This window comes from Drosophila tropicalis, unplaced genomic scaffold (assembly GCF_018151085.1).
Source record: "Drosophila tropicalis isolate 14030-0801.00 unplaced genomic scaffold, ASM1815108v1 contig_1072, whole genome shotgun sequence".
Lineage (NCBI taxonomy): Eukaryota > Metazoa > Arthropoda > Insecta > Diptera > Drosophilidae > Drosophila > Drosophila tropicalis.
The window spans coordinates 544,179-675,746 of NW_027172436.1; the positions used below are offsets into that span (position 1 = coordinate 544,179).

The following is a 131,568-nucleotide window of genomic DNA, read 5'->3' on the forward strand; positions in this document are numbered from 1 at the left end:
CCATTTTTCGTTTCGTTTTTGTCCGTTGCTGTGTGTGTATGGGTAACCGACGCGGTAAAAACGCGGTAAAATGTGGCGTCTCTTTTTGGCTGATGCAATTTCCAAGAAATTGTGAAATAAAATTGTTTTCTTTTATACCGATTCGACTTTTATTGAACTTTTAGCATTATTCACCATTGTCATTAAACTTTTAGAGAGACTCGTATTATTTAATTTTTTACCTTTTTACACTTTATTTTAATTTTCCGTTATACTTTGTTTTAGGTTGAGTTCACTTATAGTTTTTTCACGTAAAGCCTCAATATGTCTGGGCTACTTATTTACACTTTAAAATCTTTTTCACTTTTTCTTCTTTGTGTGTGTCACCTCTCTTTAACTTTTTATTCTTTTTAAGTTGAGCCCAAATGTGTGGGTCACTTTTCTGTCACTTTTCTTTCTTTTTAGTTTAGTTTAGTTGAGCCCCCAAAATGTGTGGGACTGGGGTATTGTATTACGAATAAACACAGTCCCGGTTATAGTTTTATATTAATTATACCATACACCCATAGGGTGAAATGGTATATTAAAGTCGCCAAAATGTATGTAACAGGCAGAAGGAAGCTTCTCCGACCCTATAAAGTATATATATTCTTGATCAGGATGAATAGCCGAGTCGATCTAGCCATGTCCGTCTGTCCGTCCGTCCGTCCTTCCGTCCGTCCGTCCGTATGAACACGCAGATCTCGGAGACTATAAGAGCTAGAGCCACCAAATTTGGTATGTATACTTGTGTAGTATGCACATGTTCAGCCATGTTCGTCCACGCCCCCTTACGCCCCCAGGAATCACATAAAACTGTTTTTCTTAAAAAGTATAACAGCTAGAGACATCAAATTTGGTTTATATACTCGTTTAGTTGGCGCGCAGAAACCAATTGTTTAAACTTTTTGCCACGCCCCCTTCCGCCCCCGGAATTTACATAAAACTGATTTTCTTAAAAACTATGACAGCTACCGACATCAAATTTGGTATGCAGACTAGTTTAATAGACGCGCAGAAACTGGCTATTTAAAAATTTTGCCACGCCCACTTCCGCCCCGCAAATCAAACAAAACTGATTTTATCAAAAACAAACAAAGCTAAAGTCACCAAATTTAGTATGTATACTGGCTTAGTATTCGCGCAGAGTATATATATTTTCATATTTTGCCACGCCCACTTCCGCCTCCATAATTAAGAAAAAACCAATTTTCTCCTGTAGTTTTTTGACAATCGCATTCAAATTCTGCAGACTAACTAATCTTATCTATTTCTACAAAACTACCAAATTTTATTGAAATCGGACTAGAAAAATGCAAAATATGCGTATGAACGTATTTTACTACGCGGTCCACAAGGCCAGAATTGGCCGTTGGCTAGTAGCGGCGCTAGAGTGCTCGTGTGTTCGTAGAGTGAGCGAGATAGCACATACTATGAAACATGTAAAAACAATTTAATAGACATACATATGTACATTTGGTTTTCGAAATTTAAAAAAATTTGTTTCACCTGGTGTATGGTATACCCGAGTCGACGAGTCGACTTACTTGCTTCATTTTATTAGATGTTAAGATAAGTACTGATTTTTAGTTAATAGTAGATATAATTATAATTAATTGTTTAATTTCTTTCGCGTTTTCGTCGTGTGTACGTCTTACACTTTCGGCTTTTCGTCTTAAAACTCGTCTTTTCGTCTTCAACTTCGTCTTCTTAATGCGTCTCTGTCTGACCGGCTTGCCCGATTGTCTCCCGCTTTTTCGAGTCAGCTGACTCAACTAGGGCTGGCTGAATAGGATTGCCAGACCATTCCCACAATATTTGTTTTCAATGGCAAACCCAAGTTCCAAGCTATCCAGAATGCGACTTGAATTAGAGGAATATAATTTTACGGTAGAATATCTAAAGGGAAAAGATAATTTCGTAGCCGACGCGCTATCGAGAATAAATATACAGGACTTACAAAACGTACAAAAATATACCAACCAGTCACAAAATTCTGTGAATCACTACCAGAAATCAAAGTAAACAGTCAAATTCCTGCGCAGGAAAAGAAAAAGAAAATAATATAAAAGAGTTGCAAAAGCAATCTCTTAATGCTTCTAAGCCCAATGTGTATGACAAAATCAGAACAAGGAAATGAATACGCAGTAACCTTAATCTGCGATCTAACTAAATACCTTGTAATAATACCACTAAAAGACAAAAGTGTAAAAACAGTAGCGAAAGCTATCTTTGAAGATTTCATTCTGCAGTACGGTCCAATGAAGACCTTCATTTCGGACATGGGAACAGAATATAGAAACTCAATAATTGAAGATTTATGCAAAAACTTGCAAATTAAAAAGATAACTTCAACTGCACATCATCACCAAACTGTAGGCACTGTGGAGCGAAGCCACCGAACACTCAATGAATATTTACGATCATACATTTCAGTTTACAAAACTGACTGGAATACGGATACGGTACTTCGCATATTGTTTTAATACAACACCCTCTATGGCACATGATTATTGTCCATATGAGTTGGTATTTAGTAAAACTGCGAACTTACCCAAACATTTTAATAGTGTTGATAATATAAATCCACTATATAACATAGAAGATTATGCTAAGGAATCAAAATTTAGATTAGAACAGGCTTATAAAAGAGCCAGAATTATGTTAGAACAGCATAAGGCAAAGAATAAGGAAATATATGATAGAAAGGTAAAAGATATCGAATTAGAAATAGGAGGTAAAGTTTTATTACGTAATGATACGGATCATAAGTTAGAACCTAAGTATTTAGGCCCATACATTATAGAAGAAATAAGAGATAGGGATAACATTTTAATTAAGGATACAATTAGTGCAGAAAAATAGGTTAAAAATTTGTATCAAGTAATATATATGAACAAAATAATAAAACAAAACAAAATTTTTATCTGCATTTAATGACACTATACATATATACAAAATATATATCATCAAACAGAAAATCAAACATTCAAATTGAAAAAAAAAAAAAAAAAACTTAAAAAATTCTTTTAACAATAATACATAAATTAATTCCCATTAGAAAATAACTCCACATAATTCCGTTATTTTTCTAAAGAGGGGGGATGTAGCATGTTCTACAATAACATTACAATGTATACAAACATATTGTACCAATTAGTAACAATATTTATGTGCGCAATAACACGCGCGGCCACTCAGGCCGCAATATGATACATCCTCACTCTCTCGCTGCGGCGACATATATACATACATACTCTTATGTAAACATTATACATTTATACATTTATACATTCATACATTTATACATAAATATGTTTATACATAAGCATACCGCTCTTCTGCCTGCATTGCCAGCAGCGCAGCTACGCGGTTTTAGCTATAGAGAACACTTGTAATAGAATTAAGAATCATTGAATAAACCATACTCAAAACGACAAGACCTGCTTGTGTCTTAATTTATTAAATTCCAAAATATACTACATCTCAAAGGATTCTACATCGAGCATATTACAGTATAATCACTTGCATTGATTGCTTTTATTTTTAAGTCTGTGCACTTCACTTATTAATTTGTTGTTATTTGTGGCACTTGCAAATGTTTTTTCGTTTATCTCAATACAGCACATTAATTTTTATTGCATTTAATCCCACTTCTGAAGTTTGTAGTCAGTCAAATGTTTTTTATTGATTCTCTTTTGTTCTTGCTTGCTTATAATTATGTATGTATATATCATGTGGATCATGTGTATATTATTGTCTATTCCTAATTATGTATTACTTATTGCTATGTGCACTAGTAATTGCTACAAAGTTTATATAGCCTTGTAGTCGTTGACAATAATAATTTTACATATTGAAAATTGCAACTTTTTTTTCTGCAACTCAATTCAACTCCACAATTTGTCTTCTTCCCTCATTCCCTAAGCAAAGTAACGCTCGCATACACATACAGTTTATGTAGCGTTGCGTGCATGTGTGTATGCATGTACTCTGTTGATGACGAATGACGTGGTAGATAGCAAGCAGCGCTGTTGGCAGCAGAGCCGATTTAAATTGACTGTAACTTGTGTTCTATTTATCCGATCGGATTGAAATTTTGGCATCTTATGTTTTTTCTACAATACTATTAGCTAATTTCGTGGGGATACTGCAATTTTTATGAAATTTTTTTTGAAAATGTTTCTTCTAGAGCTATATGATATAGGGGTCCTATCCTGATAATTTAGTCCGATAGCTTTTAAGATGGCTGAGTAAAACGCATACGCACGGACGGCCAAATGGGCATTGCTATATCGACTAAGCTTCTCATGCTGATCAAGAATATATATACTTTATGGGGTCGGAAACGTCTCCTTCTGTGCATTACAAACATCTGACCAATTTTACAATACCCTCCACAAAGGTATAAAAAGTACGTATATACATACATTAAGTTACACAATATAGACTGCGTTTGGTAGGAGGACAGATGGCGAGTTAACCGGGTCAGCACATGGGGTACCCCCTTTTTGGCATTGCTTCGCATGCGGCTTTACCAGATCCTAACCAGGTCCTCTCTCTAGTCTCCAGAGCTCCGATAGGTCCCAGCGCCTCTGCCACCGGCATATTCTTTTTGACTCTGACTAATTCGTCAATTATCACCATGCCTCAAGGCCGCGGCGGAAGCTTTTTGTCTCCATTGCATCGGCCCAGATAGGAGCGGCGTATAGGGCTTGGGGCCTCGCGTGTTCATATTATACTTGAAAGTGACCTTACAGAGACAAGGGCCCTTTGATCGCGAAAGCACAGACGGGTGTCCAGCATAACTCCCACCTGGGAGTACCTACTTGATGGCCCTTTACGACAGAATCCGGGTGGTACCGAACATAATCTCGGCCCGTTCAACTAGCTTCCTGCTGCTGATAAGGGCTGCCTCTGCAAGGGTATAAAAAGAGACTTACAGGCATAGCTGAAAGGTGTGATGGTCTTTGTTAGTTTTTGCATTAGTGTCAAGATAGACAACATTCATATTAGGCAATTTTGAGTAGAACGATATTAGATCAAGTCGACTTGCATGTGACAAAGAAAGACACAAAGTTTGTTTACATCAAGAGAAATGAATCACTGTGTAAGACGAATGGGTTTTGTGCTAAGGACTTTTTTTTAAGGACTTTGAAAGCATGTGTATGCATAGTGCAAACTTCAGGCTTTAGCCGTTATAGGAGCATTAAAAATTGGTATTGTAGGCTTCGCCAAATTTTCGCTTCATTTAGTTGCAATTCACCACTAATTTTAGCGTTGAAAATATGTTATGGCTATTGCAATTCTGGAGTTCTTTAGCAAAGTCTGTTCATAATAGAACTTGGTGGTTCTTGGAATAGCTTGGAAAAGTCTTCTTTTGGAAGATTGACCTCGAGCCGGCTAAATTTATTAATTAAATATTAATATTATAAATAAAATGTATTTTTTTTTTTTTCTTATATAATTTTGATTTCTTACGCAGTCAAAGAACCAGCATCAGATTTCTTCATGCAGGTTTACTGGCACTTTGGGCACTATTTTTGCCTTTCTGGCAAGACTTTTTGGAACAAGAGGTTGTTCAGATAAGAATATTGTTTTTATTGTTTTTGTGTCTAAGTGAGCGAAAGTTGGCTTTTTCTTTTTAAATTAATTAATTAAATATTAATATATAAAATTATAAATAAAATGTATTTTTTTTTCTTACATAATTTTGATTTCTTACGCAGTCAAAGAACCAGCATCAGATTTCTTCATGCAGGTGTACTGGCACTTTGGCCTTTTTGCCTTTCTGGCAACACTTTTTGAAACAAGAGGTTGTTCAGATGAGAATGTTGTTTTTATTGTTTTTGTGTCGAAAGTTGGCTTTTTCTTTTTATTTCTAAAGTTGACATTATGTAGTTTTTGGGCAGTTTCCTAAAAGGGTGGTGGTCTACTCGTCATAGCCACTTTATATTTTCTATTCTTTTGTTGATTGTTACTAGTACTCCTTCTCTGGCCATTCTCTTTTATTTACTCAGTTATTCTCATTGGCGTTTTTCCATTCCTTAGACCACTGTCAGGGACGCAATGTAATGTTGCTCCATAAGCATTAGAATTTCTTCACTATGTTTCATCAATTAATAACTCAAATAAGACAGGTCTCGAGCGTTAATGTGCTGACGCGAAAGGGCGTCTGCTACAAAATTTTCCTTTCCTGGTTTTTAAATCATCTTTGCGCCATGTTCGTTAATAAGTATATGCCTTTCAGCGTAATAATTTCGCATTCGAACTTTTGTCTGATACAGCGAAGGTTAACGGCTGATGGTCCGTAAGTATGTTTAAATTTCTTACCCCATAAAGGGGTCTCAAAATTTCTTTCGTTATTACGCAATTTACGGAAAATCAGTGTTCGTGGTGGGGCGGAAGTATCCAAATAAAAATACATACAGTTGGCGGCTGCCAATTGTTTCTGGTATGGTGACTTGATGATTAATTAAAAACGTGCGAGAACTTCGTTTAAAACTACGCTTATTGACAGAGTACTTTCACACACGAAACTTCGATGTAGAAAAAACTGAATTTAACAAAAGAGGAAAAGTGCGGGTACATCGGGCAAATTCTCGAACTGGATTAACTATGGCGATTTGCAGGAGACCTCCTCGTCATTCTCCTCAGTATAACCGCCTTTCGTTTTGGGAAAATATCCTACTCCTCACTCTCACCTGTTCACACGGTGGCGTGAACACATGGTAATAGGTCTGTTTTTTTGTGAAAGGACAGCGCCTAGCCCATCACCAGATGCGTCTGTGGTAAGATCAAATAGTTGTCGATATTCTGGGTAAGCTAAAAAAACTTCCTCCGATTCTAAAATATATTTTAGTTTGGAGAATGTCCGGAGTTGTCCTGAAGTAAAATCGATTTTTCGAGACATATTTTTGGTAACTTTTCCATCTTCGCCCTTTAGAATATCTGTGAGGGACCTGCGATTTTCGCAAAGTCTCTAATGAAGCAGCGATAATAGCTGGCAAGACTAAGAAATGATCTTGAAATGGTACTTGGCGTTGGAAAATTTTATTGCTTGAACTTTTCGGGTGAAGTTTTAATATCAAAACTAGATATGATAAATCCCAGATTTTCCAACCTTTTTTTTACAAATTTTGAATATTTCTTGTGATACTCGCATCCCCGCATCCGCAAGACTTTTAAGAATATTATTGGATTGGTTGGCTTAGTATTTGTTTAGTTTTTAATAAAATCACAATAATCATTTTAATTGTTTTATGATTGATTTTATTTTATTAGATTTTAATTCTTGATTTTCACACGACCAGCCACTTACACGTTTCGAATAGCAAAAAGGATGTATAGAAGACAGTGTGCCCGTACATTAATTTTTAGGCCTTTTATAATGTTATTTTTGCAGGTTTACATAACGTCGCAACTTTAGCTATGTTATGTTATTCAACAAAAAATATTAAAAATTGAGTTAGATATAGGCAATCTCCGGAGGGACCTCGAAAAAACTGGTTTGTGGTGAACATCATAACTGGTCACAGAATCATCGAAAATAAAAAATCAAATTGCTTTATTTTAAGGACAAAATTTTTATTTTTAAAACTTATTTTTTTGATTTTTAAAGGCATTTGAAAGTTAAAAACCCCTATTTTCGACGACAAAACCAAGTTATTTGTTGTTGTAGACATAATAAATATTCAGCGTTACCTGAAGAATTTAGTGAAGAAGTACTGTGCAAAATTTCAAAACGATTCGTCCAGTGGATTTTGCAGGATCATGTTAACCGACTTTGAAAATGGAAACTCGGCAAATCGGCGGAACTCTGGGGACTGAGAACTGTAACCCACATAGAGATTAATTGGCGAGTAGGATGATGGCTGGGGTTTGTCCTATCCCACTTTAGCTAGTGTGGGAACAAAGACCACTTTAAGTGGTAATGATTTTATTTTCCCCCCTTTTTTTTAATAACTTAAAGCTATGCCAAAGCGGCCAGAAAAGCTAAATTTACCATGAATTAGTACTAAATTAGCTCTAGTACTCTCTTGTGAGATAGTACTAGCTTGCATGTGGATCATGTGTATCTTTTATGTATCTTGTCTATTCCCTATTATTCATTTAATACTTATTGCTATGTGTATTAGTAATTGCTACAATTCGGCTTATCCTGACTGGAGTACTCTAGGACTCCTTATAATATGATTTTCTAAAAATAGTTTTTCTTGTTCTGAAGTAAAATCGATTTTTCGAGACATGTTTTTGGTAACTTTTCCATCTTCGCCCTTTAGAATATCTGTGAGGGGACCTGCGATTTTCGCAAAGTCTCTAATGAAGCAGCGATAATAGCTGGCAAGACTAAGAAATGATCTTGAAATGGGTGAAGTTTTAATATCAAAACTAGATACGATAAATCCCAGATATTCCAACCTTTTTTTTACAAATTTTAAATTTTTCTTGTGATACTCGCATCCCCGCGTCCTCAAGACTTTTAAGAACCCATATAATGTCCCTAACATGGTCTTCTTCTGTTTCGAAAAAAAATAATATAATCGTCTATGTAGACATATATTTATCTTGGGATATCATCGATGGCCCTTTCTTATATACATATGATTTTGAGAGCCGAATTATGCCGTGGGCCATGGATACGGAAAAAGTCCGTAACGGGTATGGGTATAGTTTAGAGTATACCGCTTCCCCATTTTTTCGTATAGTTGCCAGTTTTTGTTTTATGGCAGAGACTCGTCAGTATCTGCAAACGCTCCTACTCTTTCGTCCATCATCTTGAAAATATGTTATGGCTATTGCAATTCTGGAGTTCTTTAGCAAAGTCTGTTCATAATAGAACTTGGTGGTTCTTGGAATAGCTTGGAAAAGTCTTCTTTTGGAAGATTGACCTCGAGCCGGCTAAATTTATTAATTAAATATTAATATTATAAATAAAATGTATTTTTTTTTTTCTTATATAATTTTGATTTCTTACGCAGTCAAAGAACCAGCATCAGATTTCTTCATGCAGGTTTACTGGCACTTTGGGCACTATTTTTGCCTTTCTGGCAAGACTTTTTGGAACAAGAGGTTGTTCAGATAAGAATATTGTTTTTATTGTTTTTGTGTCTAAGTGAGCGAAAGTTGGCTTTTTCTTTTTAAATTAATTAATTAAATATTAATATATAAAATTATAAATAAAATGTATTTTTTTTCTTACATAATTTTGATTTCTTACGCAGTCAAAGAACCAGCATCAGATTTCTTCATGCAGGTGTACTGGCACTTTGGCCTTTTTGCCTTTCTGGCAACACTTTTTGAAACAAGAGGTTGTTCAGATGAGAATGTTGTTTTTATTGTTTTTGTGTCGAAAGTTGGCTTTTTCTTTTTATTTCTAAAGTTGACATTATGTAGTTTTTGGGCAGTTTCCTAAAAGGGTGGTGGTCTACTCGTCATAGCCACTTTATATTTTCTATTCTTTTGTTGATTGTTACTAGTACTCCTTCTCTGGCCATTCTCTTTTATTTACTCAGTTATTCTCATTGGCGTTTTTCCATTCCTTAGACCACTGTCAGGGACGCAATGTAATGTTGCTCCATAAGCATTAGAATTTCTTCACTATGTTTCATCAATTAATAACTCAAATAAGACAGGTCTCGAGCGTTAATGTGCTGACGCGAAAGGGCGTCTGCTACAAAATTTTCCTTTCCTGGTTTTTAAATCATCTTTGCGCCATGTTCGTTAATAAGTATATGCCTTTCAGCGTAATAATTTCGCATTCGAACTTTTGTCTGATACAGCGAAGGTTAACGGCTGATGGTCCGTAAGTATGTTTAAATTTCTTACCCCATAAAGGGGTCTCAAAATTTCTTTCGTTATTACGCAATTTACGGAAAATCAGTGTTCGTGGTGGGGCGGAAGTATCCAAATAAAAATACATACAGTTGGCGGCTGCCAATTGTTTCTGGTATGGTGACTTGATGATTAATTAAAAACGTGCGAGAACTTCGTTTAAAACTACGCTTATTGACAGAGTACTTTCACACACGAAACTTCGATGTAGAAAAAACTGAATTTAACAAAAGAGGAAAAGTGCGGGTACATCGGGCAAATTCTCGAACTGGATTAACTATGGCGATTTGCAGGAGACCTCCTCGTCATTCTCCTCAGTATAACCGCCTTTCGTTTTGGGAAAATATCCTACTCCTCACTCTCACCTGTTCACACGGTGGCGTGAACACATGGTAATAGGTCTGTTTTTTTGTGAAAGGACAGCGCCTAGCCCATCACCAGATGCGTCTGTGGTAAGATCAAATAGTTGTCGATATTCTGGGTAAGCTAAAAAAACTTCCTCCGATTCTAAAATATATTTTAGTTTGGAGAATGTCCGGAGTTGTCCTGAAGTAAAATCGATTTTTCGAGACATATTTTTGGTAACTTTTCCATCTTCGCCCTTTAGAATATCTGTGAGGGACCTGCGATTTTCGCAAAGTCTCTAATGAAGCAGCGATAATAGCTGGCAAGACTAAGAAATGATCTTGAAATGGTACTTGGCGTTGGAAAATTTTATTGCTTGAACTTTTTCGGGTGAAGTTTTAATATCAAAACTAGATATGATAAATCCCAGATTTTCCAACCTTTTTTTTACAAATTTTGAATATTTCTTGTGATACTCGCATCCCCGCATCCGCAAGACTTTTAAGAATATTATTGGATTGGTTGGCTTAGTATTTGTTTAGTTTTTAATAAAATCACAATAATCATTTTAATTGTTTTATGATTGATTTTATTTTATTAGATTTTAATTCTTGATTTTCACACGACCAGCCACTTACACGTTTCGAATAGCAAAAAGGATGTATAGAAGACAGTGTGCCCGTACATTAATTTTTAGGCCTTTTATAATGTTATTTTTGCAGGTTTACATAACGTCGCAACTTTAGCTATGTTATGTTATTCAACAAAAAATATTAAAAATTGAGTTAGATATAGGCAATCTCCGGAGGGACCTCGAAAAAACTGGTTTGTGGTGAACATCATAACTGGTCACAGAATCATCGAAAATAAAAAATCAAATTGCTTTATTTTAAGGACAAAATTTTTATTTTTAAAACTTATTTTTTTGATTTTTAAAGGCATTTGAAAGTTAAAAACCCCTATTTTCGACGACAAAACCAAGTTATTTGTTGTTGTAGACATAATAAATATTCAGCGTTACCTGAAGAATTTAGTGAAGAAGTACTGTGCAAAATTTCAAAACGATTCGTCCAGTGGATTTTGCAGGATCATGTTAACCGACTTTGAAAATGGAAACTCGGCAAATCGGCGGAACTCTGGGGACTGAGAACTGTAACCCACATAGAGATTAATTGGCGAGTAGGATGATGGCTGGGGTTTGTCCTATCCCACTTTAGCTAGTGTGGGGAACAAAGACCACTTTAAGTGGTAATGATTTTATTTTCCCCCTTTTTTTTTAATAACTTAAAGCTATGCCAAAGCGGCCAGAAAAGCTAAATTTACCATGAATTAGTACTAAATTAGCTCTAGTACTCTCTTGTGAGATAGTACTAGCTTGCATGTGGATCATGTGTATCTTTTATGTATCTTGTCTATTCCCTATTATTCATTTAATACTTATTGCTATGTGTATTAGTAATTGCTACAATTCGGCTTATCCTGACTGGAGTACTCTAGGACTCCTTATAATATGATTTTCTAAAAATAGTTTTTCTTGTTCTGAAGTAAAATCGATTTTTCGAGACATGTTTTTTGGTAACTTTTCCATCTTCGCCCTTTAGAATATCTGTGAGGGGACCTGCGATTTTCGCAAAGTCTCTAATGAAGCAGCGATAATAGCTGGCAAGACTAAGAAATGATCTTGAAATGGGTGAAGTTTTAATATCAAAACTAGATACGATAAATCCCAGATATTCCAACCTTTTTTTTACAAATTTTAAATTTTTCTTGTGATACTCGCATCCCCGCGTCCTCAAGACTTTTAAGAACCCATATAATGTCCCTAACATGGTCTTCTTCTGTTTCGAAAAAAAAATAATATAATCGTCTATGTAGACATATATTTATCTTGGGATATCATCGATGGCCCTTTCTTATATACATATGATTTTGAGAGCCGAATTATGCCGTGGGCCATGGATACGGAAAAAGTCCGTAACGGGTATGGGTATAGTTTAGAGTATACCGCTTCCCCATTTTTTCGTATAGTTGCCAGTTTTTGTTTTATGGCAGAGACTCGTCAGTATCTGCAAACGCTCCTACTCTTTCGTCCATCATCTTGTCTGTATTGTCGATATAAACGAAATTTTACAACGAGTAAAATTAATGGTCTCAGATCCATTTTTGGTAATTTTTTGGTTGGTTAATAGATCGATAGTTGCTCCAACCTTTTTTAGGAGGTCAAAACCAATTATTCCGCCAAAATCTTCTGGGATATTTATCAAAAAGAAGTGAGCTTTAAGACCAATAATATGTATTGGACATTTTTCGGTTACCTTTGAGGTAGTATTTATGGATCTGGCATTAACTGGATTTTCTGCGGGGGTAATGAATTTCCATACGGCCATTGGTGGAATATATGTAATTTTTTGAAGTCCCCGTATCGATAAGTAGTTTAATTGTTTTTCCTTCTACTGTTCTTGTGTCAAACGGTTTCTTCACCATCTGACAAGTCGTCACTAATTGCCAGGACGCTCGCCTCTTTAATAGGCTTCTTCCCCAGGGGGGATCTTGAGACATGAAATCAACCTGCTGATTTATTTTCGACCAGTTTCCAGATTTTGTGGACTTGTTTCCTGAATATTTGGTTGCTTGCCTATACTTCGACCTCCATGGGCTCTGCGGTAATGCTAGCGCAGTGGGTAAATCTTTGGGCTTTGCTGGCAGTACTACTGCCCTGAGGGATTTCTTTGCTTGGCAGCATATATACCTCCACCTCCGGTGCTACTGCTTTTAAATTTTCTAATTGTGTCCTTAAGGACTTCATTTCTTGGTTTAACTGTTTTGTGAAGTAGACTGCATCTGTGCAGCTTGGCGATCATGCGCAGTCTGTTTTCACTTGTACTATTTTTCTTTCACTTGATTAATTTTGCCTCGGAATCATTTTCTACCATATATTCTTGATCAGCACGAGACGAGTTCATACCGCCATGTCCGTCCGTCCCTAAGAGCTATTTAATGTAGGCTTCGTTTTAGTTAACTAACCACCCCTAATGCCAAGAGAATCACTGAGTTTTCAAAAATCCAAGATTAATTTATTTAGTATATTAATTTTTAACAGAAGTGTGCAACGCATTAACGATCGTTACTATATATATTTATAAATATTTGAATTGTTTGATGACAATCGAGTTAAATATATTGTTAAGATTTAAACACACATAGAAATAACACTGGACTACTTATGGACCTTGAAGTGCGACTCAGTTGACAGTCTCTTTGCGAATAAATCTACGGCCTCTTTAACAGCTCCCTCTCAACTTATATAATGATCCTATGCCCTGCTGTCTCTACTACTACTAGAATGTTCGGCCACTACGCGTTTGTCTCTTCTTCTCTATCACTTTGGATTGCTCTCTCTCAATGCCATTTCCCACATTCGGCTCTCCTGACGGTACATTTGACCCGAATGTCGGTGCCCACAATTTCATATATTCCAATACAGTCGATGTCCTATTAGTCCATTTCGCCTGTCTCACTTTCTCTACTTCATATCTTCCATGATTTAATTGCAGCTACAAAAGAGAGGGAGAGTGTCAGTACATACAAATTAAACACTTCCTTCACTCACGGTATAAAAAAATACAATTTTTATTTAAAGTCACTTTACAATTACAACTTAATGATAACTGAAAGATTCTGACTGAGTGAATTCCGCGGAGCTAAAGCGAAGTTTTACCGGATGGTTTGGACTTAGGCTTAAGACTGATTTTCTATGATTTGATTATGTTGGATGAAGGCTTGGATAATTGACGTCGTCGCAGGCGGCGGCGTTGGCTGAGTCCAATAGTCCACGTGAGTCCAAGAGCGTGGGACCATTCTTTTGTTTACACAAGTGTTCAGGACCATTCTTTGTTTATTGCCGAAATTTGTGGAGTGATTCTGGGTATCAGGTTTGTTGTTTATCCTAACGATCGGACTGTTACTGGGGATAGGCGATCATGCGACAAATTGGCATCTGACGATTGACTGGGGTGACTTGTTGTTTATCCTAGCGATCGGACTGTTATTTGAGACAGGCGATCATGCGACAAATGGGCATGTGACGACTGGGTGGGGTTGACCAATGGGAATTGCTTGTGATGATGAAATAGGATCGGCCAATGGGCATGTGTTGACGGACTTGGGTTTTATAGTATAAGTACTTGACTCCTTGTTATGATAGAAGTGCTTAACTCCTCCCCCTTTAAGTGCGGACGTCCTCGGTCGCAACAACATATTGAACTGGCGCGATTGAGACTTCCATTGGTGGACCATGGTTGCCTGTAATATGTAATGTAATATGTTATCATTGCAGTTGCCAGAAGGGTTAGAATAATCCAGCTTGACGAAGACATAATCAAGTTGTTTCTTTGGATTCTCTCCAGATTATTAGTATTATTGATGTGTAGTTCCTTGATCATTTCCAGAGATAACCTTTCACCTCTTTGCTGCTTATCTGATAATTGCTTTGTTGTTTGTAAGCCTATATGGGCGATCAAGTACTTGAGGTCTTGTTAATAGTGTGAATAGTACTGGAGAGTGATCGGAAGTTAGATCTAGCAGTGTATCCGCAGTGATCCGATTACGTGGAATCCTCTTGGTTACTGCGAAATCAATCAAGTCAGGCACTTTCTGTGGATATGTGGGACAATAAGTAGGCCTACCCGGTGAGACGCAATCCATCTTATTGAGAGGGTTGACTATTGTGTTGTACAAATGCTTGCCTTTAGGATTTACCAGGCGAGATCCCCAGTGCGTATGTTTGACGTTATAGTCCCCTGCTGCAATGAAGCGATCTCCGAGTGTGTTAAAGAAATCGGTAAATTCCTTTTCAGAGATTGAGAAGCGTGGTGGGCAGTACAGGGCAACCAATGTAGTGTTGCCGCAGCTGGATTGGACGGTTATAGCAGTTGCTTGTAGGTGCTGTGTTTCAAATCTGTTGAGGAACGAGTGTTTTATACGGTTTTTGATTAGGATACCAGTCCCGACATGAGCTTTTCCGTCTGGATGGTTTGTTGCATAGAAGGTATATTTTGGTATTTGAAAATTATTTTTTGATGTTAAATGTGTTTTCGAAATCAGCAAAACGTAGATTTCACTTGAGTCTAGGAATAGTTGCAGTTCATTTTTGTGCTTGGAGATGCCGTTAGCATTCCAAAGACATAGACGTAGGGAAGCCATTATATATTCTCGATAAGCTTCTGGATAAGCAGGTTTTGATTCCGCATCAGTTCTTGCATACAGTTTTGCATGAACGTCATAAAAGTGGTCATGCTTTGATTGAGTGAGATCAATAGGGCTTCTAAGCCACTTGGAATTTGCTGGCCAAGCTCTGGTGCGCTAGGTTGCGGATTCTGTAGATGGTGGAGTGACGGGGTCTCTTTTGCGGGCTCCGTCTGTCCAGTTCGGAGCACACTAGCGAAGGATACACTAGGACTGTATGTAGCAGGCAAGTTAGATGATCTAACAGCCTTGGCGAAGAATACCTCCGGTGTAGTTTTAGAGGCGTTGACGGTGATTTTTGGTCCAGCTGGGGGTTTGCGCCCGTTTAGGTGAGATTTAAGATCCTTGAAGACAGGACATCCTCTGTAGTTGGCCGTGTGGTTCCCTCCACAGTTACTGCATAATCTTAGTGCGACATTGTTTCTGTCCTTGGTGCAAATGCCATCTTTATGATGTTCGCCACAGCCAACACACACTGACCTGAGATTGCAGTTGTTAGAGGTGTGGTTGTATTCCCGGCAGTTTTTACACTGCGGTGGTTGGTGTCTCTTATGGGGCTCCTCTACGGTGATTCTTCTGTGCAATAGGAGCTGTAGGTTGTAGATTGGGTGCACTTCATTTGGCTTCGACCGCTTTGCATCTGGTTGGAGCTCGATTTAAAGAGCGGCTGTGCGACTTTGTTCCTGTTGATGATGTTAACAACAGACTTAACCGCAAAGTTTTTTTTGGCCAATGCGTCTGCTATTTCTTGAGTAGGGACCGATGGCTCAATCCCCTTCAACACAACCTGGAGCCCTTTACTGCTTTTTAGTTGGTAGGTATAGAAGTTGATGTTAGCATTACGGAGGTACTTTTCGATGATGCGGAAATTGTCCTCAGTTTGGGTTTGACATTTAATTTCTTTAATGTTACCCCTATTGAGAGGGGTTACAACAAAAGTTATTTGCCCCTACTGTTTCTACTAGCTTCGAAATCAGGGCGCTGCAGTTGGCTCCACGGATGTATAAGGGGGGTGGTCTAGCCGATTTAACTTTATCTACAGCGCCAGCTTGATCATCTTGCTGATCGGCAAGAATTTTAAAACGATTCCCGCTAAGGGGTGCTACTCGTTCATTTGGTTTGGTTATTTTCGGCGTGTTGCCACTTTTTTCTTTTGCGGGCTTAGCTTCCGCTTAGTTATTTTAGTATATCTATCCATTCCAGTTTGGACAGAAGTCGTTGGGTTTACTATTGTGGCTGACTCAGGGCGACTTGTCGTTGACGGCTTGAGGCAGGTCAATACTTCGGCAGACGCTGCAGTAGTTGCTGTCAACGAGCTGACGGTGCTGGTCGGTGCAATCGGTGACCCAGTTATCGTTATTGATGGAGAAGCACACTGCTCTCTCCACGGTAAGTTGCTTTTGATTGCTGAGTGGCTGGCACTTTCGGTGTTATTGCTTACGCTAGCATTCAGTGAGGTCGGCGACACCACCGAAAAGTACGCGTTGTTGCGTTGGACCGAGAGTCGACGCTCACGTTGTTGTTGTAGAATTAGTTCTTGTAGCTGTTGCTGTTGGATCGAGAGAGCTTGGGCCCGAATTGGTGGACATGGCTTTTGTAAAGATTACGCACTTTGTTGTTGCAACTTAGTATTTATTGCTATTAGCAATTGCTATTTTAGCAATCTAATAGCAATATGATTGTAAATAGGCGTCTCTGGGGCGACTGAGAGCCCTACACAAATTTTTGCAAACGCGGTCTTTTTTTACACTCAATTTTTGCGGAGTGCATTAAAAAACACGTCTGTACACGGCGGCAGTTAAATTAAGTTCATGAACATGACCACTCTTGACTTAGTATAGTCTAATATGGTTGTGTGACCCCAGCAAAGTGGTAACATGAGCAATCTGTCGGAAGAGGATGTTTATCAATACTTCAAGTGGTTTTTATGAACTATCCTTCCTGACCTGGTTTTAATCTTGGTATTAAGATCTTCGGCTACTATTTTTTTTTATATCTAGACGTTAGTTTCGAGCCTAGCCGTTTATTAATCCTAACGTAGATGATTTCACCTGGATCGTAGATTTTGACGGGTTTTTTTTGTTTTATTATGGTACTCTAGGTCCTTATTTTGCTTCTTTAAAATGGTTTCTGCAATCTTTTCCCTTTCAAGTGCTAATTTTTCTGGATTATGGATTAAATTTGTTACAAAAATGCTTCTATTGGCTTTATGTTGGTGGTACTATGGATGGTTTTATTGTATTCGTCAACGGCTTTGAATATTAAATCCTCGAATTCCATTTCGGGGTGCTCTAGCTTCAAGCATCTCATTATTTCTGTATATGTTGAATGAAATCTTTCTACTTGGCCGTTGCTAGACGAAGTATATGGTGGAGTAGTGTGGACTTGTATACCTAACTGATTATTCAAAAGAAAATTTTATTGATGCAGAATTTAAAGCCTTTTCGTTATCCATCACCACGGTTTTTGTCATACCGAAGGCTATTAACAACTCACGTAAGGGTACTTTAAGATGTTCTTCTGCTTTTGAGTTTACGAGTTTAACTTGCGCGTATTTAGAAAATTTGTCTATTGCGGTTAAAATAATCTTATTTTGGGTGGAATATAAATCTATATGAATAATTTCACCTGGATATTTCGGAATAGGGGTTGGTTGTATTTCTTGGTTCGGAGAGTGTCTTTTGGTATTTAGAGAGTTTGCACGTTTGGCAAGAGTTTACTATTGCTTCTATCTTTTTCTTCATACCGGGGAAAAAATATTCAGATAAAATTTGTTTTTTATTTTCAACGGAATTTCTATGTGCTCTGAGGTGTTCTTTTTATTATGATATCTTGTTGTTGAATCTGATCATGGACATCTATAGTTTGAATATGCGTGAATCTTGCCTTGTAATTCCTAAAATGCTCTGGAAATATTTGTTGAATTTTTCCCATGATACTTTCGGAAGTGAAAATACCATTAACTATTCTAGGATCCATTTTTTCTTTCAAGATAGTTACAAGATCTTCTTCGGAATAATTGTTTCTCACTATTGTATGTCTATGATATGTAGGGAACGGTATTTCAAAGGTAGTGGATTTGTTATCACCAGTGAGGATAAACAATTGGTTTTTAATGGTTCTTAGTTCATGAATGAGTTCATGACCTGAGCTTTTATCACTATGGGCTGTAGCTGACGTACTGCTAGCATTTATGCTGGTAGGGTTTCTAGAGAGTGCGTCTGCTACCACATTTGAGCTACCCGGTTTATATTTCAACTCGTAGTTATATTCCTCCAGGTAACTTTTCCATTTCTTCAGCTTTGTGTTGTTATTTTTCGGGCTGAGAGCATAAGTGAGAGTTCTGGTGGTCAGTGTAAATGATCACTTTGGATTTGCCGTATACATACATCCTTAACTTATCCAATGCCCATACTATTGCTAGCATTTCTCTTTCATTTGTAGCATAATTTTCTTCGGCCTTGGATAACGCACGGGAAAGGAACGTAATGGGTCTACCGTTCTGTTCTAGAGAAGCTCCTAATGCAAAGTTTGAAGCATCAGTGGTTAGATGGAACTCTTGTTTAAAATCAGGGTATGCTAACATCACATCTTGTGATACTAATGCATTTTTTACTTTCTCAAAGGCATCGAGTTCGGCTTCACCGAATCGGATTTCAATCTTGCTTGAGACATTCTTTTTAGCTCTGCCATGTTCTCCTCTCAATAACGCCGTCAAGGGTCTAGCTAACTTAGCAAAATCTTTGATAAATCTTCTGTAATAACTAGCTAATCCCAGGAAGGACCTTAGTTGTTTTAGGTTCTTTGGTATGGGGAACTTTTTAAGGGGGGGTTAGGCCTTAAAAGCTTCCCCCCTTTTTGTAATCTTTAAGAAGGTGCTTTTTTTATATATGAGGGGGAGAGGGGGGGGGAGAGGTAAGGGAGAGGAAATAATTTTTTTTATTTTTTTTCTCCTTTATATATTTTATATAAAAAAACAAAAAAAACAACAAAATTTGTAAAAATTTTTATTATTTGTAAAAAGGTTAAACAAAAAGAACACATTTTAATGGCTTGAATTTTCTCTGGATTGGTTTTAACTCCTTCCCTTGAGATAACTACGCCTAGGAAGTCAACACTGTGTCTTAGGAATTTGCATTTATCTACTTGGACCTTCATATTTGCTTTGGACAAGGTAGAAAATACTAGAGCTAGATGTCGGAAATGCTCTTCCTCAGATTTACTGAATATTATTATATCATCAATGTAGACATAGCAAATTTTTCAGATGAGGTCTCTCAAGATGTCATCGAGAGCTCTTTGGAATATTGATGGGGAATTTTTTAGACCGAAGGGGAGTCTTGTGAACTCATATTTCCCTCCATTTACAGAAAATGCTGTTTTTTCAATATCAGATTCCTTAAGGGAAATCTGATGAAATCCGCTCTTTAGATCAAGAACAGAGAAATACTTATTGTTGCCCAACTGCGCAACCATTTCTCCGATTTCGGGGATGGGATACTTATCCGAAACTGTAACTGCATTGAGCTTTCTGTAATCAATGACCATCCTATATTTCTTATTCCCAAGGCTGTCGCTCTTTTTAGGGACTATCCATACAGGGGAATTATAGGGCGACCGTGAGGGTCGTATTATACCATCTCGTAGTAATTCTTGTAGCTGGTCTTCTACTACTTCTTTGAGAGAAGCTGGGTACGGATAATGTTTGGTGTAGACTGGAGTGTCTGTTGTCGTTCGGATTTCTCCTTGGACATTAGTAGCATAAGTCAACTTCTTATTTGGGTCTGCGAAAAGCGATTCGTACTCCTCTTGGAGTGCCTTTAACCCTAGTTTCTGCTGATTGGTGAGCTCCTCTGATTCGATCGTATGGACCTGATGAGCTCGCATCTGCTTTACTTTAACAACGTGAGAGTTGTTGACAAATAATAGATCTTTCCCTATATCAATAATGGCGTTTAATTCTCTTAGTGTGTCATTACCTAGAATCCCATGGAACGGATTCAAATTAGGTAATAAGAATATTATAATAATATTATTATATCATCAATGTAGACATAGCAAATTTTTCAGATGAGGTCTCTCAAGATGTCATCGAGAGCTCTTTGGAATATTGATGGGGAATTTTTTAGGCCGAAGGGGAGTCTTGTGAACTCATATTTCCCTCCATTTACAGAAAATGCTGTTTTTTTCAATATCAGATTCCTTAAGGGAAATCTGATGAAATCCGCTCTTTAGATCAAGAACAGAGAAATACTTATTGTTGCCCAACTGCGCAACCATTTCTCCGATTTCGGGGATGGGATACTTATCCGAAACTGTAACTGCATTGAGCTTTCTGTAATCAATGACCATCCTATACTTCCTATTCCCAAGGCTGTCGCTCTTTTTAGGGACTATCCATACAGGGGAATTATAGGGCGACCGTGAGGGTCGTATTATACCATCTCGTAGTAATTCTTGTAGCTGGTCTTCTACTACTTCTTTGAGAGAAGCTGGGTACGGATAATGTTTGGTGTAGACTGGAGTGTCTGTTGTCGTTCGGATTTCTCCTTGGACATTAGTAGCATAAGTCAACTTCTTATTTGGGTCTGCGAAAAGCGATTCGTACTCCTCTTGGAGTGCCTTTAACCCTAGTTTCTGCTGATTGGTGAGCTCCTCTGATTCGATCGTATGGACCTGATGAGCTCGCATCTGCTTTACTTTAACAACGTGAGAGTTGTTGACAAATAATAGATCTTTCCCTATATCAATAATGGCGTTTAATTCTCTTAGTGTGTCATTACCTAGAATCCCATGGAACGGATTCAAATTAGGTAATAAGAAGAAAGTTATAGGTTTGTTGGGTTCGTTAAATAAACCCAAATGGATATGGCTGGTGATTAGAATGCTACCACTTACGGTGTTCGCGTAAAACTTGTGTTCATTTGTTTTGACGTTTTTGGCTATTTCTGGTTGAACATAGTTTTTGTTGGAGCCGGTATCTATTAAGAAATTGTATGCTGTTCCGTCTTTGTCCCGGACAACAAAGTACGGCAAAGAGGAACACTTTAACCTAAAAAAAATTAACGGTGTCCTCAATTTGTGGCTGTTGAGGTTCCTTGTGATTGTGATTTGGTTTCCTCTTTATTCTGCGGGACTAACTCTGAGTTGTCACCTTGTGAGGTAAAATATTCCTCCTGCTGTTGATATTCACGAACCTTACGAATTGTCCATGGGACTAATTCGTAAAGGTCTTCTTGGCCTTGGTAAGCAGACTGATAATCGGACATATCGGAGTAATGCTCTTCTTGAGGCGGTATGGTGATATATTGTTCACCTGACATACCGGTTTCGATATGGAATTGCCTCTGTACTTTATTGGGAAAATTTCCGGTGGACTGGTTGACTCTTTTGAGAGCAAATTGTTGTGGTGAATTAGCGTTTGGCTTGTTCATGTAGTCAACTTTTTTTGTTAGAATAGAGCCGTCGACATCCATAGGAGTTGGTGCCGGCTGAGGCTTCGGAGCAAATGGCCTCGGTGGTGCATTGAAAAACATAGGGTTTTTCGTTTGAGGGAATTTATTTTGGGGAATGAACACGTTTTGCATTGGTTTTTGATTATAAAAGTTGTTGTTATTATAAGGTTTTGGTGGAATTGCCGGTATGTATGATTGTTGAGGTTGCAAGTAATTTTTTGCATAATGCGGGGGTTTTGGTCCTACTGGTGGACGAGTGTCACGATGGCTGATATTGTTCCTAGCCCTTTTATTGTCCAACATCTCGCACAGTTGCAATGCATGCCTCAGATCTCTGGGTTGAGCTAAGCTCATTCTGTCTGATAGATCTCCGTTAAGACCTCTGATGAAGGTATCTAGAGCCCTATCTCTGACCTGTTTTGCCATGGCTTCCATAGTCTCGGGAGTATAACCCAATGTTTCGATTTGGTCTAGTATTAATGACATCTGTTGGTAAACGGCGAAGTAAAATTGATGAATGGATGCGCCTTTCTGGGTCATGGTGAATAGCTGGTATTCTAGAGTGCTTAAATCTCGTTTGTCTGAGTACTCAGATAACAGACACTGAGAGATTGCACCCCAATGTAACGCGGTGCGATATACTTTCAACAGTGTATTCGCATGGCCTGTAATTTTGCCTCGAATGGTTACCAGAATTGCAAAGTATTTGGGTGTTCCCTGAATGGGGGCGTACAATTCCATCAAACGTGTGGCAAAAGCAAACCATGTTGAGAATTCTTCACGACTACCTGAGAATTTGTCAAGATTTTTTACGATATCTGGCACTTTGTCTAATTCATGCCAGTTATCCTGGACGCTAGCTGTCTGGTCCCTAAAGGGAATGTGTCCTGGCTGAGAAAAATTTAATTGTTTCACTATTTCCTGTAGCTGAGATGACAAAATTGTTTGGATAGCTACATCTAATCCTTGTATCGACAGTGCCTCTATTCTATTTACGGCTGCTGCACCTGAGGTGGATGCTGTCGGAGCATCGGAAGCTGCTGCCTGACTACCACCCTGCTGGAGGACTGCTGCTTTAACCCAGTTGTCATTAGTCATTTTGGAAAAAATATTTCGAACCAGGTTTCTTTCAAGGAAATAAGTGTTACGATATCGCGAATATTATGACGTCACGAACGATATAATGCCGCGAAAATTGGATTTTAGTTTATATTGACAAAGGTATAGCGGTATGTCCGCTAATCTTGGTGGAAATGGTTTTTGGTACTTAAATACTTAGTTTGTGATATTATGCAAATTTTCAATATTAGATGATTATTCTCTTTTTTTCAAAATTATTTTTTTAAATCTTAATTTGTGGTATTATGCAAATTTTTCAATATTAAATGATTATTCTCTTTTTTTCAAAATTTAATCTAATTTGTTTATTTTCTTTAAATGATTATTCTCTTTTTTTACAAAAAATTTTTTTTTAAATTTTGAATTATTTCTTTCCCTTTTTTTTTTGGGATTACTTATTACTAGTTTCTTTTTCAATTTTTGATTCTTTTTTCTTGAGTGAGAAAAAATTTAATTAAGGATTTTATAAATATTTTAGCTTGTGTTTTTCTTTTTCTTTTTCAATTTAAACTTTTGGTTTTGGTTCACAAAATTTTTTCTCACTGTGTTTACACAAATTCTTTTTTCTTTTCTTGATTTTCTTTCACTTAGAATTATTTTGCTTAACTTACATTATTAATAACATCTTCGGTGCTTGTACTGATCGGCTTGTAGGAGGGCTCGCTTTTCCAACGTTGAAGGTACTAACGCTCCTGGGCAAACACGTTTGGGTTATCAGTTTTCCTCTGAACGGATCTTGGAGGAAATTGCAGCGATAAATTTGACCCTGTCTGATTCTTAGTGTAGCTCAAAATAGTGTTTTTATTTCGTTGACACTTTAAGGCATTTAACGCGTTTTCTCGGTCACGACCACTGATATCTTTCACTAACACTCGACCAAGTTTTATTTAGCAGGGTCCCTGCTCGGGCGCCAATTAAACACTTCCTTCACTCACGGTATAAAAAATACAATTTTTATTTAAAGTCACTTTACAATTACAACTTAATGATAACTGAAAGATTCTGACTGAGTGAATTCCGCGGAGCTAAAGCGAAGTTTTACCGGATGGTTTGGACTTAGGCTTAAGACTGATTTTCTATGATTTGATTATGTTGGCGGCGTTGGCTGAGTCCAATAGTCCACTAAGAGCGTGGGACCATTCTTTGTTTACACAAGTGTTCAGGACCATTCTTTGTTTATTGCCGAAATTTGTGGGGTGATTCTGGGTATCAGGTTTGTTGTTTATCCTAACGATCGGACTGTTACTGGGGATAGGCGATCATGCGACAAATTGGCATCTGACGATTGACTGGGGTGACTTGTTGTTTATCCTAGCTATCGGACTGTTATTTGAGACAGGCGATCATGCGACAAATGGGCATGTGACGACTGGGTGGGGTTGACCAATGGGAATTGCTTGTGATGATGAAATAGGATCGGCCAATGGGCATGTGTTGACGGACTTGGGTTTTATAGTATAAGTACTTGACTCCTTGTTATGATAGAAGTGCTTAACTCCTCCCCCTTTAAGTGCGGACGTCCTCGGTCGCAACAACATATTGAACAGGCGCGATTGAGACTTCCATTGGTGGACCATGGTTGCCTGTTTCGTGGCTGCAGAATTTTTTGATGATGTAATCCGTTATCATTGCAGTTGCCAGAAGGGTTAGAATAATCCAGCTTGACGAAGACATCATCAAGTTGTTTCTTTGGATTCTCTCCAGATTATTAGTATTATTGATGTGTAGTTCCTTGATCATTTCCAGTGATAACCTTTCACCTCTTTGCTGCTTATCTGATAGTAATTGCAACAGCGGCGGTTGAACCTCGACTTCAAAGCGTGTCTTCACAATATACCAGGAGTCTTCTATGACGACTGTCGCGTTTTCCGCTTGAATTATGAAGGTGCCTTCTAGGGTAATGTTTTCTCCATTGATGTTGATGTCCCCTTGAAATTGGTTCAGCAGCAATGTACCGGTTACGTGCTGGTTGTTGATGACCTTACATTGTGGATTCCTTCTTTGCAAGTAGGCTCCTACACATTTACTGTTTTCTAAATTAGTCAGATCTTCCAGTTTACAGATTGTCTTACTATTATAAATTTTACATTTATTCTTGATTAACCCGAAGTATTTCTTGTTACATTTCATGATATTCTCATAGTCTATTTCTTCTATAAATTTTTGATATTTAATTGGTATTGCAAGGATTTGTTTACAAATTTCATTAATTACTCTGGGTAGGCTAACAATATAAAGGAGTGATTTACCGTCTGATGCTATGCTGACCTCGGCAAACTCTATTAGTTCTTCAATGTTTACAAATGTTAGGCTCTCTTCTTTAATTGTGTCAATAAAATCTATTTCAGCAGAGGACAGTATTAATGAGTTTACGGTATTGGCCATAGCCCAATCAATTGCGTAAATAATATTTGTTATTTCTTCTCTTAAAAGACTCAATTTAAATTTGGTTATTTCGATTTCTTCTGACTTATTATTATATTCGGGTTTACCTCTAATTAATATGGTATTAGTTATCTTAATTAAATCGTTTATCTTATTTTCTATTGAATTTTTAATAATGACCTGCCGATTATTGTTTTCCAATTGTTCATTGATCTTATCTACCACAATCTTATGATCCTCGTGATCAGGTGTGCCAGCTAACCATTTCCAAGCCGTGCCAAGTATATCAAGCGATCTTTTGTTTCCGAATTTCATCGGCTGAAGCCTCCTTAATTCGTTCTGTATCCGAGTTATCTCATAGGCCAAAAAAGGTTGATACGGACTAAGGTTTGATGAATTCTTAACGACTTCGCGCGGCTAACCCGGTTTCCAACATGACCACTCTTGACTTAGTATAGTCTAATATGGTTGTGTGACCCCAGCAAAGTGGTAACATGAGCAATCTGTCGGAAGAGGATGTTTATCAATACTTCAAGTGGTTTTTATGAACTATCCTGCCTGACCTGGTTTTAATTTTGGTATTAAGATCTTCGGCTACTATTTCTTTTTTATATCTGGACGTTAGTTTCGAGCCTAGCCGTTTATTAATCCTAACGTAGATGATTTCACCTGGATCGTAGATTTTGACGGGTTTTTTTGTTTTATTATGGTACTCTAGGTCCTTATTTTGCTTCTTTAAAATGGTTTCTGCAATCTTTTCCCTTTCAAGTGCTAATTTTTCTGGATTATGGATTAAATTTGTTACAAAAAATGCTTCTATTGGCTTTATGTTGGTGGTACTATGGATGGTTTTATTGTATTCGTCAACGGCTTTGAATATTAAATCCTCGAATTCCATTTCGGGGTGCTCTAGCTTCAAGCATCTCATTATTTCTGTATATGTTGAATGAAATCTTTCTACTTGGCCGTTGCTAGACGAAGTATATGGTGGAGTAGTGTGGACTTGTATACCTAACTGATTATTCAAAAGAAAATTTTATTGATGCAGAATTTAAAGCCTTTTCGTTATCCATCACCACGGTTTTCGTCATACCGAAGGCTATTAACAACTCACGTAAGGGTACTTTAAGATGTTCCGCTGCTTTTGAGTTTACGAGTTTAACTTGCGCGTATTTAGAAAATTTGTCTATTGCGGTTAAAATAATCTTATTTTGGGTGGAATATAAATCTATATGAATAATTTCACCTGGATATTTCGGAATAGGGGTTGGTTGTATTTCTTGGTTCGGAGGGTGTCTTTGGTATTTAGAGAGTTTGCACGTTTGGCAAGAGTTTACTATTGCTTCTATCTTTTCTTCATACCGGGGAAAAAATATTCAGATAAAATTTGTTTTTTATTTTCAACGGAATTTCTATGTGCTCTGAGGTGTTCTTTTATTATGATATCTTGTTGTTGAATCTGATCATGGACATCTATAGTTTGAATATGCGTGAATCTTGCCTTGTAATTCCTAAAATGCTCTGGAAATATTTGTTGAATTTTTCCCATGATACTTTCGGAAGTAAAAATACCATTAACTATTCTAGGATCCATTTTTTCTTTCAAGATAGTTACAAGATCTTCTTCGGAATAATTGCTTCTCACTATTGTATGTCTATGATATGTAGGGAACGGTATTTCAAAGGTAGTGGATTCGTTATCACCAGTGAGGATAAACAATTGGTTTTTAAAGACATTGATGGGGATTTCCATTGCTGGAATGAGTTCATGACCTGAGCTTTTATCACTATGGGCTGTAGCTGACGTACTGCTAGCATTTATGCTGGTAGGGTTTCTAGAGAGTGCGTCTGCTACCACATTTGAGCTACCCGGTTTATATTTCAACTCGTAGTTATATTCCTCCAGGTAACTTTTCCATTTCTTCAGCTTTGTGTTGTTATTTTTCGGGCTGAGAGCATAAGTGAGAGTCTGGTGGTCAGTGTAAATGATCACTTTGGATTTGCCGTATATGTACATACATCCTTAACTTATCCAATGCCCATACTATTGCTAGCATTTCTCTTTCATTTGTAGCATAATTTTCTTCGGCCTTGGATAACGCACGGGAAAGGAACGTAATGGGTCTACCGTTCTGTTCTAGAGAAGCTCCTAATGCAAAGTTTGAAGCATCAGTGGTTAGATGGAACTCTTGTTTAAAATCAGGGTATGCTAACATCACATCTTGTGATACTAATGCATTTTTTACTTTCTCAAAGGCATCGAGTTCGGCTTCACCGAATCGGATTTCAATCTTGCTTGAGACATTCTTTTTAGCTCTGCCATGTTCTCCTCTCAATAACGCCGTCAAGGGTCTAGCTAACTTAGCAAAATCTTTGATAAATCTTCTGTAATAACTAGCTAATCCCAGGAAGGACCTTAGTTGTTTTAGGTTCTTTGGTATGGGGAACTTTTTAATGGCTTGAATTTTCTCTGGATTGGTTTTAACTCCTTCCCTTGAGATAACTACGCCTAGGAAGTCAACACTGTGTCTTAGGAATTTGCATTTATCTACTTGGACCTTCATATTTGCTTTGGACAAGGTAGAAAATACTAGAGCTAGATGTCGGAAATGCTCTTCCTCAGATTTACTGAATATTATTATATCATCAATGTAGACATAGCAAATTTTTCCGATGAGGTCTCTCAAGATGTCATCGAGAGCTCTTTGGAATATTGATGGGGAATTTTTTAGACCGAAGGGGAGTCTTGTGAACTCATATTTCCCTCCATTTACAGAAAATGCTGTTTTTTCAATATCAGATTCCTTAAGGGAAATCTGATGAAATCCGCTCTTTAGATCAAGAACAGAGAAATACTTATTGTTGCCCAACTGCGCAACCATTTCTCCGATTTCGGTGATGGGATACTTATCCGAAACTGTAACTGCATTGAGCTTTCTGTAATCAATGACCATCCTATATTTCTTATTCCCAAGGCTGTCGTTCTTTTTAGGGACTATCCATACAGTGGAATTATAGGGCGACCGTGAGGGTCGTATTATACCATCTCGTAGTAATTCTTGTAGCTGGTCTTCTACTACTTCTTGGACTATGCAGTCCAAGACTTAATTGAGGTTTTTAGGAGCGAGGGAAGTACCTCACCTCAACGATCCATAAACTTAGTACAAATTAGGTTAGCTTACCTTGACATAACTGGCGAAGATTTCCCAGTCAAAGGAGGCACTAGGGTACAGATGAGTTTCATTCTCACGGTATTATATGTATGCTGTTTTTCAAACGCAGCAGGCACACTGCGTTTCTACCTAATGGAGGAACCAAAGCAGTAAAGAACTAAATACATCCATAATCAGTTAAATAGGCTGAGACAGTTAGTGTAGAATATGGATAAAGCAGAAACAAAAAACCTCCAAAAATATTAATATTAATTTCCTTGATTTCCTGATACAATCAGGTGAAACAAATCACGAATACAAGGAAATAAGGTATTGGATAGCCCACAACTACAAATTTCAAAAAAATATTGTAGATCTTATGGAAAAATCCATAAAAGTAGCTTACAGTAGATTGTTAGCTAAGACTCCTTTAAGAAAAGACGTGCCCGGATGGGTCCACGAACTTTTCAAGGACTCAATTGCGCTGATAAACATATCAGAATCGAGTGCAGAACCAATAGATTTAACAGACTCAGATGTAGAAATAATAGACATAGAATAGTAAAACCTTACACATTTTCAAAATTTTTTCTTAAATTAACAACAGGTCTAAACGACAAATTTCCTTTTTTTTAGTAAAATGGGTTCTCAAGAATCCAAAATAGAAATAGAAATTAATCTTAGAAATTAATCTTAACAAACTATGGTTACTTGGGATGATATAATAGGAAAAGCTAGAATACACGCACAAGAATTAACTAAATCTTGTAAGTGCCTCTTGCAGAATAGAGAAACATCCCAAGACACAGTAACCAAACACACGAAGATAATAACCGAGCTATTAGAGCAGTATCAACTGAACACTATAGCAAACTAAAGATAAGGCAAAAAGCAGCCGCAAGTGCGTTCTACAGTGATTACAAACAAAAAGCAATAACTGTGTTTAACAGACACAATATTGAATTTAAACAAACATCAGATTTGGAAACTTCAATAGCACTGGAAGAAAAAACGCAACTAATTGCTGATGAAGAAATAAGTCAAGAAGAACCATCAGCAATAAGTCTTAACAAGCCAACAATTCCCCAAGAAAACAACAAAATGACACAAACAGTGGTAGAATTCATAAACACAGCCACCAGGCTGCTACCATACTTCGATGGTGATATTAAAAATAAAAGAATCGCACGAAGCAGTAGCTATCGAAATCATAAAATCAAAATTAAAAGGTCAAGCGGGTAATACCCTAAGTTCTGAAACAACGATTGATGAAGTAATACGAAAACTATCAACAATCTTCAAGGGTGAATCAGTGGATCTTTTAACAGCAAAAATTAAAAATCTGCAAAGGAACCCCAATAACTGTGTTTCATACACAAAGGAGATTACTGAGTTGACCGACGCCCTTAAAGGCGCATATATTTCGGATGGTCTTCCAACTGAACAAGCAATAAAATACACCACCAAAGTGGCAGTAAATGCTATGGTAAGCCATACCAAAAGTCAAAGAGTCCAGCTATTAATGGAATCAGGAAACTTTGATTCGGCTAAAGAAGCCATTGCTAGATTCACCACTCTTTCAGTAGAGACGGGCTCCACAGAAAGTTTCCAAAATAATACCATTTTTTATGGCAGACGCGGCAGACGCCGCTATAACAATAATGGTAACTGGAGAAACAACTCGAATTGGAATAATAACAACTCGAAGAATAATAACAACTCGAGGAATCAGTTATACCAAAGTAGACAAAACAATTTCTGCGCAGAAAATAAACAAGAACTATTGCCAAGGCAAAATCTTGAAAAAGCTTCCGAGCCCAACGTATATGACGTTATTTTAAATGACGAAGTACGAAAAGTAGTGACCTTGCGAATAACTGATTCCTCGACCACATTCAAACATGGCAAGAAAGTTATATCAAGAATTGACATTTGCGATATGTATACCAATGGAATTCTCGACTTAGGTCAGTTTTTTCAAAGGCTCGAAAAAGAAGCCGGTATACTTAGTATCACCAAAGTCAAAGTGGCACCGAGCGAAAAGATCTTTGAAACTATTTCAATAGAATCTTTCAAAAATATGGGCAACAGAATTTTACAATTTTTAAGAGTAGCGCTACTCAAGCCGGTGACCCAAGTAAATAATAAGAAAGAAAAAGAGGCTATATTGTCTACATTCCATGACGATCCAATTCAAGGAGGTCAAACAGGCATAAATAAAACAATTACAAAAATAAAGAGACGATATTATTGGGAAAACATGACTAAATGTGTAAAAAATTACATTAATAAATGTCCAAAATGCCTGACGTCGAAAACGACAAAACATACAAGATCACCTATGATTATAACCGAAACACCACTATATGCTTTTGACAGAGTGATAGTAGACACGATCGGTCCAATACCACATTCGGAAAATGGGAATGAATACGCAATCACATTAATATGTGACCTGACAAAGTATTTAGTAGCAGTTCCTGTTGCAAACAAAAGTAGCAAAAGCCATATTCGAATCTTTTATTCTGAAGTACGGTCCAATGAAGACGTTCATTACGGACATGGGAACAGAATATAAAAATTCCATTATTACTGAGCTGTGCAAATATTTGAAAATAGATAACATAACATCTACAGCACACCATCACCAGACATTAGGTACCGTTGAAAGAAGTCATAGGACCTTCAACGAGTACATTCGTTCATATATTTCAGTAGATAAAACTGATTGGGACATATGGTTACAGTATTTCGTGTATTGTTTTAACACAACACCATCAGTAACACATAATTATTGTCCATATGAACTTGTATTTGGTAGACAAAGTAACCTACCAATTCAATTTAATAGCGTTAATACTATAGATCCAATATAATATATTAGACTATTCTAAGGAAGTTAAGTTTAGATTAGAAAACGCGTATAAAAGAGCTAGAATACTTTTAGAAAACAATAAAATTAAGCAAAAAGAAATAAATGATAAAAAAGTATCAGATTTTAAAATAGAAATAGGAGACAAGGTTTTCTTAAAAAACGAAACTGGTCATAAGCTTGATTCAGTGTATTTAGGACCCTTCGATGTTGTAGAAATAGGTAAAAATAACAATATCAAAATTAGAAACAATAAAGGTAGGATACAAAAAGTACATAAAGATAGATTAAAAAAAAAAAAATAATAAAATAAATATATAATATCAAAAGGTAATTTAAAAAAAATCTATATATATATTATCGAAAATATATTCATATGATTTCGAAAAGAAAAGAGAGAAAGAAAATAAAACACAAAAAAAAAAATTTTTTTCCTAATATACACATTTACCTTACCCTTATTTTACCTTTAATTAATTAACTAATGATTATTAATAACTCCATAATATTACGTTATTCTCTAAAAAGGGAAGGTGTAGTATATTCATACAAATAATCATTCAGTACAATGAGCTCAACTTGTAACACTCTGTTGCAAGTATAAACAATTAAACATATACGCATTAAAATATAATTGTGCACTTGAATATGTTTTTATATATATACATTGATGTATGTACATAAACATATTCACATAAATGTACAGCTAATTTTCTTGTGATACTCGCATCCCCGCGTCCTCAAGACTTTTAAGAACCCATATAATGTCCCTAACATGGTCTTCTTCTGTTTCGAAAAAAAAATAATATAATCGTCTATGTAGACATATATTTATCTTGGGATATCATCGATGGCCCTTTCTTATATATGTACATATGATTTTGAGAGCCGAATTATGCCGTGGGCCATGGATACGGAAAAAGTCCGTAACGGGTATGGGTATAGTTTAGAGTATACCGCTTCCCCATTTTTTCGTATAGTTGCCAGTTATTGTTTTATGGCAGAGACTCGTCAGTATCTGCAAACGCTCCTACTCTTTCGTCCATCATCTTGTCTGTATTGTCGATATAAACGAAATTTTACAACGAGTAAAATTAATGGTCTCAGATCCATTTTTGGTAATTTTTTGGTTGGTTAATAGATCGATAGTTGCTCCAACCTTTTTTAGGAGGTCAAAACCAATTATTCCGCCAAAATCTTCTGGGATATTTATCAAAAAGAAGTGACCTTTAAGACCAATAATATGTATTGGACATTTTTCGGTTACCTTTGAGGTAGTATTTATGGATCTGGCATTAACTGGATTTTCTGCGGGGGTTATGAATTTCCATACGGCCATTGGTGGAATATATGTAATTTTTTGAAGTCCCCGTATCGATAAGTAGTTTAATTGTTTTTCCTTCTACTGTTCTTGTGTCAAACGGTTTCTTCACCATCTGACAAGTCGTCACTAATTGCCAGGACGCTCGCCTCTTTAATAGGCTTCTTCCCCAGGGGGATCTTGAGACATGAAATCAACCTGCTGATTTATTTTCGACCAGTTTCCAGATTTTGTGGACTTGTTTCCTGAATATTTGGTTGCTTGCCTATACTTCGACCTCCATGGGCTCTGCGGTAATGCTAGCGCAGTGGGTAAATCTTTGGGCTTTGCTGGCAGTACTACTGCCCTGAGGGATTTCTTTGCTTGGCAGCATATATACCTCCACCTCCGGTGCTACTGCTTTTAAATTTTCTAATTGTGTCCTTAAGGACTTCATTTCTTGGTTTAACTGTTTTGTGAAGTAGACTGCATCTGTGCAGCTTGGCGATCATGCGCAGTCTGTTTTCACTTGTACTATTTTCTTTCACTTGATTAATTTTGCCTCGGAATCATTTTCTACCATATATTCTTGATCAGCACGAGACGAGTTCATACCGCCATGTCCGTCCGTCCCTAAGAGCTATTTAATGTAGGCTTCGTTTTAGTTAACTAACCACCCCTAATGCCAAGAGAATCACTGAGTTTTCAAAAATCCAAGATTAATTTATTTAGTATATTAATTTTTAACAGAAGTGTGCAACGCATTAACGATCGTTACTATATATATTTATTAATATTTGAATTGTTTGATGACAATCGAGTTAAATATATTGTTAACATTTAAACACACATAGAAATAACACTGGACTACTTATGGACCTTGAAGTGCGACTAAGTTGACAGTCTCTTTGCGAATAAATCTACGGCCTCTTTAACAGCTCCCTCTCAACTTATATAATGATCCTATGCCCTGCTGTCTCTACTACTACTAGAATGTTCGGTCACTACGCGTTTGTCTCTTCTTCTCTTAATTGCAGCTACAAAAGAGAGGGAGAGTGTCAGTACATACATACATATTATTTAGGGCGCTTGCATCAAACTGCTTGGTCAGCGTTCACACGCTGGCTTGGCCCTAGCTCATGTTACGCCTGTGCATTACTGCTCATGTGAATATATGTATGTATGTGCACATATAAATGTATATACATATATGAACATGTTAAGCTGTATATTTATGTGAGTATGTTTATGTGAATATATTAATGTATACACATTAACATATTCAAATGAACACTTATGTTTTATTGCGTACATATTTAATTGCTTATACGTGCAACAAAGTGTTACAAGTTGAGCTCTTTGTGTTAAATGATTTTTGGTATGGATATACTACACCTCCCCTTTTTAGAAAATAACGTAATATTATTTATTAATTACTAATAATGATAATGATTGATTAATAGTAATGTGTGTATGTTTGTTAGATAAATTGTTTTATTTGTGTCTGGCCAGACAAATTTTCTTTCTCCAAAAAAATTTTTTGTATGTATATACTTAATTGAAGTAGTTATAGTATTTGAATCCATAAAAAAATTTTATATATTTCTTTTTTTCTTTAAAATTATATTTTTGCAAATTTTTAACCTATTCTTATGTACTGTTTGTATCTTATTTTTATTGTTCCTAATTTTTATGTTGTTGTTTTTAGATGTTTCTACAACTTCGAATGGTCCTAGAGAGGCTGAGTCAAGCTGACCAGCTTCGTTTTTTAAGAAAACTTTATCTCCTATTTCTATTTTAAAATCTGCTGACTTATTGTCATAAAAATTTTTCTGATTTTAATTACGTTTTTCTAACATTATTCTAGCTCTACTGTATGCTAGCAAAATCATCTACGTTATATAATGGTTCTATTCTATTTATGCTATTAAAATGGATTGGTAAATTATTTTGTTTACCAAATACAAGTTCATAGGGCCAGTATTTGTGTGTTACTGACGGGGTTGTGTTAAAACAGTACACAAAATATTGTAACCATATGTCCCAATCAGTTTATGTACTCATTGAATGTACTATTCACTACACTAGCGCTCTTATTGGGAACTGGTATTGCTACTAAGTATTTCGTCAAGTCACATATTAGAGTGACGGCATATTCTTTACCATTTTCGGATTTTGGTAGTGGACTTATGGTGTCTACTATTACCCCATCAAAAGCATATATGGGGGTTTCTGTAATAACTAAGGGTGTTTTAAGGTGTCGTTTTTGACTTTAGGCATTTTTGACATTTATTAATGTAGTCCTTTACATGACGTGTCATGTTTTTCCAATAATAATATATTTTTACTTATGCCAAAGATTTTGTAATGCCTGTATGGCCACCCTGTATTATCATGGTATGTAGACAATATTGCTTCTTCATCTTTATCTTTTTCTATAATGGTCACTGGTTGGAGTAGCGCTACTCTTAATGTTTTCAATATTTTATTGCCCAATTTGAGTTGTTTAATTTCAAGTATACTGGCTTGTTTTTCAAGCTTTTGGAAAAACTGACCTAATTCTAGATTTCCATTGGTATACCGATCTCCAATCTCAATTCTTGCTATAACTTTCTTCCCATGTTTGAGGAAACATAAATCGTGTGTTATGCGCAAGGTCACTACTTTTCGTACTTCATCATTGCAGAGTACTTCATGTATTTTGGGCATCCCTAGGTACGTGCCTAATTGTATTTTGTTTTTTATTATCTGGCCAGAGATTATTTTGTCTACTTTGCTGCCTGGTAGTAACTTTCAGGACATTTGTGTTTTTTAGATCCTGTATTGTAATGCGGGATAATGCCTCCGCAACAAAATTATCTTTTCCCTTCAGATATTCTACTGTAAATTCATATTCCTCTAGATCAAGTCTCATTCTTGTTAATTTTGAACTCGGATTTATCATAGAAAATAAATACGTTGAGGATCTGTGGTCTGTTTTGACCTTTCCTTTTGTACTGTTTTTATCTTATTTTTATTGTTCCTAATTTTTATGTTGTTGTTTTAAGATATTTCTACAACTTCGAATGGTTTAGATAGGCTGAGTCCAGCTTATGACCAGCTTTGTTTTTTAAGAACTTTATCTCTTAGTTCTATTTTAAAATCTGCTTTTCTTTACATTTTTCTAACATTATTCTAGCTTCTACTGTATGCTAGTTCTAATCTAAACTTAACTTCTTTAGCATAATCATCTACGTTATAGAATGGTTCTTTTCTATTTATGCTATTAAAATGGATTGGTAAATTATTTTGTTTACCAAATACAAGTTCATAGGGCCAGTATATCCATACAGAAAATCATTCAACACAAAGAGCTCAACTTGTAACACTTTGTCGCACGTATAAGCAATTAAATATGTACGCAATAAAACATAAGTGTTCATTTGAATATGTTGATGTGTATACATTAATATATTCACATAAACATACTCACATAAATATACAGTTTAACATGTTCATATATGTATATACATTTATATGTGCACATACATACATATATTCACATGAGCAGTAATGCACAGGCGTAACATGAGCTAGGGCCAAGCCAGCGTGTGAACGCTGACCAAGCAGTTTGATGCAAGCGCCCTAAATAATATGTATGTATGTACTGACACTCTCCCTCTCTTTTGTAGCTGCAATTAAGAGAAGAAGAGACAAACGCGTAGTGACCGAACATTCTAGTAGTAGTAGAGACAGCAGGGCATAGGATCATTATATAAGTTGAGAGGGGAGCTGTTAAAGAGGCCGTAGATTTATTCGCAAAGAGACTGTCAACTTAGTCGCACTTCAAGGTCCATAAGTAGTCCAGTGTTATTTCTATGTGTGTTTAAATGTTAACAATATATTTAACTCGATTGTCATCAAACAATTCAAATATTAATAAATATATATAGTAACGATCGTTAATGCGTTGCACACTTCTGTTAAAAATTAATATACTAAATAAATTAATCTTGGATTTTTTGAAAACTCAGTGATTCTCTTGGCATTAAGGGTGGTTAGTTAACTAAAACAAAGCCTACATTAAATAGCTCTTACGGACGGACGGACATGGCGGTATGAACTCGTCTCGTGCTGATCAAGAATATATGGTAGAAAATGATTCCGAGGCAAAATTAATCAAGTGAAAGAAAATAGTACAAGTGGCACAGATGCAGTCCACTTCACAAAACAGTTAAACCAAGAAATGAAGTCATTAAGGACACAATTAGAAAATTTAAAAGCAGTAGCACCGGAGGTGTAGGTATATATGCTGCCAAGCAGTAGGCATAATGAGCAATAAAGTAAAAGTAAAAGATGCGTCGATGCGATTATAGCTTGACTAGACTTTACCTACGCAGACAAAACGCAAAAGCGTTATTCAGCAAAAGCTGGGAACCTTACGACAGGAAGAGCAGTCGCTGTCTTAACACTATGACAAGGTAAAAAACAACCTTGACCATCCTCAAATGTGCTAAACGAGCAGTTTAGGTCAGATGCGCTACACTCCTCGTGTCGGGGCTTAAGAAATCCCTCAGGGCAGTAGTACTGCCAGCAAAGCCCAAAGATTAACCACTGCGCTAGCATTGTCCAAATGTCCAATACATATTATTGGTCTTAAAGCTCACTTCTTTTTGATAAATATCCCAGAAGATTTTGGCGGAATAATTGGTTTTGACCTCTTAAAAAAGGTTGGAGCAACTATCGATCTATTAAACAACCAAAAAATTACAAAAAATGGATCTGAGACCATTAATTTTACTCGTTGTAAAATTTCGTTTATATCGACAATACAGACAAGATGATGGACGAAAGAGTAGGAGCGTTTGCAGGTCCTGACGAGTCTCTGCCATAAAACAAACACTGGCAACTATACGAAAAAATGGGGAAGCGGTATTCTCTAAACTATACCCATACCCGTTACGGACTTTTTCCGTATCCATGGCCCACGGCATAATTCAGCCCTCAAAATCATATGTGTATAAGAAAGGGCCATCGATGATATCCCAAGATAAATATAAGTCTAAATAGACGATTATATTATTTTTTTTCGAAACAGAAGAAGACCATGTTAGGGACATTATATGGGTTCTTAAAAGTCTTGAGGACGCGGGGATGCGAGTATCACAAGAAAAATTCAAAATTTGTAAAAAAATGTTGGAATATCTGGGATTTATCGTATCTAGTTTTGATATTAAAACTTCACCCATTTCAAGATCATTTCTTAGTCTTGCCAGCTATTATCGCTGCTTCATTAGAGACTTTGCGAAAATCGCAGGTCCCCTCACAGATATTCTAAAGGGCGAAGATGGAAAAGTTACCAAAAAACATGTCTCGAAAAATCACCTATTACAGGTGAGAGTGAGGAGTAGGATATTTTCCCAAAACGTAAGGCGGTCATACTGAGGAGAATGACGAGGAGGTCTCCTGTAAATCGCCATAGTTAATCCAGTTCGAGAATTTGCCCGATATACCCGCACCATACCAGAAAAAATTGGCAGCCGCCAACTGTATGTATTTTTATTTGGATACTTCCGCCCCACCACGAACTCTATGATTTTTCGTAAATTGCGTAATAACGAAAGAAATTTTGTAGCAGACGCCATTTCGCGTCAGCACATTAACGCTGGAGACCTGTGTTTTTTGAATTATTAATTGATGAAACATAGTGAAGAAATTCAAATGCGTATGAAGCAACATTACATTGCGACCATTCCTGACAAAAACAGGAAAGGAAAATTTTGTAGCAGACGCCCTTTCGCGTCAGCACATTAACGCTCGAGACCTGTCTTTTTTAAATGATTAATTGATGAAACATAGTGAAGAAATTCAAATGCATATGGAGCAACATTACATTACGACCGTGATAGTGGTCTAAGGAATGGGAAAACCCCAATCAGAATAACTGAGTAAATAAAAGAGAATGGCCAGAGAAGGAGTACTAGTAACAATCAACAAAAGAATAGCAAATATAAAGTGGCTATGACGAGTAGACCACCACCCTTTTAGGAAACTGCCCAAAAACTACATAATGTCAACTTTAGAAATAAAAAGAAAGAGCCAACTTTCGCTCACTTAGACACAAAAAATATGAAAACAACATTCTCATCTAAACAACCTCTTGTTCCAAAAAGTGTTGCCAGAAAGGCAAAAACAGTGCCCAAAGTGCCAGTACACCTGCATGAAGAAATCTGATGCTGGTACTTGGACTGCGGAAGAAATCAAAATTATATAAGAAAAAAAAAAATGCATTTTATTTATAATTTTATATAATATTAATATTTAATTAATTAATTTAGCCGGCTCGAGGTCAATCTTCAAAAGAAGACTTTTTAAAGGCAACACACAAAAAGGTGAGCAGACATAGCTATACAGCTATTCCAAGAACCACCAAGTTCTATCATGAACAGACTTTGCTAAAGAACTCCAGAATTGCAATAGCCATAACATATTTTCAACGCTAAAATTAGTGGTGAATTGCAACTAAATGAAGTGAAAAGTTGGCGAAGCCTACAATACCAATTTTTAATGCTCCTATAACGGCTAAAGCCTGAAGTTTGCACTATGCATACACATGCTTTCAAAGTCCTTAAAAAAAAGTCCTTAGCACAAAACCCATTCGTCTTACACAGTGATTCATTTCTCTTGATGTATACAAACTTTGTGTCTTTCTTTGTCACATGCAAGTCGACTTGATCGACTGATCGTTCTACTCAAAATTGCCTAATATGAATGTCGTCTATCTTGACACTAATGTAAAAACTAACAAAGACCATCACACCTTTCAGCTATGCCTGTAAGTCTCTTTTATACCCTTGCAGAGGCAGCCCTTATCAGCAGCAGGAAGCTAGTTGAACGGGCCGAGATTATGTTCGGTACCACCCGGATTCTGTCGCAAAGGGCCATCAAGTAGGTACTCCCAGGTGGGAGTTATGCTGGACACCAGTCTGTGCTTTCGCCATCAAAGGGCCCTTGTCTCTGTAAGGTAACTTTCAAGTATAATATGAACACGCGAGGCCCCAAGGAGTGTCGCAAGGTCAATAGCCCTCTACGCCGCTCCTATCTGGGCCGATGCAATGGACACAAAAAGATACCGCCGCGGCCTTGAGGCATGGTGATAATTGACGAATTAGTCAGAGCGTCCAAGGCCATGTACTACGGCAAGAGAACGGACGCATCCAGCGGCGCTTTTTCAGAGACGGGCAACCGGCAACACCAGCGACCACAAAGAATATGCCGGTTTCAGAGGCGCTGGGACCTATCGGAGCTCTGGAGGCTAGAGAGAGGACCTGGCTAGGATCTGGTAAAGCCGCATGCGAAGCAATGCCAAAAAGGTGGTACCCCATGTGCTGACCGGGATAACTCGCCATCTGTCCTCCTACCAAACGCAGTCTATATTGTGAAACTTAATACTTATATACGTATTTTTTATACCCTTGTGGAGGGTATTGTAAAATTAGTCAGATGTTTGTAATGCACAGAAGGAGACGTTTCCGACCCCATAAAGTATATATATTCTTGATCAGCATAAGAAGCTGAGTCGATATAGAAATGCCCATCTGGCCGTCCGAACGTATGCGTTTTACTCAGCCATCTTAAAAGCTATCGGACTAAATTATCAAGATAGGACCCCTATATCATATAGCTCTAGAAGAAACATTTTCAACATAAGATGCCAAAATTTCAATCCGATCGGATAAATAGAACACAAGTTACAGTCAATTAAAATCGGCTCTGCTGCCAACAGCGCTGCTTTGCTATCTACCACGTCATTCGTCATCAACAGAGTACATGCATACACACATGCACGCAACGCTACATAAACTGTATGTGTAATACACGTATAATTAGGAATAGACAATAATATACACATGATCCACATGATATATACATACATAATTATAAGCAAGCAAGAACAAAAGAGAATATATAAAAAACATTTGACTGACTACAAACTTCATAAGTGGGATTAAATGCAATAAAAACTAATGTGCTGTATTGAGATACGCGAAAAAAACATTTGCAAGTGCCACAAATAACAACAAATTAATAAGTGAAGTGCACAGACTTAAAAATAAAAGCAATTAATGCAAGTGATTATACGCTCGCTGAACAAAAACGCTATCTTGGACGTCTAGAATTGCCAACAAATGAGAGCAAGGCTGCTTTAGCGGCTCGGCGCAGATCCAGAAAGTTATGGTAAAATCGACAAATGACAAAGCAATGAGACCATCACACCTTTCAGCTATGCCTGTAAGTCTCTTTTTATAGCCTTGTAGAGGGTTCCTCCATTTTAAAAATCCGATGTGATACTTTTTTGGCGTAAAAATTACAATTTTAAAATATTTTAGTTAAGCATAACTTATGTTACTTACATTTCCTAGCACTCTGTCGAAATCGACGAGGAAAATAGCGCATATGTATCAGTGATTAACTGCAGATTTAAGTCCAATCTAATGAAAACTTAAGGAAAGAAAAATTGGATAATATTAGTTTTTTGGTTTTTGTGAGGACTAGGACTACATATTGTAGTCAACTTGCGGATATGAAGTTGGAACGGACCCACTCGATACCCCCGCGACACACTGTTCCTAGAGCGGATCGTAACGACTCCATAAAGTATATATATTCTTGATCAGCATGAGAAGCTGAGTCGATATAGCAATGCCCATCTGGCCGTCCGTACATATGCGTTTTACTTAGCCATCTTAAAAGCTATCGGACTTTTGCTTTTTATTATCTGGAGCAGATCAAGAATGAAAATTATCGGGATAGGACCCCTATATCATATAGCTCTAGAAGAAACATTTTCAAAAAAATTTCATAAAAATTGCAGTATCCCCACGAAATTAGCTAATAGTATTGGATAAAAAGCATAAGATGCCAAAATATCAATCCGATCGGATAAATAGAACACAAGTTACAGTCAATTTAAATCGGCTCTGCTGCCAACAGCGCTGCTTGCTATCTACCACGTCATTCGTCATCAACAGAGTACATGCATACACACATGCACGCAACGCTACATAAACTGAATGTGTATGCGAGCGTTGCTTTGCTTAGGGAATGAGGGAAGAAGACAAATTGTGGAGTTGAATTGAGTTGCAGAAAAAAAGTTGCAATTTTCAATATGTAAAATTATTATTGTCAACGACTGCAAGGGTATATAAACTGTGTAGCAATTACTAGTACACATAGCAATAAGTAATACACGTATAATTAGGAATAGACAATAAGATACACATGATCCACATAATATATACATACATAATTATAAGCAAGCAAGAACAAAAGAGAATCAATAAAAAAACATTCTGAGTATGACATTGGACTGACTACAAACTTCAGAAGTGGGATTAAATGCAATAAAAATTAATGTGCTGTATTGCAATGCAATGCAATGCAAAGTCAAGACGAAGATGAAGACACCAATAACCCAATGCAAATTGAAGACGAAAAAGATCGTAACGCAGGGTCCACACGACAATTTAAACAACAGGAATACAAATTGGACGCCCACTTGGCCAAGGCCCGGAGGAAGAAGAGAACCAAAACGAGAGTGCAGAAGTACAACTGTTAAAAATGAGGGATGAAACTTATGAAATTAGAGATCGAAATGTTGAAATATCGCAGAAAGAGAGCAGCAACAGCGGTAGCAACATCATGCTGAATGTTGTCAAAGACATGTTGCCAGAGTTTGATGGCAAACGCTCCGCAACAATTTGGGTTGCGCAACTAAAGTCAATTGTTGCCATTAACAAATAAGATGACATGTTGCGAATGCTAGTGATGTTGAAATTAACTAGTGATGCGCGAGTGTGGCTGTACTAAAATAGAAACCATCTAGTGATGGTAATAGACGGGTTGCTAAACAAACTTTAAGACGTTTCTCATATGAAGAAGTTTAGAGCAGGCAAGTAGTTGGCAAATGAAGATTTTTACACATTTTATCAACACAAAATTATGTTGGCTGCCGAAATAGCACTCAGTGAGGAGGTGCCGATCGATAATTTAATCAAAGGTATTCCCGAGGAAAGTTTACGGCGTCAGGCGCTTATGCACTGTTTTCGGAGTCCGGATCGGCAGTTGCAGGCGTTTGAGGAGATAACGCTGACAAAGACGATTTTAGCTGTGGGAAAGAAAACTGTCAACCCGGAATGGAAATCTGCTCAACACTGTTACAATTGCAACGCATTGGGCCATTTTGACAGTGAGTGCCGCAAACCAAAACGGTAGTGTGGGTCGTGTTATGGCTGTGGCAGTGCAGATCGTGTTGCAACATGCTCCGAATACAGGAAAAGGCTAAGAACGATTATGTAAGAAATTTTAATATTTATTTTGAAAATAATTTTGACAAGTGTTTTTGCACAGAATGCCTCATCGACTAAGGGAGCCCAATAAGTTTTGTAAAATTATCTTATTTAAACATGCATTTTGAAAATGTTTGTCAAAAATTTTGAAATAAAAATTTGTTCAAAAACTTAAATGAATGTTTCTCAATGAAGAGACCTATGATGGATTAAATTTTTGATGAAAAGGAAATTGAAAATGCAGTTAAGCCGTGGTCAAATACTTGTATAAAAATTAAAAATGATCGTCCATCTAATGAGAAGTCAGAAAATGATTGTATGTCGAAAGAGAGTTGTAAACAAGTAATGTCGAACACTATGATTTTTCATTTTCGATGATTCTGTGATCAACTATGATATTCAGCGCAAACCAGGTTTTTCGAGGTTCCTCCGGAGATTGCCTATATCTCACTCAATTTTTAATATTTTTTGTTGAATAACATAACATAGCTAAAGTTGCCACGTTATGTAAAAATTAATGTACGGGCACACTGTCTTCTATACATCCTTTTTGCTATTCGAAACGTGTAAGTGGCTGGTCGTGTGAAAATCAAGAATTAAAATCTAATAAAATAAAATCAATCATAAAACAATTAAAAAGAATATTGTACTTTTATTAAAAACTAAACAAATACTAAGCCAACCAATCCAATAATATTCTTAAAAGTCTTGAGGATGCGGGGATGCGAGTATCACAAGAAAAATTCAAAATTTGTAAAAAAAAGGTTGGAATATCTGGGATTTATCGTATCTAGTTTTGATATTAAAACTTCACCGTGGTCAAATAATTGTATAAAAATTAAAAATGATCGTCCATCTAATGAGAAGTCAGAAAATGGTTGTATGTCAAAAGAGAGTTGTAAACAAGTAATGTCGAATGATTGTCCTATGAGTATGGGTTCAGTAAGTCAGTACAAGCAGGATTTAAATGAATGATAATTAAATAAAAAGTTTAACAATGAAACGATAGAAAATGAAAGTCCAATAATTGAGTGTCTAAGCGATAAGATTGTAAAGAATGAATTAGTAACTGTTCGTGGAGGGGCGGAAGGACCCAAATAATATACAAGTTTAAAAAAAAGAAGAGATTTTGTGGTGTTTTATTTTGTTTCCTTTGGATTATCTTAATACAAACGATTTGATAATAAATGAGAGTTCCGATGAAAAGCTAAAAGAACGGTTTCGATATATGTTGGAAAGACTGTTTCCGAGAGACCCCGCGATATCGATCGCGCAGCTATGTATAAGTGAAAAGGTCAATATACTTGTTTGCGAATATACATATGTAACTTTATTGGAACTTAACTACACGTCTGTACAGTGCCAAGAACAGAAGCCACTCAATTTTCTCTCTGTTAAGCGCTGCCAGATCTCCTTATAATACTAGGGATGCCAGATTGCCACTTTGATATGAACAGCTGGCGCTAATATCGAACACACCCCCACAAAGTTGCAATCTTAAATACAGCTTATTCCTAACGAAATGATACATTCATTGTGTTTCTTGCCGCTTAAACCCTTCGTTAGGACGTCCGCCGCCATTAGTTCCGTAGGCATATACTCCACGGATATATCACCACTCTTGTACATCGCTTGAATGAAGTCAATATGTCAATATGTTTTGTGCCTGGATGGAATCCAAAACCTATGACCATATGTTGTGCGCTTTGGTTATCATTAAAAATACGCACAGATCCACATTCTATACCGATTCTGTTTAGTAGGGCCTTCAGGTATAGAGCCTCCTTTACTGCCTCGGACATTGCCAAGTATTCTGATTCCGTACTAGACAATGCAACAGTACGTTGCTTTCGTGCCTCCCAGCTAATGGCGGCACCAGCCAATATAAACGCTTGGCCAGAGTAGGAGCGGCGGTCCGTTAAATTGCCACCCCAATCTGCATCGACCACGCCAAAAAAGATCATCTCCTGTCTTTCATAAGTCCGGTCATCTTTGTGCCTTGAAGATAACGTAAAACGCGCTTTGACGCCTTCCAGTGATCAACTGTGTAACTTGAATTAAACTGGCTCAAGAAACTCACTGCATATGCTATGTCAGGACGAGTGGTTACTGAAAGAAACATTAAAGAACCTATTAATTTTTGATAAGGGTACTTTCCCATTTCGTCCTCATTAGATTCAGCCGGGCTCCGCAATGCTGATTTTGCCTCTATAGGTGTCGTTGCCGGCTTGCAATCTGTCATGCCGAATCTTTTCAATATGGCATCGATGTACTTCTCTTGGGATAGAAAAACGCTCTGCTTCTTTTTGATCTGATTAAATTCTATGCCCAAACAAGTCTTTACTGCGCCAAAATCCTTCATTTTAAAAGTCTTCTTAAGATGCTCCTTCGTTTGCTGCAACCATTCCGGATGATTTGATGCTATTAGCAAATCATCGACATAAATCGTGACGATCAAAAGTTTTCCTTTTATCATTTTCACAAACAGGCAGGGGTCCTGTTCTGTGGCCTCTAGTCCGATTTCTTGCAGCTTCGTTGTCAGTTTACAATACCATTGTAGTCCGGACTGGCGTAGTCCATATAGAGCTCTTCTTATTAGACACACGGGATCTCTCATCTCAGTTATAGCTTTGCGCCATTGATTTGCTGCTCTCTTATACTCTGCGTCGGGGCGTTGTTGATTCGATCCCATAAGAGCTCCAGAGTTCACCTTTTGCATAAACTCGTTGAACTTTTCTGGAATATCCATGTATACCTTCTCTTCCAGTTCACCGTTGAGGTACGCTGTGACCACATCCATTTGATGGATCTCCATGTCATATTCAGCTGATAAGGCCGCTAGTAGTCTAACCGATGTAAATCGCGCCACGGGCGAATACGTTTCGTGAAAGTCTTCTCCTGGTTTTTGTGCATAACCCTTTGCAACTAAACGCGCCTTCTTTCGTCCTGTTGGAGTGCTGTTGTCCTTTGTTTGGAACACGATTTTGTTTCCAATCACCTTTCGGCCTTTTGGCCGCTTAACAATTTCCCAGGTCTTGTTGAGAATTTGAGCCATAAACTCATCTTCCATAGCTCTTGTCCAGTTCTCAGCATCGCCACTGCCTTGGGCTTCCTTGATGGTTACTGGATCATCTGTAGCTACTGCAAATGCCATTTCGCACTCCTTGAATAAATCCTCAGCTGAGTCTAGTTCATCCTGTTGACCAATGTGTTCGTCTGCCGAAACATTTCTTCCTTGTTGATAGACTTTCCGTGGCCTACCACGCTGACCGGTTCTTAGCAACTTTGGTCGTCCTCTGTCATGTCTCTCAGGTTGATTTACCTCTTCGGTATCATCCTCGTCGCTTGATGAACTTCTCTCAGTCTCATCCACTTGGTCACCTAGTGGAATATCTACGCCATTTTCTGGCTCTTCATAGAATTCTTGAAATTCGCTTTTGAATCCTGAAATATTCATAAATTTAACATCATTGCTTATTAAAATCTCGCGCCGTTTTGGTTGATACAGTCGATAGGCTTTCAACTCTGATGAATATCCCAATAATACACATTCCTCCGATCGTGACTCGAACTTGCCCTTGATTTTGCCCTTCATAAGTGCATACGCTTTTGTGCCAAATGTATGCATGTGTCTCACACTCGGAACTTTTGCAGTCCAATACGTGTATGGCAACTCTCCAGATAATCCTTTTTGTGGGACATCTATTCCTGATATAGCACGCCGTGTTAATTGCCTCTGCCCAAAATGATGGTGGAGCGCCCGCTTGTTTCATCATACACCTGGCCATCTCTACCAGTGTACGATTTTTTTCTTTCAGCTATACCATTCTGCTGGGGTGTGTGGGGCACAGTGGGTCGTCGGCCAATTCCATGCTCGCACAAGTACTCATCGAATTTCTTGGTTCGATATTCCGTCCCATTGTCAGTCTGTAACATTTTTTATATTGTGACCTGTAACATTCTCAACGAAAGATTTATATGATTTAAATACTTCGAAAACTTCAGATTTTTGCTTGAGAAAATGAACTGAACAATATCTGGAAAAATCATCTGTGAATGTGATAAAATACTTATATCCACTCATAGACTGAGTACGCATCGGTCCACACAGATCGCTGTGCACAATCTCCAGTGTCTGCTTTGACCTTTTCACCGTCGAGCTCTTGTAGGCATTTGCTGCCTGCTTTTCGCTTATGCAAATCTCACACTGCGATAGTTTTGCATTCTCCTTTATGTTCATACTAGAGAGCTGCTCGGCTTCACTCAATACATATAAAGAAATGAATGGACTCGAATTGAATTGAATTGAGTGAGTGCTTGCTAATACTAGAGTGAATGTGTGTGAGTGTGAATGTATATTGCTTCTCATAACTCACAGCATCCAACGAAAAAGTTCGAATGAATGAAGTATAAAACCGAATGAAAAATTTGGCTAACACAATTCGAATTCGAATTCATTCGAGTTATAGCTTACAAATTTTGTACAGTCATTCCGTTTGTGTCGTTGAAAAGATTTTGACCCATTGGCTTGGTGGAATTTGCATGCAAATTTTTTTCCTCGGCTTTATAAGACAAGTTGCAAAATATTCTGTATTCCAGCGAGCAGCGCAGCTTCGGAACGAACATTTTCCAACGCTAGAAATTTGATTTCAGAAAAGCGTTGTCTTATTTCTAGTAACTCAGAAAATATAAATAAAATTATATTCTTGCATTCCAATATAAAATAGAAATAAATGTAATAAAATATATGCAAAAAAAAATAACAGTTTACATTTCATTGGTTTTTGTCTCTTTCTCTCTTTCTTTTCTATTATACAAATAAATGAAATGAAAAACTACTTGGCAACTCGAATCCATTCGAAACCAACTCACTTTTCTTTACCTGTCACAATTCATTCAATACTCTTATGTGTTTTAGCTTTGTGTGTATGAGTCCTGTGCTAGAGCACTCACTCACTCATACTTTTTCGGCCTCGCACTCGAACTCACTCAACTCATTTTGAGCATTGTCAATTCGAATAAGGTTTTTTGACTATTCATGCAGCTCTCTAGTTCATACCATATACCTTTCCGGCTTTGGCTAAACACTTCAGGTCAACCTCATTCAGATGACCCATACGGTAATGCCATAGATCTATTTCATTTCCTTTGTCACACACATTATTTAATTCGTGTTCCTCGGCATTAACGTAATACAGATTTCCGTATCTCTGAGCTCGAAACCAAACTTGCTTATTATTTTTCATAATAACTGCATCACTACCCTCACACATACGGGATAGCGCCACTCGTTTGAGTAAACTGGCCTTTCGTACCGGCCCCTTGGATTGAAATGTTTCCTCTAATTTCAACCAATAATCTCTTGCTGATGTACAGCTTTCAATTAGTCCCAATTCTGCTGTACTGATGGATAGCAAAATGTCTGCTCGAGCTTTTTCATCTTGTGTTTGCCACGCCGCTCGATCCGCTGCCGCTTCTGGGCATACCTTGGAGCCGTTCACATATTGCCATAAATCGTTTTTCACGAGAATGGCACGCATTCGCAATTTCCACGTGTCATAGTTTTCCGCGTTGAGCGGTTCTATCTTTATGAGTGCACTTGCCATTTTGCACAGCTTTTGCATTCACTTATTGTCTTTTCAATTACACATATGGGTCTGGGACCATAACCTGTTGGAAAGACTGTTTCCGAGAGACCCCGCGATATCGATCGCGCAGCTATGTATAAGTGAAAAGGTCAATATACTTGTTTGCGAATATACATATGTAACTTTATTGGAACTTAACTACACGTCTGTACAGTGCCAAGAACAGAAGCCGACTCAATTTTCTCTCTGTTAAGCGCTGCCAGATCTCCTTATAATACTAGGGATGCCAGATTGCCACTTTGATATGAACAGCTGGCGCTAATATCGAACAATATATATTTGCCAAGTTTGATAAAAATGCGGAATGTCCTTTGGTCCCAGAAAATGGTAAATGAAGCTGTCTTTTGAAAATGTTAAGCCATTTCATTATTCACCGAGACGGTTGTCTTACGCTGAAATTCATTTATAGTAGACAATTGTTAAAAGGGGCTGCGAAATTGTTCTTTAGTAGCGAAGACGGTCTTACCGATTATATTAGTCTAAAGTCAACTGTAGAGAGAGAATTTTCGGAAAAGTTGTCCTCAAAACAAATACTTAAGAGGAGACAGTATCCCACCTACTAACATGATATCTGTTGTAGTTTCCGAACCGTCCGCGAAAACATCCGTTCCCAGGAATATTGCCAATAAAGTAGTTACAAGAGGAGCTAGTAAAGTGTTGGCTGCTTCACCTGCTACTGCTTCTGCTGTTGCAGCTACTTCTGCTACTGGCACTTCTAGTTCCCTTGTTGTAGATCCAGCCAAAAAACGAATTTTTATTTCGAGGCTTGATCCCAACACTACTTCTGATGAAGTCATTGCCTACATCCATGGCAAAGTTCAAGCCTCTAATATTGCGGTGGAAAAGTTCCATTTTTCCTATATTCCGGACATTTTTGACTTTCATATTCTTGTCTTAACTGAAACTTGGTTGAAGCCTGATGTTGCCGATGCTTCAATTTTCACTTGAAAATAAAAACCCAGTGTGTGCGAATCGAATCTCTTTAACTCGGGGACTCGTTAAGGAAATTTCATCTAGGACAAAGTTGAAAGTCCACACTTATGATAAAATTATATATATATATATAGAAAAACTATTTTTAGAAAATCATATTATAAGGAGTGCTAGAGTACTCCAGTCAGGATAAGCCGAATTGTAGCAATTACTAATACACATAGCAATAAGTATTAAAAGAATAATAGGGAATAGACAAGATACATAAAAGATACACATGATCCACATGCAAGCTAGTACTATCTTACAAGAGGGAACTACAGCTAATTTAGTACTTATTAATGTTAAATTTATCTTTTCTGGCCGCTTTGGCCTAGCTTTTAAGTTATTAAATAAAAGGGGCAAAATAAAATCATCATCAATTGTTGCCACACTAGCTAAAGTGGGATAGGACAAACCCCAGCCTGCTGCCATGACTACCATGAAACTATTTGAAAACGTATTTTAGATCCGATCATTTCTGGCATCAGATAACACAATCGCTTCACACCAGTTGGGCCTCCGCGAAATACGCAGGACAATATAACAATAGGTCGCATAATATACGAAATACTAACAGCATTTGAGTTAAAAGAATACTGTAAGACTGTTTTTCTCAACGTTGAACATTTCATTTATAGTAGACAATTGTTAAAAGGGGCTTCGAAATTGTTCTTCAGTAGCGAAGACGGTCTTACCGATTATATTAGTCTAAAGTCAACTGTAGAGAGAGAATTTTCGGAAAAGTTGTCCTCAAAACAAATACTTAAGAGGAGACAGTATCCCACCTACTAACATGATATCTGTTGTAGTTTCCGAACCGTCCGCGAAAACATCCGTTCCCAGGAATATTGCCAATAAAGTAGTTACAAGAGGAGCTAGTAAAGTGTTGGCTGCTTCACCTGCTACTGCTTCTGCTCTTGCAGCTACTTCTGCTACTGGCACTTCTAGTTCCCTTGTTGTAGTTCCAGCCAAAAAACGAATTTTTATTTCGAGGCTTGATCCCAACACTACTTCTGATGAAGTCATTGCCTACATCCATGGCAAAGTTCAAGCCTCTAATATTGCGGTGGAAAAGTTCCATTTTTCATATACTCCGGACATTTTTGACTTCATTATTCTTGTCTTAACTGAAACTTGGTTGAAGTCTGATATTGCTGATGCTTCAATTTTCACTTAAAAAATAAAAACCCAGTGTGTGCGAATCGAATCTCTCGTTAAGGATATTATATATATATGCGCTTTCGATAGAGTTTAACTGAAGAGTTTCCCCGTACTATAGGGAACAATCACCGATCGACTAAGATTATGTACTCGACTAACATACTTCCTTGCTTTATAGGCTGTATGGAATCTCTGGGTGGGGTACAGTTCTCAGTCCCCAGAGTTCCGCCTATTTGGTTAGTTTCCATTTTCAAAGTCGGTGAACATGATCCTGCAAAATCTACTGGACGAATCGTGTTGAAATTTTGCACAGTACTTCTTCACTAAATTCTTCAGGTAACGCTGAATATTTATTATTTTTACAACAACAAATAACTCGGTTTTTCGTCGAAAATCGGGGTTCTTAACTTTCAAATGCCTTTAAAAATCAAAAAATAAGTTTTAAAAATAAAAACTGGACGGCGTTACCCAGGTAATTTTGTCCTTGAAAAATCAAATTGCTTTATTTTAAGGACAAAATTACCTGGGTAACGCCGTCCAGTTTTTATTTTTAAAACTTATTTAAAAGGCCTAAAAATTAATGTACGGGCACACTGTCTTGTTTACTTCTTTTTTCCTATTCGAAACGTGTAAGTGGCTGATCGTGTGAAAATCAAGAAATAAAATCTAATAAAATACCAAAGGGCCGGGGCTAACTTCGACCGCTTCAAAGTTTGTATACCCTTGATCTAATATCATTCTACTCAAAATTGCCTAATATGAATGTCGTCTATCTTGACACTAATGTAAAAACTAACAAAGACCATCACACCTTTCAGCTATGCCTGTAAGTCTCTTTTTATACCCTTGCAGAGGCAGCCCTTATCAGCAGCAGGAAGCTAGTTGAACGGGCCGAGATTATGTTCGGTACCACCCGGATTCTGTCGCAAAGGGCCATCAAGTAGGTACTCCCAGGTGGGAGTTATGCTGGACACCAGTCTGTGCTTTCGCCATCAAAGGGCCCTTGTCTCTGTAAGGTAACTTTCAAGTATAATATGAACACGCGAGGCCCCAAGGAGTGTCGCAAGGTCAATAGCCCTCTACGCCGCTCCTATCTGGGCCGATGCAATGGACACAAAAGATACCGCCGCGGCCTTGAGGCATGGTGATAATTGACGAATTAGTCAGAGCGTCCAAGGCCATGTACTACGGCAAGAGAACGGACGCATCCAGCGGCGCTTTTTCAGAGACGGGCAACCGGCAACACCAGCGACCACAAAGAATATGCCGGTTTCAGAGGCGCTGGGACCTATCGGAGCTCTGGAGGCTAGAGAGAGGACCTGGCTAGGATCTGGTAAAGCCGCATGCGAAGCAATGCCAAAAAGGTGGTACCCCATGTGCTGACCGGGATAACTCGCCATCTGTCCTCCTACCAAACGCAGTCTATATTGTGAAACTTAATACTTATATACGTATTTTTTATACCCTTGTGGAGGGTATTGTAAAATTAGTCAGATGTTTGTAATGCACAGAAGGAGACGTTTCCGACCCCATAAAGTATATATATTCTTGATCAGCATAAGAAGCTGAGTCGATATAGAAATGCCCATCTGGCCGTCCGAACGTATGCGTTTTACTCAGCCATCTTAAAAGCTATCGGACTAAATTATCAAGATAGGACCCCTATATCATATAGCTCTAGAAGAAACATTTTCAACATAAGATGCCAAAATTTCAATCCGATCGGATAAATAGAACACAAGTTACAGTCAATTAAAATCGGCTCTGCTGCCAACAGCGCTGCTTTGCTATCTACCACGTCATTCGTCATCAACAGAGTACATGCATACACACATGCACGCAACGCTACATAAACTGTATGTGTAATACACGTATAATTAGGAATAGACAATAATATACACATGATCCACATGATATATACATACATAATTATAAGCAAGCAAGAACAAAAGAGAATATATAAAAAACATTTGACTGACTACAAACTTCATAAGTGGGATTAAATGCAATAAAAACTAATGTGCTGTATTGAGATACGCGAAAAACATTTGCAAGTGCCACAAATAACAACAAATTAATAAGTGAAGTGCACAGACTTAAAAATAAAAGCAATTAATGCAAGTGATTATACGCTCGCTGAACAAAAACGCTATCTTGGACGTCTAGAATTGCCAACAAATGAGAGCAAGGCTGCTTTAGCGGCTCGGCGCAGATCCAGAAAGTTATGGTAAAATCGACAAATGACAAAGCAATGAGACCATCACACCTTTCAGCTATGCCTGTAAGTCTCTTTTTATACCCTTGCAAAGTCAAGACGAAGATGAAGACACCAATACCCCAAAAGCACGGTTAGAATCGTAACGCAGAGTCCACACGACAATTAAAACAACAGGAATACAAATTGGACGCCCACTTGGCCGAGGCCAGGAGGAAGAAGAGAACGAAAACGAGAGTGCTGAAGTACAACTGGTAAAAATTAGGATGAAACGTATGAAATTAGAGATCGAAATGTTGAAAATATCGCAGAAAGAGAGCAGCAACAGCGGTAGCAACATAATGCTGAATATTGTCAAAGACATGTTGCCAGAGTTTGATGGCAAACGCTCCGCAACAATTTGGGTTGCGCAACTAAAGTCAATTGTTGCCATTAACAAATAAGATAACATGTTGCGAATGCTAGTGATGGTGAAATTAACTAGTGATGCGCGAGTGTGGCCGTACTAAAATAGAAACTTCAAGACGTTTCTCATATGAAGAATTTTGGAGCATGCAAGTAGTTGGCAAATGAAGATTTTTACACATTTTATTAACACAAAATTATGTTGGCTGCCGAAATAGCACTCAGTGAGGAGCAGCCGATCGATAATTTAATCGAAGGTATTCCGGAAGGAGGACTAGGACTCCATATTGTTTATGTTTATGCCCAACCGGGCAACACAAGGGTTAAAGGAGGCGGAAGCTTTCACCTCGCGCCGCTCTCCCGATGGTGCCCATCGCTCTCCCCACGAAAGAACTCCCCCACACTCCGCTCCAAGCGGGGCTTGGGGCCCTGCTCTTAAGCTAAGCTAGAGTTAGTTGAAGTTTATACCTGAATACATCAAGTGAAGTGAAACTACTCTCTGCGTGTGAAATAATTTACTGGGAGGAAAAAGGGAAAAGGAAAAATTCACCTAGCTGCCATCAACCAGAAGGAAGTTCGACCCCCCTACATAAACATTTGGTCCTTCGAGCCGGATACTAAGATCCTCTCGAACCACTAGCATCGGTGGAATTTCATCCATATTTCAAGCTAAGTAATTTTTTTTGCAAATTATAGGTATATGAGTACATGTACATGCCTCCAGCATCCGTACCCATACTCACATACATATAATTGTTGCCATTGATTCTCCTAATCCAAGTAAAAATTACTTTCACGCAAATTTTTCCTCCTCAAAGGAGAGAAAATTTTGGTCCCCAAATTTTCATACATATATATGTGTCCAGTACATAAGGCGCCATATTGGTTCGCCCACTTCAAGTTTTTTTTTTTCTCGCACTTTGGCATATATAGGCCAAGTATATAAGGCGCCATATTTCATGTGCCTATTTCCAATATATATTTTTTCGCAATTTCAAAAAAAATATTAACACATATGTATGTATGCAGTGAATCAAACCTACGGAAAAAGTGATCTCCTACATATAAAATATATATATGCAAGCAGAGTGTGTGAATGTGACAAAAATTACAAACATATCCAGTGCTACATTAAATCCAAAAATAAAGGGTTTGTGCAAATACAGTCCACTCCTGGGAAAAGTGTGCGCGCAGTGAAAGGTGGTTCCAACGAAGAGAAGAAAATTTTCAATACGAATAATAAAGATTTTAAAAAAAAAAAAAAACGAAAGTGAACCACCCTCTCACATATAAAAGCCACACTTAGACATTTCTGGTGACCAGACACCCTATAAAGTTGGGGGCATATCGGTTAGACACAGCAAAAGAAGTCATATTAAAAAAAAAAAAAAACCATTAATTTATATAAAGAAATCCGATCCATTCACACCTCTGCATATCGCCATTCCATATTTTCATATTTAAAAAAAAAAAAAAAAAAGAAATTTTTAAATACATATATACATATACTCCAACATTTTACATATCCATACACATACATATATATACATATTTTTTCCATACATAAAATTTTACATATATATATTCATATCCATATACATATACATATTTTTTTTCCATACATAAAATTTTACATATTGATTCTCATATACATATCCATACATACATATATTCCACAAAAATTTCTAATTTTTTCGCACACAAATATATTTTTCCATCACCGCGAACAAATCCCGCTATCCCTTGCAGCCTATATACATACATACATACGTGCATACATAAGTACCGCTTAACTGCAGTATACCAGCACAGCTGCAAGCTCATGTGCCAAAGACCGGCACAAAGCAAACGACCAAAAGTAGCTGTGCTGTATACCCTAGGTTGGCAGGCACTTTGTGGGGTATATATGTTGAAGGGTCACGTTGAGGAAAAAAATCGAATAATATTTAATTGGTAAAAATTTGTGTTCCGCGTTTTTGTTTATTCTATTCCCACGTGTTCCAAGTCGTATTTTTGGAGTTATATTTCAATTCCAAAGTATTCCCACGCGTTCCAAGTCGTATCTTTGGAGTTATATTTCAATTCCAAAATATTCCCACGTGTTCCAAGTCGTATTTTTGAGTTATATTTCAATTCCAAAGTATTCCCACGTGTTCCAAGTCGTATTTTTGGAGTTATATTTCAAGTCCAAAATATTCCCACGTGTTCCAAGTCGTATTTTTGGAGTTATATTTCAATTCCAAAGTATTCCCACGCGTTCCAAGTCGTATCTTTGGAGTTAGATTCCAATTCCAAAGTGTTTCCACGCGTTCCAAGTCGCATTTTTTGGAGTTATATTTCAATTCCAAAATATTTCCACGCGTTCCAAGTCGCATTTTTTGAGTTATATTTCAATTCCAAAATATTCCCACGTGTTCCAAGTCGTATTTTTGGAGTTATATTTCAATTCCAAAGTATTCCCACGCGTTCCAAGTCGTATCTTTGGAGTTATATTTCAATTCCAAAATATTCCCACGTGTTCCAAGTCGTATTTTTGGAGTTATATTTCAATTCCAAAGTATTCCCACGTGTTCCAAGTCGTATTTTTGGAGTTATATTTCAAGTCCAAAATATTCCCACGTGTTCCAAGTCGTATTTTTGGAGTTATATTTCAATTCCAAAGTATTCCCACGTGTTCCAAGTCGTATCTTTGGAGTTAGATTCCAATTCCAAGGTGTTCCAAGCCGTTCTTAGGGTTTTTGGCAGTGTTCCAAGTCATTCCAAACGTACCAGCTCGTTTTCTGGTTTTTCAATCTATTTCAAGGCGTTTCAAAGCCGTTCGTCAGGTGGTTTGGTAGTGTTCCAGTTTTTCCCAAACGTTCCAGTTCGTCTTTTTGGCTAATTTTCAAGCCGTGCCAAGCCAGCTCACCACTTTATAACCGCCACGCTCTGGGGTTATGAGCACGAGCCCGTCAAAAGACGAGAAAGCTGCTGAGAACACTTCCGCCCCGAGCAAATCCTCAATTGCTCCTCCAGGTCAGCGCCAGAGGAGTACCAGCCCTACTACTCCTCCTTCCCGAGCATTTCAGACCCTCTCTAGTCCACTAACTCTCAAGTCCGCACCATCGAGCACGACCTTTCAGCAAGCCACGTCAGAGCCACGACGAGCAAGCCAAAAAGAGGTCAAATCATTGGTACCACTTCCACAGATTTTGGTAACCGCCCCAAGAGTCACTCGGTCCGAGACCAAAAGGGTTTTAGCTGCTTCCACCATGGCTTTGAAGAAGTTTGTTTCCATTTGCGATAAACTAAGTCAGTTTGAAGTCGACACCCACGTCACGTCACTGTCCGAGGTCAGCGTATTTACGCTCCAAGTCCGTCGTGACCGAGTTCAAGCGTTGTGGGAGAAGGTCGAGCAGGAATATGAGAAATGCGAGGCACTCTCAGATGGTAAAGACGATAGCTCTGAAGATTTAGCCATCCAAGCTAAATATGACAAATGCTATCAAGTTTACGAGCGATGCACGGCTCGATTAAACGAGCTTATCCATGAAGGGTCTGCTCCGACTCCTCCGAACCGTCATGCGCCTACCTCTGCACCAGCAGAACGAGGCTGTCGATTGCCACCCATTGACACAGAAGTCTTTACGGGAGATTATTTAAAATGGCCCACGTTCCGTGACTTGTTTACAGCCATCTACATAAGCGATTCGCGAATTTCCCCTGTTGAAAAGCTGTACCATCTCCTAGCGAAAACGAGGGGTGAAGCCAACCTCATTGTAGCAAAATTCCCGCTTACAAATGATGGTTTTGAAACGGCATGGAATGCACTTAAACAGCGTTTCGAAAATAAGCGACTTATCGTGAACAGCCAATTCCGAGCACTTCTTGACCTGCCTCAAATTTCCCATGAGTCCGGAAAAGCATTACAGGATCATCAGAATGCTCTGCAGGCATCCATTCGCGCTTTTGAGCACTGTGGCCTGCCAGTAACCACTTGGGGAGGCATGTTCGTATTTTTCTGTTCCATCAAATTGCCAAAGAATACCCTTTCATTATGGGAGCAATCTCTGGGAGACAAGACTGCCATTCCAGAGTGGCAAATGATGGACGATTTCCTCACTGAGCGGTTCCGTACGCTCGAAGCGGTGGAAAATACAACTGCAATGGCTATTTCGGTTCCCACATCGAAACCTCCACGTAATCCGATTCCAGCCACCCGAAAGGCTAATACATTTGAAGCCAAGGTGACCACCAAACCAAAATCCTGTGATCTCTGTATGAAGGAGAATCACCCGGTGCGTCGATGTCCCCGCTTCCTTCAGATGACGGTGCCAGAGAGGGTGGCATATATAAAGAAAAAGTCCCTTTGTCTGAACTGTTTCGCAAGAGGACATCAAGTAAAAAGACTGTCCGAGTCAGCACAATTGCTTCACGTGCAAGGGGGCGTCACAATACGCTCTTGCACAAGGACGCCCGACCGGAGAATAATCCAACGTCGGTCCCAGCCCAGCCCAGTTCGCACAATATTGTCCGGACTTACTTTACCTCTGAGGCAAGGTCCTCACGAGATAAGTTGCTAGGTACAGCGATCGTGGACTTTTGGCACAAGGGCACTACTTATGCTTCACGGGCGCTATTAGACCCGGCTTCTGAAGCCAATTTCATATCCGAAAGAATGTTCCGACTCATGAAGTTACCATTCCAAACTGTCAGGGCCGAAGTGACAGGCATTAACGGAAAGGTCAATAGAACCTTGAAGGTCTGTCACATAAGCATTCGGTCATCGCATGGACCTCCAGTCCAGATCGAGATAGAAGCGTTTGTCTTGTCCCAAGTTGCTGATGATTTGCCGTCATGTACGATAGCCCAAGCCACACTGGAAGGAATGCCCAATATTCCTCTAGCCGACCCCTCCTTCAGATTAAAGGCAAAGATCGATCTACTCCTTGGCATTGATGTAATACCAGCGGTGACTCTTTCCGGCATCCAGACCGAAGTGTGCGGATCTTTAATGGCTCAAGAGACGAGATTCGGTTGGGTCATTTCAGGCCCGTTGCAAGGGGTCCCCGTCAGTTCATGTGCCGCGTTCACCACGAGGGTCGCAGTTAGCAGAGAGGAGGGACTTGAAACTCTTCTCACAAGGTTTTGGGAGGTGGAGGATCTACCGGGCAAACCGGTAGGAGATTCTGACTCTGTTTGCGAGGTCAATTTCCAGAAGACCACAAGAAGAGATGTTTCGGGGAGATATACGGTCTCACTTCCGTTTCGAGATCCAACCAACATCAACCTTGGTCATTCCAGACCAGGGGCATTGGCTCAGTTCCTAAAAAACGAAAGCCGACTCCTTAAAAATATTCCGGCAAAAACTGAGTATGACGCCGTCATCCAAGAATATTTGGACTTGGGCCACATGCGTCAGGTTCCATTTGACGGCACTAATAACAATTTTTATTTGCCACACCATGCGGTTTTCAAGCCCGACAGCACCACAACAAAGGTACGGGTAGTTTTTAACGCCTCTAGCAAGTCCACCAACGGAGTAAGTCTCAACGACATACTTTACCCTGGTCCGGTACTTCAGTCCGATCTCACTACTCAGATTCTCAAGTGGCGTTTTTTCCGAGTAGTTATCAATGCCGACATCACAAAAATGTACCGCCAAATTATGGTCGATCCAATCCATACGCCATTTCAGAGGATCCTGTTCCGAAATAAAGAGGGGCAACTTGGTGATTACGAGCTGAATACCGTCACGTTTGGCATTAACTGTGCTCCGTTCTTAGCCATCCGAGTACTTCAGCAACTCGCAAGTGATGTACAATCCAAATTTCCTTTGGCTAGCGATATTATCAAGTCCTATATGTATGTCGATGATGTCCTGGCAGGGGCTCATAATGAAACAACGGCAATCGCAATGGTCAATGAACTTCAAGACGCTCTGGGTTCAGCTGGCTTTCCCTTGCGCAAGTGGACATCGAATGTGAAGAGCGTGCTCAGTTGTATTCCAAAGAGTCATTTACTGAATGCTGATTTCCTCGACATCGAAGAGGCCAGCACAGCGAAAACACTGGGAATCCGATGGAAAGCGACTACGGATGAATTTTATTTTGTCATCTCACCCCAAGATGTCAAGTCAGCTTATACTAAGCGAGAAGTCCTCGGGCAGATCGCCAAGTTATTCGATCCCGCTGGCTGGCTGGCTCCCTTTGTGATTCAAGCCAAGGTGTTTATGCAAGAGCTCTGGTTACAAGAGCTAGGGTGGGATGATCAATTGCCCAGTGAACTCCATCACAGGTGGCAGGATTTTACAAAGAGCTACTCCTTCCTTGACCAGATCCGGATTCCACGATGGGTTCTTCATGACCCAAATTCCGACATCCAATTCCATTGTTTTTGCGATGCGTCACAGCGGGCTTATGGTGCCGCAATTTACGTGCGCGTTAGCAATGACCAAGGCATATCATGCTGCCTTCTTGCAGCGAAATCTAGAGTCGCCCCGGTTAAAACGGTTTCATTGCCCCGCCTTGAATTATGCGGAGCTACACTTCTAGCGGAACTGGCAGCTGCAGTTCTTCCGCAACTTCCAGTTGATAATGCGGAGGCTTTTTATTGGTCAGATTCCACCGTCGTACTGTCGTGGTTAAATAAGCCACCCTGCACATGGACAACGTTTGTCGCAAATCGGGTAGCAAAGATTGTGACGGCAACAAAGGACGCCCCATGGAATCACGTTAGTTCAGAGGACAACCCAGCAGATCTCCCTAGCCGCGGCCTGAGTGCGCAGGAATTGGTACACAAGGATTTGTGGTGGCACGGCCCACCATGGCTACGGGAACCACAAGAGTCCTGGCAGCGAGCGACACCACTCCCACTAGACACTGCCTTGGAGAAGCGGGTAGTGAAGGTCCACGTCGCAATCGCTAAGCCAGCCAACGAGATATTATCTCGTTTTTCCAATCTGGCACGTGCCTTACGAGTGATAGCATATGTGATCCGTTTCGGCAGAAGGTGTCGTAAACTTCCAAACGATTACTTGGGGAGGTGACCTCTAGCGAGATCAATCAAGTACTCCAGGCGTTGATCCGAGTCACTCAGCGTGATTACTTTCCGACGGAACATCGGTGTCTACAGCAGAAGAAATCTCTGCCCACGTCTAGCACCATTCTCAATTTGAATCCTTTCATTGACGTATCAGGTGTGATCCGGGCATGTGGGCGCGTGCAACAAGCAGCGGCCCTTAGTTACGATGAGCGTAACCCCATTCTGTTGCCAGTAGTAAGTCCGTTGTCCCGGCTGTTGGTGCTTTTCACGCATCAGATCTCTCTCCATGGGGGCAGCCAACTGGTAGTCCGTCTCATCCGACAGAGATACTGGATTCCAAGACTGCGGAATCTAGTAAAATCGGTGGTCAATTCATGCAAAGTCTGTGTGATTTATAAAAGAAGGCTGCAATCACAGCTAATGGGCACCCTTCCGGCCCAGCGAACTACCTTCGCACGACCTTTCACGACCACCGGGATAGATTTCGCAGGTCCTTTCGACATCAAGAGTTTCACCGGCCGCGCTTGCCGCATATCAAAGGGATATGTGTGTGTCTTTGTTTGCTTTTCCACCAAAGCCATTCACCTTGAGGCAACTTCGGATTTGAGTACCGAAGCATTTCTGGCAGCATTCGCTCGCTTTGTATCGAGGCGAGGGTGTCCCCAGCAAGTGCAGTCCGACAACGGAAAAAACTTCGTAGGTGCATCCAGAGTGCTTGAAAAAGATTTCCTAAGTTCTACCCAGCAGAAAATATTATCCCACTACAGCCATCAGAATCTGTCCTGGCATTTCATCCCTCCCGGGGCACCACACATGGGAGGGTTGTGGGAGGCTGGAGTTAAGAGTTTTAAAACTCTGTTCTACAAGGCCACTTGCAACCAAAGGTATACTTTTGAAGAGTTCTCTACGCTGCTGGCTAAGGTAGAGGCGTGTTTGAACTCGCGGCCGATTTCTCCTATGTCTGAAGACCCCACCGACTCTTTAGCTTTGACCCCAGGCCATTTCCTAGTTGGCGGTCCATTGCTATCCGTGACGGAACCTGAAATCAAGGATCAGGTACCGTCTATCATTAACCGGTGGCAGCGTCTGAAGGCCGTGAGTCAGCATTTCTGCACCCGATGGAAAGACGAGTATCTGAAGGAGCTACATAAGCGCAATAAGTGGCGATTCCCTTCTAAAAATCTTGAAGTGGGCGATCTGGTGGTACTCAAAGACGACAATCTTCCATTTAATGAATGGCGTCTCGGGCGAATCCACCAGACACACCCTGGCAGTGACGGCAATGTCCGCGTCGTCGAACTGCTTACCGCTCGCGGTATTGTGAAGCGTCCCGTCGCAAAGTTGATCTTTCTTCCTCCAGAAGAAAGAATTCAAACCCATTACGTAAAACTACAGTAGCGTCCAGCACTTGGTCCTTCCTCCCAAGTAAGAAGGGCCGAGCTGCCAGTAGTAATATGTGTTCTATCGTCCTACATTAATCCGCTCTCTTCATTATTTGTCCCGGCAGCTTCCTGATATTCGTCAACCTAGATCCCGTTTCCATGGCTCCGAGACCGCGTTCAGTACAGGCATCGAAAGAGGAGCGCAGATGTTCGCGAGGAACTGAGTCCTTCCGTTGCCGAGTCTGTCGCGGAATCCATCCTCTGAAGCGATGCCGTCGCTTCCTGCGGCTGAACGTGGAGAAGAGGATGAGGGCAGTGCTGGCGAATAAGTACTGCGCCAATTGCCTGGCCCACCAACATTCCGGAGGAAGCTGCTTAAGCGGTGATAAGTGCCGAATCTGTGAGGAGGATCACCACACGCTGCTTCACTTCCATGAACAGCCACGTCGACGCACTCCAAGCTCCGTCGTACGCCGAGTCACCCCCGAGTCCTCCAGACGAAGGGTCGCGCCAACGCCAGCCTCCGATCCGAAACTGACCTTGACCACACTGCTGCAGCACCGCAATCCGCATCTGATGCCCACGGCGATGGTGCGTATTGAGACGGAGGGAAAAACCTTCGACGTGAAGGCCCTGGTGGACCCTTGTTCTGCGGTATCGTCGATGGCGACGTCATTGGCCACGGCCTTCAAGTTGACAGCCGTCAATATAGGGGCAGAGAAAGCGGTGGCAGCAGTGATCCGGTCCCCAATCAGTGAAGGATGGCGATTGGAGGCGATCCTGAAGGTGGTCGATGGCTTGTGCTGCCGCACTCCAAGCGCTCCGGTGGACCCACAGATCGCCAAAAAGTTTGAGGGCATCGTCCTGGCGGATGAGACGTTCTACCGACCGTCGTCAGTGTCTCTGGTCCTGGGCGCGGATGTGATCACGGAGGTCATGCTAGAAGGGAGTCTACCTGGGGTTGGCGGGCGGCCGATTGCGATGCGCACAGTTTTTGGCTGGACCCTGTCCGGAGCGTGCCATTAAACTGCCTGGGTCTTGCACTCCTGCAAGGGGGGAGCATGTTTATGCCCAACCGGGCAACACAAGGGTTAAAGGAGGCGGAAGCTTTCACCTCGCGCCGCTCTCCCGATGGTGCCCATCGCTCTCCCCACGAAAGAACTCCCCACACTCCGCTCCAAGCGGGGCTTGGGGCCCTGCTCTTAAGCTAAGCTAGAGTTAGTTGAAGTTTATACCTGAATACATCAAGTGAAGTGAAACTACTCTCTGCGTGTGAAATAATTTACTGGGAGGAAAAAAGGGAAAAGGAAAAATTCACCTAGCTGCCATCAACCAGAAGGAAGTTCGACCCCCTACATAAACAGTTTACAACTTGCGGATAGAATGAAGTTGGAACGCCTACCCTTGCAGAGGGCATTGTAAAATTGGTCAGATGTTTGTAACGCACAGATGGAGACTTTTCCGACTCCATAAAGTAAATATATTCTTGATCAGCATGAAAAGCTAAGTTGATATAGCCATGTCCGTCTGTCGGTCTGTCCGTCCGTCCGTCGGTGCGTATACCTCCCATTAGGAGCTATTAAATTTTTTTTGGACTTTTTACTACCAGCGTGAGATAAAGTATGAAAATTGTCAGGATCGGACCACTATATCATATAGCTCTAGAAGAAACATTTTCATAAAGATTGGAGTATCCCAATGAAATTAACTACGATAATAGTATTGGATACAAAAACTCAAATTCCAAAATTTGAATATGATCGGACAAATAGAACACAAGTTACAGTCAATATAAATCGTTTTAATCGCTGCCGGCAGGACTGCTTTCTGCCTACTACTACGTCATTTGCCTACTATTTCCATCATTTCAGCAGAGCCAAGGTGATTGATCTGGTATTGCATAGCTGCTACTTGCCACCCAGTTTACCAATTGCTCGCTTGGTGGAGGTCTTGGATGGCCTCGTAAAGGACGCCAGAGGGCGGCCACGATTTGTTATTGCGCGCGACTTCAATGCCTGGGCAATTGAATGGGGTTGTTCAAGAACCGATGCTTTTGGAGGCTTTTGCATCGCTCAACCTTGTGACGCTGAATACAGGGGGCGGGAATACCTTCAGCAGAGCGGGAACTGGTTCCATAATAGACCTTACATTCGCAGGCGAGACTTTTGCCTGGTCGTCATCATGGGGTATCGGTGATTTCTACACGGCGAGCGATCGCCAAGCCATACTGCTACCTTAGCAGGTGGTGGAAGAGCGTTGCAACGAGTTTTCCCACAGCGAAAGTACTTCCAACTTTTCGAGCGATGCTGCGAATGTAGCATGGCGCAGTTTATGTCCTACGGCAGACCGGTAGACCGGTGGCCGGTATTGACATGCGTAGATCAGAGGATGTAAACCTTAAAGAACTACTCGATGATCTTTTAATCGAAGAACTAGCAGAACACAGAAAGAAAATACGAATGGAGGCAGTTGAAAATATAAAACAAATTCAGGAGGAGAACAAGAAGTCAGCTAATCTGAAAAGAAAGGAGGGAAAACGATTCAAAATAAATGATTCGGTTGCTATTAATCGTACCCAATATGAAACTTAAAGGAAAGTATTTAGGACCCTATAAAGTAACGGCAATCAAAAATCATGGAAGATATGAAGTAGAGAAACTTGGACAGGCGGAAGGGCCTAATAGGACATCAACTGTATCGGGATATATGAAATTGTGGGGACCGACATTCGGGTCAAATGTACCGTCAGGAGGGCCGAATGTGGGAAATGGCATTGAGAGAGAGCAATCCAAAGTGATAAAAATAGTCCATTGTTATTTTTATACCATACACCCATAGGGTGAAATGGTATATTAAAGTCGCCAAAATGTATGTAACATGTAGAAGGAAGCTTCTGCGACCCTATAAAGTATATATATTTTTGATCAGGATCAACAGTCCGTCCGTCTATATGAACACGCAGATCTCGGAGGCTATAAGAGCTAGATCCAACAAATTTGGTATGTATATTGTCTACATACCACGATAATACAGGGTGGCCATACAGGCATTACAAAAACTTTGGCCCAAGTAAAAATATATTATTATTGGAAAAACATGACACGTCATGTAAAGGACTACATTAATAAATGTCAAAATGCCTAAAGTCAAAAACGACACCTTAAAAACACCCTTAGTTATTACAGAAACCCCCATACATGCTTTTGATGGGGTAATAGTAGACACCATAAGTCCACTACCAAAATCCGAAAATGGTAAAGAATATGCCGTCACTCTAATATGTGACTTGACGAAATACTTAGTAGCAATACCAGTTCCCAATAAGAGCGCTAGTGTAGTGAATAGTACATTCAATGAGTACATAAACTGATTGGGACATATGGTTACAATATTTTGTGTACTGTTTTAACACAACCCCGTCAGTAACACACAAATACTGGCCCTATGAACTTGTATTTGGTAAACAAAATAATTTACCAATCCATTTTAATAGCATAAATAGAATAGAACCATTATATAACGTAGATGATTTTGCTAGCATACAGTAGAGCTAGAATAATGTTAGAAAAACGTAATTAAAATCAGAAAAATTTTTATGACAATAAGTCAGCAGATTTTAAAATAGAAATAGGAGATAAAGTTTTCTTAAAAAACGAAGCTGGTCAGCTTGACTCAGCCTCTCTAGGACCATTCGAAGTTGTAGAAAAATCTAAAAACAACAACATAAAAATTAGGAACAATAAAAAATAAGATACAAACAGTACATAAGAATAGGTTAAAAATTTGCAAAAATATAATTTTAAAGAAAAAAAAGAAATATATAAAATTTTTTTATGGATTCAAATACTATAACTACTTCAATTAAGTATATACATACAAAAATTTTTTTGGAGAAAGAAAATTTGTCTGGCCAGACACAAATAAAACAATTTATCTAACAAACATACACACATTACTATTAATCAATCATTAATTATCATTATTAGTAATTAATAAATAATATTACGTTATTTTCTAAAAGGGGAGGTGTAGTATATCCATACCAAAAAATCATTTAACACAAAGAGCTCAACTTGTAACACTTTGTTGCACGTATAAGCAATTAAATATGTACGCAATAAAACATAAGTGTTCATTTGAATATGTTTATGTGTATACATTAATATATTTTCACATAAACATACTCACATAAACATACTCACATAAATATACAGTAATATATGTTCATATATGTATGTACATTTATATATGCACATACATATATTCATATGAGCAGCAATGCACAGGCGCAACATGAGCTAAGGCCAAGCCAGCGTGTGAACGCTGACCAAGCACTTTGACGCAAGCGCCCTAAATAATATACTGACACTCTCCCTCTCTTTTGTAGCTGTCGCCTAAGTCGCAGCATAAGAATATCTATGCAACAATAGGTTAAGCAAAAGAATATTATTGAAATAAAAATTAATATGAATATTACCACCAACCACAACTGCTGACTTATTGTCATAAAAATTTTTCTGATTTTAATTACGTTTTTCTAACATTATTCTAGCTCTACTGTATGCTAGCAAAATCATCTACGTTATATAATGGTTCTATTCTATTTATGCTATTAAAATGGATTGGTAAATTATTTTGTTTACCAAATACAAGTTCATAGGGATAGTATTTGTGTGTTACTGATGGGGTTGTGTTAAAACAGTACACAAAATATTGTAACCGAATCGTCGACTTGGGTATAGTATATATATAGACCAGGTGAAACAAATTTTTTTTAATTTCGAAAACCAAATTAATTAAATTGTTTTTACATGCTTCATACTATGTGCTATCTCGCTCACTCTACAGGAGGGAATCGGTTTTTTCTAAATTATGGAGGCGGAAGTAGGCGTGGCAAAATATAAAAATATATATACTCTGCGCGCATACTATAAGCCAGTGTATATACCAAATTTAGTGACTTTAGCAAGAAAATTGGTTTTTTGGCGGGAGCGGAAGTGTGCGTGGCAAAATGTTTAAATTTCCAATATCTGCGCGTCTATTAAGCTAGTCTGCATACCAAATTTAATGTCGGTAGCTGTCATAGTTTTTAAGAAAATCAGTTTAATGTGTATTTCGTGAATTAGTTTCTGCGCGCTAACTAAACGAGTATATAAACCGAATTTAATGTGTATAGCTGTTATACTTTTTAAGAAAAACAGTCTTATGTGATTCCTGGGGGCGTAAGGGGGCGTGGCCAAAATTCCAATTAACTCTATACATTTACATACTACACGAGTATACATACCAAATTTGGTGGATCTAGCTCTTATAGCCTCCGAGATCTGCGTGTTCATATAGACGGACGGACTGTTGATCCTGATCAAAAAATATATATACTTTATAGGGTCGGAGAAGCTTCCTTCTACATGTTACATACATTTTAGCGACTTTAATATACCATTTCACCCTGTTCAATGAAAGACGTTAGTGTTTCTTGAAGTTATTAAATGTTTATTTATGGGATTGACGATCCTCACGGTTGTCTGCTCTGGACCATTGTGTCTTGGGGGTCGTAAGCATCTTTTATTCCATATACCATCACAAGAACCAATAGTATTGTGTCTGTCGTAGTTATACGGTGACCTGTTATTCGTATAGCAGAACTCCTTGCTGTGCACGTCGGGTCTAGAGTTAACAATCCAGTCTTCTTAATAGTGACACTTTGTATATTATCGTCACAGGTCACTGCGAGTTCAATTGGTCTAGTCCACTGATTTTTGTGATACATGTCGTACCACACGAATGACCGGTTTGTGTGTTGTATTTGACAAGTTGATGATTTTGTATTTTTGAATAGCTGGAACTCACAGTTGCTATTAGCCGAAAACGTCGTTTGTTTATCAAAACAAATATATTGCTCGTTGTTGAGCTGATGGCATTGTTCCAAATCGGCTCTTGAGAGCCCAATGTATTGATTTTAATGTTCATGATTACAATCCCATGAGTTCCAATTGCTGGAATGGGTACCAAGTTATACAGTTGCACTGCCTGCGTTGCCACTAATGGAAATGTGACCTTAAATATCACATGATTGTTTGCGATTGTTCCTTGTGCCTTCATTAAGCCATATAGTTGCAAGACGTCGTTATCTGGAACTGGCAAATCCAAACCGAACGGAAGATGTCTCTTCAGTTGGTTCAGATGTTCCCGAAGCTGGCCTGGTGATAGTAGTAACGGGCTTATTTTGCTATGATGGGCATCTGTAAATACTCGGGAAATTTCGGTTTGAATTCGTTGCAAATTCCCTGCAATAACTGTCATCTGAGTAGTTAGCGTGATATACCATTGCAACGCCTTTACCGCATTGTCCTGGACTTTGGTCATGTCGTTCATTTGTTGTTCCATTAGTTTCATCTGATTTTCAATTGTGGCTTCATCTCGCTTAATGATATTTATCGTTGAATCAATTACAGATGTCTGATTTTGCAGCAAGTTCAATAAGTAATCTTCATTTGATTTAACCTTTCTTATGGTGCCTGACATCTCTGTTGCATACTTTGAGTCCAGCACACCAAATAAGCCGTTCGCAATGTTCCCAATTATATCTAAAGGCGATCGTCGTTGGCGTTCTATGTGAAGGAGATCATTTCCTGTCCGTAGCTCTGAGTTGACATGCTCGAAGTGCCTCTGCATTGCGGTGCATGCCTCTGGAACCTTCATTAATGCGCATATTTCTCCAACCTTTACTACTCCGTCTGAAAATGTCTTCAGGTCGGCCCAATATGGTTCGAGATCGTAGAACGCCACAATAGTCCAGTCAGACGTTGCCATCCTTCCTGTGCCAATACTTTCATAGTATATGCCTGGTTTGGGGTTGAATCGAGTTATATTAGTTCTTTGAGCAAATGCTATAGGCAATAACAACAGCATTAGGCAGATCGTCATTGCCAACGGTGGCAGACCGATCGATAAGCGTCTTTTTGTTTTTGGTTCTGCGTTGTCCTCGATACCAGGGTCTTTTTGGGAATTCGATTCTGTGTCATCTGCCACGATTTTACGTTTTGTTGCCGTCTCTCTAAGCAAGGGGGCCAATTTATGGATAGCCCGCTTGTAGGTGCCTCTGGCTGTTTTAACGTCTACCACGCGGACGTATCCATCCAAGCCTGGATATAACTTAACAATTCGTCCAATTGGCCACTGCAAAATTGGCAGATTATCCTCCTTTAGAATTACCATTATGCCTTCTTTGACATTGTTATATGGTTTTTTCCACTTGGATGTACCCTGCAATTCTTGTAAGTACTCTTGAGACCATTGTGTCCAGAATGTATGCTTAAGCCGTTGCACTAATTCCCATTGCTCTGGAATCGATCGCTGTGTTATTGGTTCTGCATCTGGTTGGGCTACTTATGGTTCTCCGATCAATAGGTGGCCTGGGGTTAGCGCTGTTAAGTCGTTGGGATCGTCTGAGTTTGGCGTTAACGAACGAGAGTTCAGCACTGCTTCAACATTGACAATGATGGTAGACAGTTGTTCGAACGTTAAGTTTGCTGTCGATACGTTTTTCAACAGTAAATGCTTAGCGGACTTTACCGCAGCTTCCCATAATCCTCCGAAATGTGGAGACCGTCGCGGTATGAACTTAAATTGCACTCCTTTTTGATTGCAAAATTCCTTGATACTACCTGCTGCCGTTTCTGAGTGTATTGTATCGGTCAGTTCCTTAAGTTGGTTGTTTGCTCCAACAAAGTTTGTTGCATTATCGCAGTATAATGTCTGGCATCTTCCTCTGCGCCCAATAAAGCGCTGAAGCGCGCCCACAAATGAGGTCTCCGACCAACTCCAAGTGTACTGCCTTGGTTGCAAAGCATACAAATACTGCAATGTAGGCTTTGTCGGGACGTTTTCCTCGAACCTTATGGTGGAACCAGAATGGTCCACAATAGTCTACTCCGGCATTGAGAAAGGGTCTATTCTGAGATACCCGATGCTCAGGTAAGTCCCCCATGACTTGTTTAAAGAACTGAGGCCGGTACTTGGTGCATACTACGCAGCCCTGAATCACATTCCGGACCATCGGTTTCACCTTAATGATGTGGTACTGTTGCCGAGCTATTCCGGGTAGTGCCTCATGTCCACAATGAAGATTATCTTCATGAAGTTTCCGTAGCATCATTTTTACCACCGGATCATTATACGGCAAGAGATATGGATTACTTGTTTCCGTTGATACTGGTGCTTGTTGTAGCCTAGTTGCTACTCGTATCATTGAATCTTCATCCAGTATTAGTGGCAATGTTGCCACCGTGCTTTTGCGATCTAGCGGTTGATCAGGTCGTTTCTTTAAGTGCCGTAATTCATATGCAAATCCTGTTTCTTGAATTTGCTTATTGATCACTCTCCGTGCTTGGTCTAACTCTTCCAACTCTAACTGAACCGTTGGTTTCCTGTTCTGCTTGTGACAAAACCGTAGCACATACGCCACTATTCGCTGTAGCCGGTAAAACGAATTTTTGTGATTTACCGTATATATCCATTCACTCTTGTTGTTTGCCGTGGCAGTCACCATGCTGAATACCTAGGTTTTCTTCTCAGCGGTATCCATCGTGTGCTCTGTAGGCTTAAATGGTGCTGGCCAGCCACGTTGTGGTCCATGCAGAAATAGTGGTACATACAACCATAATGTATGTGTGCTAAGCTGAACTGCTGATATGCCTCGAGACAGAACATCAGCTGCCACCATTGCCTTGGATGTGATACTGCGTGTATTTTTGTCAACCGATTAGCCACAAACGTGTGGAAATGTGATGCCCGTGAATTAATCCACGAGAGTACTACTGTTGAGTCTGACCAGAGGAATGATTCTACACTTTCTGATCCGAATTGGAGATCCTGTCGAACTCTATCCGTGAGTTCAGCTCCAAGTACAGCTGCACATAGTTCCAGCCGGGGCAGTGTCTGTTTTTCCAGGGGAGCCACTCTCGACTTGGCGCACAACAATCTGACCGAAATTTGTCCATTTTTATAGGTTGATCGGACATAAACTGCCGCACCATACGCCTTTTCTGATGCATCAACAAATGTATGCAATTCCTTTGTAGTGGGGACCTTGCCATCAAAAATATGCCTTGGAATTTTCATGTGGTTTAGTGCCTGTACATCCTCTCGGTAAGCTTCCCATTGCTTCTCCAAATACGGCGGTAGGTCACCATCCATCTCAATTCGTTCGGTAGCAACATGTTGAAGAAACATTTTCGCTCTTACCACTACCGGTGCGAGCAGTCCTAGAGGATCAAAGATTTGACCGACTTCGGATAGCACCACTCGTCTGGTTATTCCTTTTGTATATCTTTGAGCCTTTCCACATAATTGGTCTTCTTTGGGTGCCCATATGATTCCCAATGTTTTCACACTTGTTTGTTCCAGTGTGTCACCGAGATTGATGTCAGCAATCGTATCTTCCTTTGGAATTTCCTTTAGAAGTTGACTGCTATTTGAACACCATTTTCGTAAGTTGAAACCCTTAGGTTTCAAGATTTCTAGAAGCTCTTGTCTTATTTGCAGGGCTTCTGGTAAACTGTCTGCTCCTGTGAGACAATCATCAACATAAAAGTCATTTTTTAATGCTGATGCTCCAGACGACAATTTTTCAATGTTTTTCAGTGCCAAATATTCCAGACACTTCGTCGCTAAATATGGGGCTGACGTGGTTCCATAAGTTACCGTTTTTAAACGATAAAACTTTAGTTCTTGACTTGGATCCTCTCTCCACACAATCATCTGATTGAATTGCTCGGCAGGGTTTATCCAAACTTGACGATACATTTTTTCAATATCTGCCGTGAACACATATTTGTGTGTCCTGAACCGCAGAAGAATTGAGAAGAGTTGACTCTGTACAACTGGTCCAGGATATAAAATGTCGTTCAGTGATTTTCCTGATGACGTTTTGCATGAAGCATCAAATACCACTCTTAGCTTGGTGGTGGTACTTTCTGGTTTTAGTACACAATGATGCGGTATAAAGTAATGGTTCTTGGGAATTTGTTCTACCATTACTTGCTTCATATGTCCAAGCTGTTCATATTCTGACATAAATTTTACATACTTCTTTTTTATGTCAGGGTTCATTCGCCTCTCTAATGACATGAATCTTCCTATGGATACTTGCCGAGTTTTTCCAAGAGATGAAGCCTCTTCAGCAAATGGAAGCTTTACAATTAGTCGATTGTCCGCCGCCGTGTGTAGGTTATCAAGGAAGAATTTTTCAAGATACATTTCCTCCGGACTCCTGTACCTTTTCATTGGCTCTAGTGTGTCTAGCTGCAAGAATCTTTCTAGAGATTCCTCTGGATTCGTCATACCTACCATACATGTGATTGCGGCTGACGTTGACATATTAATTTTGCTAGCAACAATCCATCCAGTTTATCAAATGTTGGGTCTGCTAATTTAATGTTGTCTGGTAATGTGACTTTCTGCGTTATTTGTTTTGTGGGTTGGTCACCTATTATGTGTGGCAATACAAATGCCTCAACTAGCATTGCGAACTTGTTGTATCTTGACCTTACAACCAAGCTTACTCGCGCCTTGCTTATCTGTGGTTGACCACCCACTCCATTTATATGAACATGAGTCTCGCTAATTTTTAACGATAACTTCTTTACCAGTCTCTCTGAGACGAGAGTTACTTGAGAGCCGCTATCCAGGAGTGCTCGAAATTCTCCTTTCCTTTCATTGATCCCCTTTACCACTACCTTGGCCGTTGCCAACAGGGTGTATTTTCTGCCAATTCCATACGCAGAAGCTGCAGAAGCAGATGTAGCAATTTGGTTGCCTGTTTCTAAATGCAACATTGTGTTATGTTTTTTATCGCATTTAAAGCATCCCCTCCAAGAGCAATTTTTTGCCATATGGTCCGGCTTGAAGCAATTGACACACAATTTGTGTCTCTGCACCCAATTAAGCCGCTCTGCTGCGGATTTGATTTTGAACTTTTCACATTGGAAGAGTTTGTGCTTTGCTCTTTCGCAGAAAGCACACAGGGTACTGTTTGTCCCAGATGCTGTTGCGCATGTCTTCCTTGGACTTGGTTTCTCAATGCTGCGATTTTCGTTTCTCGGTTTCCCAATCGGTTCTAATGTTAGGAAGGCTGTTCCAAGAAGGATAAGAAGTCCTTTACTTCCTGCAGATCCCTTGTGTTGGAAAGTGATTGCTCATATAGTGCGTGGTTGAATCTATCCAATTTTCTTGTCATATGAAACATTATGACAGCATCTGACGATTCCATATTGACGCCGACATTTTTTAAGGCTTGCAATGATTCAAAAATGTTATCATGCAAATTCTTTATAGAAGCTGCGTCATTTCCCACATTTGGGTGATCAAACAGCTTTGCCAGTATGGCTGTTACTAGAACTCGTTTGTTATTAAAACGTTCCTGCAACACTGACCAAGCAGTGTTGTAATTGGCTTCTGTTAATTCCAGGTGCCGTATCAATCTCTCTGCTTCTCCAGAAAGGTTTGATTTTAGGTACCACATTTTCTCTATCGTGGATACATTTGACTCATGAACCGCCTTTTTATAGATGTCATGCAATTGTTGCCATTTCAGATAATCCCCATCAAATTTTGGAATGGGAATTTTGGGTAGTTGCAATGATTGTATCGATTGCAATACAGGTGGTGATTGTATTACTACATTTTCTGCTGGTGCCACACAGAATTTCAGCATTGTATTTTCTGCGGCCACAAACGTAGCTATATTATATCTGGCTTCGGCTGGATTTTCAGCTAACCGATGAATCTCATAATGGATTTCTTCAATTTGCATCCATAATTTGTCGACTACCGATTTGTAAGTCATTTTTTCTTCAGGCACAATTTGTCTTAATGTCCTGGACAATGACTCCAGCAGAGCACTTTGCTTACGAACCAGTGGTTTGACCATGACTCGCTCTTCCTCTCGTTGGCGAGCTTGTCTCTCTAGCTTTATTTTTGCCAAATGGTCCTTCCAATCTTCCACTATATTAGATACAACCGTCTTCATTTTGCTGAAATAGTCCGTTACAAAGTAGTCATCTTCAGTTGGCACGTTATTTAATTTGTCCATCAACTCCTGATGACTTTTCTCGAAGTTCTCCCACATGTATTCCAGGAGCTCAAGTTTCTCCTCGAAATAAGATGGCTTCGTTTTCCTGGCGAAAGAATCTTTTTGCTATTCCGAATAAAGGCCTGGATTGCCTCTCCTCGTTCTGTCTGCTGTTTATAAAAATCCTCCATGTTCTTTTATATTCTTATGTAATTGCTTATCTGTACTAGTACTTGACCCGATGGGAGTTTATTTATTTTGTCAAAGACAGGGAACGCTCCGACTCGTTCCTAAAATTGGTCAAGTGTAGCACAAATAAGAATAAGAAATAAATCGAAGTTGCCTTTTGAATAGTGTTTTAACAATAGTTTTATTTTTATTTCCAATATACCTATTCTTTTACACTGATAACTGCCACGACAGTGAAACCAATTTTTTAGTTTCTTTTCTTTGTTTAAAAAAAAATGCTGATCAATGCCAAAATCTATACTCGTGCGTACTACCTGGGTTACTGACCGAGTTAACTAGGTCAGATATTGCTGACGCCAGGGAATGCAACAGAGTTGAGTTGATCAAAATTTATTTTACACAAAAATAACTTTTTATGATTTGGTCGCCTCGTTGACACAAATCGTTGTTAAATGTTTTTTATAAGGTGATCGCCTAGTTGATCAACTTTTATTCAATGGGTATGCACTGCTACCCCGTTGCGGAAACCAACTCCTAGTTTTCCAGTAAATCTTTTGCCAAGTTAATCAATTGCGATGTTTTTAGTTGGGACCCCAGATTGATGTGAGATGTTCATCAATTTGTGCCCTCGCTTAGGATTGTCGTGTCGTGTCGCCTAGTTGACCAGTTTCCTTTTTCTTGAGAGATTGGTCGCCTGAGTTGACCAAATGTTCTCGCTTGATGACGGTTTCACCAAGTCTGTTATTCTTTTAACTTGGAGCCGCCAATGTCGGGGTCACCAAAATGTTCAATGAAAGACGTTAGTGTTTCTTGACGTTATTAAATGTTTATTTATTTATATATATATCTAGGCACTAGCACATAAACCAGTGACTAAAGGTTGTCGCAAACAACATATAAATTGGGTGGACCTCGGAGTGAGATTACAAAGGTAGAGATGGGGGCCAAAGACACAGCGATGCACACTTGATGTAGCTACAATTGGTATCTGATCTTACTAAGAATAATGCATTTCTTTTATAGTACAAAATAGCGAGCTCACCAGTGCATAGTTCGACATAGTGTTAGGTCAGCAAAATACGTTTTTATTGATTAACTAGGTCTTTATTGTTTACTGCTGACCATATCAGACCTACTTATGACTGATGAGCCATCGATATCTATAATCGGGTTACATACTTAATTGACATACATTTCTATTTGTTCTATATTTTAATTGTCTTGATGTTAGCTTATTTTATATAATCAAAACACCAACACACCCTATGGGTGTATGGTATAAAAATAACAATGGACTATTTTTATCACTTTGGATTGCTCTCTCTCAATGCCATTTCCCACATTCGGGCCTTCTGACGGTACATTTGACCCGAATGTCGGTCCCCACAATTTCATATATCCCGATACAGTTGATGTCCTATTAGGCCCTTCCGCCTGTCCAAGTTTCTCTACTTCATATCTTCCATGATTTTTGATTGCCGTTACTTTATAGGGTCCTAAATACTTTCCTTTAAGTTTCAGACCAAAGCCATATTGGGTACGATTAATAGCAACCAAATCATTTATTTTGAATCGTTTTCCCTCTTTTCTCTTCAGATTAGCTGACTTCTTGTTCTCCTCCTGAATTTGTTTTATTTTTTTCAACTGCCTCCATTCGTATTTTCTTTCTGTGTTCTGCTAGTTCTTCGATTAAAAGATCATCGAGTAGTTCTTTAAGGTTTACATCCTCTGATCTACGCATGTCAATACCGGTTAGGATCTTAAAGTACTTCTAGGTGCCGTATCGTTCATGATTTGCTGAACTTTCCCTACGTATTTATACCATGAAGCTGGATTATCTAAACTCATTTTAGCTAGCATTGGAATAACAATCTTGTGAATCCTTTCAACCTGCGCATTTCCTCGCGGTACTCCGGTGGTAATCAATAAATGCACGATGTTGTGATCCTCGCAATACTTTTTGAAAATGTGCGATGTGAAAGCCGCGCCTCTATCAGATATCAATCGTACTGGGTTCCCAAAATTTGTTGCTTGAACTTCTAAACACCGTATCACTTCATCTACGCCTGTGCTCCTCGTGGGATACAACCAAACGTACTTAGAAAAACTATCTATAATAACCAACAAGTAATTATACCGATTATTTGTAAGTTCCATTGGTCCGACGTGATCAATATGGTAAGAACAAAGTGGTTTGTCACCCTTTTCTATCGAAATTAGATATCCCTCTCTTTTGCCAGCCTTTGCGTTAACAACAATACACTCCACACAACTATGTACCACACGAATAACCTTATCTCTCAATTCGGAAATATAGTATGATTTCTCAATCAAATCTTGCGTTTTCTTGACGGAAAAATGACCCTGGGTATGCGCAAGTCTAATAATCTTATGTTCCATTGCCGAAGACACTACAATCAATTCACAATTAAGGTCTTTAAAGAGAATCTCGTTCTCTTTTTTAGAAGTCTTTATAACTTTCTTTTTCGACTAGAGTAATTACTGGCTTGGTCCACTCATCTTGCAACTGAGCTTCTTTTAATCGATGTTTAATAGTGTCCTCAACGAGCATAAAACATGCAAAACGACTCAACGAATCGACGTGCCTCATTTGAGTACCTGATCGATGTACAATAACATAATTAAAATCTTTAAGATACATAGCCCAACGAGCAACTCTCAAAGGAACATCTTTCTTTTTCATGGTCATAGCGAATGCGTTACAATTAGTAACTATGGTGAATCGAGATCATAGGACATAAACACGCCATTTGGGTAGTGCTCCAATTATAGCAAGCACTTCGAGTTCGTAAGAATGATACCTTTCTTCGCACAATGAATTCCAGTGATTCTATGGCTGAGGACGGCTCCCCATGCGATCTTGCTTGCATCAGTTGTGATACAGAATTTTTTTATTAAAATCTGGATATTGTAGTATTTGTGGGCTTAATAATTGGTTTTTTTAGCTGCTTGACAGTTTGCATCCCAGTTAAATTTTACATTTTTCCTAGATAATCTATTGATAAATTGTGCATGGTATGCAAAGTTTGGAATGAATCTATGGTAGTAATTACAGAATGCTACAAATCTTTTGGCTTCGTCGCCATTCTTGGGAGTCGGGTAATCTTGAATCGTTTTGCAAAATGATGTTATGTCCCGAGATTTTTCTTCTAATTCTACTTGATGAAATCCTGACATTAAATCTAAACAAGAGAAGTATTTAGCGCGTCCTAGCTGGTCAAGGATATCGTCCATTCTGGGTAGTGGGAATGTATCCGCTACTAGTTGTTTGTTAATTTTTCTATAATCAACTACCAAACTCCACCGTTTTTCTTTGCTGCCAGGTAGCGACTTTTTAGGAACCAATAAAATCGGACTATTGATGGTTCAATAATATCATCATTGATCAATTTGTCCACTTGTTTATTGATTTCGTTTTTTTTGACTGAGTGCTATCCTGTAGTTTTTGGTATAGACTGGTGTTGTGTCTTTGAGTCTTAATTTTTGTTTATAGAAATTGTTAGAGGATATTTGTTCAATTTATGTAGAGGTTCTTTCACGAAGTCGGGAAAATGGGGTGCTAGTTTGTTCATTATTGTGGATTTATGTTTTGGATCATGTTGTTTGTCTATTTTTAAGATTTCATAATTGGACAGTTTTTCATTTAATAGGTTTATATTTGTAATTTGCACGTCTGTGTTGTTAGTATTTAATATGCGGGCATACGGGTTAGTCTTAGAAGCAAGAGTGTTTGCGACGAATACCCCCTGGTGTAATTCTTGATTAGGGATAAAGATGTTATTATTGTTTGAGGATATTGCAATGCGTACAATTTTTTTCTGTTCTATGTGGGATATGGAATACATGTGTGTTTTGACTGATCCCTATATTGATTATAATTTTATATCTTGATTTATATGGATCTATTATCAATTTGTTGGTGGAATAATTGAGTGTGCAATTGAATTTTTTTATAAAGTCGAGCCCCAGGATTCCGTCACATGGGATGGTAAAATCATTTTCTATTACTTGGAAGGTGTGCACCGTTGAGAGGTTGCTGATTTTTAATTTGGTTTCACCCATCGTCAAAGTTTAAAGTTATGTAGCTATTAAGGTTGCAATTTAAACTATATATTTTATTTGTTCGATTTTTTACATCAGAGGACTTTCGGAGTTTTTCGAATTTTCTTCTACGTTTGTAAATCTGACATTATTATTTTGTTGTGTTTTAGGAGGATAATTAGTTTTTGTATTTCTATTGTTGTTGACATTATTATTTTGTTGTGTTTTAGGAGGATAATTAGTTTTTTGTATTTCTATTGTTGTAATTTCTTCGATTATAATTATTACTATAGTTATTGTAATTCCTCGTATTGTTATAGTTAGTATTATTATTTTGGTTTATATTTTGGTAATTATTATTATATTTGTTATTATTATTGTACGAGTATTATCTTGAATGTTTTCTGGGTTATCTTTTACACTTGATATGTCTTGAATGTCTTTTGGGTTATCTTTTACAGCTGGTTCTTCTGTGTGTTTTGCTACTAGATGTTCAAAAGTTGCTTCTAGATTCGAATCTACCGGTATTGTGAATTTTATATTATGTTTTGTTGCTATACTTATTAGTTGTTTATTTAAACTGTATATTAGCTCAGTGAAGATTTTACTGCTTGATTCATTGCTTATTTAGTTGTAGCGGACGTTGACGATACTATGCGCAGTACGTTCAAGTGGCCCCTACGACACCAGGACATAGCCTGTTACGCGCGAGCCCAAGCAGATAACTGCCCACCTCCCACCCGACCGACCGAGGGGTGCAGCCGTATAACGCACGGCACGAATCGCGTGGACAAATACACAATAGAAAAAACAGACAAACAAATAATACTATAGCTATCTATTAACTAAATGGGATATTAATAGAAAACTCTGAGCTGATTACAGGGAATAGAAGGTTGTAATCAGAGCAGAGGACCCTAAAAGGTTCATGCATAGCATAGTTAGAAGAACAACGACTAAGGGATAAAGGTATCAAAGGATGTCTACTCCGTCTACATGGTACCGACAGATTCACCTGAGCTAATAACTCAGGCGAGTCGATATCACCAATTAGGAGCTTGTGCATAAAAATGACACCAAGCATAATTCTACGGTTAGTTAGGGACGGAAGGTTAATCAAGAGAAGTCTACTAGAATACGAAGGCAAATTGACATTGCGATCCCAGCTTAAGCCACGAAGAGCAAATAGCAAAAACTGCTTTTGAACGGATTCAAGTCTAATCTGGTGCGACTCATATTGAGGTGACCAAATGCAAGATCCATACTCTAAAATAGGACGGACAAGCGAAGTAAAAAGAACTTTAGTTGTATAGGGGTCATCAAATTCTTTTGACCATCTTTTAATGAAACCCAGGACACTCATGGCCTTTGCGACCGTGGTGGAAATGTGGGTGTTAAAATTTAACTTATGGTCCATAAGTACGCCCAAATCATGTATATTATTTAAACGTTCTAAAGGGCTATTGTTTAGAAAATAAGTGACCAGTTGGGGAGAGTTACGGAAAAAAAGTCATTACCTTACATTTGGTAGTGTTAAGATTTAGTAGATTAAACTGGCACCAGGATTGAAAGTTTTTAAGATCAGCTTGTAGCCGACTAAATGAATCTGTATCTTTATGAGTAAGACAAAGCTTGACATCGTCAGCATACATAAGCACACGCGAATGAACAATGACTGATGGAAGATCGTTAATGAATAGTGTGAAGAGCAGAGGGCCAAGATGACTACCTTGAGGTACACCAGAAGTCACAGGAATGAAAGCGGAAAAAGAAGACTTAAAAAGTACCTTCTGTTTTCTATTTGTTAAATATTCACGAACCCAAGAAAGGAAAAGGGGTGGAAACCCAATGTCGCTCAGCTTAGAAAGTAATAGGGTATGATTAACGGAATCAAAGGCTTTGCTAAAGTCAGTATATATTACATCAGTTTGTTTACCATTTTTAAACCCCTTGATGATTACTGATGTAAATTCTAAAAGGTTAGTGGTTGTAGATCTACGTTTCACAAACCCATGTTGGGATGGCGAAATAATAGAGCTGCAAAAATGTTGCAATTGAGAAGTTATAATTTTCTCAAAAGCTTTCGGAATAGCGGACAATTTTGAGATACCCCTATAGTTAGAGGCTTCAATATAGTATTTAAATTGATTTATTGTGGCAGCGCAAAAATCGCCTCTTACCACAATGGTGCTTATATGACCACTCTTTTTTATTAAAATTAAACAAATTTTTTAATGCTGCATCTGCTGTTGTTGCCGCCTTGCCTGTTGATTTCTTTGGTGCATTTTCTCCAGTTCGTCTATCTTGCTCCAAAGTTTGCACGCTTCACAATCGTTTGCTTTAATCAATTATCGTAACACAACCATTATGAATCTTGTAAATACAGCTGGTGAATTTGAAATACCGAAAGGAACATACAGGAATTCATATTGTCCACTCTGAGTAACAAAAGAAGTGTATTTCTGAGAGCTTTCTACTACCGATCCATGGAAAAATGCGTTTGAAAAGTTGAAAACATATTGGCACCTTGCAACTTTTCTAAAACGCTGTCCATATGAGCCATGGGAAAGTTGTCACGAAGAATCTTTTCGTTTAATTTCCTGTAGTCACAGCATAAACCCTTCTGACCTTCTTTTTTGAGACTAAAACAACTGGAGACGCGTACTCAGAAGTACTGGTTTTAATTATTTTCTCTGCTAGCCATTCTTGAATTTGTTTATCAACGATTTCATGATCACAAAGGGCTAAACGTCTCGGGTGCTGATACACAGGTATTTCGTCGCTCAATATAATTTTCATGCTTACTGGTGCGTTTTCATTTCTTTTTGGCTGTTAGTTTCGAATTAATTTCTCTACTTTCCCTTTTATCCAATGGTTCAAATGCGAAAGATTTATGTCTAGACTCTTATTATTGTCTTCAACATTTGTGATGAAGATATTTCCAATCTCTCCTGCCCACTGAATATCTGACTCATTTTGTTCTCTCTTTGGCATACTATGCGTGCGACAAACTTCTATATCGTTGCGCATAGCAAACTTAGTTCCATTTGCTGTTACATTTATATTGACAGTGTTCAATATCGTTCGACCCATTATAGCATCAAAACTTATGTCCTGATCTGGCACTACATGGAATTCTATGTTCATAACTAAACCATCCACTTCCACTGGTATTATAAAACTACCGAAAGTCAACACTTTACTGTCGCCAATTCCTGTTAAGTATCTAGCTCCGCCTAATAACGGTTCCGATCCAATCATAAAATATATATTTCTTCGTATAAGACATAAACCAGCGCCAGTATCTACGAGTCCTTTAAATATAACGTTAGAATATACGATGTCTTTAAGTTCTAACCTTGACGGAGTAAATTCGCTTGACGGCTGTATTACTACATCTTCATTTTCTACCACGTTTGAATTTTTCTCGTATTTAATTGGATTTTCTGGTTTGCACTGTGCCATTCGATGTCCTACTTTACCACATTTGAAACACTTTTGATCGTTCTTTGGACAGTCTCGTCTGATATGTGATGTATCACCGCAACCATAACATTTCCGATTTTTAGATGTATCAATTATTTTACCCTGATTAATCTTTGCTCCTGACTGAGTAAATGATTTAGCTGCCGCAGCTAACAACTGTTTGGCGTATATAAAGGTCTGTAACTTGTCCCATTGTACTGTTATAGCACACTCTTCTATCTCTTGCACCCACAAATCAATGTCGGGACTACCTGAGCCGGGAAAATAGGATACACTGCCCTCAACATCTTTTAAGGTGTACCAAGTTCGACTAAAATTGTTTGTGGACAATTCGCCTCTAACTGTAACTACTGGTTTTCTATCTTTCTCTTGCATCAGTTTAGCTGCTGTACTCGTTTTCATGATTTGAGGCAAAATTTTGTCAACTTTCATTTTGCGCAGTGTAAAGCAACACACGCAGACAAGCAAGTGCACACATACAACTACATTTTTCTAGCGCTTTTGGTTTTAATTCCCTTAAAATAATTTTGTTCTCTTAATATTTAATTTTTTTTTTCTTCTGTATACAAAATTTTGATTTTTCTATTTTTTTTTTTTTTTTTGTGTTTTGTGCTTAAAATTCAATTTTCTAATATTTAATTGTTTCCAAAAAAATTTTTGTTTGTTTTCTTATAGGGTATTTAGACTTCGTTATTGACAATTTTGATCTTGTGGAGCTTGCTGCGATCAGAAAGCTGTATGTGTGCTTGCAAGCTTTGTGAAATTTACTTGAGCTTGTTGAACTTTTTTTTTTTGTAGATGCTCGCTTTGATCGCAGCAAGCTTTACAACTGTGCTTATGTTGTTTGTGCACTTTTGAGTGCACATATTGGACATGTGCTCTTATTTAGGGTATGTTGGGGTATATTAGGCTGATTGGAATTTATTATTGAATTATATATGTTCATATAAATTTTTTTTTTTTTTGTGTGTATTGTATATTTTAAAGATATGAAATTTTTTTTTTTTTTTATTTCGCTTTTTCTTTTTGATTCGAGTGATAGACTTATTCAAAAAAAAAGGAATTTGTAAACAATATATGTTAAATATTAATTTTTTCATTTTTATTTATTTTTTTTTTGTTGTGTATTTAAATTGATTTATTGTGGCAGCGCAAAATCGCCTCTTACCACAATGTTGCTTATATAACCACTCTTTTTTATTAAATTTAAAAAAATTTTTTTGTTTAACATTTTAATGCTGCATCTGCTGTTGTTGCCGCCTTGCCTGTTGATTTCTTTGGTGCATTTTCTCCAGTTCGTCTATCTTGCTCCAAAGTTTGCACGCTTCACAATCGTTTGCTTTAATCAAATATCGTAACACAACCATTATGAATCTTGTAAATACAGCTGGTGAATTTGAAATACCGAAAGGAACATACAGGAATTCATATTGTCCACTCTGAGTAACAAAAGAAGTGTATTTCTGAGAGCTTTCTACTACCGATCCATGGAAAAATGCGTTTGTTAAGTCTAAAGTTGAAAACATATTGGCACCTTGCAACTTTTCTAAAACGCTGTCCATATGAGCCATGGGAAAGTTGTCACGAAGCATCTTTTCGTTTAATTTCCTGTAGTCACAGCATAAACCCTTCTGACCATTCTTTTTCGAGACTAAAACAACTGGAGACGCGTACTCAGAAGTACTGGTTTTAATTATTTTCTCTGCTAGCCATTCTTGAATTTGTTTATCAATGATTTCCTGATCACAAAGGGCTAAACGTCTCGGGTGCTGATACACAGGTATTTCGTCGCTCAATATAATTTTCATGCTTACTGGTGCGTTTTCATTTCTTTTTGGCTGTTAGTTTCGAATTAATTTCTCTACTTTCCCTTTTATCCAATGGTTCAAATGCGAAAGATTTATGTCTAGACTCTTATTATTGTCTTCAACATTTGTGATGAAGATATTTCCAATCTCTCCTGCCCACTGAATATCTGACTCATTTTGTTCTCTCTTTGGCATACTATGGGTGCGACAAACTTCTATATCGTTGCGCATAGCAAACTTAGTTCCATTTGCTGTTACATTTATATTGACAGTGTTCAATATCGTTCGACCCATTATAGCATCAAAACTTATGTCCTGATCTAGCACTACATGGAATTCTATGTTCATAACTAAACCATCCACTTCCACTGGTATTATAAAACTACCGAAAGTCAACACTTTACTGTCGCCAATTCCTGTTAAGTGTCTAGCTCCGCCTAATAACGGTTCCGATCCAATCATAAAATATATATTTCTTCGTATAAGACATAAACCAGCGCCAGTATCTACGAGTCCTTTAAATATAACGTTAGAATATACGATGTCTTTACATAAGTTCTAACCCTGACGGAGTAAATTCGCTTGACGGCTGTATTACTACATCTTCATTTTCTACCACGTTTGAATTTTTCTCGTATTTAATTGGATTTTCTGGTTTGCACTGTGCCATTCGATGTCCTACTTTACCACATTTGAAACACTTTTGATCGTTCTTTGGACAGTCTCGTCTGATATGTGATGTATCACCGCAACCATAACATTTCCGATTTTTAGATGTATCAATTATTTTACCCTGATTAATCTTTGCTCCTGACTGAGTAAATGATTTAGCTGCCGCAGCTAACAACTGTTTGGCGTATATAAAGGTCTGTAACTTGTCCCATTGTACTGTTATAGCACACTCTTCTATCTCTTGCACCCACGAATCAATGTCGGGACTACCTGAGCCGGGAAAATAGGATACACTGCCCTCAACATCTTTTAAGGTGTACCAAGTTCGACTAAAATTGTTTGTGGGCAATTCGCCTCTAACTGTAACTACTGGTTCTACTTCTTCCTCCTCGCTATCTTGGTCTTGAATATCGTAATGAGTAAGAAGTCTATTCTATAAATCACGTTTTCTTCCCACTGTGCTTAGGTTCAATTCGGCCAACTTATTTCGCAAATCTGCGACTCAATGCCATAACCTCGTCAAGCTACATATTACAATATTTTCTTCTTTTTTTTCAATACCAATAATTAATGCTAAGGTTAGTTTTAGTAAATTCAATTAATATAAGAACTATGTATCTACATATAGTCCCCAAAAATTTACCCAAGTCCGCTCCTGTCCCACGAAGTCTTCGTTTAATTTGTGCCAGCAGGTTGTCTGTCCTCTTTTAACGTTTTGTCCCTGCCGCGTCCAGCTTCTGCCTCTGCCAACGAGTTGCCTCTGCCTCTGCCGACGATTCACCTCGCGCTACGTCAAGCTTTGCCTCTGCCAACGGTTGCCTCTGCCTCTGCTGACGTTTTATCACGCACTACGTGCAGCTTTGCCTCTGCCAACGGGATGCCTCTGCCAACGGTTCGCCTCTGCCAACGGGTTGCCTCTGCCTCTGCCAACGGTTCGCCTCTGCCAACGGGTTGCCTCTGCCTCTGCTGACGTTTCACCGCGCGCTACGTCCAGCTTTGCCTCTGCTAACGGGTTGCCTCTGCCTCTGTTGACGTTTTGCCTCGCGCTACGTCCAGCTTTGCCTCTGCCTCGGCTGACGTTTTACCTCTTGATTCTAGAAAGATTCACTGATCGCCGTCCGTTACCAAACATGCTCGTGCGTGTAGTATCTGCGTCGTATCGTATTTGGGCACCAACGATTTTATGCAACAAATTTAGCACAGCCTATCTCGCTTGCTCTTACACAATGATGCCGACACAAAAAGTTTTTCCTTTGTCACTTCGAAGAACTTTATTTGTTGTCTCTTTCACTCACGCAGTGTTATATGTACATATGTTTGTTAATTTCTTTAAACAATATTTCGGGCGAACCTCCAAAAATGTAGTGTTGATTTAACGATCGTTACTATATTTATTTATTTATTAATATTTGAATTATTTGATGACAATCGAGTTCAATATATTGTTAAGATTTAAACACACTTATAGAAATAACACTGGACTACTTATGGACCTTGACATGCGACTCAGTTGACAGTCTCTTTGCGAATAAATCTACGGCAGAGCCAGGCACTCATATCCCCCGGGGGGACGAACACGTTCGGCTCGTCGTATGCGTGTAACCGAACGGCTGCCGAAGTCCTCACACAAAAAATCAAGATGGATTTAGTTTTCCTCAGCATTTCGACGCAAGCAGGTCTATGTCGCTTTGTTGAGAGATGACACATGAAAAAATTGATCGCTACTTTGTTTTTCTATCTTTCTCTTGCATCAGTTTAGCTGCTGTACTCGTTTTCATGATTTGAGGCAAAATTTTGTCAACTTTCATTTTGCGCAGTGTAAAGCAACACACGCAGACAAGCAAGTGCACACATACAACTACATTTTTCTAGCGCTCTCTTTGTGCCGGGCCCTGATCTACGGCCTCTTTAACAGCTCTCTCTCAACTTATATAACGATCCTATGCCCTTCTCTCTCTACTACTACTAGAATATTCGGCCACTACGCATTTGTCTCTTCTCTTCTATCACTTTGGGCTGCTTTCTCTCAATGCCATTTCCCACATAAATATATAATTTTATCATAAGTGTAGACTTTCAACTTTGTACTGGATGAAATTTCGTTAACGAGTCCCCGAGATAAAGAGATTCGATTCGCACGCACTGGACATCTGGTTTTTACTTTATTTTGTTTATTAATTTACTACAAAATAAAATATCAAATGAACTTACTTCGGCTATGCCGAAATTGTAGTCACATACGATGCTTGCTTGTTTTTTATTGATTCTCTTTTGTTCTTGCTTGCTTATAATTATGTATATATGTATATATCATGTGGATCATGTATTTCTTATGTGTATCTTGTCTATTCCCTATTATTCATGTATTACCTATTGATTTTTTTCTAAAAATAGTTTTTCTAGATATATATATAATTTTATCGTAAGGGGGTGACTTTCTACTTTGTCCTGGATAAAATTTATAAAATTTTCAAATACTCCGCCACGGTGGTAGTACATTTCGGACCATCTCCATCTCCTAACTCCCCCCACTCATTCACTTTATACCCGACTGCAGATTTTCGATCTTTATTGAACGATTTCCTGTTGCATCTTGTTCACATTCTCTTTAGCCTTACTTACAACACATTCTCTACAGGACCTCACCACTACCTCTACTTTGCTCAGCAAACTTGGGATATAGTACTCTTTCTCCACTCGATCAATAGTCTTCTTAAAAAATTGCTGGGCATTTTGACCATTTATCTTAAACTCTGCTCCCTGCATTCTACACTGATTCGCCTTATGACTTGGTTGGTTACATTTAAAACACTTAAACTCGCTCTCTTTACAGATTTTGCTATGTGATTTCTTCCTCCGCACTTTAGACCACTTTGACTTTCACAGTAGAAATTTTCTCATACATTTCCATGTTTTCTCGTAATTCTCTAAAATTCTTGGCTTGATACAACACAGTCTTGTTCGGCTTCGAATCTGGTATACCCTCTATTATATACTCTATAACACTTTCATTATCTAATGTGCTCTTTTTTGCCAAACTCTTCATTTCATAAAAATATTCGATCAAACTGTCACTCTCTTCTTTTTTATTCTCGAGTAGCTTATATTATCTGGACTTCGACGCGTACAATGCGAAGTAGTGGCCCATACGACACCAGGACATGTTTCGCTCAAGCCCAAGCAGAGAGCTATCCACCGGGGCCCAGCCGTATATCGTGTACTCTAGAATATGCGCTGTTTCAAACATTAAATTTTGTAAATCTGCCAAACTTTCGGCAATACCTAAACTGTTTGAGAAAATTATTACGTCTTCCCTTCAACATCTATCCAGATCCACTATTTCTCCTTGTCAGCATGGCTTCATGAAAGGTCGTTCGTCACTTACCAACCTTTTAGAATTGACTACCCTTGTACACCATGGCTTCCGTAAAAAGTGTCAAACTGATGTTATTTATACTGAATTCAGTAAGTCTTTTGACAAGGTTGATCATTCTTTGCTTCTCGCGAATCTTAACATCATGGGTTTTTCACCAAAATTATTGGGTTGGTTAAAGTCGTATCTTATTGGCAGAACCCAAAAGGTGTCTTTTCGTTCCTCGATATCTAAGACTGTTCGAGTTACGTCAGGTGTACCCCAAGGCAGTCATCTGGCCCCACTATTATTTACATTGTTTATAAATGATTTGCCTTTGGCCTTGGCTCATTCACGCGTGCTCATGTTTGCGGATGACGACAAGATTTGTTATTCCTATAATGATCCTTCTTTCCAAGAGTACTTGCAATCAGATCTCGATGCGTTCTGTGATTGGTGCCACGTTAATAAATTACACCTTAATGCCTCTAAGTGTTCTTTTTATGACTTTCAGTCGTTTGTCTCCGCTCCTAGCTCATTACTCTATTAAGTCTGTTCTGTTAGATTGTGTTCCATCATTCAAAGACTTAGGCGTTATGTTTGACCCTAAACTTTCATTTAATGTTCATATTTCTTCAATTGTCAACAGACCAAGCAGCCTTCTCGGCTTCATTAAACGTTGGGCCAAAGAATTTGATGATCCCTATGTAACAAAGGTTTTATACACTTCGTTAGTTCGCCCTACTCTAGAATATTGCTCGCCAGTGTGGAACCCGCAATATGATGTTCACCAGCGTAGTATTGAATCGGTACAGAAGCAATTCCTTAAGTTTGCGCTACGCGGTCTAAATTGGGACCCGGGTCTTCGCCTACCTTCTTATTCTGACAGACTTCTTCTTATTAATCTTCCTTCACTTTATAACCGTAGGCTTGTTTTTGGCATTCTCTTTCTCCATAAACTAGTCAACGGCGAAGTCATTTCTACCAATTTACTAGATACGCTGTGTTTTTGTGTTCCCTCACGTCGGACCAGAAACTTTTTTCCTATTCACCTTAGTAGATGTCTGACTAACTACTCTCTTCACGAACCTCTTCGTGTTCTTTGCCAATCTTTTAACAACCTTTCTCACCTTATCTCTCCTCATCTTTCTGTCACTTCTCTTCGCGCTATACTTTTTTAATCATCTACAGCGAAACCAATGAAAATATTCTGGACTTGGATTGGCTGCAACTCATCCCTGGCCACATTGGCTGTGAATCGGGGCATAGCTGGCACCTTGTGCAAATAAAACACCTCCACCGGGCCGGGGATGTTTAGTTGTGTATAAAGCTAAGCTACCTTCTTCATTTAATTACTATCTGTCTTTAGCTTAAGCTTTTTCGTCGACTTCTGTTAGTTGACGTAAATAAATAAATAAATAAATAAATAAATAAATAAATAAATAAATAAAATTTGTTCTACCATTACCTGCTTCATATGTTCAAGCTGTTTATATTCTGTCATAAATTTTACATACTCCTTTTTTATGTCAGGGCTCATTCGCCGCTCTAATGACATGAATCTTCTTATGGCTACTTGCCGAGTTTTTCCAAGAGATGAAGCCTCTTCAGCAAATGGAAGCTTTATAATTAGTCGATTGTCCGCCGACGTGTGTAGGTTATCAAGGAAGAATTTTTCACGATACATTTTCTACTGACTCCTGTACCTTTTCATTGGCTTTAGTGTGCAAGAATCTTTCTAGAGATTCCTCTGGATTCGTCATACCTACCATACATGTGATTGCGGCTGACGTTGACATATTAATTTTGCCAGCAACAATCCAACCAAACTCTGAATTTTGTAATGTTGGACGGAATCGATTACCCCGTCTTCTTTCTGGTAGCTGTATAGAATAGTAATCATCAGTTCCCAACAGCATATCAATTTTTCCTGGTTTATCAAATGTTGGGTCTGCTAATTGAATGTTGTCTGGTAATGTGACTTTCTGCGTTATTTGTTCTGTGGGTTGGTCACCTATTATGTGTGGCAATACAAATGCCTCAACTAGCATTGCGAACTTGCATCTTGACCTTACAACCAAGCTTACTATGGCCTTGCTTATCTGTGGTTGACCACCCACTCATGAGTCTCGTTAATTTTGAACGATAACTTCTTTACCAGTGTCTATGAGACGAGAGTTACTTGAGAGCCGCTATCCAGGAGTGCTCGAAATTCTCCTCTCCTTTCATCGATCCCTTTTACCATTACCTTGGCCGTTGCCAACATGGTATATTTTCTGCCAACTCCATACCCCGAAGCTGCAGAAGCAGAGGTAGCAACTTAGTTGCCTGTTTCTAAATGCAACATTTTCTTATGTTTTGCCATATGATACGGCTTAAAGCAATTGACACACAATTTGTGTCTCTGCACCCAATTAAGCAGCTCTGCTGCGGATTTGATTTTGAACTTTTCACATTGGAAGAGTTTATGTTTTGCTTTTTCGCAAAAAGCACACAAGGTACTGTTTGTCCCAGATGCCTTGGGTTTAATTTTTCAATGATACATCAAATACCACCCTTAACTCGTATGTATACTCGTGCGTTCTACCTGGGTTACTGACCGAGTAAACTAGGTCAGTGATTGCTGACGCCAGGGAATGCAACAGAGTTTATGAGTTGAACAAACTTTATTTTACATAAATATAACTTTTTATGATTTGGTCGCCTTGTTGACACAAATTGTAAAATTTTTTTGAGAAAGTGATCGCCTAGTTAATAAACTTTCATTCAATAGGTACGAACTGCTACCCCGTTGCGAAAAACCATGATAGTTTTCCAATAAATCGTTTTAGTCGCCCAGTTGGCTACGTAATGATTGCCAAGTTAATCAATTGCGATGTTTTAGTCGGGACCCCAGATTGATGTGGAATGCTCATAAATCTGTGCCCTCGCTAAGGCTTATACTATGTCGCAAGCGTGCAAAGAAAGTAGTCGCCAAGTTGACCAGATTCCTTGTTGTTGAGAGATTGGTCGCCTGAGTTGACTAAATATTCTCACTGGATGACGGTTTCACCAAGATAACCATAGCAGCTTAATCAACTAGTACTTTATTTTTAACTTCTGACCATATCGTATTGGTCTAAGGTCCCTAAAAGATATTTATGTGTTGGGTTATTTCTTTTTATATTTTTATACCGTTCATTTCGCGACAACATTTTTATTTTGACTGCTGTAAGTGGTTACATTTACAGTTAAATATTGATACTCGAATTCTGAGGGTAAATCCATGGTTCCTGTATTGAATACAAGATATCAATTACATGCCTTTATGGGATTAATTTCAATGCTTTGATTATGCGTCGAGTGTACCATTGATGAGAGTAGAAATAGGTATATTTGAAATTAATTAGTAAAGTTTTCTTTATCTTTTTGAATTTCAAATTGTAGTGTGTTGTTTGCCTACCTGGGTTTGTTTCAATATAATCTTTATTGTCAACTTGGTTAATTTCTTCTGTTTTCGATCTAATTAAAGGGGCTTGTTTATTTATATATTTATTTATTTATTTATTTATTTACGTCAACTAACACAGCAGTCGACGAAAAAGCTTAAGCTAAAGACAGATAGTAATTAAATGAAGAAGGTAGCTTAGCTTTATATACAACTAAACATCCCCAGCCCGGTGGAGGTGTTTTATTTGCACAAGGTGCCAGCTATGCCCCGATTCACAGCCAATGTGGCCAGGGATGAGTTGCAGCCAATCCAAGTCCAGAATATTTTCATTGGTTTCGCTGTAGATGATTAAAAAGTATAGCGCGAAGAGAAGTGACAGAAAGATGAGGAGAGATAAGGTGAGAAAGGTTGTTAAAAGATTGGCAAAGAACACGAAGAGGTTCGTGAAGAGAGTAGTTAGTCAGACATCTACTAAGGTGAATAGGAAAAAAGTTTCTGGTCCGACGTGAGGGAACACAAAAAATACAGCGTATCTAGTAAATTCGTAGAAATGACTTCGCCGTTGACTAGTTTATGGAGAAAGAGAATGCCAAAAACAAGCCTACGGTTATAAAGTGAAGGAAGATTAATAAGAAGAAGTCTGTCAGAATAAGAAGGTAGGCGAAGACCCGGGTCCCAATTTAGACCGCGTAGCGCAAACTTAAGGAATTGCTTCTGTACCGATTCAATACTACGCTGGTGAACATCATATTGCGGGTTCCACACTGGCGAGCAATATTCTAGAGTAGGGCGAACTAACGAAGTGTATAAAACCTTTGTTACATAGGGATCATCAAATTCTTTGGCCCAACGTTTAATGAAGCCGAGAAGGCTGCTTGGTCTGTTGACAATTGAAGAAATATGAACATTAAATGAAAGTTTAGGGTCAAACATAACGCCTAAGTCTTTGAATGATGGAACACAATCTAACAGAACAGACTTAATAGAGTAATGAGCTAGGAGCGGGAGACAAACGACTGAAAGTCATAAAAGAACATTTAGAGGCATTAAGGTGTAATTTATTAACGTGGCACCAATCACAGAACGCATCGAGATCTGATTGCAAGTACTGTTGGAAAGAAGGATCATTATAGGAATAACAAATCTTGACGTCATCCGCAAACATGAGCACGCGTGAATGAGCCAAGGCCAAAGGCAAATCATTTATAAACAATGTAAATAATAGTGGGCCCAGATGACTGCCTTGGGGTACACCTGACGTAACTCGAACAGTTTTAGATATCGAGGAACGAAAAGACACCTTTTGGGTTCTGCCAATAAGATACGACTTTAACCAACCCAATAATTTTGGTGAAAAACCCATGATGTTAAGTTTCGCGAGAAGCAAAGAATGATCAACCGTATCAAAAGCCTTACTGAAGTCAGTATAAATAACATCAGTTTGACACTTTTTACGGAAGCCATGGTGTACTAGGGTAGTCAATTCTAAAAGGTTGGTAAGCGACGAACGACCTTTCATGAAACCATGCTGGCAAGGAGAAATAGTGGATCTGGATAGATGTTGAAGGGAAGATAATTTTCTCAAACAGTTTAGGTATTGCCGAAAGTTTGGCAATGCCACGGCAGTTGGAAACATCCGATTTGCAACCCTTTTTAAAAAGCGGAATAATAAATGACTCCTTCCAAATATCAGGAAATCTACAAGTCTCACTCGATATAAAGAATAACCGAGCTAAAGGCTTAGATAGGGAAATCGAACACATTTTAAGGATGCAACTAGGTATATCATCAGGCCCGGGAACGAAGGAAGACTTCATAGATGACAAGCTAGAGAGAATACAGTCTTCAGTAATACTGGGAAAAAACATACAATTTAAATGTGGGATTGAAAAGGGATAGGGTGTGGGATCCGAAGCAGTAGTAGAATATGTCGACTGAAAAAATTTAGCAAACAGATCTGCAATATCTAAATCATTATTAGCAGACTGATCGTTAAGTCTGAAGGTGGAAGGTAGGACATTAGAGCGTCTTTTGGAATTGACAAAGTTGTAAAATCTTTTGGGGTTATTATAAAATTCAGCCTTACAGCGAACGAGATAATTGTTGTAGCATTGAGTATTTAAAAGACAAAATTGAGATTTAGCTATACAATAATTTGCATAGTCAAGTCGCGAACCAGTTTTTTTAAATCTTTTAAAATATCTCGATTTAATGTTGCGAAGATTAGAGAGCCTACGTGTGAACCAGACTGGCGAGCTGGAGACGGTAGAGACATTCACATAAGGAACGCATTTATCAATTAGAGAATTAAGAGCAGAATAGAAAAACTTCACTGCACAATCTATATCGCAGCACTCAAATAGAAACGACCAATCAAAAGAGAAAATAAGGCTGTTAAGAAGATTGAAATTTGTTTTACGAAAACATCTACGACGAGAATTTGAAATGTTTTTAAATAAATTAGTAACGGAATTGTAAGAAATAGTAACTTCAATGGTAGGATGATAAGGATCTTCAGGTTTCACTAGTGGCAGTGTTTGCGATACAGCACTAACAGTGGGATCAGAGACAAAAACAAGATCAAGGATTCTTTTAGAACAGTTAAGGAAAGAATTCAACTGATATAGTGGACATTCAAGTAGGCTATCAAGAAAAACATGTTGAGATGAAGGAATTAAGAAAGATAGATTATCATCAACAAGCCAAGAAATATTAGGCAAGTTAAAATCACCTAAAACTATAAGAACATCACGATCTTTAAGACGACCAAAAATAGTTCGTAAAGCATCAGCATGGTGCACGTAGATCATGATATCAGAAGCTGGAGGAATATATGAACAAGAGATATATAGGCTAAAGTTAGAACATGTAACTTCGACGCAAATAAACTCAACACCTAAGGGAGATCAATCGGCACCACACTTGAAGACAGATTCGAGTTTACAGCAATGAGTACTCCACCGCCACGACGACCAACACGATCAAGCCTATAAGAAATAAAATTATTAGAAAGAATTTCATTATCTAAAACAGAGGAGTTAAGCCAAGTTTCAGAGAAAGCTAATATGTCAGCCGAAAAGGTTTGGCTATCACAGAAAAGGTTCGACAGCTTGGTAAGAAGTCCTCTTACATTTTGATAATGAATGCAAAGACTAGACGTTATTAGTTTTTTGAAGCAGAAGATAAAGTAGGAAGGTGGACAGGCAACGGACGAGAGCGCTTATTGGGCGCAAACTCGTGTACAACTAGGCCCTCTGGCCAAAAATTAGGGTCAACCATAGCTGAGAAGTACTCATTTGGTACTGTAATTTTAAAAGAGGAGATTTCGCGAGGCCTAGAAAACTTAAACTTTTGAATTAAAACCTTAGCAGGGCAAATATTACCAATGTAAGCTGCCACAGACGACTCAGAAGTATCTGGAGCAAGCCTAGAAATAAATAATTGTTTGCGATGAGGCACTACAGTTAGTGGAGGCGGAGGAGCATTGGGATCCGCAAGTGATTGAGAGCCGGCATGATCCTGTGATTGATCAGAGTTCCCGTGAGGGATAGATTGAGGTACACCAGGGCTTGTAATGGGTACTTCAATCTGAAAAGAAGAGCATAAAGAGGGACAAGAAGATGGTGTAGGCGAAAGTAAAATCGGAGAGGAAGTAATAGAGAGAGCTGGCGACTGCTTACGAGGCAACTCAAGGGTACATTTCTTGTGCAATTTCTCAGAAGATGGAACAAATTTGAATTGCGACAATAATTGAACGCTAGAGTCACACTCGTTTGACAGCTGTTTGGCCAGTTTGTTTAAAGAAAGAAACCTTAAACGAAGATCCCTATACATACGGCTAAAATCAAGCTGCTGGCTAGCACAAGATGGGCAAGTCCAGCGCATTAAGCCAAGCTCAGGCTTAGAAACAGACAAACCAGAAAATTTGTCGTAGTCGCGGCCATTAAGGCCAGCACATTTTAAGTGAATAAGATTATCGCAGAGCCAACAAGATATTGCTCTGTACTGATCATCAAAACGATCAGAATGTTTGCAATTAGGTAGACAACAAGCCATTGAAAAGCCGAAAGAAAGGCAAAAAAAAATTATATATATATAAGAATATATAGAAAAATTAAATTCACAGCACAAAGATAATTATTGATAAAATAATCAATAATTACAAATAAAACAAAGAGACAGCTAGAGTGCACAGCACAACAGAGAGTGCAAGAACAGTTATAAGCCGAGCTTTGAGAGGCGGCCTTACAAAAGTGATTACGCGGGAGAGAAGCTAAGCACAAGCACAAAGCAGAGAGAACAACAAAGCCACTAGCACTGATGGTATGATGGGGGCGATGAGGGGAGCAACTGCAGAAGCAATGACGAAAGAAAAGAAAAAAAAAATATGTAAATGCACCAAACACTAATCACGAAAAAGAGAAAAAAACTGTTTTAACTGATTAATTTGGCGAATTATGGAAATAAAACACAAGGGAGTCAAGCGAACAACACCAGCGGAAGTGTAAACAAACTAAGCACAATTAAAAATTGAGAAAAAACAATAAATATTAATAAAAACTCAGGAGCTATGCAAAAACACGACCGTCACGTCAGAGAGCAGAAAGCTATAATGTGTATTTGTTTTACTTTGTTAGCTTGAGTATTATAAAGAGGTGTACCTGCGTAAATTAAGAATCCGCTGGTGTTCTGTTTGTCGTGTGTAAAGGAAATTTTTAAATTTAGTTTCTTTGTCCTCTATACTAGATTCTGCATGTCCGTCTGTCCGTTCGAGCGTATTCGTTTTACTCAGTCCTCTTAAAAGCTATCGGGAATTAAATTTTTTTTTTTTTGCCGTTTTTACCAGAAAATCTTGTGGATCGGACCACTCTATCATATATAAAATTCGGCATAGCCGAAGTTAGCTTCTTTGATATTCTTTTTGAATTTTGATTTGTAGTGTGTTGTTTGTTTACCTCGGTTTATTTCAATATAATGTTTGAAGTTTTCTTAAAGGGTGTTGTCGTTTTCGATCCGAAAAAAGGGCTTGTATTTACGTTGCGTTTATTTCAAAATCGTTCCTAATTTCAGTTATCTGTTTTGATTTCTAACGATTTACATAAATCTTTAAAGATTTTGTGATTGCCCTTTTTGTTTCCAGCTAGAGGTCTGTATAAATGCACTTCCAATATCATAGTACTGTACAATATCATAGTATTGTACAAACTACATAAGATGGGTGTTATTTCAAAGATTGAAAAGAACAGACTGATGACAACTAAGGCAATCTCTCGAAGAGTATGTGGACTACCAAAAATACATAAAGAAGGGACACCATTAAGACCATTTCGTTCCTTAATTGGCTCACCATCTTACGGACTTTGTAAATACATTGCATTTACAAAGCCAAAAATGAAAACACCTTAATTATCAGAAAGACTATCACATTCGGAATGTTATGACAGAGATCAAATAAAAATAGCACAAAAACCTGACAATACCTGTTGCTGCCGAAATCCACTGACTGCCCAGCAGACCCAACGCAGCCACCGATGGGTTAACCCATATCACTCATTATCTTTCATGTTCATACTTATACTTAAGCGCCAGCCTACGTGCTGGGAAATTAACCGTTGCATCTTGCGCTTTAAGCTTACATGTTAGGTTCTATGCTTGTTACTAAGCGGCGGACAGAACGGTTCGGTTACAACCGCGACTAGGGGCGATTAATTTATAGCGTCTCAACTACTGACTCGCTCGCTCACCATACACACATAAGAAAACACCTGGAAGAAATATATGAAGTATCACGTGAAAAGTGAAGTGTTTCTTGAGGGCCCGCTAAAACATCGAACCTTAGCGCCAAACTCAATAATTCTATAAATTACGCCAGGAATTAATTCTATAATTAATTCTATAAATTATGCCAGGAATTAATTCTATAATTAATTCTATAAACTATAGGCCATGAATTAATTCTATAAATTAATTCTACAGATTAATTCTATATATTAGTCTAACAGTGGTAAACCACTAAACATGCTACGACACGCGAACAACCGCACCTAAGTGCTACGCCGATGGCACCCTGGAATTTTACGAATACTCAAAACAGGGCTGCATCGTACTATCCAGAAAATAAAGTGCGAATGGACGCAGACCTAAACACAGCAATGCAAAGCGCGGCACAACTTGCAGCCCGTCAAGCGATACCGAAAGAGCTTCCAACACTTGATGGCAATCCTCAGAACTGGCCTCTATTCTACAGTAGTTTTCAGACAAGTACGGAAATCGCTGGGTATACGAATGCAGAAAATCTTATGCGGTTGCAAGCTAGCCTAAAGGGAAAAGCACGTGAGTTAGTTCAATCCAAACTCCTTTTACCAGCAATGGTCCCTGAAATCATACAAACATAACGTATGTGTTTCGGTCGGCCAGAGCATATTTTGCACAACTTAGTGGAAAAAACGCGACAACTACCCGCAATAAAAGATAACCTTGAACCACTTATCGAATACGCACTGTGTGTACGAAACATCTAGTCAACGATGGAAGCATGTGGACTCACAGGTTACATGCAGAACCCAATGCTCGTACAAGAGCTACTAGAGAAACTCCCCACACAACTGTAGCTGCAGTGGGCAATGTTTCCCAAAGACACTAAGATACCATCAATGGAATCTTTTAGCAAATGGATCTACGACATAGCTGAAGCATCAAGCCAGGTAACATCACCGCTTTACCATAAGAAGAGCGGAAGCCTAAATTATCACACAGAGGCACCTAAAGAGCAGGTCATGGAAATTACGTGCGTCGTGTGTAACGAACCTGGGCACAAAATACACAGCTGCCCAGCGTTCAAAGCCACGCCACATCAACAAAAGATGTCTTTTTCTGAAAAATCACAAGCTCTGCCAACAATGCCTAAACCGTCATCACCAAAAGTGCCAACGTGAGAAGGTTTGCGGCATACGAGGTTGCCGAAACAAACATCACCCATTGATCCACTATATGCAGCCAATACCAGAGGCTGCGAAATCCAGTAGCCCAAACAGGCCAGCTATGGTCACCAACGTGCATACGCCGGAGGGCAAGCACACCCAGCGATGCAGAGAGTCTGGCTAAACATATTTCCGTGTCATTCCAATACAAATCATCAATAAAACGAAAGTCACTAACACTTTTGCATTTTTAGATGATGGATCGGCACTAACGCTCATCGACAACAAGGTCTTTAAGCAGCTCGGCTTAAAAGGCGTTCCAGATCCACTGTGCCTAAAATGGACCAACGATACAACACGCGAAGAAAATGCATCGGAACGTGTCACGCTTACGGTTGCCAATCCACATAATGGCAATCAATTCTACTTGGAAGAGGTTCACAGTGTAGATACCCTGGATCTACCTGTACAGTCTATCGACATAAGGGCTCTCGCCAAAGAATTTCCCCACCTAGCGGGACTACCGTTAGCATCATAAACCAACGCACGCCCAAGCATCCTAATCGGCACAAATAACTGGAACCTCGCCGTACCCCTTAAAATCAAAGAGGGGGCATGGCACAAACCAATAGCGTCAAAGACGCGACTGGGATGGGCACTAAAAAGCTCCACGCCATCAGGGGCCACTAGAGCTAATGTGAGCGTTCACATGTGTGGATGCAGGGACGCAGACGCCAAGCTGCATGAGATCATCAAACATGCGTTCTCATTAGACGCTACCACAGCAAAACCGCTAACATCACCAGAAGAAACTCAAGCTATAACCAGACTTGAATCTACTACCTCCCTGAAGAATGGCAGGTACGAGGTCGGTCTAATGTGGAAAGACCCTGAAGTTTTATTACCTGATAGCTACGCAAACGCACTAAAACCGCTTAAATGCCTACAAAAGCAATTTTCCCGACAACCACAGTTGAAGGAGCAAATCACCAAGCAAATCGAGAACCTCGTCGAAAAGGGCTATGCTCGCATGCTGACGCCGGAAGAAATAGCTGCACCAAACAGACGGACATGGTATCTACCAACCTTCATAACTAAAAATCCAAATAAACCAGAGAAGGTCCGGCTGGCCCAGATCTCCCTCAACTCCCTGTTTGACGTCTTGCTCTCATTCCGAGTGGGACGGAAGCACTTACTTTCGGAATCAATTGCGCACCCTGCATTGCACACTTTATTCGCGACAAAAATGCAGATCGATTCTGCCAACAGTACCCTCAAGCAGCACAAGCCGTGAAGGACTACCACTACGTGGATGATTTTATATACAGTGGCGACGACTACGTAGAAGTCGGAAACATCGCAACTCCAGTCAGAGATATCCATGCAGCACCGCCACAGAAAAGGTACTCGGCTTATACTGGGTGCCGAACTCCGACGTATTCACATTCATCTGCAAGTTCGCCAGGTTGAAGCGCAACGTTTTGGACAGCGACAAAACACCAACCAAACGCGAGCTCTTGCAAGTACTTATGTCAATGTACGACCCACTCGGCTTCATCTCATGCTTTACAATAGAGCTGAAAATCCTACTACAAAGAGTCTGGAGAAGCGGCATTGGCTGGGACACTGGTTTGCCCGACGCATTGTTACCCAAATGGATACGATGGAAACGGATCCTGTCTGGAGAAGCGGCATTGGCTGGGACACTAGTTTGCCCGACGCATTGTTACCCAAATGGATACAATAATCGCCGGATTAACCATCCCGAGATGTTACTTCGATAGCAGCGATCAAGTCCATGATGTCCAGTTACACACGTTCGTTGACGCCAGCGAATTGGCATACGCAGCAGTCTGCTACCTTCGGATACGCCAGGGGAAAAGAACCTACCTTAGCTTCGTGGCCTCCAAGGCGAAAGTGGCACCGTTGAGTCCACTATCTATACCAAGGATGGAACTGCAGGCCGCAGTGATCGGAGCAAAGCTGAGTAACCGAATCCAACGCAAATCAAGTTTGTCAATTAATTCAAGTTGTTATTGGTCCGACTCAAAGACTGTTCTCAAATGGCTTCGTATGGATCCACGAAAGTTTCAGCAATTCGTCATGCACCGCGTTGGCGAAATACTGGAATTCACAAACGTTAGCCAATGGAACTGGGTTCCAACCAACCTTAACCCTGCAGATCTTGCTACTAAAACAAACAAAGCCAATAAACATGAAACTTGGCTACACGGTCCAGACTATTTGCTGCAGGATCAACACGAGTGGCGAAAATGCGATGATTTGGGGCCACCAAACAATGCTGAATTTTTAATTTTTGAAAATTAAGGCGTTACTTTGAATTTCAATAAGGGTTGGGTAAGTGCGTCGATAATAATGATCAGCTGAGCTTAGAAGTTCGATAGTTCTATTAGTGCAACCCTAGCGAATAGGTATCATGCGCGATCGCATGCATTGGTCACACTCTTTTCTGAGGAACTTCTGCCCTGGCTAGACGCCTTAACCACGCCGCTCCTCAAGAAAAATATATAAATTTAAATCTGAAATTTTCTCGGCCATCAAGCCTAATGGTTGGAGCATCAAGGAGCATCAAGGAGCATCAAGGCCCCTAAGTTGGAGCATCAAGGACAACTATTATTATAGAGTTATGTGAATCTTATTATCGTTAGTTATATTTTTGTGGATATTTGAATCATTGTAAATTTCTAACAAGTTCGTTTGAAAACTAGCCATAATTGATTTGTATTTTGGAAACCTGGAAAAAGGAATCACAATTGGAATTCTGTAAATTTGCAAAAGATATTTTTCTATTGAGACACCGCTCAAAAGCTGCACACCGTGAAGGGCATAGAGACTTTTCGAGGAAGTTGACTAGCTTGGAATAGCCGTCCGAATCGGATACGGGCAGAGAAAGTTTTTCGTTGCCAGTCGCTTGATTTAACCTAATATTTTATTCCTAAGCATCGTCCAGCGGACGACGAAGGCCTTCGACGGACCGGACGGATGGGTAAGTTCTAAACCATAAATCATGATCGATCGGTATTTCCCTAACTTTTTATGCAAAAAAGAAAGAGAGTTCATTGTCAATTAATCTGCAAATAAGAAAAACCATCTTGAGTACAGTAAAGCTAAAAAAGTATTGGAAGTATTGAAATGAAAAGGAAATTGTCAATCATTGTGTTAAACTTAAATCGCTGTCGATAATCGCCTTTGACTGTGTGAGCAGAGTCGCCATTTATATTTGAAATCATAATTTAAAATGAATATTTACAAATTTCAATTGTCATTTTTATTTTGAATATCTATAATTTTTTTATATCAACCTTACAATAAAGATTCAACAAAAACAAAACATATTATTCCCAATTTGGCTTTTGGATGCCTGAAATGATCCAAATATTTAATTTGAGTATCGTTTATTATAATAATCATCATTTTAGTTTAGTTATATTGGATTGTTTCCGACTTATTGAAGTATTTTAGTATTCCTTAACCCTCGTGAATAAATATCGTTTATAATGTTTGAGTAAAGAGTGTGTAATCTTCCTTGTGGCGAAATGTGAGCGGTGAGCTGATTATATTGGGATTTTGTAGAATCTTGCGATGGGAAAATCATTGGTTGGGTGGGTTAAGAAGCTACAATAACACCTTAGTAGCTTCCCTATTCGTACGATACTAATATCCCTTTTTTTCTATCTCTTAGTTCATTTCTTTCAATTGAGTAATTGTGTAATATTAGTGCAACAGGGACTTTGTTTTATTTTATGTAATACGGGTGTGTTGAGAACATGTTGGTCCAAAGAACCCCCCCAAAGACTGTTTGCTAGCCGACAGCCAGAAGTCCCAACCGGATCCAAACTTCTCAATACATTAAGCCCGTATGTGTTGGCTTCGGCCTGATTTGTGGTGCTCTTGCCCTCTTTGAACAAGAAAGATTTTTTTGACTAAGAGGGGATGTACATAATCTGGAATTATTTCCGGTTGTGTACATTACATAATTTTGACGCCCAACTAAGAGGCCTTGTTAGACTTGTTACAGTATTTCGGTTCAACCGTGTTTCTCTATAGGATTCAGGCTGAGCTGAGTTGTTCAAGAATTTCAGGTTCCTTTTTTTTCCTTCTCCTACTTCTTATTCTATCTCTTAATGAAATCCCTAGTCTTTTTATCTATTCCTTTGCTATCAAATTTTTATTTTCTTTTAATTTCGCTTTCTTTTTGTATTCATGGATGGTTGTTTGAGTAACTTATTTATTAGGAATGCAGATATTTGGAGAATCCGAGTTCTGACCAGTGATGAGGAGCTTTAACATGAGTTTGTGAATATATTTAGAAACATATACAAACTCTACAATATAATGACAGACGTATATTATAGGCTGTGTTTTTTATTGGAATTCGTCAATTTGATTAGTTCATTTCTCCCTCGATATTAGTACAGCACCTATAATTTTGCTCACCCTCACTTTCAAAACAAGGAAGATAATAGTTATATGATTAAATATATTAAAACAAATTAAATAAAGTATCTAAAGTAATTTTTTTGTGGAAAAATAATCAAAATGCCAGTAATTCGAAGTAATGAAGAATTGAGTGTGCTACCAGAAGCAGAATGCACAATTTGTTCGAATGTAATGTAATCATATTTTTCACCAAGAGTGTATAGAAAGTTATATACAAGAACATCAGGAATGTCATTGCTGTAAAAAAGTATGCCACCAGAAAGATTTAGTCCAGTTCATAATGTCTGAACAAGTGGAGGGTCACATAGATAATAGAAACAAGAAGACCCATAATACTAGAGCTCAATCACAGCCAAGTAATGTAGCATCTCCGGCCTGTCCATTAAAATCAGGAGCTAGGGGAAGAAAACCAAAAGCTTCAACGGCACGTAAACCGGAGAACTCGAATCAACACAACCAGCGTTCAGCTCGGTCGCAGCAACAATCAACTTCAGGCAGAGCAGCTGAGGTAAATGTGGATGCAATTTTTGAGAGATTGGAATATTTAATTGATCAGAGACTAGGAAATTTGAATTTAAATAATTCAGTTGGACAATCTAGTAACCACGATCAGCATCGCGCTCCGACGCCAATATCGAATTCAACATCTCACCATTACATTAATCCTGGAAAAGCTGCCCAACTAGTACAAAGTTGGAATATTAAATTTGATGCGTCTCCCAAAGGTCCTACAGTTTCAGAATTTCTTTAGAGAATAAAAGCGTTAACTGTAGATAACTTTCAGAGTGATTTTACACCGGTGTGCAGAAATTTGCACCTATTATTAACCGGAAGAACCAAGGAATGGTATTGGCGCTATCGAAAAGACCATGACGAAGTTATTTGGGAAGAATTCTGTCTGGATTACAAACAGGAATATGACGATTTTAAGGATGATGATTTGATGGGTAAGTCCTAAGTTCTAAACCATAAATCATGGTCACATAGATAATAGAAAGAAGAAGACCCATAATACTAGAGCTCAATCACAGTCAAGTAATGTAGCATCTCTGGCTTGTCCATTAAAATCATTAGCTTGGGGAAAAAAAACCCAAATCTTCAACGGCACGTAAACCGGAGAACTCGAATCAACACAACCAGCGCAGAGCAGCAGAGGTAAATGTGGATGCAATTTTTAAGAGAATAGAATATTTAATTGATCAGAGACTAGGAAATTTGAATTTAAACAATTCAGTTGGACAATCTAATCAGCATCGCGCTCCGACTCCAATATCGAATTCAACATCTTACCATTACATTAATCCTGGAAAAGCTGCCCAACTAGTACAAAGTTGGAATATTAAATTTGATGCGTCTCCTAAAGGTCCTACAGTTTTAGAATTTCTTTACAGAATAAAAGCGTTAACTGTAGATAACTTTCAGAGTGATTTTACACCGGTGTGCAGAAATTTGCACCTATTATTAACCGGAAGAACCAAGGAATGGTATTGGCGCTATCGAAAAGACCATGACGAAGTTATTTGGGAAGAATTCTGTCTGGATTTGAAACAGGAATATGACGATTTTAAGGATGATGATTTGATTCTTGAAGAAATCCGCAACCGAAAACAGAGGATTAGTGAAGCATTTCATGTTTACTACGAAGACGTAATGATTTTGGTATCGAGATTGACAATACCTATGGAGGAAAACCGACTCTTTCATCAGCTACAAAGAAACCTTATTTCTGAAGTACGAGAAGCGCTATTATACGTTCCCATAGAATCGGTATATAAACTTCGCCAATTGGTGCACCGCCGAGAGCAATTTCTCCGAAGCGCAAAAACTAATATCGTCTATAATTAATGAAGCCGCAGATGGCCGTTTCTACGCTCCAGTTAAATTTCTCGAATTTTCTGAGCTTGGTCTATTAGATACTGGAGCCAATATCAGTTGTATCGGATCTGATTTAGCAGCAAACGACTGGATGAAATACCCTGCATTTTCAACTTATATATCAAGTGTGGCCACAGCTGATGGGAAAAGACATCCAGTTACCGGAATAGTAAGAACAGAGGTTCAATACGAAAGCAAGCGAAAACCTCTTTTTCTTTTTATTATCCCGTCATTAGCAAAACGACTTATTTTGGGAATCGATTTCTGAAAATCTTTTGGGTTATGTCCAGAATTTTCATTTCGTTGTAAGACTCCCACATTATACGTAGTACATTCTATTGGCCTGGCATGGTGATACAAGTGCGCGATTATATCCGGAATTGCGAGACGTGCAAGTCAACGAAAGCTCCCAACCAAACCTTAAAGCCATCGATGGGTAAAGCTGTAGTATCAGAGAGACCTTTTCAGCGTTATATATTAATCATTTGGGACCATATCAGAGAAGCAAACGTGGGCATATCGGACTTCTGATCAGTGGTTGATCATTTATCTAAGTATCATTGGCTTCAACCCCTTAAAGCATTTAAGAGCAATGTGATTCAAGAGTATCTGCAGGATAATATATTCTTTCGATATGGAGTTCCCGAGATATTAGTTAGCGACAATGGTTCACAATTCAAGGCAAGCGAATTTAATGCATGGTTAACCACATTGGGCATAAAACATGTGCATACAGCAATTTATTCCCCACAGTCGAATGCCTCTGAGAGAGTAAACAGATCATTGCAGCAATCCGCGCCTATCTCAAAGAGGACCAGCGCGAATGGGATCTTATTATACCCGTTAGCTGTGCACTAGGAATTCGATCATCATAGTATGGATCCTCTCTTTATGCTTTTTTGTTTAAATGGTCCACATGGTTCCCAAAACACCTCGAAAGGATAAATATGCTAAATGAACCAAATAACGTTCGAAAGGACGATCAGCATTACGCCGTAATTTACTCAAGAAAAATATAGCAAAAACAGCGGAGCACAATACAAAGGTGTATAACCTGAGAACCAAGGAGGTTAATTTCAAGGTTGGACAAGAAGTCTTTAGACGTAATTTTGGTCAAAGCAACTTTCAAAAATGTGTTAATGCCAAATTGAACTTGCTATGGTTAAAGTCTCGAGTAAGAGAGAGACTAGGAAACTGTTATTACGTGCTGGAAGATTTGAATGGCAAACTGCTAGGAACTTATCACGCTAAGGACATTAGGCAGTAACTGTCTTTTTTCAGGTTAATACTCCGAAGCAAGCTCTAGTATTATCCTGTGGTTTTAGTGCCCAGTTTCTGCCATTAGTTTTATTTTTGAAAATTAAGGCGTTAATTTGAATTTCAGTAAGGGTTGGGTAAGTGCGTCGATAATAATGATCAGCTGAGCTTAGATGTTCGATAGTTCTACTAGTGCAACCCTAGCGAATAGGTAAAATGCGCGATCGCATGCATTGGTCACACTCTTTTCTGACGAACTTCCGCCCTGGCTAGACGCCTTAACCACGCCGCTCCTTAAGAAAAAATATATAAATTTAAATGAAATTTTCTCGGCCATCAATCCTAATGATTAACTTTATACTAATTTGGAGCATCAAGGACAACTATTATTATAGAGTTTTGTGAATCTTATTATCATAAGTTATATTTTTGTGGATATTTGAATCATTGTAAATTTCTAACAAGTTCGTTTGAAAATTAGCCATAATTGATTTGTATTTTGGAAACCTGGAAAAAGGAATCACAATTGGAATTCTGTAAATTTGCAAAAGATATTTTTTTTGTTGAGGCACCGCTCAAAAGCTGCACACCGTGAAGGGCACAAAGACTTTTCGAGGAAAGTTGACTAGCTTGGAATAGCCGCCCGAATCGGATACGGGCAGAGAAAGTTTTTTCGTTGCGGATTGAGAGTCCCGTGGACCGAATTTGTTGCATAGGAATGCCAGTCGCTTGATTTAACCTAATATTTTATTCCCAAGCATCATCCAGCGGACGACTAAGGCCTTCGACGGACCGGGCGGATGGGTAAGTCCTAAGTTCTAAACCATAAATCATGGTCACATAGATAATAGAAAGAAGAAGACCCATAATACTAGAGCTCCATCACAGTCAAGTAATGTAGCATCTCTGGCTTGTCCATTAAAATCATTAGCTTGGGGAAAAAAACCCAAATCTTCAACGGCACGTAAACCGGAGAACTCGAATCAACACAACCAGCGCAGAGCAGCAGAGGTAAATGTGGATGCAATTTTTAAGAGAATAGAATATTTAATTGATCAGAGACTAGGAAATTTGAATTTAAACAATTCAGTTGGACAATCTAATCAGCATCGCGCTCCGACTCCAATATCGAATTCAACATCTCACCATTACATTAATCCTGGAAAAGTTGCCCAACTAGTACAAAGTTGGAATATTAAATTTGATGCGTCTCCTAAAGGTCCTACAGTTTTAGAATTTCTTTACAGAATAAAAGCGTTAACTGTAGATAACTTTCAGAGTGATTTTACACCGGTGTGCAGAAATTTGCACCTATTATTAACCGGAAGAACCAAGGAATGGTATTGGCGCTATCGAAAAGACCATGACGAAGTTATTTGGGAAGAATTCTGTCTGGATTTGAAACAGGAATATGACGATTTTAAGGATGTTGATTTGATTCTTGAAGAAATCCGCAACCGAAAACAGAGGATTAGTGAAGCATTTCATGTTTACTACGAAGACGTAATGATTTTGGTATCGAGATTGACAATACCTATGGAGGAAAAACGACTCGTTCATCAGCTACAAAGAAACCTTATTTCTGAAGTACGAGAAGCGCTATTATACGTTCCCATAGAATCGGTATCTAAACTTCGCCAATTGGTGCACCGCCGAGAGCAATTTCTCCGTGAAGAATCAGGAAAACGCATCACAAAATATACAAACGTTAGAAAGAATATCGCTTTACTTGAAGATACAGATGAAAAGCCCGAGGAGGAAGACATTCAACCAGAGCTCAATGCAATTTATGTCAAGGAAAAGAAATACATTTGATGGAATTGTGACATCGAAGGACACAGATGGGACATGTGCTTAGAAGAGCGCAGCATTTTCTGCTACGGATGTGGAAAGAAAAATGTTTACAAATAACAATGCGATGTATGTCTAGCTCATTCGAAAAGCTCCAATCAGGGCCCATCATTCCGTCGCAATCGAGTGGACCCTCAGTAGATGTTAGCAATAATAAAGCGACGAACAACAAAACACCAGATTTGACAGATAATAACGAAACGATTCGTCGAGAAAATAAAATACAGCCATACCCCAGACTACCATACCATCAACGTCTGCAAAACTATTTTGCGATTCGAGACAAAATCTTTGCACAGGAAGTTGCAACTTTCCAGTTCTGCGCCGCTTTTGTAAGAAAGTAAAAGATGCCCAAAAACTAATAATAGCTGAAGCCGCAGATGGCCGTTTCTACGCTCCAGTTAAATTTCTCGAATTTTCTGAGCTTGGTCTATTGGATACTGGAGCCAATATCAGTTGTATCGGATCAGATTTAGCAGCAAAAGACTGGACGACATACCCCGGTTTTTCAACTAATATATCAAGTGTGGCCACAGCTGATGGGAAAAGACATCCAGTCACCGGAATAGTAAGAACAGAGGTGCAATACGAAAGCAAGCGAAAACCTCTTTTTCTTTTTATTATCCCGTCATTAGCAAAACGACTTATTTTGGGAATCGATTTCTGGAAATCTTTTGAGTTATGTCCAGTCCTATGTCCTGTCATTTCGTTGTAAGACTCCCACATTAGATAAAAATATTCACTCGGTTGATGACGAAAAGAAATGTGTATTAACACCAGAGCAGGAGAAAAGATTAAGTGATGTTATTCAATTGTTTCCGGATTTTAAACAACAAGGATTAGGTCGAACTCCACTTATTGTTCATGACATAGAGATCAAAGAACAAACTCCAATCAAGCAACGCTTCTATCCTGTGTCGCCAGCGGTTGAAAAGTTGATGTATAAAGAAATCCACCGAATGTTAGAAATGGGAGTGATCAAGAGAGCCAATAGTCCTTGGAGTTCTCCTATGAGTATGGTGGTAAAACCCGGAAAAGTGCGATTATGTTTGGATGCAAGAAAAATAAATGAAGTCACAAAAAAGGATGCATACCCTCCGCAAAGCATAGATGGAATTTTCGCGCGATTGCCAAAGGCCAATTTTATAACAAAAATCGATTTGAAAGATGCCTACTGGCAAATTGCTCTTTCACAAAAATCCAAACCCATAACAGCTTTTACGATACCCGGCCGCCCCCTTTACCAATTCACCGTAATGCCGTTCGGATTATGCAACGCTTCGCAAACCATGGCGCGTTTTCTAGACGATCTAATCCCAGCAGATCTGAAATATTGTGTGTTCGGATACCAAGACGATCTCTGTGTTGTTTCAGAAGATTTTGATACTCACTTGGAGATTCTGATTAGTATGTCTCAACAATTTAGAAAGGCAAATCTAACGCTAAATATAGAAAAGACCAAGTTTTGTGTTACAGAAGTGCCATATCTGGGCTATATTATAGGAAGAGGAGGAATATCAAGAGATCATGCCAAAATAGAAGCAGTTAAAAATTGTCCGGTTCCGAAAACTATAAAACAGACCAGAGGTTTCTCGGGTGTTGTTGGTTGGTATCGTAGATTCATTGATAATTTTTCTGACATTACATTTCCGATTACCCAATTGCTAACTAAGAAAAAGAAATTTTTATGGACACAAGAAGCTCAAGTTGCCTTCGAAGAACTTAAGGAAAAGTTAACCTCGGCCCCGATCTTGATCAATCCAGACTTTAACAAGAAATTCTACGTGCATTGTGATGCAAGCAACTAAGGCATTGGCGCAATGTTGGTACAATTCGACGAAGAAGGAGCTGAGAAACCTATAGCGTTTACGTCGAAGAAGTTAACGACAGCTCAACGAAATTATAGCGTGACAGAACGCGAGTGCTTGGCTGCTTTGGAGGCAATAGAAAAATACCTCTGTTATCTTGAACTACAAGAATTCGAAGTTATAACCGATCACGCCAGTTTAGTTTGGTTAATGGATTTGAAAGGAAGACTTGCGAGATGGGCGATGAAGCTGCAAAGGTACAAGTTTGAAGTAAGTCACCGAAGAGGTCAATATAATGTAGTACCAGACGCATTGTCCAGAATGTTTTCGGAAGATTTGTGTGCTTTGGAGGAACTCCGCCCCTTAGTCGATTTGAACTCACCTAGTTTCAATGACGACGAATATCAACAACTAAGAGAGAAAATTGAAAAAGAACAAGACAGATATCCGGATTTAAAAATAATGGATCAGTTTGTACATTTACGCACGGAACATGATGATGGAACAGAGTTCAGCCAAGTCAATATTTGGAAACTATGGATTCCACAAAGTTTATCAAAGGAAGTTATCAAAAGAGCGCATGAAGATAAAATATCTGCACATGTCATACGTCGGACATTCTATTGGCCTGGCATGGTGATACAAGTGCGCGATTATATCCGGAATTGCGAGACGTGCAAGTCACGAAAACTCCCAATCAAATCTTAAAGCCACCGATGGGTAAAGCTGTAGTATCAGAGAGACCTTTTCAGCTATTATATATTTGGGACCATATCCGAGAAGCAAACGTGGGCATATCGGACTTCTGATCAGTGGTTGATCATTTATCTAAGTATCATTGGCTTCAACCCCTTAAAGTATTTAAGAGCAATGTGACTCAAGAGTATCTGCAGGATAATATATTCTTTCGATATGGAGTTCCCGAGATATTAGTTAGCGACAATGGTTCACAATTCAAGGCAAGCGAATTTAATGCATGGTTAACCACATTGGGCATAAAATATGTGCATACAGCAATTTATTCCCCACAGTCGAATGCCTCTGAGAGAGTAAACAGATCTATCATTGCAGTAATCCGCGCCTATCTCAAAGAGGACCAGCGCGAATGGGATCTTATTATACCCGCTATAAGCTGTGCACTAAGGAATTCGTATCATCATAGTATAGGATCCTCTCCTTTCCATGCTTTGTTTGGCTTTAACATGGTCACACATGGTTCCCAAAACACTTCTCGAAAGGATAAATATGCTAAATGAACCAAATAACGTGTTGCGAAAGGACGATCAGCTGTACGCCGTAATTTACTCAAGAAAAATATAGCAAAAACAGCGGAGCACAATGCAAAGGTGTATAACCTGAGAACCAAGGAGGTTAATTTCAAGGTTGGACAAGAAGTCTTTAGACGTAATTTTGGTCAAAGCAACTTTCAAAAATGTGTTAATGCCAAATTGAACTTGCTATGGTTAAAGTCTCGAGTAAGAGAGAGACTAGGAAACTGTTATTACGTGCTGGAAGATTTGAATGGCAAACTGCTAGGAACTTATCACGCTAAGGACATTAGGCAGTAACTGTCTTTTTTCAGGTTAATACTCCGAAGCAAGCTCTAGTATTATCCTGTGGTTGTAGTGCCCAGTTTCTGCCGTTAGTTTTATTTTTGAAAATTAAGGCGTTAATTTGAATTTCAATAAGGGTTGGGTAAGTGCGTCGATAATAATGATCAGCTGAGCTTAGAAGTTCGATAGTTCTATTAGTGCAACCCTAGCGAATAGGTATCATGCGCGATCGCATGCAGCGATTATATATTTGGTACCATATCCGAGAAGCAAACGTGGGCATATCGGACTTCTGATAGTGGTTGATCATTTATCTAAGTATCATTGGCTTCAACCCCTTAAAGTTTTTAAGAGCAATGTGATTCAAGAGTAATTGCAGGATAATATATTCTTTCGATATTAGAGATATTAGTTAGCGACAATGGTTCACAATTCAAGGCAAGCGAATTTAATGCATAGTTAACCACATTGGGCATAAAACATGTGCATACAGCAATTTATTCCCCACAGTCGAATGCCTCTGAGAGAGTAAACAGATCTATCATTGCAGCAATCCGCGCCTATCTCAAAGAGGACCAGCGCGAATGGGATCTACATATACCTGCTATAAGCTGTGCACTAAGGAATTCGTATCATCAGAGTATAGGATCCTCTCCTTTCCATGCTTTGTTTGGCTTTGACATGGCCACACATGGTTCCCAATACACTCTTCTCGAAAGGATAAATATGCTAAATGAACCGAATAACGTATTGCGAAAGGACGATCAGTTAGCATTACGCCGTAATTTACTCAAGAAAAAAATAGCAAAAACAGCGGAGCACAATGCAAAGGTATATAACCTGAGAACCAAGGAGGTTAATTTCAAGGTTGGACAAGAAGTCTTTAGACGTAATTTTGGTCAAAGCAACTTTCAAAAATGTGTTAATGCCAAATTGAACTTGCTATGGTTAAAGTCCCGAATAAGAGAGAGATTAGGAAACTGTTATTACGTGTTGGAAGATTTGAATGGCAAACTGCTAGGAACTTATCATGCTAAGGATATTAGGCAGTAACTGTCTTTTTTCAGGTTAATACTCCGAAGCAAGCTCTAGTATTATCCTGTGGTTGTAGTGCCCAGTTTCTGCCGTTAGTTTTATTTTTTAAAATTAAGGCGTTAATTTGAATTTCGGTAAGGGTTGGGTAAGTGCGTCGATAATAATGATCAGCTGAGCTTGGAAGTTCGAAAGTTCTACTAGTGCAACCCTAGCGAATAGGTATCATGCGCGATCGCATGCATTGGTCACACTCTTTTCTGACGAACTTCCGCCCTGGTTAGACGCCTTAACCACGCCGCTCCTCGAGAAAAAATATATAAATTTAAATCTGAAATTTTCTGGGCCATCAAGCCTAATGATTAACTTTATACTAATTTGGAGCATCAAGGACAACTATTATTATAGAGTTTTGTGAATCTTATTATCGTAAGTTATATTTTTTGTGGATATTTGAATCATTGTAAATTTCTAACAAGTTCGTTTGAAAATTAGCCATAATTGATTTGTATTTTGGAAACCTGGAAAAAGGAATCACAGTTGAAATTCTGTAAATTTGCAAAAGATATTTTTCTGTTGAGACACCGCTCAAAAGCTGCACACCGTGAAGGGCACAGAGACTTTTCGAGGAAGTTGATTAGCTTGGAATAGCCGCCCGAATCGGATACGGGCAGAGAAAGTTTTTTCGTTGCGGATTGGGAGTCCCGTGGACCGAATTTGTTGCATAGGAATGCCAGTCGCTTGATTTAACCTAATATTTTATTCCTAAGCATCATCCAGCGGACGACGAAGGCCTTCGACGGACCGGACGGATGGGTAAGTCCTAAGTTCTAAACCATAAATCATGATCGATCTGGTATTTCCCTGTTTTTTTTATGCAAAAAGAAAGAGAGTTCATTGTCAATTAATCTGCAAATAAGAAAAACCATCTCGAGTACAGTAAACTTAAAAAAGTATTGGAAGTATTGAAAAGAAAAGGAAATTGTCAATCCTTGTGTTAAACTTAAATCGCTATCGATAATCGCCTTTGACTGTGTGAGCAGAGTCGCCATTTATATTTGAAATCATAATTTAAATTGAATATTTACAAATTTCAATTGTCATTTTTATTTTGAATATCTATAATTTTATATATATCCACCTTACAATTAAGATTCAACAAAACAAAACATATTATTCCCAATTTGGCTTTTGGATGCCTGAAATGATCCAAATATTTAATTTGAGTATCGTTTATTATAATAATCATCATTTTAGTTTAGTTCACTCGGATTATGTTTCCGACTTATCGAAGTATTTTAGTATTCCGTAACCCTCGTGAATAAATATCGTTTATAATGTTTGAGTAAAGAGTGCGTAATCTTCCTTGTGGCGACATGTGAGCGGTGAGCTGATTATATTGGGATTTTCCAGAATCTTGCGATGGGAAAATCATTGGTTGGGTGGGTTAAGAAGCTACAATAACACCTTAGTAGCTTCCCTATTCGTACGATACTAATATCCCTTTTTTCTATCTCTTAGTTCATTTCTTTCAATTGAGTAATTGTGTAATATTAGTGCAACAGGGACTTTGTTTTATTTTATGTAATACGGGTGTGTTGAGAACATGTTGGTCCAAAGAACCCCCCCAAAGACTGTTAGCTAGCCGACAGCCAGAAGTCCCAACCGGATCCAAACTTCTCAATACATTAAGCCCGTATGTGTTGGCTTCGGCCTGATTTGTGGTGCTCTTGCCTATCGTAACATCTGATGTACAGGGACTGCAAGAGAGACGCCACCTATTTAGGCCGAACCCGACCTCCTCTTTGATCAAGATAGATTTTTTTTTTTTTTGACTAAGAGGGGATGTACATGATCTGGAATTATTTCCGGTTGTGTACATTACATAATTTTGGCGCCCAACTAAGAGGCCTTGTTAGACTTGTTACAGTATTTCGGTTCAACCGTGTTTCTCTATAGGATTCAGGCTGAGCTAAGTTGTTCAAGAATTTCAGGTTCCTTTTTTCCTTCTCCTACTTCTTATTCTATCTCTTAATGAAATCCCTAGTCTTTTTATCTATTCCTTTGCTATCAAAAATTTTTATTTTCTTTTCATTTCGCTTTCTTTTTTGTATTCATGGATGGTTGTTTGAGTAACTTATTTATTAGGAATGCAGATATTTGGAGAATCCGAGTTCTGACCAGTGATGAGGAGCTTTAACATGAATTGGTGAATATATTTAGAAACATATACAAACTCTACAATATAATGACAGATGTATATTATAGGCTGTGGTTTTTATTGGAATTCGTCAATTTGATTATTTCGAATTTACGACCAGTAAGGCATATTAAGCTTGTGATGTCGGCGTTGGCATTGTAGTTTATTGATTTTGTCCATTTCTTTTAATAACAATAGAACAAATATTTCAGCATATACTATTGAAGTGACTGCTTAATCATCTGGAACTGCAGATATTTGGCGAGGTCCGAATTCTGACCGATGAAACAAAGCTAGTTCAGTTTAGGAGTTTGTTGAGATCAGTCGTTTCGTTTTGGATTTGATATAGATGATTAGGTCTAGGACGACAAGATTTTTCTATCCCTTCAGAAAAATTTCTTGAGATTGAACTATCGATTAGTTCATTACTCCTTCGATATTAGTATAGCACCTATAATTTTGCTCACCCTCACTTTCAAAACAAGGAAGATAATAATTATATGTTTAAATATATTAAAACAAATTAAATAAACTATCTAAAGTAATTTTTTTTGTGGAAAAATAATCAAAATGCCAGTAATTCGAAGTAATGAAGAATTGAGTGTGCTACCAGAAGCAGAATGCACAATTTGTTCGAAAGTAATTTTTGAAACAGAAGGGCTTAGGATTACTAAATGTAATCATATTTTTCACCAAGAGTGTATAGAAAGTTATATACAAGAACATCAGGAATGTCATTGCTGTAAGAAAGTATGCCACCAGAAAGATTTATTCCAGTTCATAATGTCTGAGCAAGCGGAGGGTCACATAGATAATAGAAACAAGAAGACCCATAATACTAGAGCTCACTCACAGTCAAATAATGTAGCATCTCCGGCTTGTCCATTAAAATCAGGAGCTAGGGGAAGAAAACCAAAAGCTTCAACGGCACGTAAACAGGAGAACTCGAATCAACACAACCGGCGTTCAGCTCGGTCGCAGCAACAATCAACTTCAGGCAGAGCAGCTGAGGTAAATGTGGATGCAATTTTTGAGAGAATGGAATATTTAATTGATCAGAGACTAGGAAATTTGAATTTAAATAATTCAGTTGGACAATCTAGTAACCACGATCAGCATCGCGCTCTAACGCCAAGATCGAATTCAACATCTCACCATTACATTAATACTGGAAAAGATGCCCAACTAGTACAAAGTTGGGGTATTAAATTTGATGCGTCTCCTAAAGGTCCTACAGTTTCAGAATTTCTTTACAGAATAAAAGCGTTAACTGTAGATAACTTTCAGAGTGATTTTACACCGGTGTGCAGAAATTTGCACCTATTATTAACCGGTAGAACCAAGGAATGGTATTGGCGCTATCGAAAAGACCATGACGAAGTTATTTGGGAAGAATTCTGTCTGGATTTGAATCAGGAATATGACGATTTTAAGGATGATGATTTGATTCTTGAAGAAATCCGCAACCGAAAACAGAGGATTGGTGAAGCATTTGATGTTTACTATGAAGACGTAATGATTTTGGTATCGAGATTGACAATACCTATGGAGGAAAAACGACTCATTCATCAGCTACAAAGAAACCTTATTTCTGATGTACGAGAAGCGTTATTATACGTTCCCATAGAATCGGTATCTAAACTTCGCCAATTGGTGCACCGCCGAGAGCAATTTCTCCGTGAAGAATCAGGAAAACGCATCACAAAATATACAAACGTTAGAAAGAATATCGCTTTACTTGAAGATACAGATGAAGAGCCCGAGGAGGAAGATATTCAACCGGAGCTAAATGCATTTCACGTCAAGGAAAAGAAATACATTTGTTGGAATTGTGACATCGAAGGATACAGATGGGACATGTGCTTAGAAGAGCGCCGCATTTTCTGGAAAGGATGTGGAACAAAAAATGTTTACAAACTACAATGCGATGTATGTCTAGCTCGTTCGAAAAACTCCAATCAGGGCCCATCATTCCGTCGCAATCGAGTGAACCCTCAGTAGATGATAGCAATAACACAGCGACGAAGAACAAAACACCAGATTTGACAGATAATAACGAAACGAATCGGCGAGAAAATAAAATACAGCCATATCCCAGACTACCATACCATCAACGTCGGCAAAACTATTTAGCGATTCGAGACAAAATCTTCGCACAGGAAGTTGCAACTTCCCAGTTCATTAGAAGTCGGTCGAGCGAACGTATGCGTCGCTTTTGGAAGAAAGTAAAAGATGCCCAAAAACTAATAATATCGTCTATGATCAATGAAGCCGCAGATGGCCGTTTCTACGCTCCAGTTAAATTTCTCGAATTTTCTGAGCTTGATCTATTAGATACTGGAGCCAATATCAGTTGCATCGGATCAGATTTAGCAGCAAAAGACTGGACGAAATACCCTGGATTTTCAACTATTATATCAAGTGTGGCCACAGCTGATGGGAAAAGACATCCAGTTACCGGAATAGTAAGAACAGAGGTGCAATATGAAAGCAAGCGAAAACCTCTTTCTCTTTTTATTATCCCGTCATTAGCAAAACGACTTATTTTGGGAATCGATTTCTGGAAATCTTTTGAGTTATGTCCAGAATTTTCATTTCGTTGTAAGACTCCCACTTTAGACAAAAATATTCACTCGGTTGATGACGAAAAGAAATGTGTATTAACACCAGAGCAGGAGAAAAGATTAAGTGATGTTATTCAATTGTTTCCGGATTTTAAACAACAAGGATTAGGTCGAACTCCACTTATTGTTCATGACATAGAGATCAAAGAAGCAACTCCAATCAAGCAACGCTTCTACCCTGTGTCGCCAGCGGTTGAAAAGTTGATGTATAAAGAAATCGACCGAATGTTAGAAATGGGAGTGATCGAGAGAGCCAATAGTCCTTGGAGTTCTCCTATGCGTATGGTGGTAAAACCCGGCAAAGTACGATTATGTTTGGATGCACGAAAAATAAATGAAGTCACAAAAAAGGATGCATACCCTCTGCAAAGCATAGATGGAATTTTCGCGCGACTGCCAAAGGCCAATTTTATAACAAAAATCGATTTGAAAGATGCCTACTGGCAAATTGCTCTTTCAGAAAAATCCAAACCCATAACAGCTTTCACGATACCCGGCCGCCCCCTTTATCAATTCACCGTAATGCCGTTCGGATTATGCAACGCTTCGCAAACCATGGCGCGTTTGATAGACGATCTAATCCCAGCAGATCTGAAATATTGTGTGTTCGGATACCTAGACGATCTCTGCGTTGTTTCAGAAGACTTTGATACTCACTTGGAGATTCTGATTCGTATGTCTCAGCAATTTAGAAAGGCAAATCTAACGTTAAATATAGAAAAGACCAAGTTTTGTGTTACAGAAGTACCATATCTGGGCTATATTATAGGAAGAGGAGGAATTTCAACAGACCCTGCCAAAATAGAAGCAATAAAAAATTGGCCGGTTCCGAAAACTATAAAACAGACCAGAGGTTTCTTGGGTGTTGTTGGTTGGTATCGTAGATTCATTGATAATTTTTCTGACATTACATTTCCGATTACCCAATTGCTAACCAAGAAAAAGAAATTTTTATGGACACAGGAAGCTCAAGTTGCCTTCGAAGAACTTAAGGAAAAGTTAACCTCGGCACCGATCTTGATCAATCCAGACTTTAACAAGAAATTCTACGTGCATTGTGATGCAAGCAACTACGGCATTGGCGCAATGTTGGTACAATTGGACGAAGAAGGAGCTGAGAAACCTATAGCGTTTATGTCGAAGAAGTTAACGACAGCTCAACGAAATTATAGCGTGACAGAACGCGAGTGCTTGGCTGCTTTGGAGGCAATAGAAAAATTCCGCTGTTATCTTGAAATACAAGAATTCGAAGTTATAACCGATCACGCCAGTTTAGTTTGGTTAATGCGACAATCGGATTTGAAAGGAAGACTTGCGAGATGGGCGATGAAGCTGCAAGGGTACAAGTTTGAAGTAAGTCACCGAAGAGGTCAAGATAATGTAGTACCAGACGCATTGTCCAGAATGTTTTCGGAAGATGTGTGTGCTTTGGAAGAACTCCGCCCCTTAGTCGATTTGAACTCACCTAGTTTCAATGACGACGAATATCAACAACTGAGAGAGAAAATTGAAAAAGAACAAGACAGATATCCGGATTTGAAAATAATGGATCAGTTTGTATATATACGCACGGAACATGATGATGGAGCAGAGTTCAGCCAAATCAATATTTGGAAACTATGGATTCCACAAAGTTTATCAAAGGAAGTTATCAAAAGAGCGCATGAAGATAAAATATCTGCACATGGCGGGATGGCAAAAACTTTGGAGCTCGTACGTCGTACATTCTATTGGCCCGGCATGGTGATACAAGTGCGCGATTATATCCGGAATTGCGAGACGTGCAAGTCAACGAAAGCTCACAACCAAATCTTAAAGCCACCGATGGGTAAAGCTGTAGTATCAGAGAGACCTTTTCAACGATTATATATTGATCTTTTTGGGACCATATCCGAGAAGCAAACGTGGCCACATCGGACTTCTGATAGTGGTTGATCATTTATCTAAGTATCATTGGCTTCAACCCCTTAAAGTATTTAAAAGCAATGTGATTCAAGAGTATCTGCAAGATAATATATTCTTTCGATATGGAGTTCCCGAGATATTGGTTAGCGACAATGGTTCACAATTCAAGGCAAGCGAATTTAATGCATGGTTAACGACATTGGGCATAAAATATGTGTATACAGCAATTTATTCCCCACAGTCGAATGCCTCTGAGAGAGTGAACAGATCTATCATTGCAGCAATCCGCGCCTATCTCAAAGAGGACCAGCGCGAATGGGATCTACATATACCCGCTATAAGCTGTGCACTAAGGAATTCGTATCATCAGAGTATAGGATGCTCTCCTTTCCATGCTTTGTTTGGCTTTGACATGGCCACACATGGTTCCCAATACACTCTTCTCGAAAGAATAAATATGCTAAATGAACCGAATAACGTATTGCGAAAGGACGATCAGTTAGCATTACGCCGTAATTTACTCAAGAAAAAAATAGCAAAAACAGCGGAGCACAATGCAAAGGTATATAACCTGAGAACCAAGGAGGTTAATTTCAAGGTTGGACAAGAAGTCTTTAGACGTAATTTTGGTCAAAGCAACTTTCAAAAATGTGTTAATGCCAAATTGAACTTGCTATGGTTAAAGTCCCGAATAAGAGAGAGATTAGGAAACTGTTATTACGTGTTGGAAGATTTGAATGGCAAACTGCTAGGAACTTATCATGCTAAGGATATTAGGCAGTAACTGTCTTTTTCAGGTTAATACTCCGAAGCAAGCTCTAGTATTATCCTGTGGTTGTAGTGCCCAGTTTCTGCCGTTAGTTTTATTTTTTAAAATTAAGGCGTTAATTTGAATTTCGGTAAGGGTTGGGTAAGTGCGTCGATAATAATGATCAGCTGAGCTTGGAAGTTCGAAAGTTCTACTAGTGCAACCCTAGCGAATAGGTATCATGCGCGATCGCATGCATTGGTCACACTCTTTTCTGACGAACTTCCGCCCTGGTTAGACGCCTTAACCACGCCGCTCCTCGAGAAAAAAAATATATAAATTTAAATCTGAAATTTTCTGGGCCATCAAGCCTAATGATTAACTTTATACTAATTTGGAGCATCAAGGACAACTATTATTATAGAGTTTTGTGAATCTTATTATCGTAAGTTATATTTTTTGTGGATATTTGAATCATTGTAAATTTCTAACAAGTTCGTTTGAAAATTAGCCATAATTGATTTGTATTTTGGAAACCTGGAAAAAGGAATCACAGTTGAAATTCTGTAAATTTGCAAAAGATATTTTTCTGTTGAGACACCGCTCAAAAGCTGCACACCGTGAAGGGCACAGAGACTTTTCGAGGAAGTTGATTAGCTTGGAATAGCCGCCCGAATCGGATACGGGCAGAGAAAGTTTTTTCGTTGCGGATTGGGAGTCCCGTGGACCGAATTTGTTGCATAGGAATGCCAGTCGCTTGATTTAACCTAATATTTTATTCCTAAGCATCATCCAGCGGACGACGAAGGCCTTCGACGGACCGGACGGATGGGTAAGTCCTAAGTTCTAAACCATAAATCATGATCGATCTGGTATTTCCCTGTTTTTTTTATGCAAAAAGAAAGAGAGTTCATTGTCAATTAATCTGCAAATAAGAAAAACCATCTCGAGTACAGTAAACTTAAAAAAGTATTGGAAGTATTGAAAAGAAAAGGAAATTGTCAATCCTTGTGTTAAACTTAAATCGCTATCGATAATCGCCTTTGACTGTGTGAGCAGAGTCGCCATTTATATTTGAAATCATAATTTAAATTGAATATTTACAAATTTCAATTGTCATTTTTATTTTGAATATCTATAATTTTATATATATCCACCTTACAATTAAGATTCAACAAAACAAAACATATTATTCCCAATTTGGCTTTTGGATGCCTGAAATGATCCAAATATTTAATTTGAGTATCGTTTATTATAATAATCATCATTTTAGTTTAGTTCACTCGGATTATGTTTCCGACTTATCGAAGTATTTTAGTATTCCGTAACCCTCGTGAATAAATATCGTTTATAATGTTTGAGTAAAGAGTGCGTAATCTTCCTTGTGGCGACATGTGAGCGGTGAGCTGATTATATTGGGATTTTCCAGAATCTTGCGATGGGAAAATCATTGGTTGGGTGGGTTAAGAAGCTACAATAACACCTTAGTAGCTTCCCTATTCGTACGATACTAATATCCCTTTTTTTCTATCTCTTAGTTCATTTCTTTCAATTGAGTAATTGTGTAATATTAGTGCAACAGGGACTTTGTTTTATTTTATGTAATACGGGTGTGTTGAGAACATGTTGGTCCAAAGAACCCCCCCAAAGACTGTTAGCTAGCCGACAGCCAGAAGTCCCAACCGGATCCAAACTTCTCAATACATTAAGCCCGTATGTGTTGGCTTCGGCCTGATTTGTGGTGCTCTTGCCTATCGTAACATCTGATGTACAGGGACTGCAAGAGAGAGGCCACCTATTTAGGCCGAACCCGACCTCCTCTTTGATCAAGATAGATTTTTTTTTTTTTGACTAAGAGGGGATGTACATGATCTGGAATTATTTCCGGTTGTGTACATTACATAATTTTGGCGCCCAACTAAGAGGCCTTGTTAGACTTGTTACAGTATTTCGGTTCAACCGTGTTTCTCTATAGGATTCAGGCTGAGCTAAGTTGTTCAAGAATTTCAGGTTCCTTTTTTTCCTTCTCCTACTTCTTATTCTATCTCTTAATGAAATCCCTAGTCTTTTTATCTATTCCTTTGCTATCAAAATTTTTATTTTCTTTTCATTTCGCTTTCTTTTTGTATTCATGGATGGTTGTTTGAGTAACTTATTTATTAGGAATGCAGATATTTGGAGAATCCGAGTTCTGACCAGTGATGAGGAGCTTTAACATGAATTGGTGAATATATTTAGAAACATATACAAACTCTACAATATAATGACAGACGTATATTATAGGCTGTGGTTTTTTATTGGAATTCGTCAATTTGATTATTTCGAATTTACGACCAGTAAGGCATATTAAGCTTGTGATGTCGGCGTTGGCATTGTAGTTTATTGATTTTGTCCATTTCTTTTTAATAACAATAGAACAAATATTTCAGCATATACTATTGAAGTGACTGCTTAATCATCTGGAACTGCAGATATTTGGCGAGGTCCGAATTCTGACCGATGAAACAAAGCTAGTTCAGTTTAGGAGTTTGTTGAGATCAGTCGTTTCGTTTTGGATTTGATATAGATGATTAGGTCTAGGACGACAAGATTTTTCTATCCCTTCAGAAAAATTTCTTGAGATTGAACTATCGATTAGTTCATTACTCCTTCGATATTAGTATAGCACCTATAATTTTGCTCACCCTCACTTTCAAAACAAGGAAGATAATAATTATATGTTTAAATATATTAAAACAAATTAAATAAACTATCTAAAGTAATTTTTTTTGTGGAAAAATAATCAAAATGCCAGTAATTCGAAGTAATGAAGAATTGAGTGTGCTACCAGAAGCAGAATGCACAATTTGTTCGAAAGTAATTTTTGAAACAGAAGGGCTTAGGATTACTAAATGTAATCATATTTTTTCACCAAGAGTGTATAGAAAGTTATATACAAGAACATCAGGAATGTCATTGCTGTAAGAAAGTATGCCACCAGAAAGATTTATTCCAGTTCATAATGTCTGAGCAAGCGGAGGGTCACATAGATAATAGAAACAAGAAGACCCATAATACTAGAGCTCACTCACAGTCAAATAATGTAGCATCTCCGGCTTGTCCATTAAAATCAGGAGCTAGGGGAAGAAAACCAAAAGCTTCAACGGCACGTAAACAGGAGAACTCGAATCAACACAACCGGCGTTCAGCTCGGTCGCAGCAACAATCAACTTCAGGCAGAGCAGCTGAGGTAAATGTGGATGCAATTTTTGAGAGAATGGAATATTTAATTGATCAGAGACTAGGAAATTTGAATTTAAATAATTCAGTTGGACAATCTAGTAACCACGATCAGCATCGCGCTCTAACGCCAAGATCGAATTCAACATCTCACCATTACATTAATACTGGAAAAGATGCCCAACTAGTACAAAGTTGGAATATTAAATTTGATGCGTCTCCTAAAGGTCCTACAGTTTCAGAATTTCTTTAGAGAATAAAAGCGTTAACTGTAGATAACTTTCAGAGTGATTTTACACCGGTGTGCAGAAATTTGCACCTATTATTAACCGGAAGAACCAAGGAATGGTATTGGCGCTATCGAAAAGACCATGACGAAGTTATTTGGGAAGAATTCTGTCTGGATTACAAACAGGAATATGACGATTTTAAGGATGATGATTTGATTCTTGAAGAAATCCGCAACCGAAAACAGAGGATTAGTGAAGCATTTCATGTTTACTACGAAGACGTAATTTGGAGCATCAAGGACAACTATTATTATAGAGTTTTGTGAATCTTATTATCGTAAGTTATATTTTTGTGGATATTTGAATCATTGTAAATTTCTAACAAGTTCGTTTGAAAATTAGCCATAATTGATTTGTATTTTGGAAACCTGGAAAAAGGAATCACAGTTGAAATTCTGTAAATTTGCAAAAGATATTTTTCTGTTGAGACACCGCTCAAAAGCTGCACACCGTGAAGGGCACAGAGACTTTTCGAGGAAGTTGATTAGCTTGGAATAGCCGCCCGAATCGGATACGGGCAGAGAAAGTTTTTTCGTTGCGGATTGGGAGTCCCGTGGACCGAATTTGTTGCATAGGAATGCCAGTCGCTTGATTTAACCTAATATTTTATTCCTAAGCATCATCCAGCGGACGACGAAGGCCTTCGACGGACCGGACGGATGGGTAAGTCCTAAGTTCTAAACCATAAATCATGATCGATCTGGTATTTCCCTGTTTTTTTTATGCAAAAAGAAAGAGAGTTCATTGTCAATTAATCTGCAAATAAGAAAAACCATCTCGAGTACAGTAAACTTAAAAAAGTATTGGAAGTATTGAAAAGAAAAGGAAATTGTCAATCCTTGTGTTAAACTTAAATCGCTATCGATAATCGCCTTTGACTGTGTGAGCAGAGTCGCCATTTATATTTGAAATCATAATTTAAATTGAATATTTACAAATTTCAATTGTCATTTTTATTTTGAATATCTATAATTTTATATATATCCACCTTACAATTAAGATTCAACAAAACAAAACATATTATTCCCAATTTGGCTTTTGGATGCCTGAAATGATCCAAATATTTAATTTGAGTATCGTTTATTATAATAATCATCATTTTAGTTTAGTTCACTCGGATTATGTTTCCGACTTATCGAAGTATTTTAGTATTCCGTAACTCTCGTGAATAAATATCGTTTATAATGTTTGAGTAAAGAGTGCGTAATCTTCCTTGTGGCGACATGTGAGCGGTGAGCTGATTATATTGGGATTTTCCAGAATCTTGCGATGGGAAAATCATTGGTTGGGTGGGTTAAGACGCGAAGCTACAATAACATCTTAGTAGCTTCCCTATTCGTGCGATACTAATATCCCTTTTTTTCTATCTCTTAGTTCATTTCTTTCAATTGAGTAATTGTGTAATATTAGTGCAACAGGGACTTTGTTTTATTTTATGTAATACGGGTGTGTTGAGAACATGTTGGTCCAAAGAACCCCCCAAAGACTGTTTGCTAGCCGACAGCCAGAAGTCCCAACCGGATCCAAACTTCTCAATACATTAAGCCCGTATGTGTTGGCTTCGGCCTGATTTGTGGTGCTCTTGCCTATCGTAACATCTGATGTACAGGGACTGCAAGAGAGAGGCCACCTATTTAGGCCGAACCCGACCTCCTCTTTGATCAAGATAGATTTATTTTTTTTTGACTAAGAGGGGATGTACATGATCTGGAATTATTTCCGGTTGTGTACATTACATAATTTTTGGCGCCCAACTAAGAGGCTTGGGAGACTTGTTACAGTACGGTTCAACCGTGTTTCTCTATAGGGGATTCAGGCTGAGCTGAGTTGTTCAAGAATTTCAGGTTCCTTTTTCCTTCTCCTACTTCTTATTCTATCTCTTATTGAAATCCCTAGTCTTTTTATCTATTCCTTTGCTATCAAATTTTTTTTATTTTCTTTTCATTTCGCTTTCTTTTTTTTATTCATGGATGGTTGTTTGGAGTAACTTATTTATTAGGAATGCAGATATTTGGAGAATCCGAGTTCTGACCAGTGATGAGGAGCTTTAACATGAATTGGTGAATATATTTAGAAACATATACAAACTCTACAATATAATGACAGACGTATATTATAGGCTGTGGTTTTTATTGGAATGCTCAATTTGATTATTTCGAATTTACTGACCAGTAAGGCATATTAAGCTTGTGATGTCGCAGCGTTGGCATTCGTAGTTTATTGGATTTTGTCCATTTCTTTTTAATAACAATAGAACAAATATTTCAGCATATACTATTGAAGTGACTGCTTAATTTTTGGGAACTGCAGATCTTTGGCGACTTGGCATTCTGGCCGATGAAACAAAGCTAGTTCAGTTTAGGAGTTTGTTGAGATCAGTCTTTTCGTTTTGGATTTGATATAGATGATTATGGTCTAGGACGACAAGATTTTTCTAGTCCTTTGCAAAAGATTTCTTGAGTTTGAACTAACATTAGTACAGTTCTTCCTATAATTACTATAGTACCTATGATTTTGCTGACGCCACTTTCAAACAAGGAAGATAACATTATATGTTTAAATATATTAAAACAAATTAAATAAACTATCTAAAGTAATTTTTTTGTGGAAAAATAATCAAAATGCCAGTAATTCGAAGTAATGAAGCATTGAGTGTGCTACCAGAAGCAGAATGCACAATTTGTTCGAAAGTAATTTTTGAAACAGAAGAGCTTAGGATTACTAAATGTAATCATATTTTTCACCAAGAGTGTATAGAAAGTTATATACAAGAACATCAGGAATGTCATTGCTGTAAGAAAGTATGCCACCAGAAAGATTTAGTCCAGTTCATAATGTCTGAACAAGCGGAGGGTCACATAGATAATAGAAACAAGAAGACCCATAATACAAGAGCTCAATCACAGTCAAATAATGTAGCATCTCCGGCTTGTCCATTAAAATCAGGAGCTAGGGGAAGAAAACCCAAATCTTCAACGGCACGTAAACAGGAGAACTCGAATCAACACAACCAGCGTTCAGCTCGGTCGCAGCAACAATCAACTTCAGGCAGAGCAGCTGAGGTAAATGTGGATGCAATTTTTGAGAGAATGGAATATTTAATTGATCAGAGACTAGGAAATTTGAATTTAAACAATTCAGTTGGACAATCTAGTAACCACGATCAGCATCGCGCTCCGACGCCAATATCGAATTCAACATCTCACCATTACATTAATCCTGGAAAAGCTGCCCAACTAGTACAAAGTTGGGGTATTAAATTTGATGCGTCTCCTAAAGGTCCTACAGTTTCAGAATTTCTTTACAGAATAAAAGCGTTAACTGTACGATAACTTTCAGAGTGATTTTACACCGGTGTGCAGAAATTTGCACCTAATATTAACCGGAAGAACCAAGGAATGGTATTGGCGCTATCGAAAAGACCATGACGAAGTTATTTGGGAAGAATTCTGTCTGGATTTGAAACAGGAATATGACGATTTTAAGGATGATGATTTGATTCTTGAAGAAATCCGCAACCGAAAACAGAGGATTGGTGAAGCATTTGATGTTTACTATGAAGACGTAATGATTTTGGTATCGAGATTGACAATACCTATGGAGGAAAGACGACTCGTTCATCAGCTACAAAGAAACCCTATTTCTGAAGTACGAGAAGCTTTATTATACGTTCCCATAGAATCGGTATCTAAACTTCGCCAATTGGTGCACCGCCGAGAGCAATTTCTCCGTGAAGAATCAGGAAAACGCATCACAAAATATGCAAATGTTAGAAAGAATGTTGCTTTACTTGAAGAGACAACCTGAGCTAAATGCAATTCACGTCAAGGAAAAGAAATATATTTGTTGGAATTGTGACATTGAAGGACACAGATGGGACATGTGCTTAGAAGAGCGCCGCATTTTCTGCTACGGATGTGGAAAGAAAAATGTTTACAAACCACAATGCGATGTATGTCTAGCTCGTTCGAAAAACTCCAATCAGGGCCCATCATTCCGTCGCAATCGATTGGACGCTCAGTAGATGTTAGCAATAATACAGCGACGAACAACAAAACACCAGATTTGACAGATAATAACGAAACGAATCGGCGAGAAAATAAAAATACAGCCATATACCAGACTACCATACCATCAACGTCTGCAAAACTATTTAGCGATTCGAGACAAAATCTTTGCACAGGAAGTTGCAACTTCCCAGTTCATTAGAAGTCGCTCGAGCGAACGTATGCGTAGCTTTTGGAAGAAAGTAAAAGATGCGCAAAAACTAATAATATCGTCTATGATCAATGAAGCCGCAGATGGCCGTTTCTACGCTCCAGTTAAATTTCTCGAATTTTCTGAGCTTGGTCTATTAGATACTGGAGCCAATATCAGTTGTATCGGATCAGATTTAGCAGCAAAAGACTGGACGAGATACCCCGGATTTTCAAATATTATATCAAATGTTGCCACCGCTGATGGGAAAAGATATCCAGTTACCGGAATAGTAAGAACAGAGGTGCAATATGAAAGCAAGCAAAAACCTCTTTCTCTTCTTATTATCCCGTCATTAGCAAAACGACTTATTTTGGGAATCGATTTCTTGAAATCTTTTGAGTTATGTCCAGAATTTTCATTTCGTTGTAAGACTCCCACATTAGATAAAAAATACTCACTCGGTTGATGACGAAAAGAAATGTTTATTAACACCAGAGCAGGAGAAAAGATTGAGAGATGTTATTCAATTGTTTCCGGATTTTAAACAACAAGGATTAGGTCGAACTCCACTTATTGTTCATGACATAGAGATCAAAGAAGCAACTCCAATCTTTATAGCGGTTGAAGTCGCTGAAGTCTATCCATGTGAAATGTGTGTGTTCGGATACCATAGACCTTGGATCCTATGCGTTGGTTTAACCGGAAGATTTCGATATGTTTGGTGGATATGGTCGGGCCCCAATCATTTGGAGATTCTGACTCGTATGTCTCAGCAATTTAGAAAGGCAAATCTAACGTTAAATATAGAAAAGACCAAGTTTTGTGTTACAGCCAAGGGCCATATCTGGGCTATATCGGGTATAGGAAGAGGAGGAATATCAACAGAGCTCCTGTCAAAATAGAAGCAATCAAAAAATTGGCGCGGTTCCGAAAACTATAAAACAGACCAGAGGTCTTTGGGTTGTTGTTGGTGGTTGGTATCGTATTTTCATTAATAATTTTTCTGACATTACATTTCCGATTACCCAATTGCTAACAACTAAGAAAAAGAAATTTTTATGGACACAGACGAAGTTGGCTCCAAGTTGCCTTCGAAGAACTTAAGGAAAAGGTAACCTCAGCCCCGATCTTGATCAATCCAGACTTCAACAAGAAATTCTACGTGCGATTGTGATGCAAGCAACTACGGCATTGGCGCAATGTTGGTACAATTGGACGAAGAAGGAGCTGAGAACCTTTATGGCGTTTATGTCGATAGAAGTTAACAACAGCTCAACGAAATTATAGCGTGACAGAACGCGAGTGCTTGGCTGCTTTGGAGGCAAAAGAAAAATTCCGCTGCTATCTTGAACTACAAGAGGTTAGGAAGTTAAATCACCCTAATTTAGTTTGGTTAATGCAACAATCGGATTTGAAATTAAGACTTGCTACGAGATGGGCCATGAAGCTGGAAGGGTACAAGTTTAAAGTAAGTCACCGAAGAGGTCAAGACAATGACAAAACGCCCGACGCATTGTCCAGAATGTTTTCGGAAGATTTGTGTGCTTTGGAGGAACTCCGCCCCTTAGTCGATTTGAACTCTCCTAGTTTCAATGACGAAGAATATCAACATCTAAGAGAGAATATTGAAAAAGAAGAAGACAGATATCCGGATTTAAAAATAATGGATCAGTTTGTATATATACGCACGGAACATGATGATGGAACAGAGTTCAGCCAAATCCATACTTGGAAACTATGGATTCCACAAAGTTTATCAAAGGAAGTTATCAAAAGAGCTCAGGAAGATAAGAAATCTGCACATGGCGGGATGGCAAAAACTTTGGAGCTCAGACGTCGGACATTCTATTGGCCTGGCATGGTGATACAAGTGCGTGATTATATCCGGAATTGCGAGACGTGTAAGTCAACGAAGGCACCTAACCAAATCTTAAAGCCACCGATGGGTAAAGCTGTAGTATCAGAGAGACCTATTCAGCGATTATATATTGATCTTTTGGGACCATACCTGAGAAGCAAACGTGGTCATATCGGATTTCTGATAGTGGTTGATCATTTATCTAAGTATCATTGGCTTCAATCCCTTCAAGGTTGGACAAGAAATCTTTAGACGTAATTTTGGTCAAAGCAACTTTCAAAAATGTGTTAATGCCAAAGTGAACTTGCTATGGTTAAAGTCCCGAATAAAGAGAGATTAGGAAACTGTTATTACGTGTTGCAAGATTTGAACGGCAAACTGCTAGGAACTTATCATGCTAAGGACATTAGGCAGTAACTGTCTTTTTCAGGTTAATACTCCGAAGCAAGCTCTAGTATTATCCTGTGTTTGTAGTGCCCAGTTTCTGTCGTTAGTTTTATTTTTGAAAATTAATGCGTTAATTTGGATTTCAGTAAGTGGTGGGTAAATGCGTCGATAAAAATGATCAGCTGAGCTCAGAAGTTCGATAGTTCTACTAGTGCAACTCTAGCGAGGTGGTATCATGCGCGATCGCATGGAGCATCAAGGACAACTATTATTATAGAGTTTTGTGAATCTTAGTATCGTAAGTTATATTTTTTGTGGATATTTGAATCATTGTAAATTTCTAACAAGTTCGTTTGAAAATTAGCCATAATATGATTTGTATTTTGGTAACCTGGAAAAAGGAATAACAATTGGAATTCTGCAAATTTGCAAAAGATATTTTTCTGTTGAGACACCGCTCAAAAGCTGCACACCGTGAAGGGCACAGAGACATTTCGAGAAAGTTAACTAGCGTGGAATAGCCGCCCGAATCGGATACGGGCAGAGAAAGTTTTTTCGTTGCGGATTGAGAGTCCCGTGGACCGAATTTGTTGCATAGGAATGCCAGTCGCTTGATTTAACCTAATATTTTATTCCTAAGCATCATCCAGCGGACGACAAAGGCCTTCGACGGACCGGACGGATGGGTAAGTCCTAAGTTCTAAACCATAAATCATGATCGATCTGGTATTTTCCTGTTTTTTTTTTATGCAAAAAGAAAGAGAGTTCATTGTCAATTAATCTGCAAATAAGAAAAACAATCTCGAGTACAGTAAAGTTAAAAAAGTATTGGAAGTATTGAAAAGAAAAGGAAATTGTCAATCCTTGTGTTAAACTTAAATCGCTATCGATAATCGCCTTTGACTATGTGAGCAGAGTCGCCATTCATATTTGAAATCATAATTTAAATTGAATATTTACAAATTTCAATTGTCATTTTTATTTTGAATATCTATAATTTTATATATATCCACCTTACAATTAAGATTCAACAAAACAAAACATATTATTCCCAATTTGGCTTTTGGATGCCTGAAATGATCCAAATATTTAATTTGAGTATCGTTTATTATAATAATCATCATTTTAGTTTAGTTCAATCGGATTATGTTTCCGACTTATCGAAGTATTTTAGTATTCCGTAACCCTCGTGAATAAATATCGTTTATAATATTTGAGTAAAGAGTGTGTAATCTTCCTTGTGGCGAAATGTGAGCGGTGAGCTGATTATATTGGTGTTTTCCAGAATCTTGCGATGGGAAAATCATTGATAACATCTTCATAGCTTCCCTATTCGTGCGATACTAATATTCCTTTTTTTCTATCTGTTAGTTCATTTCTTTCAATTGAGTAATTGTGTAATATTAGTGCAACAGGGACTTTGTTTTATTTTATGTAATACGGGTGTGTTGAGAACATGTTGGTCCAAAGAACCCCCCCCAAAGACTGTTTGCTAGCCGACAGCCAGAAGTCCCAACCGGATCCAAACTTCTCAATACATTAAGCCCGTATGTGTTGGCTTCGGCCTGATTTGTGGTGCTCTCGCCCATCGTAACATCTGATGTACAGGGACTGCAAGAGAGAGGCCACCTATTTAGGCCGAACCCGACCTCCTTTTTGATCAAGATAGAGTTATTTATTTTTTTACTAAGAGGGGATGTACATGATCTGGAATTAATTCCGGTTGTGTACAATACATAATTTTGGCGCCCAACTAAGAGGCCTTGTTAGACTTGTTACAGTATTTCGGTTCAACCGTGGTTCTTTATAGGATTCAGGCTGAGCTGAGTTGTTCAAGAATTTCAGGTTCCTTTTTTTCCTTCTCCTACTTCTTATTCTATCTCTTAATCTTAAATCCTAGTCTTTGCTATTAAATTTTTATTTTCTTTTCATTTAGCTTTCTTTTTGTATTCATGGATGGTTGTTTGAGTAACTTTTTTATTAGGAATGCAGATATTTTGAGAATCCGAGTTCTGACCAGTGATGAGGAGCTTTAACATGAATTTGTGAATATATTTAGAAACATATACAAACTCTACAATATAATGACAGACGTATATTATAGGCTGTGTTTTTTATTGGAATTCGTCAATTTGATTGTTTTGAATTTACGACCAGTAAGGCATATTAAGCTTGTGATGTCGGCGTTGGCATTATAGCTTAATTGATTTTGTCCATTTCTTTTAATAACAATAGAACAAATATTTCAGCATATACCATTGAATTGACTGCTTAATCATCTGGAACTGCAGATATTTGGCGATGTCCGAATTCTGACCGATGAAACAAAGCTAGTTCAGTTTAGGAGTTGGTTGAGATCAGTCTTTTTTCGTTTTGGATTTGATATAGATGATTAGGTCTAGGACGACAAGATTTTTTCTATCCCTTCACAAAAATTTCTTGAGATT

At 38.5% G+C, this 131,568-nt stretch overlaps 1 protein-coding gene across 1 annotated transcript; it reads left to right on the top strand.

Moving 5' to 3' along the window:
* Positions 1-56,392: 56,392 nt before the first annotated feature.
* Positions 56,393-99,600, top strand: LOC137572709 (uncharacterized). The gene is made up of 9 exons (XM_068284493.1): positions 56,393-57,733; positions 57,826-60,333; positions 60,480-61,819; positions 61,987-62,810; positions 98,108-98,378; positions 98,577-98,721; positions 98,827-99,030; positions 99,182-99,376; positions 99,451-99,600. The coding sequence occupies exons 1-9, from the start codon at positions 56,393-56,395 to the stop codon at positions 99,598-99,600; spliced, it is 6,978 nt and encodes a 2,325-aa protein (XP_068140594.1).
* The last annotated feature ends 31,968 nt before the right edge of the window (positions 99,601-131,568 follow it).

Excerpts from the sequence above, each read along its gene's own strand:
- LOC137572709 (XM_068284493.1), top strand. The coding sequence starts at position 56,393 with ATGAGCACGAGCCCGTCAAAAGACGAGAAAGCTGCTGAGAACACTTCC. Across the intron at positions 60,334-60,479 it reads ACACTGCCTTGGAGAAGCGG|GTGACCTCTAGCGAGATCAA; the intron begins GTAGTGAAGGTC and ends TTACTTGGGGAG. Across the intron at positions 98,722-98,826 it reads TGAAGAATGGCAGGTACGAG|TTGAAGGAGCAAATCACCAA; the intron begins GTCGGTCTAATG and ends CGACAACCACAG.